The sequence below is a fragment of the Myotis nattereri genome, assembly GCF_964212035.1.
Source record: "Myotis nattereri genome assembly, chromosome: 13".
Lineage (NCBI taxonomy): Eukaryota > Metazoa > Chordata > Mammalia > Chiroptera > Vespertilionidae > Myotis > Myotis nattereri.
The window spans coordinates 57409720-57550651 of record NC_138088.1 but is presented as its reverse complement, the minus strand read 5'-3'; the positions used below and the strand labels follow the sequence as shown (position 1 = coordinate 57550651).

General features: G+C 52.8%; 3 protein-coding genes across 8 annotated transcripts in view; 1 reads left to right on the top strand and 2 right to left on the bottom strand.

Moving 5' to 3' along the window:
• EBF3 (EBF transcription factor 3) overlaps nt 1-31308 on the bottom strand; it is a gene marked incomplete at both ends in the record, with an annotated part of 114028 nt that extends 82720 nt beyond the window's left edge. For all 4 annotated transcript variants that reach the window (XM_081105392.1, XM_081105391.1, XM_081105393.1 and 1 more), the window contains 6 exons: nt 24997-25065; nt 26652-26725; nt 29713-29768; nt 30501-30564; nt 30919-31075; nt 31175-31308. In XM_081105392.1, coding sequence (XP_080961518.1) covers nt 24997-25065; nt 26652-26725; nt 29713-29768; nt 30501-30564; nt 30919-31075; nt 31175-31308 — 554 coding nt within the window. The remainder of the gene's footprint in view (nt 1-24996; nt 25066-26651; nt 26726-29712; nt 29769-30500; nt 30565-30918; nt 31076-31174) is intronic.
• Nucleotides 31309-64506: 33198 nt separating this feature from the next.
• LOC308529246 (uncharacterized protein C10orf143) lies at nt 64507-81513 on the bottom strand. The gene is made up of 4 exons (XM_081105241.1): nt 81370-81513; nt 74668-74829; nt 74497-74559; nt 64507-65067 (listed from the first exon to the last, which is right to left on the bottom strand). Exons 1-4 carry the CDS (start codon nt 81436-81438, stop codon nt 65038-65040), a joined length of 324 nt encoding a protein of 107 aa, XP_080961367.1. The 5' UTR covers nt 81439-81513; the 3' UTR covers nt 64507-65037.
• Nucleotides 81514-94026: 12513 nt separating this feature from the next.
• GLRX3 (glutaredoxin 3) lies at nt 94027-122241 on the top strand. 3 transcript variants are annotated; one of them, XM_081105292.1, is made up of 13 exons: nt 94031-94140; nt 99148-99256; nt 104779-104896; nt 105200-105288; nt 105449-105523; nt 106371-106572; nt 111895-112067; nt 112297-112358; nt 114680-114737; nt 116237-116289; nt 118390-118429; nt 118507-118599; nt 122005-122241. In XM_081105292.1, the coding sequence occupies exons 6-13, from the start codon at nt 106533-106535 to the stop codon at nt 122053-122055; spliced, it is 570 nt and encodes a 189-aa protein (XP_080961418.1). In that variant the 5' UTR covers nt 94031-94140; nt 99148-99256; nt 104779-104896; nt 105200-105288; nt 105449-105523; nt 106371-106532; the 3' UTR covers nt 122056-122241. The 3 variants fall into 3 exon arrangements, with proteins under 3 accessions (XP_080961417.1, XP_080961418.1, XP_080961416.1); XM_081105291.1 differs by lacking the exon at nt 104779-104896 and having other exon boundaries at nt 94027-94140; XM_081105290.1 differs by lacking the exons at nt 104779-104896; nt 105200-105288 and having other exon boundaries at nt 94037-94140.
• The last annotated feature ends 18691 nt before the right edge of the window (nt 122242-140932 follow it).

The following is a 140932-nucleotide window of genomic DNA, read 5'->3' as shown; positions in this document are numbered from 1 at the left end:
CGCGCTGCACCAATTGTTTTGCAAACGCCTAAAAGTATACAAAGAACATAAAAATTACCTATAAACCCACCACCCAGGGCCCACACCTTCCTCCTTTTCCATTCTTTAAAATGGGGATCAGACAGCACATGCGTTTACGGCCTCCCCACTTCATTGTACGCAGCAAGAATGTTTCCACCGTGTGCGCCACCCCACCTTGGACGCGGCTGCCTAGTATTCCAGGAGATGGGGTTACGTCCCCGCTCCCCGTGGGGGACGCGGGGCTCCTGTTCTTACTGTGACGACGGCCATGAACCTCTCTGCTCCCAGATCTTCGATGTCTTCATGGGCTGTTCACGGATGTGTCATCGTGTGAACAGGGGCCAGCACAGCCACTCTGGCCTCACCTGTGGACCTCGCTGTGCCTTTTGTTCATTTCTCAATCTATTAGCAGGCACCTTTGCCTCATTCGTGGCTAATGCTATTAAAAGGAGTAGAGCCCGGCCGGCGTGGCTCAGTGGTTGAGCATCAACCTATGAACCAGAAGGTCACGGTTCGATTCCCATTCGGGGCACATGCCTGGGTTGTAGGCTCGATCCCCAGTAGGGAGCGTGCAGGAGGCACCCAATCCATGATTCTCATCATTGATGTTTCTCTCTCTCCCTCTCCCTTCCTCTCTGAAATCAATAAAAATATAAAAGAAATAAAGAGAGAACGAGAGAGAGAGGAGAGGGGAGAGAGAGAGGGAGGGAGGGAGAGAGGAAGAAAGGAAGGGAGGGAGCGAGGTGTGGAGTGTGAGAAACCCCTGGAGGTCGAGCCCCTAGTGAGTCCTGAATAAGGGTCCCAGGCTGAGCCTAGACTCGGCAGAGACCTAAGATGTCATTTCCCAAAGGGACTCTATTTAGCATAAGCTCAACCAGGGCAGAGTGAGAACACACACGGACACATCGGATGCTCCGTAAACATGTGTAGGAGACCTGCCTTCTTAACCATGCATCGTGAGCACTTGGTGATGAGTTGTTAATAGATGGAAATTGCATTTGAAGCAAGGAACTGAATCTGGGAGGGTGGGCCCTCGCCACACTCCAAGAAGCCTGAGCCACGCTGAGCTCCACGCTTGTCCACGAGGGGCTGTCACCAAGCACAGAGATACGGCTCCGTGTGGCCTCCCGAAAGCACGCGGGACACACAGCAATTTCCTGCTGCCACAGAGAGGGCTTCGCCCAACGCAGAGAGTTACTAACATGTCATAAATGTTAGAGCCCACACAACTATGGGTTTGTGTTCTCTGTGCCCTGAACAGAATGGCATTTAAAGAAAAGCATAAAAGGTAATGTCGTGGGGATATGTTTTGATGGGAGGTCGCTGCGGGCCCCTAACATTCTCCTGGGATCCAAGAGCAACTGGGGACCACGCCTTGGAAAGCGGGGTGAGGATCCGAGAGTGACTGTGAGGCTGCTGGGCAGGCCGTGGGTCCCGATGGCCCGAGGGGACCCCAGCGTTACACGCCCGTGTGCCCTGCATGGGGTGGCTTTGTCGGTCACCCCTTTGAGAACTGGGCCCTGAAATGGCATATACCAATAGCCCCAGCCGCCGACCTGCCTGGCTCTGGCCCCCCGGGAGCTGTCGGAGGGCAGGGCTGTGGCCTGATCCTATCTCGCTCCCCGTGGCTGCTCCGGTGCGGACACAGCCGACAGCCAGAAACACACTCTGGCTTTTAGAGACGGGAGACTCTCCTCACACACCTTCTCGTTCTCTCTACCAACGTGGCGACAGAACCGATTTGGGCCCCGTGACTATTTCAACCACTGACACCAGGCAAACCCAATTGATTCTGTTGCTTTCACAGAGACCTACTGACCACAAGCTAACTGAACTGCCCTGTGCCCTCCTCTATCCTGACCCACCAGGCAAGGCCAAAGGGCACCGCCTCCTCAGGCACCCCAGCAGGGCCTAGCTGGGTCTCGGGGGCACCCCAGGGGCCAGTGCCAGGGTGCCCCTCTCCACGGCCCCTTCCTGAGAAGCAGAGCTGTCCTCAGAGGTGACCGAGCAAAAACCCTCTGCAGCCCGCAGGCTGGTGTCCAGTGCCCAGGGGCCCATGGCCTGCCTGGGGCATGTCCCATCCCTTCTGGGGCCAGAAGCTGCGGGGCCAGTCCTCCCCTGGCACAGAGGGTAGAGGTGAGGGCATGTGGGCACACACACACAGCTAGGCAAGAGCGCTCTGTCGGTACCTGGGAGTCGTTTGACGTTCTAAGCGATCTCTCCGGGCAGCAGAAGGCATTCCTGTCGCCTGCACAAGGAAAGCAGACAGCACACAAAGGCAGAGGCCTAGGGAATCACCCCCTTCGCACCAGGGGCCTTCGCTGCTGGCCGATGGAGTGGAGAACCACCCGGCAAGAAGCCGAGCCTTTGGGAAGCAGTCCCCACGCAGCGGGTCCCCGTCCCCTGGCCTGGCCCGGCCCTCCCTGGGCCCCGACCAGGGCCCCTGGCGTGTCGTCCCTGGAGAGATGCACCCTTCAGGCCTCGGAGCGGCCACTGATCTGATAGTGTCACTCTGTGATCGATGGCTCCTGCTCAGAGAGACTAACGGAGTGCTTTCAACGCTTCTATTTATTTGTCACCTTCACAGTTTACTCCCCTCGCCTAAAGATCAATATGTTCCCATCGCCAGGGAGGTAGGGGGGAGGGGGATATGGTGAGCAGCTGCCCATGCCTTCCTGCAAGGCCTCCCCACCAAAACATTGCTCACTATGTAATTTTGTTTTTTCTTGCAAATTTCACATTTCGAATCACAGAAACTAACTTAAATCAGGCCAGCCGCCATGCGTCCAACACCAGGAAGTTAAAGAAACGGGATCACCCAGCCGGGAGGCACCCCCTCCAGGCAGGCACCCTCGCTGCCTTCGGGTTCACGGGGAACAACTAAAAGCAGCCCCGCCCTCAAGCTCTTGGGCGCTACAATCCAGACAAACTTCCCCGCGCTCCCTTTTTTTTTTTTTTTCCAATTTCAGAATGCTCAGTGTACCAACAGGCCGGGATGCATTTCACTCTTGACTGGGTACAGTAAGATTGCTAATCAGGATTGCTTGATTCAGTCAACACTGATTTCAATAAAAAGACCCGAAAAATTATCATAAATATAGAAAAAGTGCAGGCGGCAGTGACAGGTGATTAAAATCTCATTCGCTTGGAATCAGCCCGATTCGTGGCGACGGAGGCGGGGCAGCCTGATTGCGCCGCGATCATTATCTCCTCTCTGCAGGCCACTTCTGAGCGCCAGGAGGACCACAGCGGACAAGGAGCACGGGGCCTGCGGAGAGGCTTTGGATCCTGACCCTCATGAACAAGCCGGGGCGCGGCCAGCTAATCTGGCAGGAGAGGGGGCGGACGGGGCTCCATGAGGGGCCGGGGGAGCCCCGATGGGAGCACCGAGAACTCAGACTGCCAGGGAGTGTTTAGAAATATTTCAAGGGCTGAAACCAGCCCGCTCAGCAGCGTACACAGCGCTCGATTAGAGGCTCAAAGGGAGTCCTTCGCACACAGAAGACAGAAAATTGAGGGTCAGGTGGATGAGCTCCCAGCCCCATGGAACTCCCCAGGCTGAATTCCAGGAGATGGGGGGGGGGGGGGCGGAAGGGGGGCGGCGAGTATTTTTTAAAGACCCCAGTGACTCACTTGGATTTCCTCTGTCCACGTCATCACCCAGGCCCCAGTGCCCCATGCCCCAGTGCGATCAGAGCCCTGGGAGAGGCGAGGCTGTGCACAAGGACCGCCCTGCAGGGCAGCTGGGCACCTGGGTCCCATCGGGCACTACCAGTGCTAACCACTGGTCTGAGCCTGGGCCTCTATGGGCACCAGTGTCCTGCCAGCTCACTCTTGTCCAGCGGGCCAATTCATCCCCTTCCCTCCTGCCCACGCCTACGGCTCCTCTCCACTCTCCCCCAACGTCCTTCGCACAGTTTCATGGGTCCGGGAAAATGGTGCATGGGTGCTAACACAACCCTCTGCTCCCATAATACCCAGACTTGGGTTATGGGATTCGCAGGTGAAACTGCAGGCCGCCAGCTAAACCTGAAAGTCAGGTAAGCAACAATGAACGTTTCAGGGTAAGTATGTCCCACGCAATATTTGGGACACACTTATCCTGAAACATGTGTCCTAGTTTATCTGAAATTCTGATTTAATTGGTTGTCCTGTTAGTGGGGCAACCTTAGCCCTGACTGAGCTTGGCCCCTCCCCAAACGCCTCTCACTGCCTGGGCTCCTCTATGCCTGAAGCTTCCTCCCCTCCACATCCACAGTCAGCAAGTCACCTGCGCCCCCGGAACCAGAGGCCTCTCTTCCAGGCAGCCACACCCCACCCGTGCTGGCTAGGGGCTCAGAGCAACCCCGTCTGGAGCTGGGCAGACCTTGAACTGCCCTTGGGGGCAGGTGTGGTCTCCTGAGTTAGCAGCTGTCCCCTGCACCTAGTAGGTGCTCAGCAAATACTGCCAGCTCACACTGAGTCCCTGGCAGTGACAGGGTCCTCCCTGGGCTCCCCCCACCCCCACCCCCAGGAGGGGGGCTGTCTTGCCTCCTCCCTCTGGGTAATTATCTGACTACTGCTCATTTGCATACTATTAAGTAGGGGGGGGGGCTGGGAGTCTCCAAGTTCCCTCCCCCTCACTTCCCTCCAATTTACAATTATTCCCTCCTTCTGGGCTCTTTCTGCTCCTGTTGGGAGGAAATCTGTGAGCCAGGTGAGCCAGGTGAGCCAGGGAGGTGATTCCCGGGCGCCAAGTAAGCGGCACGTGGCCTCACCACGAGCTCCACATTCAGGCCTCAGCTCCCCACCCCCCCACCCGCTGTGGTCAGGCTGGAGGTCAGTAGGACACAGCTGGGCACTGTGGATGGAGCCCGTGGTTGGCCCTCGCAGAAGCCCAAGCTCATTCCCCATGCAAAACAGGGCCCCTGGGAACTTCTGGAACCTTCTGGAATTTGGCATGTCAGGCCTGGATCAGGAGGGTTGACATTCTCTCCTTCGGCTACTGCCTGGTTTGCCTGGTGGTGATCTGGCCAGAACGCGGGGACCGTGGGACTCTGCACAGTCCTCCTTGGTGAGCAAGATGCAGGGAGTGGAAGCAGGAAAACTCACTGACACCCCCAGGCTGCCCCTCACAGGGGACGCTCTGGAGGGTCCCACGCCCACCTGCACCCAGAGGAAGGAGACAGCCCCATGCTGTCATCCCAGGGGAGCGAGCACTCCTGTCAGTCCCACAAACTCCTGCCAACAAGTGCCGGGCCCCTGGGGCTCCAGAGCCTAGAACTGGCTTCACAATGAAGCCCCCGGCCAGGGCTCCATGGAAAGTTAGACACTCGTACCTGCAGGAGGCTCCTCACACAGCCAGGCCCCGAGAGCCACAGCACCCCCCACCCTCCCCCCCCCCAGCGCCCCGGCCCAGCCCGGGAGGCATGTCGTCCATCAGCCCCGAGGCCTGACCCGCTCATCATGAGGGTCACTGCCACAGGGGACTCCGACACAGGTCCGTCCAGCCCCCAGCCCGGCCCCAGCCACCCCATGGCCAGCGCAGCAGGTGGCCGGGCCGGAGATGCAGGGAGGGGGCTGTGTCCCACAGAACTACTCACAGCAACTGCTAGAGTGATAAACGCACGATTCTGTCACAGGACCCGAAAACCATCTCCAGCCCTGACCGTGCAGAAAGCCCTTCCTCTGCACTGAGGCCGCACCACAGCCTGGGAGGGCCCACTCCCTGGAGGCCAGGAGGCCTGGGGGCCAGGACTCGGCCCAGGTCAGCGGATTCGACCTGGTGGAGCCAGACATGACCTGGGCCGGGCCGCCCTCCCCTCCTGCCCGCACAGGGGATGGAACCTCCAACACAAACAAGACGAGGGTGGCTGCTTCCCCAGAGAATCCCTAATTTCATAGAGCGCTCGCCCCAGCTTTCCTTTAAGGACTGGACCCCACGTGGCTCAGTTATAAGGGTGACTGTCGCACCCAGCCCTGCGGGACACGGGTGGGAGGGAGGCGGCGGGGAGTAGTCTGGAGGGCGCCAGGGAGGGGGCAGCTCCCACACACACACTCCCACACACATGCACTCACACACATCCACACATCCACACACGTGTGCTCACACTCAAGGCACACTCAGTGCTCACACACACACGTGCTCACACAACACATGCTAACACGTGTGCACCCACTCACAACTTGTGCTCCTAAACATGCACTCCCACATGTGCTCACACACATGCTCACTCGCACTCTCTCTCTCTCTCTCTCTCTCACACACACACACACACACACACACACACACACACACGGTGTCTGTCAGCCCACCAGAACCCTGAACCAATACAGGTCAGCCGGGACTCCTCCCCAACACTGGACAGGAAGTGGGTTCTGAGGCTGCAGAGGCCCCCGAAGGGTGGACGTGTCCATGGCAGCGTCCAGCTGAAGGAAGGGGGACTGGGCATCGAAGGTCCCTCCAGACTCCCCCGGGGCTCGGAGAGGGGACCTCTTAGAACAGAGAGGCAGGGGACCCGCAGCGGCCAGTGGGCAATGGTGAGAAAAGCAGCTCTCAAGACACCTGGGCCTGTGCAAGCCCGTCCCTGCCACCCCTGGGAGGCTGCGGGGCCTGCTGTCCATCCACACGCACTTGTTCAAGCAGGTGCACGGGGACCCGAGGGGCTTTCCAGGTGCCTGGCCCGGCCCCACCACCGGGGTCCTGGGAGGAGAAAGACCACCCCTTTCCCACTGGTGGCCCTGGGCCATGTGTGTCCCTGCACGAGGTCTCGGTCACAGGGGGTGTGGCAGAGACCCTCTCCCTCCCACCACTGCCCCTTGGGGCCCGCCCCCTGGGCTGTCCCACCACCACCGAGGAAGGCCAGCGTCCCTCCCAGGCCCCTCCTTCACGAGCCCACGCCTATGTGACAGCACCTTTTCACATTCATCCCCTCGAATGGGAAGAGGAAGGTGAAAAACCACCCTTTTCCTAGATAACGTGATTTTCTCCTAAGTGGGCACAGGAGCCAATGTTTACTTAGAGCAGCACAGGCTGCTTCCAGCACATTCATCTGTATCATGAACACGACTGCCCTTGATCATACGAGCTGTGGAGACACCGGCGCACAGGCATCCTGCAGGACAACCCGCGGGGCTCTCTCCGCCTCAGTGCCTCTGCCCGGGCTGCTCCGGGGGGCACCCCGGAACCCACGCAGGCTTTCCCGGCGACGCCCCAGCAAACAGCAAGGGTTTCCTTCTACAATGAAACCGGCTTTTTTCTCCTTTCAAGTTGGTGGGGGGGGAGAGGGAAATGATTAAATATTTTTGGACAGACAGTACAAGCAGGTATGAGCGTGGCCGTCTGGCGGGCAGGCGAGTGGCTGTCACCGAGGAAGGACTGAGCACAGCGGAGGGGCAGGAAGCCCCTCACATCAGGGCCTCTGGGCTTAAGCACCTACAGACCACTCAGTCGGGGGGCGGGGGGGGGGGGGCCGTGGGGGAGCAAGCTGCTACGGAGGGTCTCGTGGCTCATAAAACCAACCTGGGGAGAAAGGAGAGCCTTGGGGGTGGCACCCGGACCAGCCACTGGCCAGCCTTCTGGATCCCATCAGACTGACAGAGGATGAAGCCGTGGGCTCGCGGAAGCCACCAGTTGGCATCTGATAACTCAATTACCCCAACTCGATCCTTTCAAAGCCTCCTTGAACCCCTGACCTGTCCCAAACAAACAAGGCCTCTCTGTGTCTCTCTCCTGCACGTCAACGCCGGCCCCTCGGCGGCACGCAGGAGCCGTGGGTCATCTCGCCGACCCCGGGGGCCTCTGCAGGGGAACGGCACAGACCGCCTTCTAAGACGCCCTGTCCTTGCAGAGCAGAGGGTGGCGATGCTGACTCGGTGGGTAAAGAGGCCCACACCGCTCTCCGATGGGCAGCCCGCACTGTCCTCCATCGCCACCCCTGCCCGCCCCTCCCCCCACCCTCCGGTGGCCTTGCTGTCACTTCACAAGGACAGACAGCAAGCCAAGGACTTCTTAGAAATCTGAAAACAGTAGCATGGTTTAAACCTACATCAACAACTCCAGACTTCACTGAAAAAAAAAAAGTTTAACCAATGGTGACGCGGATGACCAATGTCGCCATTACCATCGGCCGCAGGCAAACCTCCCAACGCGCTAAGGTTCTCGCTGTGTAGGTTTCGTGTAAAGACACGCCTTTTGCTCGTGCTGTGGGCTGTGTGTTTGTTTTGCCAAACTTGGTGTGGAGACATTTCCAGGGAACCCAGAGCCGAGCTGGCCACGGGGCTGCAGACTCCGCATCTCCTACCGAAGGCACCCGTGGAATTACAACTGCACACCTTCGAGTCCGTCCAGGCATCCACTTCATCCCACGGGGACCCCTCCAAGTCTCAGTGACAAATGACACTGGAATTCCCACGGGGGACGAGAAATCAGTGGCCCACTTCCGTCCCACGCAAGCTGATTCGAGACTGTGGCTAAGATTTCCGAGGCCAACAAAGCGGTGCCGACTTAGAAACTGCACCTGTGAGTCACCTGCCTAACTCCAGGCTTCTGGGAGCTCACGGGCAATGGGGTGACCCCTGTGGTCCCAGAGGCATCAGGCCTCGTGTCTCTGGAGCCCACCCCTCCGCCCCACAGGGACGCGCTCCCTCTGTCAGTCTCACCTCAGAGGTGGGGCTCCCAAGACCTCTGCTCCCCCCCACCCCCTATGGCACAGCGGGAGCCCATTCACCCCTCAGGCCCAAATGACACCCACTATCCGAGGGCTCCCCCCTGCCACACCGACATGAGCCACTCCGTGCCAGGTGAGCACAGACCGTACCTCACCCGCCTCATCTCACGTACACCCCATCCTATGAGACGTCGTCCCCAAACCCCTCGCCTTCTGTGGGGGCCGAGAGAGAGGGGCTCACCCAGAAATTCAAACTCAGAGCCCCCCGGGCTGCTGGGATGTACGTGCAGGTGGGGGCGTCAGCACCCCACCACAGTGGCCCCCAGGGTCGGCATTCAAACCCCCACCTCCCTTCCCAGCTGAGTGGCTGTCCCCAGATCGGAGGGAATGACAGCATTATAGCAGGACGGGGCTGTCGGGGGCACGCCTCGTAGAGAGCCCCACTCAGGGAGTGCTGAGGAACTGCAAGCTGCTAACACAACCTTAGCTGTGGGGTCGTGACTTGTCACAACGAGGCTGCCGATGGCTGGCTGCTGCCCTCACACCTGCTAAGCTGGGGGCAGGGGCGGGGGAAGTGAGGGGACAGGGGGCCTCGTCCCCTCCTGCTGGCACCCTGGGGCTTCCCCGGGGCCCCTCCCTACGAGGAGAGGTGCAGGGGAGCCATGGGGAGTCCGGGCCCAGCGGACACGCAGGGTGCACCCTTCCCGGGGCCCCAAGCACCCTCTGGTCTCCGTGTTCCCCACCTGGATGGCACGGCCAGGCCAGGTGGGCGCTTGGTCTGGGGCTGCCCCACGTGGAGCAAGTCCCCCCCCACCCCCCACAGGACGGGGAAGGACCCTGCTGCTCTCGGGAACCCCCCTAGGAAACGTGTGTGTTTACATCAGGAAAGGAAAACTTCCTGCCTCCAGAGGTAGGCTGGGACAGACGAGCGGCCACCGACCTCGGCCTGCTGGCAGGCGTCACGGTGGAGGGATGAAAGCCCGGTGACGGCTTAGCGGGGCTTAGCGGGAGATCGGCTTACAGGTCAGCCGGGGCTGCCCGCAAGCAGCGGGGCTCCGGCCTCGCTCAGAGCTGCGGCATCAAAGCCCAGGGGCACAGTGGACAGCGCACACTCCTGCTCCTCCTCCGTCGTCACCCACAGGCGGCCAAGGACCCGGGGCGTGGAGAAGGCGCCCAGCTGCCCTGCCTGAGGCGGGGGGACGCCCCCCCCAGCAATAGTACCAAGACCTGGACGTGAGGCCAGGCGCTGGGCCACAGAGCTGCAGGGGGGTGGCTCGTCCACAGCCCTGGGGCCCTAGGAGGTGGGGTTTGAACAGGGCCCCAAGGGACCAACAGGTTTATCAGAAAGTGAAACGTGGGGAGGGCCGTCCACACCCGAAGGGTGAGGCGCTTAGGATGGGGTGGCTGAGCCCAGGCAGAGGGAAGCGAGGAAGGGGGTGAGGCGTGAGCAGGGCTACCTGGGGGACGGTGGGGGGGACAGGCAAAGTGCGCCCGGAGGAATCCGACCAGGTGGCGGGTTGGGCTGCCCTCTGGCAGGGCTCCTGGAAGGGGCCGGGACCTGGGTGCAGGCACAGTGTCTCTGCAGAAGTCGGAAGTCCTGGGGGCCGAGAGCAGACACTGGCGGTCATCCACGCTGAGTGCAGGTGGGGGCCCCATCCAGATGCAGGAGGAAGCAGGGGGGGCTCACAGGGCCAACACAGCAACTACCCAGGGAGGGAGGTCATGTCGCCTCCTGCCATTAGCGGAGCCTGGACACCACTGAGGGTACGTAGGTTCCCCCAGCCTCCGGCGGCTGAGCAGAGACCCCTGGTCGCCGACTGGTTTTCCTGTACCTCTCAGGAAGGTAAACCGGTGGTTGCATTTGGGGGATACGTGTCTGTGGGAACTGAGGGACTTTAGGTCCTGAGGATGGCGGGGGGGGGGGGGGGAGGGGGGGTCTCCGTCCCAGGACAGCAATAGAAGGAGCGCGGACAAAACCAACCCTCAAATCACAGACACGGGAAAGGTGTTTAACACTGACGCTGGGGAACACGGCTCTCAGTCCGGGCAATTCCAACGGAAACCAGGCAAACCTCGGCTGCACCGGCTGCCGCCCCAGAGCGCCCGGCCCTGCACCTGCAGGAGATGGCACCCGTGCAGGGCAGGGCCGGGGTCCCCAGGAGCTCTGCCTTCCTCAGGTGAGACCAACCTGCAGGGCCAACGATTCAGGCGCGGGGGCTCTGGGGAGATGGGGTCCATCTCACCCAACCAGGGAGCACTCAGAGACCACCTCTGCTTTCCACAGCCTGGTACCGACACTGCTCCCACATAACACCTGCCTGTTTGCAAATCCGGTGACTGCATTTGACTAGGTCCGTGGTCGGCAAACCACGGCTCACGAGCCACATGCGGCTCTTTGGCCCCTTGAGTGTGGCTCTTCCACAAAATACCACGTGCAGGCGCGCACATACAGTGCGATTGAAACTTCATGGCCCATGCGCAGAAGTCGGTATTTTGTGGAAAAGCCACACTCAAGGGGCCAAAGAGCCGCATGTGGCTCGTGAGCCGCGGTTTGCCGAGCCGCAGTTTGCGGACCACTGGACTAGGTCATCGGTAGGTCCTCGCTGTTAAATGAAATCGATGGCAAATCGTGTTAAATAGTTACAACTGATTCTAAAAGACCAAAACAGACCCGCCCTCCCCTGCAAATGTAAATTGGGGCGGGGGGCGGGGGGGGCCTTTTTTTAACAGACCGCTCAGATAGCAGGCCTTCCTTTGGAAGCCAGGGGCCTCGGCGGTCCTTGGACGCGGGGCCACGCGCTGACGTTCATCCAGCGGGCCTCAGAGTAGGACACAGTCTCATCTAAGGAATCTACTTATTGATGGCTTCCTAGTGGATGTTTCCCTGATTCTACAAGAAAGGCTCCAGAGAGGACAGATCTCGCTCCTCCACGCCCAGCCGCTCTGCCTGCGTGAGGGGAAGTGACGGGGGAGCCTCCCGCCACGGCTCAACAAGGCAGCTGCGTCTCCACACCAACCAGGCAGCTCCTCGTCACCGCCAGGCCTGACCCCGTTCCCCGTTGGAGGGGATCGGAGCTGCTCTCCGCAGACAAATAAACAGCCAGTGCTTACGGGGGACGACCTCATAGGCCTGATTCCTTAATCAACAGTTAAAGAAGCAAATTGGATTTGCCCTATCACAGAAAAAAAACAGAAATTAATTCCAGATTGTCGTTTTTGTCTTAAGTACAAGGAGGTTGTCTTAGAGGCTTGGCTGGATAATTTCATTTTAAAAGTATCTCTAAAATTTGGCATCCCTCGGGACCTGTGGTTTTCTCCATCATTATATAACTGTAAACTTCTGGATGTTAGAGATTGGATAATTTCTTTCAGCTGGACCCGGCCTCCAGAGCGCTTGGATAAGAAGGATGAGCGCCAGTCACCAGCCCGTCTTGGGGACAAGATGTGACCCCAGCATGGAGATCTAAAAGTTTTCCTTAATACGTCGTCTTTTCTCTGCGCTATCAGTTAAGAGGATGGTTAGAAATTCTTCCCACGGGCTGCACCTCTGCCGAGGAGAACAGAACAGAACAAGCATAGGGTCTCCTTTAAGGCTTTTGGGTTGGGTCCTATCGAGTGGTTCCTCTCTGCTGAGCTCGGTGGGACCGAATGTCCCCGGACGCTGCGGAGGGGAGCCGGGGGCGCGTGACAGTCGTAGGCCCAGCAGGCCCGCCCGGCTGTGAAACACTCAGGGAGCAGCGGAGGCGAGGCGCCGTGCGGCTCCACGGCTGAAATATCTTCCCAGACTTCCCCGCCCCGTGTGTGACTTCTGAGTTGATTAACATTTCATCTCCAGTGTTGTGTTATTATAGCCTTTATGTTTTAATCCATTTTTTCACACCGTGGGAAAAGAAAAATATCACCATTCTAGTAATCAAGCTATTCCTGTAAAATCCTAAATAAAATGAGAATTTTATTAAAGATATTTATCTTATACAACGAGAGTAAAATCAATCGGCGCCGCCGGTCCGGCATCCAGTTACAATAACATTAAAATATATTGTTTATTCGCGGGCGGGGCCGTTTCTCTTTTCAGATTGGTCAGTGAGGACGCCGCCACGGCGGGCACGGCGCCTCCGTCGGAATATCTATCGGCCTGGCCGGCTGGACGCCGAGGAGCGCATTTTTATTGTTAATCAATGCCAATCAATTCTGGGCCTTGATGTTAAATAGGGATCAATACCACTGGGCTGCAGATGAGATCTGATTTCAATTGGTGAGCAAACCTGCAGAAGTTTTTAATCATAAGGTAAATCAAGACCTGGAACATAAGTCAGGTGAATTAATACGGGCCGTGCAGGACCTCTCTTGCCACTGATCCAGCACGAGGAAATTTCTGTCATATTTCATTATCACTCTCGGGCCAGGCTGCAGGCCGTGTTTGGGGAGCGTTTTCTTAGTGGGAGCTGGAGCGCCCCTCGCGAGCGCGGCCGGTCCTCCGCGCCGCGGCCTGCTGGTCCGCCGAGTATAGTTATACGTATGCCCCATGAATCTCATTTTATGCGATTAAGATCCATAAAAATTCAATAGCTTTTCTTCTGCAATTCACATTTTACCTGGTGAAATATCATAAGAATTTCATTATCTTTGCAGCTGTTGCCTCGGATCAAGCAAAGGTTATTATCCTCTTCGAAAACACTATAGAATATGTACGAAAATGTCAGGAGAACTGGGCATTTAAAGCTTGATTTTTTAAAAGAAAAACACTGTGTGAAGTTTAGAATAAACTGTACTTGACATTTATGTACCATGATGCATTTCTTGGTAAACTGATTCTGCAAGGAAATTCTTTGAATTCGACTCTGGGACTGGATTGGAAAAGGGAAAATGGGGGGGGAGAGGGGAGGTGGGGGGAGGGCTGGGAGGTGGAGGTAGAGGCAAGAAGGGGAGTGGGGGGGGGGGTGTTGGTAAGTCACACCCAAAGCAAAGCTCTCCCGGTCAGACGGTTGCGTAGGACGGCGTAACCTTTCAGATAACCATCCCGGGGAAGGTAACCCCAAGGACCCTCACCGATGGCCGTGGCCTAATCCCAGGGATCGTTCAGGCCCGTTTAGAGCATCTGAAGAAAAATGGGCCGCACAGAGAGTGATTGATCAGAGGCTCTGCGAGTCCCGCGGATGCAGCGCGGTCCTCCGGCCTCCACGGCTGGGGTTCCGTCTATGATGATAAATTAGCATTAGATGGAACCTAATGAGTTTACTAAACATTTGGGATTTGTGCTAATAAACTGGCTGGCTGTGAACTCGCAGAAGCGATGAGCAGTCCCGGGGCTCCCTCTTATCTCTGTACACGACAGTGAAACCACGCTTCCAATCTGCGATCAATTCATCATCCGACACCATTGTACATTCTTCACAAAAAGATAATTACTGCTTCCCCGGATCAGAACACTCATATTTCCTCGGAATTGCAGGCCTTGATAGCAGGCACTGTCACCGCTCCCTCCCAGCCCCACTGTACAGCTCTATTTATGATCATTATTTTCGCCTAAACAAGCCTTTTTCCTCAACTTGATAACGAAACCTGCTATGATGAGAAGGGAACAGTAAGGCTTTGTTTCCTCTGCGGAGTGCTTTCACGTTTAGTGGAGGCCGCTGACAAATATTTTATTCAGGGCATTAGTAAAAGTTTCCACTCGTTAGAAGATATCGCTTCCATTTCCTTCCAAAAAAAAAAAAAAAAAGAAGAAGAAGAAAGAAAGAAAGAAAAAAAAAAAAAAGGCCTTTCCAGGCTCTCTGATTTGTTGAAAAACAGAAACGGAGAGCAAGTAATGTAACAGAGAATAAATCAAAACGTGATTAAAAAGGCCGTGGCCGTCTCCAAAGCCCCATGCCCCCCGCTCTGCGGCCCTCGCCTTTGCGGGCCCTCCATCCCTCCTTGCGCGGGTCCGCCCTGCCGACTGGTCAACTCTATGTGACCCCGGCACACGCAATAAATTACCCCAACACAGAACTCTGAAACAATGTAAATTAGTGACTGCTCGCCGTCTAATAAATGGGAACAAATGTGTGTGGGGCTGGAATGGGGTTCTGGATGCTATAATTGCCGGGAATAATTATGATGGGGTCTCAGGAAACATAAGCAGCCGTCACTTGTCATGACAAATACCCCAAGCCCAGCAAAGGCGCTTCTGACCGCAACACTTCTCACAGGCAAATCATTTCTTTTCTTTTTTTATTAAAGTTAAAAGGTACTTCGGTACCTTGCTTTATTCACAATCACGTATGAAAGCCTTGGAACTATAACGCATAAATCCATCCACGTGTCATACTATCCTGAACCAAGGCAAGTTCTGTTTACATTGTCAAGCCGTTTCTTAGAGGGTCGTGGGCACGCCAGACTTGGTAAGAGCGGTCAGACCAACAGCAGCAGGAGAAGATCGGGCGTGTGGTGGGGTGACAGAGGAGGACCTATTTCTGAGCCGCCTGAAGACATAACTCTGGATGGGGCAGCTAGCCATTTATTAACTTGCATAACTCATTTATTTGTTCAAAGGAATGATCTTTGGAGAATGGGCTGTTATATTTAGAACCTGCTTGTCAGATTTAACAAATGGTAGTTATTGCCGTGTTTTCCCCCTGAAACCACTTCCCAGATCCTTCCCACCTCTCCCTGGGGCGTCCGCTGGCCAAGGACCGATGGGCAGCCCTCGTCTCGATAACTGATGGCTGCTGCCCGGTGGCCGGATCAGGCCGCTGACCTCGGACGGCGGGGATGAGCCTCACGTCTAATCCAATCCCCCACTTACTTCCTGACCCAATCTTCCTGATGTCAGAGGACGAATCGCTTCATTGAGAAAATGGAAATGGACGGGGAGCTCCCTTTGGCAGCCTTTCCAACAACCAAGTATCAGGAAGGAGAGACACGGGGAGGCTGCCCGGACCACCCCATCCCCGCACACTGATCTGATTTACAAACCTTTCCTAATGTGAAACAAATGCTGTGGGTGTGAATTCATACTTAACCATAAAAACCCGTGCATTACTCTGTCTCGTATTAAATACCACATATAACTCTCAGCAGGTTTTATGTTGTGTTTTACTGTCCGCATTGGCTAACGCTGGCCTAACATTTTGTTTGGCAATTAGGAAAATTTGTAGTTTAATTTATTAAACCAAAAAAAAAAAAAAAAAAAGCCAACAACTACACTGAATGCCGAATTCATTCCGTTTTGATGCCGCAGCACAGCAGACCGGCCTTCCCAGCGACTCGGTCGTGCTCCTTTCATGGCCTATGCTACTTAAATATCCTAAAAAAGCCGTCTTTAGGGAAAAGCCCTGATACTAAGCAAAACTGAGTCATGCCGCTTAAACAAATTCCTGGGAAGCAGTTTAAATGTATTCATTTCTCTGCAAAGGAGGTAACTGGTTTAAGAAAAAAAAAATGGGGTTGGGCATGTCAACCCCCAAAAGCCACGAGAAAGCCACAGACAACATCCGAGCGTGAAGACTCTGTGAGTGGCGATAAACTCAACACTAAAGAACGTTATTATAAAACACCAAGATGTTACGTGGAAGGGGAAAGACTGCTCAGAAACCTTAAAGAAGAAAAAAAAAAACGCTGAAATTCAGGAAGTATTATTAGTGGCTATGAAGCCACAAAACACACAGAAGAACCTTAAATCCACATTACTAAGTGAAGGAAGCCAATCTGAAAAGGCGACATGCTCTGTGATTCCAACTACGTGACATTCTGGAAAAGACAAACCTATAGAGACTGTACAGAGATCAGCGGTGGTTGGGGGCGGGGGGGGGTGTTGCTTTAAATGGGCAGAGCACAGAGGTTGCTTAGGGCAGTGAAACGACTCTGGGTGATATCAAAGGGTGGACACATGTCCGCATGCATTTGTCAAAACTCACAGGATGTACAACACACACAGCGAACCCCAATGCCAACTATGGGCTTTACTGAATCCCAATGTGTCGATGATGATTCATCAGTTATGACAACGTATCTCACTAATGCGAGCTGTTACGAAAAGGGAAGTTGGGGAGGGGGTGATACAGGGACTCCACTTTCTGCTCATGTGTCTGAAAACCTAAAACAGCTCCAAAAATAAAGTCTATTAATTTTTCTAAAAAAAACAACAAAAAAAAAACACATTATCAGGACACCCTGGAATCTACATCAAATGTGGAGGAACAAGATGCAAACTTGGGGGGCCTGTCCCTGGTACTGGTGTGGCTTTAGTGTTCCTGCTCTGTGGCCACCAATTCCCCTGCACCCAACTGTGCCCCCCAGGCTGTCCTCCTGGTCCATGGATGTCATTCTACGGAGCTGGACACGTGACTCTGAGCCAGGACGACTTGGGAAGGACATCGGCATGAACCTCTCAGAACGCCACTGAGGTGCCTGCCAACCACACCCCCTGACCCGGAAGGTTGGAGAAAACTTCGGGGACCCTCAGGGAGGAACCCCTCCTCAACAGGACTGGGCAGCAGCACCCCTGCCCCCTCCCCCATGCCAAGCTGGCTCGGCTGGGTGTGATTTAAAATAAAAGGGGCACCCTTCCCCACTGTTAGGCCCTGTCCCCCACCCAGGGCTGGGGTGGCCTGGCTGCCCCACCCCCACACCGGGGCTGGGGAAGGCTTGCTGCCCGCCGTGGCCATAATCAAATCCCACACCTGTGCCGCACATGTCACCTTCACATGGCCCCAGCCCAGGCACCGGCTTCAGACCTGCCCCTCGGCGACTCCCTAACATCACACTGGACACCCGGGGGGGTGGGGGGGGAGCTTTCCCTTTCGATGAAAACCTGCAGCAGGGGAGGGGAGGCGGGATGGGGGGGGCGACATGCAGTTTGCATGGAAGCCCTGTTGAAGCCTTTACCTGCATGGCAGGCCTCTGTGGTCCAGGTGGGTCTTTCCCCCTTTGGAAATTCGTCACCACAAGGGCAAATATTTTTAGGGCCTTAAACGTTTTCAGGGCCCAAGTTTTGCCTGGATGTTCTGACACGGCACCCTGCCTCCAAGGGCTTTCTGCTGAGAGAGAGGGAAGGGGGGTAGATAGGCACGGGGAAGGGGGGCGTGGGGGCGGGGCGGGGGCGCGGCTGGAGCCTTCTCCCCAGCTGTGCGCTCCCTGCACACCCAGCAGAGACACGCTGGAGCCGACGCCTTCCGCTGCGGGCCTGGGCCCTGCGTCCCACAGCAGCGCAGGCTGCAGCCCTGCTTTCCGCACATGTTAAACTCATTTCCTCGCGAAGGACTGGGAAGGCGAGGCCCCCGCTCTGCTGTTTTCAGCTGCTGCTGGCAGCGCGGCCGGCAGGCAGGCGTGGGGGCATTTCTAGCAGAGCGACTTCCAGAGGAGGAGTTGCAGAGGGACAGTTCTCGTTTGTTTTGTTTGTAAAGGGAAGGGGGACCAAGAGATTCGAAAATCTAAATGAGAGCTTCCCTATCCCGCCCCCCCCCCCCGCACCCAGCCTCCACCACGCTCTCCATGCAACTGTTTGCCAATTTTTAGCATTTATTATGTTGACAGATGTGCCTGTTTTCTGAATAAATAGTTTTTTAAAACAGTTGTCCCCACAATTTAATGAACGCTAGTTACCCCCAAAGTCTAAGGGGCTTATAAAATCCCACCAAAAATACTCTTGACACAAAAAATTCCTCCGCTTATTGCCTAAATTATAGCCATACTTCTATTCTCCCGCATTAATACTACCAGCAGAATGCCTCATTATAGAGAGTTTTGACCACAAACATTTTGGGGAGATTTGCTCTGAAGATAAACAAACAGAGGCGCTTGTGTTCTGGCGAGCGGGCGGCGGGGAATGGTTTTCATTTTCCCCGAGTGTGAGCTGTGCAGGCTCTGCCCAGGACAGGTTAAGCTCCGCGAGTTTTCACTTCCTGTGCCCCTACTTGTCAATCACTTCCTGTCTGCGACGACAATCTCCATCATTAGAGCCTGGAATTTTTTTTTTTTTTTCATCTCCTCCAACGTGCCTCCTGTTGCCACGGGTAGTTTGAATTCTGATCAGTTATTCACCATCTTTGAAAAGTAACCAAAAAATTACCGCATCGGGGCGAGCCACCAGCGTGGACCTCTGGCCCGGGTGTGTGTCCTGACCGCGCTGCCCGGCCAGCTTCTCCCCCTTCCTGGGCGGCGGGGGAGGCCCGGCCAGCCCCAATTATCTCCGGGTGCACGGAGAGTAATTATTCGCTTCCTGTAAGCATGCGTACCAGAGCCCCGCGTTTGGACGGCTTTCCATAAGGTAATCCAATTCATCCCAGCCATCCTAACACAATTACAGGCACTGGCAATATCTTTGCTTTTCACCTGATAAGGCCGCCGCAGAGGCGCGGGATGGCTTGCGTCAACATCCCTCCTGGACGATAGCTTCTGACAGCCGGGCTCCCAGCCCTCCCCCGCCCCTGCGCGTCCACAGGCAGCAGGAGCTGAGCCCAGGGCTCCGTGCACAGCGGCTCAGGGGAGGCGGCCCCTCCCACAGCCATCGGAGTGCTGCCCAGTGTGGTGGAAGTCATTAGGGGTGTGCGGCTTGTTCTAAAACCCAGCCTTGCACTGGCCTGGCCCTGGAGTCCTTCCCCGGGGCCGGCGACCATAAATCTCTGCAGGCCTCCACGGCCTGGAGCAGAGGTGCAGGCTCAGGCCTGCTGGTGGCCGTGGCAGCCACCCGACTCCTGGCCGCAAACCACCGTGGCCGTGGCCACACTGACGGTGGCACACACACACAGGGGCCGGTCGGCACACGGACGTAGCCGGGGTGATGGGGCTGCCAGGAGAGGAAAACCTACCGGGTGGGCACTATTTCTGGGGTCTCCCTGTTTAAATGAAAGCCTGGCATTGTGACTCAATAATGCAGCTCTTCCTTTTCTGTTTATTTTCCGAAGTTTATTGGGGAAAAAAAAATGGTTAGAGGATGAATGAGCGCGGTGAACTTTTCGCCTCTCTCCGCCGGCGTGCCAGGGAATCAAACAGCCATTCACACCTGAGCGCGGCGCCAGCGGGGACCGTGCCAGGCAAAATCAGATTCTTTGTAGCCACGTCCATTCATCCACACTGCGCGTTCAGATTGCCAAATCTCTAGCCAATATTTCCCCTTCGCTGAAGTCCCGATGTATTAAAACAGACTCTGAACCAAAGAGCGTCTCAGACACAGGGCCAGCGCCGCGAGGGGGGCTCCGGGACGCCGAGGCCTCGCGCCTGGTAATTATATTCACATCTTCAAGGAAACCGAGAAGGAGAAATTAACACCAAACTCTACTGTTTTCATTGCGCTATGCGGGTGAAATGACAAGCTGTCGCTTAAGAAGTTAATAAACAGTCTCCGTTTTGCAGGTTATCCAAACGCTGCTGAATAGGAAAACCTCGGATGGCTAAATGGTGTGTAATTAAAATTATTTTTAAAATCCTCCTTGACAGGCCGGGGCTTAGCCAAAATGTAAATGACATTAAAGAAGACAATGAATTTAATTTTATTTAATGTCCCTTTTTGCAGATCCTCATTTACATAGCGTTTTTAACAAAAGCGTTGACCTTATAAATGCTGGCATTTGTACAGCTCCCTCGGAGTTGGATTTAATCACGCTCGTGCAAAGCCATGAGGGAGGGAGCTTTAAGTTCTGTGCTTGGAGATGGAGTGGAATGAAAACATTGGGACTGGTCAAATGTTTATCCTCCCCGCTTCCGAAAACAACCTGACAAGAAGATGGAAGGGGCTAGGGAATAGCCCGGTGCTGTTTGTAAGGCTTGGTAATAATCATACATAATCGTTTGGAAATATAGCTAATAAAAAATATAATGAGTGTTCAGCAAAATCGGCATTAGGCCCAAATTACATGATATTAATACTTGAACAGGTGCAGAAAGGCGCTTTAAATGAGGTAAATGAATAAAGCGTCCCAGAGCACAACTGTGTGTGCTGACAAAAGTCAATGCCATGAATAATTCAGTGGGACGACTGCCAGCAAAGGTCGCTCTCTTTGACCTTTGTGACAGGAAGTGAAAGGAAACACTGTTGACTAAAAAAAAAAAAAGGAAAGAAAGAAAGAAAGAAAATCTCCGATGGGTCTTCAGCTACCGTTCTGCAATCGTTTTAAAGGTGTAAACTTCAAACTCGTAAATGAATCGGAGCAGCAGTATTGGGGGGTGTGTGTGGAGTTAAAAAGGTTGGGGTTTGGGCATGTGACGGAGGACAACGTGAAATCGCAGACAATGAAAGGTTAAGTCAATAATATTTTTCTGCAACCCTATGTCAGTTATGTATAAAAATCTGAGGTCAGCTGAAAAGTATTTTCAGAGCCCACAGGGTTGAAATTTTGTAACAGCTGTTAAATATGACAAAACTTTGCTTCTCTCCCACCTCCCCCCACCCCCCCACCAACTAGAGCTATTCCAAACTCTGTATGAAAGAAAATGGAATAAACAGATGTCTGGCTTCCAGACAGCAAAGTAGGACAGACTTGGAATGATAAGTCTCCCGAACTCCATAGACCAATGCCAGGTTTGCTGGGGAGGGGGCCCCACTGTCACAGAGATGCCAGCGCGTGAGACGCCTGAGACCGTGCCATCTGGAACCTCCCCGCCGAGCACGCTCCCTCCGGGCGCTGCACGGGGCCCCGTGTGCGACCGACCTGGCCGCTCGGATGTCCCAGCACCCGGCTCCTGCCGCCCCGAAGTCTGCCTGCCCGGTCGCAACAGTTGGACCCTGAGCCCCAACCCACTGGGCCGGGCAGGGACGGAGGTAAGAGCACGAGCCTCCCCGGGCATGTCCACGGGGCCTCAGGCGACACCCCGGGATGAGATGGCATGAGAGGACGACAGCCAAAGTGTGGTTTTGGTTTAGCAGCTACACCGACATCCTGTAATCATTCACAGCCTTTGGAATGCACGGGTGAGACGGGAGAGATTCATCTGTCCATAGCTGGGCGGTGTGGACAATGGGTGTCCCTAATGGAGACCATCTGCTTTTGTGTTTTCCCAGAAAACATTATTCCACGAGGAAAACGATACCCCGTCCCTTTCAGAATACCGTAGAACACTACGTGTGTGTGTGTGTGTGTGTGTGTGTGTACACACACATATACACGCACATGCGTGTATGTGGGGACGCGCACATGGTGTGTACACACACACACACACATACACACACGCGTGCTCCCCCACCCCCGCTTCTGGCTCTGCAGGTCACTACAGCCACATACATGCTTTCTACCATCGCAGCTCTTCACTGGCCATGCTTTTACTTTATAACGTCACGTTTCTCCTCTACACCGTGAGCTGCTGTGTTCTCCTAAACCCGCGGTGGTGTAATTATATTTGCGGAGCCATAAACGACGGTTTCTCTGGCGTTGTTTTATGAGGAAGAAGACAGTTCAGGTAAGTGAAGCCTTCACAATAACAGGGTTTCCCCACGCAAAACCAGCCTCACGCTTCCCCCCTTTCCACGCGGAGGGTCCTCCGTGCTGCTGGTGAGTATTTAATGCTTCTGAAAGATAGCTGAGCCAAATTGTGTAATTAATTGATTTAAGGCGTCAGAGTCTATAGAATGCGATTTGCCTGCCGGAGCCGGGAGCCGACTTCTCTGTTCTCATCGCCCAGCGGCGCAGGCGCGCGGCCTGCGGAAGAGCCTCCGCGTGGGTTAGAGCAAACGTGGGCCCATTGATCTCAATTCAGGTTGGAATTATTGGTTTATGTCCGCAGGACAAATAGGCCTTATCTGGGCAGGAGCTGCTGAGTGTGTCCAAAGGCCACACGGAGCCTGCGAAGCAGGTTGCATCTAATTCTTTCTTAAGCCAACTAACCAAGTCATGACAGCGCTGGTGGGGACCTGCGGACCGGCTCCCCAGCCCGGTGCGGGGTTCCATGCAGCGGCCCCCCCCAGGGGAAACGCAGGCTAGCGGCTCCACAGGAGCAACTAGTTTTCAGAGGCAGCGTGCACGCCACAGAAATGATGATCATTATGAAACTGAAACGCCTTTCAGCTGCAAAAGGCTGCACCGCACGAAGGACAGTCCCCTCCCACAGGCATTTGTCTTTCTCTGATTCACACAACTTGCCTTAGTAAACACTGAATTCTTCCTTTTCCCCCTAGAACTCTGCCTTAAACGGAAGGTTGTGCCAATAACTGCAATCATCACACACGGATTGACATCAAGCAACCAAATGCGAATAGTCTTTTGTCATTACAAGTGACAGCTCTCTTAAGAATGGTAAAAAACGCACACCCTATTTGTCAACCCGTAGAACTGCCCTTACCTCAACATCCCTCACGTGGAAGGTGATTAAAATTCCTATAAAATTGCCATATCTTTGAATTTAGAAGCAGAGCAGATTTTCATCAATAATTAAGATCTCCAAAGCATTGACGCCAGGCGCAAATGGAGCTGCAATCCTCCTTATTCAAATAAACTTGGTAAACCCATTAACCAAATGTTTCTACATTTTCCCCTCCTCTCCTGCTTCCAGCATATCAAGTGATCGCACACTTCTCTAGGTCAGAGAGGTATCAGTAATCTTAGCACATATTTTAATTAACCAAAGATAAGAAGGCATTCACTCAGACAAGAATTCACGCGTATATTTCTGCACATGCGGGAGAAGACATTTCCCATCCTGTGATAAAACTGAGTATTAAAGGTTATTCAAGAGTCGATACGTGATGGGCTGTTACACAAACCCCAAAGTGATTTTGCAGGGGACACACGGCGCCCGAAACATCGGTTGAATCAACGCGGCTACTCGATCACTGCGCTGTGCTGAAAACCTCAGGCCGTGGAAACAAGCCAGCTTTTTAAATGTACAAATATCACAAATGGAAGACCACTCAGAAGATGAAGCACTTCGCACCGCTGTGTGAGGAGCAGACGCGCGCTCTGCCTTTTCAAGCATCCTACAGTCAGACAAGATGCCAAGAGCTGCTCAAACACTTCTAGCCAATCACGGAAAACAAAATAAATTCAGGTACGAGCCCAACAACCCTGAAGCTGGAAGATTTCCATGGCCACCGCACTAAAGACAAATATGATGCTATTGATTTCTGTAGCTGGAGTTGGACAAAGTGTTGAACTTGCTCTCGCGGCCTGAGTGACGGCCACAACTGGTCCGCCCTATTTGATTACTAATAAGAGCCGTCCCTTCTGTCAGATACCGAGCATTCCCCACTAAGCAAACAGCGATCCCAGCTAGTTCAACATTAGCATTGCTCTCCACTGGAGGCCCACATTTCCTCGGGCTTAACTCATGGAGTTTTCCGGGTTTAATTTTTCAGACACTGGACAGCCAAAGTTCATGATCAAAAGATAACTTTGTCCTGAAAGCTGCTGAAATCCAACCCCTCTTCAAAACGGCCTAAACCTCTGCTTCACAAAACTGGAGTCATATGTACACGTCTAGCATTTATTCGATTTGGGTACCAGTTTCAAAAAACCCCCAGCCATCACACCCTGGGCCTCTGGCTGTTGTTCCCCATTGTTGGGAGAAAGAAAGCCTCCCTCCTCCAGGGCACAGAAACCCAGCGATGGGGGGGCGGGAGGGTGCTCCGGAGGAGGGCAGGGGGGTAGTGTATTTGTTGTTTCAGCTAAAGCAACAGCAAACGCACATTAACACGATTAGGGCTGATGATTAGTTGCTTTAAAGGATGCAACGTGGCCCAAGGAACATGATAAATAGCAAGATGAAGAGCAGCAAATGTAAAGAATGCATACAGCTCATCTAGTGATGGATATTAATGTTGGAAAATGTAACCAGCATGTGTAATTAGTTTCAATTATAACAACTTTGGTTTGTTAGTTACATATTTGCTACTTGACATAAAACGACAGCCACAATTGGAAAAAAATTAGGAGACATTTTGCAACTAATTGAGAGCAGATTAAATTCATTCTAACACTGGGCAACAATTACAACAGTAACACCACCCAAGTCTCAACTTCGGCTACCATCATCCAAGATTTAAAAAAAAAAAAAATTAATGCAAAAATGAAATACTTGTTAACAAATTAGCAAAAAGCATTTTATGACATATCTCTGGGTTTAAAGCCAGAAACTCTCTAGGCATAAAGTGCTCCTCACAGTGAGAGTGGTGGCAGATGAAACTGCTTCCCTTGACAACTCGAAAGCAATTACCGAATCCCCACAGAGCCAGCCTCCAGGTTTCCAAGTCAACCCACCTGTGCGTGATAACACACGCGGACAACAAACGGCAACGCGCATGGAGCTCAGCCCCAGCCCCACAGACGGGGAGCCACTGCAAACCCAGCCAGGCACCGGCTGGGGCGGGGGGGCGGGGGCTGCGGTTTTGTTTTGAAAAAAATAAAGAAGTCATCCTTACCTGTCAATGATTACGGGGTCTGAGGGCGTCTCGTTTCTATTGCCACAACTTTTCTTGTCACAGCACCGGCTGTGGAGTAATTGTAAACAGGGGTTTTAATATGCATGTCATCCTTTTATGCCCGACTGGTAATTTTTTTTTTTTTTTAAGTCTGACAGTCAAGCGGCTGGAGTCAACAAAATAAGTTATCCTACCCAGGCAGACCGGCAGTTTTCAACCCAGTGGGTTCATGTGCTCTGTGACTAAACTTGGGGTGTAACTTTCTACAGGAAGGAGCAGAGTTGAACAGATCTGTTCCTAGGAGGAGGGTAACAGAGCTACCACCTAAATTGTGATGCTAAAATATGGAAAACATGTTGCTGTGTTTGTCTTTGCAGTGAACTGAGGAGAAGGAGAGGCAGGAGGCTTGGGAATAACTTTTCACAGCTTCAGCTTTGTTTACCTCTAATTGTCAAGCTGTTATTTCTGGAAAAGATGCAAGATGCCACCTTCAACCAATATTTCTTTGGGGCATTTATTAATTATAACCACAAAAGCATGCATCCATCTATCAGAAACTTCCATTGTTCCTTCTTTAAGCCTACCTTAACGCTGTTATTGAAACTTTAATTAAAGCAGAAATGAAACAAAAATGTTATGCTTCTTGCATTTTAAAAAAGCATACTTGTATAATGGTTACATGTCTAAATTAGCTAAATTAACACCATATGGTAGGCAAAGTATATAAAGCCTTTTAAAGCTGACAGCTAAAGTGATTAAAGAAAGTCTACAGTCTTCCACTTAGAGCTTAAATCACATCTGTGCGCTTTCTATGTTAATTGCAGTACATGCAGAAGTGGATAATAAAGAAATTCCACTTTATTGGTTGTAATTTATATTTATTACCTGATATGAGAAAAAGTCAGCTTTTGTATATTAGTGCTGTAACAATATGTCTGCTCAGAAATGGCATGGAGGCAGCCGGCACCGCAGCCAGGCAGAGCCCGCGGCCCGCTACTGTGGCAGGCTCGCAGGTCCTTGTCATTCCTCGCCACGATATTTCACAAGCCGCACGTACAAAGCCAATGATGCATTTTTATTCGCGTGAAGGGGAGAAACTCTTGTGGTCGTTAGAAAAAAAGCAGGAGGGGAATTGCTCTTGTGACAGGGATCTCAGGAAAGCGCAGCCTTAACAACCCTGGGAAGGGCGCCTGGCTGCACCAGGGAAGAGGTTCCCTGACAGACTCACAGTCCAATTCTCACATGCTTGGCTCTGTCACAGGACAGTTTCCTTTTATCAATACCAGCCGCCGGCACGGCTCAGGATGCCGGCGCTGCAGAAGGAAGCAGTCAAGTGCCTGGGAGTGATCCCTAACTCCTCCGCACGGAGGACACAGGCATCACCCGGGACCCTTTGCATTTCTGACATCACAGCGACATGGCCAACGCGTTAATCGGCTCTGCTGAGCCGCCAGCCAGCTGCGGGGACCATCATCGCTGTCATGGGGGAAGTGAGCCCGGCTCCTGGGCTGCGGCTTGCGGCCAGCCGATTACATTTCAATCGAACCCCATCCCAAAGCCCAGCCGGGTGGAGGCGCCAGGACTGCGCATCCTTTGTGGCTGCAGCTGGCGCCGAGGCTACCCACCCACCCGCCGCTCACCCGTCCGCCGCTCACCTGCACATGATCTCGTGGGTCAGCAGCACACGGCACATCTCCGGGTTCTTGTCCTGGCCCTCATAGACGATGGCCTGCACGGGGACATGCAGAGGCGGGCGTTACAGGGCGCCCTGGCTTTGGCGTCCAGTTGCCCCAGCCTCAAGGCCCGGCTGGCGGGCAGGTGCACAGAGGGCTGGGGGAGGCAGCACGGCCCACCCAGGCCACCCTCCAGGCGGGTCACCCAGAGTAAGGCTCAGCCAAGGAGGCCTCCTCTCCCGGGCGCCCTCCAGGCCAGCTCGGGCTTTCAACTCCAGAGGATTTCAGTCTCGTGGGTGGGGGCAAGGCGGGGGTTCAGGGAGCCATGGCACCTTGGTCCAGGCACACCGGGCTCCCAGCCCCTCGGCGACCCACACCACCGCTGGGCCACGTCCTCGGGCCATTGTCTACATCAAATTCCAATGTGTGTTGGGAGAGGCCGCTGAGAACAGCTGTGACTAAAGCAGGGCGAGCCGGCTGGGGCAGGAGTTTGCCAGGAGCCCTGTGCGCTCCCCGGGCCCAGCCGAGCCCGAGTTCAAACCCAGGTTCCAGAGGTGGGCCGTCCGCCGGCCCAGTCGCCCCGGCCGCCGGGCTCTGCACGCCGTGGGCGGCTCTGGGGCCGGGACGCAGCAGCCTCACGTGGCCGCCGGCCGGGCCTCCGGGGCTCCGGGCAGGAGCGCTCCTCCGGCCCCAGGCGCCCAGCCCTGCGCGGCCACGTGCTCCTCGCGGGATGGTATTTGGAAATAAAGTGCTAATGGCCAATCTGGTGTTTATTTTGAAACTGCTAACAAGGATTTTTCTCGGGGAAGAAGGCAGTGTCTGCGCACACGCTCGGGTAGGTTTTGAACAGAGGCTCTGCCAGATGGTGCGCAGCCCTAGGTGCGCTCACCACGGCGCTCACCAGCTCCGCCCGCCGGGAACCCGAGCTGGGGCCGCTGCGCCAGCCGCCCCGGCCCCACCGCCCGCAGCGGGGAGGGGGAGAAAGGGGGAAAGGAAAGAAGGGGGGAAAAGGCCACCGGAGGAGGGGCAGAGGGCGGGGGGGGGGGGCCAGGAGCCGCAAGTTCCCGGCTGAAAATTCCACGGAAGGGGGAGGGGAGTCCCCTCTCCAGTTCCCGCCACCCCCACCCCACCCCCCAATTATCTGGAAATTACTTCCAACCTCCTCGGGCACTTCTGACTCCCTCCTCCACTTCCAGGCGGACAAAGCCCTTTGCCGAGGAAACCCGGCTTCCCTCTGGGAAGAGGGCCAGGTCCCCGGGAGCCGCTCTCCCCCAGCCTCCCCGGACCCTGCTCCAAACCACGGTGTCACCGCAGGCCAGCGGGCCGCCCAGGGCCACAGGGCGGGCAGCGGGCACCAGCTCTTCCGAGAGAGCGCGGCTTCTCCTCGGATGGAGCCCCGTATTTGTATTTGATTTATTCTTTATTTTGTAGCACAAACAGAAATCCATAAACTGTCGGTTCAGCACCATTGACTCTTTGATCAGTTACTGGGCTATTTCTTTCCTTTTTCCCCCTCGATCCGGTCAGTGAGAGGAGATTAAACGCCGCTATTTCCAGCCCTGCTTATACTGCAAAGGTCCGTGGCTAAATGAACAATAAAAGTGCACTTGAAACCAGCCCTCCTGCTCTCGAAACAACAGGGAAACTTAGGGATGCCGAACTCCACCGCTTCCTCCCACCGCAGCGCTCTCTGAAAACATCAGTCCTTACATACAAAGAAATAAAAGCACCCCGTCCACCAGCAGCCCCACTTCCAGAGGCTTCCCTGCATCCGAGTGAAAACATGACCGAAGGGCACGCCGCCTGTCTTCGTCAGAAAGAGCGGAGTTTACCATCAGATCTGTGTTTTACTCTCAGAGAAAACCGCGCTGTTTTGCACCGCAGACATTAAAATCTAGCACGCGGGCTGCCTAGGGAAGGACAAACTTTCTAGAGGGGAAGTAAAATCAGAAACCTAATTGCGGAGCAGAGCGGGAGGCACGCGCGCCTGGCTGCAGAAGCCGGGAGGCGCTTTCACTGGCTCGCATTCTTCAAGTTCGCATCAGAAACCCAGACTCCACTTTCATTTCCAAGCCTGAAGCCCGGCCTGGAACTGTATTTTAAATCAATCTGTGCCAAGTGGATTTAATTTACACATCGGACCTGCCCCTCCCCCAACCTCTATTTTTAAGAAAAGGGGGGGGGGGATCTTTAAAACAACTGAACAACAACGTACTACCCAGCACAAACCCAGCCAGAAACTGCACAACGTCAAAAAGCAAGGAAGTGCTTCTCTGCACTTAATGACATTTCCGAGAGCCAATAGTTATCCTCGGAAAAGTTGACCAAGACAGGTTAAATAATTTAATAAGGACCTGCTTGTAATTATGTTATTTACAAGGTATGACAGAGGGTGGGAGCAGGAGCCAGAGCGGCTCACGGAGCAATGGGCGGGTTTGGGTGACCCCTGGAGCTCGGAGTTTGAATTATGGAGATGGGGGGCCGAGAGGTGAAGATGGACTAGAGGAGAACAAGGTGACTTTTCACCCCAACACATTTAACTTTTAAATTCAAATAAACGTCTCCTGTTACTAGACCATCACACTGGAAAGGGGGAAGAGTGAACTAATCAAGCCCCACTCACTGGGCTTTGGAAAGGAGTTAGTTGCCATTGTTACAGGGAGAAAAAAAATCAATGAAATGATTCCAAGGAGAGAGAGAGAGAAACAAAAAACAAAACAAAAAAACGCATTTAAAAATACACGGAAAGGGGCATCTCGGAATTTTTCTGTCAAATATTAATTACCATAATTAATTAAGAGAGAATCTGAATCCCATCACAAGCCATTTAATAAAGCATATCTGTCCTGTTCTAATGACGACCTAAACTATTTCACCAATTGCTTCATTTATTCCAATAAATATGGAATTCTCATTAGCATGTCAAGGAAACTAAGTGAAAAACAAAAACACACAGATCCATTTGTCAGTCTGCTAGTCTCTGAACCCCGGGACAAGCCCAGCTGAGCAGTGAAAACTCATGCAGACACTTAAACTTTCTCACCTGTTTGGTCATGGAATCTATGAGGCGAACATACAGATCCTGCTCCGTTCTCACTCCTGCAAGAGACAGAGAGAGAGAGAGAGAGAGAGAGAGAGAGAGAGAGAGAGAGAGAAGTACCCATCAGTTTAGCAAGGGCACCCGGGCACAGGAAGTCCAGGGCTCAGGGACTGCAGCCGCGTGATGCAGCAAACTTAAGGCTTGGCCTTTTAAAAGGCAAGAAAGAAAACCCCAATCGCTTCTCGCTTTTTTTTTTTTCTTTTCCTAATTAACCTTAGGACTCCCAGGGTTTGCCTTGAAAGGTGCAAGAAATGTGCCCAGCTGAGTGCAGGCCTGGCTGCCATACCCACAGGCCCATGTGGTCATTTATTTTTAGAAAACAGAAAGCAAGATATGGAAACAGAGTCTGAACTCTTTCTAACGTCTCTCGAGGATTTTTAAGAACCTGGAGCCCGGGCAGCAAGTTACGCCCGGTTTACCCGAGCCACCCCCATCTCAATAATTAACATTAATTTGCAAAATTGAAAAAAGTCACTTAGAAGTGATGTTCAGCTGGAGCGCCTATCGACCCGCTTTTTACTTTCTACTTCAAGCCCTACCGGTTAATCATGTGAAGTGCCATCGACTTATTGATCGTTTATGTTTTGTTTTCCTTCTATGCCATGAGAAGATTTCGTGTTTACATCCATGTCATTTTAATCTCAAAATCTTTATGTCCTTTAAGCATCTCGGGCAAGGAGAGAGCGAGGGAGCCGGGCAGGGGCGGGGAGGCAGCGGCAGCGGCCACTTACCATTGCTGTACAACAGCTGGAGTTTATAGTGGATGCCGTTGTTGGTTTTCTCGTTGTTGGGCTCCTGAAAGTAACGACAAATAATTGCATTTAGTGCGGCCGGCGTCCGCGCGGCCACCGCGCTCGGTCCCCCTGCACGACCGAGGCCCCCCGGCCTCACGCAGCGCAGGATTCCTAGCTCGGAGCGGCGCGGTGATGTCACTGTCCTGCTCGCAGCCCGCGCCCTCCTGGCCCCGCGTGAGTCCGGGGGCGCGCGGGAGTCGCGCAGCCCTCCGCGGGCCGGCGGGCGCACGTGGCGGCGGGGGCGCCTGGCGGAGCCGTCCCCGCCGCCGAGGGGGCTCTCCGCGCCACCGCGCCGGGCACCGCCTGCCTCCCACTTCTGGAAAGATGGAGGGTGTGATTGTGTGCTCGCACTTACTTTCTCTTTCTCCACAAAGTCCACAAAAGCGGTCCTTTCGATCTCCACCGGCTGCCCCTGCCTGTCGTAGAGCGCCAGCACGAAGTGGAAGAAATTGGATTTCCGGAGGTTGGAGGGCGGCTGCTTCTCGAAGTGCGCCCGCGCCAGCCCCACGCCGCTGCGGGAGGAAAGAGACAGCGGCCCGGTGAGCAGCGCAGCGCCGGCCAGCGGCGGGGACGCGGCGGGGCCGGGGCGCGCGGGGCCGGCCGGTACGTACCTCTGGGCGGCCGTGTTGGCGTCCACCACCCCCGCCGTGTGCATCCACGAGCGCACCGGGTTCATGCCGCTGCCCAGCGGCTCCTCCTTCATGGTCGTCCCCCCGCGCGGAATATTCTCCTGAATCCCAAACATGAAAACTGCTGGCGGCGGCCGCAGCTCCCGGCCGACAGCGCTTCCGCGAGCAGCGGCGCTCGGGGCTCGGCGGCAGGCGTCTGCCCTGGCCGCGCTGGCCCTGCTCGGCGCCTGCGGTCCGGCCCGCCGCCGGCTTCAGCCCGTCCCGGGCAGGCACGACATACACCGGCGGCCGGGCGCTCCGGACGGCCGGGGGGCGCGGGGGCGGCGACACCGGCGGCGACACCGGTGGCGGCGCGGCGCCCCGGAGAAGCGGGAGAAACAGGACGCGCGGCCGCGGCGCTGGCTGTTGTTGTTGTTGTTTGCAGGCGCGCTCAACGTGGTGTCATCCTAGCCGGGCGGCGTCCGCGGCTGCAGGACACTGCGGGATCGTCCGCTTCTGGCGCGGCCCGCCTGCTCCAAAGACAAATAAACGGGGCAGTGAGTGCCGCGGCGCAGTCCCGGGCGCAGGCGGGGCGCGGCGGGGCCTGGAGCGGCGCGCGCAGCGGACGGAGGCGCACAAAACTCAGCCCTCTCTCCCCGAGGAATGGACCCTTTCCCGGGAGCCAAAACTCGAAGCCCCCGGGAGCCGCGCTGTCAGAAGGTGACGTCGGGGGGCGGTGCCTGCGCCATATATGGGAGCGGCCGCCCCTCGCCGCGCCCCTCGCCGCCGCCGCCGCGCTCGCCGACTGACTGCCTGACGGCGCCGCGAGCCGGCCCGAGCCCCGCGAGCCCCGCGAGCCCCGCCGCCGCCGAGCGCCACCCAGCGCCGCGGCCGCCCCGGGCTACGCGCCGCGGCTCCTCGCGCCCACCCGCAGCCTGGGAAGTTCCTACTCGCCCAAATAAATCTTGAAATGAAACAACCAGTGCACGATGGCAGCCTGGCCCCCCTAATTCCTCCTCCCCGATTCAGAGAGACAGTCAGAACACGGTGGAAAGGAGGGGGTAACATGCCCAGGCACCCCGAGTTGTCCAAATGCATGCCATAAATGCAAGGGGCCGCAGCTCCCTCTGGGGCGGCCCGAAGAGAAAAGGGGAAAGTGAGAAGAGGCGAGCAGGCCGCAGGGAGGCAGCCGGAGGGGCCAGCGAAGGGCTGGGGGCGGCAGTGGGGGGAGCAGGGCGCCCAGCCTAGGCGGGGCCGAGCTCAGCCTGGTTTCCACGCAGACCTGAGGCTGCTGGAGGGGGCCGGCCCGCCCCCGTCTGGGCCTCGCCAGACGCCAGTGTTTGCTGCCGGGGAGGCCGCCGAATGCCGGGCTGGGGCCCACGTCGGAGGCGGACTCTGCCAGATGCTCTCTCTTTCCTGGTGGCCACGGGAGACCCCGGCCCCCGGCCTGTCCTTAGCCGCGGCGAGTAACAAAGAAGGCTCCGGGCGCTCGGGCTGGCAGGAAGCGCGCCGGGCTCTCGGGCGACCTGGAGCCGGGTGTCCGGCGGCGCGCCCTGCGCGGTGCCCAGCCCTCCCTGGCGCCGGCCTCTCTAAAAGCCCAGTGGACGCCACGGGCGCTCGGGTCCCGTCCTCGGTGCCGCCGGTCCGGGTAAGCGCGCGGCGCGCGTCTTCCCGACCTGGTTTCGAGGAATCGGGAGGGTAGCGGGGAGTGGGGAGCCAACAGCTCACGGGCCAGCGGCCAGGCTCCAGCAGCAGGGACTCGGAGCCCAGGCGCCCCGCCCGCCCAAAGGACGTCTGCGGGACACCGATTGCAGACCCCGGGGACCACCAAGAGCTGCCCTGGCACTTTCCTGCCAAGAGGAATCAGGCCCTTTTGATTAAAACAAACAAAACCAAAACAGGTTCCAGGGCGCAAGGGTGTCGCAGGGCAGCCTCTTCCCCCGGTCTGGAGTAACGCTCCCTTTTTTATGAATTGGCCGCGTGTGTACATTAATATTTTAATTAATCGGGAAAATCGAAGTCCGATTTACATTGTCTGGGGACCCCCACGCCGCTTGGAAGGGGTGAGGGGGGAAAAAAAAGATGTGTTGGAAAGCAATCTATTTTGCTGGTGTTGGGGGTTAATGACTATTGCCAAAGATAAGTGAATTATCAAAGCTGTTGCGCCGGTCCCATCTCAAAATCCATTACGGTGCCGGTCGTCTAATTAAATACGTAAGTATAATAAAATCATATTTTATGACTATTTGAGGGTAATGAGATTAGTCTTTAGAAGCGATCGCCACATATTAAAGATGCCACTGTCTATAGAATGTTAATAACCTTAAATCAAAGTGTATGGAAACTATTCACGATAAATTAAAAGAAAATTTCTGTATTCCTAATCAGCCCCGAGCTTTCCACCCACAGCAGCCCGGGTGTAGCCCGGAACACTGTCTTCCCGGAGAGACAACAGGGCATAAAGTTGGCCATCGGGGGAGGGTGGGGTTGAGAAGTGGCTTTGTCTCCGCGTGCTGAGCTGCTGGGGGCTCCCGCAAGGCGGCTGACGGGCCAGGCCGGCGTTATTGTCAGGCTCTGCAAAATGCCTTTTTGGGGAAAGATGAAGTTGGAAATAGGAAACAATACTTCCTTTGTCGCACACTTCCTAAAATGCCCAGCCCCGACTGGAGGTGCCCCCTTCCTCGCACTAACGAAAAGTATCATGCTTAAAATCATTTACAGTATCTTTAATTCAGATTACACGCGCCAAGGCGATTTAAATCTGATTACCAAATTAGAAGGTTTAAAAACAAATCCTTCTAAATCTGATACTGTTGACTAAAGAGGGAGGGGAAAAAAAGTTCCATAAGCCCATCGCATAAGGTAACGATCCTGCCCCAGAAAGAAAAGGGGTTTTAAACCTTTTTGACAACAAATGCAGCTGCCCCACTGTTTTGGACGATATTAAGCGAAAATGAATGCAAATCTGTGTTCAGCAGCCATCTGGCCCGAAATGGGGGAATCAGCTGCTCTCACAACAGGCTCAGAGGCTGAATCCATTTCAGCTCATTTTCTAGATCATCTGGTCCCGCACCCAAAGCGTGGAAAATACGGTCTTTATCATTCACCAACTTTATCTTTTTTGTCACTCCACTGCTGGCTCCGCGCTGTGAGCACAAGGACTGGCCGCCTGGGCAGGGTCTGCACGGGCCTGCTGTAAAGCGGCCTGGGGGGGCGGCCTTCTGGGCCCCCACCTGACCCTGCCCCGGATTTTCGCTTTGGTAGGGTGCGAGCAGCTTTGGAGAGGTGCAAGGGACCCAGCACCCAGGCCCCTAAGCGGGGGGAGGGGCTGCAGGTCAATTCCTGGAAGTCTTGAGGGAGACTGGAGCGCCCCCTGAGCCCAGCCCCCACCTGCGGGAGCCCTACCCCGTCCCCTCTCCCTCTCCAGGGAACTAAGGGGCACTGAGTACCCAGGTAGGGGAAGCCGAGGGAAGGGCAGGCTGACACTCTGGAAGCTGCGCAGGTCCTCCGAGGCTGCAGGTCCAGCCTCCGCTCCCAGAGCGCTCCCAGGGGCCCCCTGGGTGGGGCCTGACCTTCACTGGGAACCCCCAAGCCCTGGCGACTATGGCTGGAGGCCCCGCTCAACGTGATTTGCACTGGTGGCCCTTACGCCGCCCCACCGCCTCCTCCTCGGAGGGTGGGAAGTATTCCTTTTGTGCGGATTTACAGGGAGAGGCTTCAATGAGCCCCCTCACATTTGCATTTAAATAGCGGCATCCAGCGCTTCGCGTGCCACACACCAGTGGGCTCCCAGATGTCACGCCGGAGTCAGTCAGATGGCCAGTGCCCAGCTGTCCTCCCCACATCATGCGGGAGCAGGCAGTGACCTCAGAGAGATGGCGCCTGCCGGCTATGGAGTCCTGCTCGGGGAGCAGCATGCAGGGCGCAGAGCCCTGGCAGCGCCCGGCCACTTCTCAGGGCACCCGCCAAGGCCGGGCTGGTCGGTACAGCCCTGCGGCGCCCGCACTCCGGCTCAGCCCGGCCTCCCTGACAGTCACGCCGTGCTAGTCCTGCCCCGCTGCCGGGCTCACCAAGCCCCTCCACCCGCGCCCAATTCCCATCCAAGGGCGGGGGCTGTTCCGCCCCTGCCAGGCATGGACTGCCCCATCGCACCTCCTCGGTCCCGGGTCCAACACAGCTGAGTGGTGCTGGGCCTGGAGAACGGGAGCCCGGCTGGTTCCGGCCTCTGAGCCCCCCAGAAATTTCAGCCAACTTGGGCTCCTGGGGTGCAGGGCCAGGCGCAGAGCCCACCCAGCATCCAAGGCACTCCTAGGCACCCCTTCCTGCTCGCAGCAGAGCGTCCTACCAGCCTTCCAAAGTGTAATGAAGTGCATTTCCGGCGAGGAGAAGCCCGGGCCGGTGGTGCGCGGGCGCAGACAGGCACGGGGCCCTCCGAGGGCTGGTGGCTTCAGGCCCAGGCTGCGCGGCCAGGCCACTCGGAGTGCTGGGAACCGGTGCGAGCAAATGCGCCTAAGGCCGGTGGTTCTCACTCTCCCGGCCAGTGCGGAGCTGCAGGCGCGGCCCGCCCCCACGTTCTCCGCGCCCGGGGGTCATGGTCATACCGCGCGGCTACCGGCCTCCAGCCTGGCTCCCGCCTGGGGTCCGGGCCGGCGCCAAGCACAGGCGGAGGCCAGAGGAAGAACCCCAAACCCTTAGCCAGACTGACCTCGGGCCCTGGAGGGAAGGAGGCCATAGGACCAGGAGAGCCGAGAAGAGGGAAATCCCAGGAGGAGGCACCTGGAAAGTGCAGTGAATTGCAGGAGAGGGTGGAACAGCCACACACTGGCAAACCCTGCCCGCCCCGGGTCAGTGATGCGGGCCCCAAGCTCTGCCTTGCATCGCGGGGTCACGCTGCCCGTGGGCCGGGTGGGCCGGGCAAGCAAGGGCTCCGCATCAGGCCACCCCAACCTGTGAAGTTTCGCACAAAGGTGGGGAGGCCAGGTTCAGGTTCGGGTGGGTTTGTCAGGCCCAGGGAAGGCGCCTTCGCTCTCTGCGCTGAGACGGAGGCCAAGGGGCCCTCCAGAGACATGTGGTGACTGAACCCAAGCCAGGCCGGAGTCCCGCTCACTCTGAGAGGCAAGTAACTGGGCACCGTGCCCCGAATGCATGGGGAGCACCAGCGGCCTCCTCTCTCCTGTGCTGGGAGGTGGGAGGCCTGGCAGGATTCACAGGTAAAACGCAGATGCTGAAGGGTCCCACACACACCCACCCCCCATCATTCTGTGAGGCTAAGGTTCCTGAGCCCAGACCCAAGGACTGCAAAGGGAACAATTCTCCCGGTGAGAACATGCAGGCAGGCGCCTCCTGCCAAGGCGGCCAAATTTGACAAACAGCGCCTCCTGGGGTGGGGAGAGCAGAGTGCCGCGGAGCAGCGCCCGCTCCCAGCTACCCCGGGGGCAGGTGGCCACCGCGGCTCCCTGCTGGCCCCAACAGCTGGGCGGCGGCCCCTGCGTGTCCGGTGCACCTAGGCCTCGCTGACCTCGTGACCCCCAGAGCACGCACCCGCCTCCTGGTCCTAATTGCCTCCCCCGCCCCACCCACACACACGTGCATCTGCAAAGGCGGAACAAGGCCCAGGAGGCCGCGTCCACGCCCTTGCTGGCAAGAAAGTCGAGCTCCAAGTGGCCGGCTGTGTGAGGGGCAGTGGACACACATGCAATTCGCTCACTCACTCCCTGGAAAATCCAGGGCGCACCTCGGCTCCTGCAACATGCGGAATTAGAAATCGAACCGTTTATTGTCTCCTAACTTTTCTCTCATTCTTTTGGTCACTCACTGTGGCTGCCCCCACTGTTCTGAGTGGGCCCTGGGGGCTCCTCAGCCAGACCACGAATCCTCAAATCAAACACTCGCTTTCAGAAAGCCAGGTTTCTCTCAACGCACCCCGCAACCTAAAAGGCTGCCCCTCCGTGAGAAGCTCAGAGGAGCACCCAGCTGGGAAAGGACAGCTGGTGCATGGCGGGGTCCCTGGGACCCGAAAAGGTGCAGCCACTTAACAAAGCCAGATTTCCCGAGGCGCGTTCAGCAGCGCCCCAAGGCAGGGGAGCAGGCTGCGCCAGAGCAGGCACCTGGACGCCAATGCCGCCGCCCCCTCCAGTGCACAAAGCAAACTTCCCCCAGAGTCGCTTCTAGACAGAGCCGGGCGTGCGGAATGCGCCAATCAACACCTAAACAGACCCAAACTGTAGGAACACGGATCGATCAGATAATTTCAAATATTATAATTGGCTTTAATTAAACACACTGCGTTCTAATTAACTCTGAAATTTTAGCATGCTTTGGGACACTGGTGTCTGATTTGATATTGTCAGTCCAGATGTCCTAATAAAATTCAATCCTCCACTCAAGACTTCAATATTCACTAAGAACAAAATGCAAATTAAATGTAAAACCTAAAGTATCGCCAAAGGTATAATCAAGAAAGGTGTCTCCAAACTTCTCACTTTTTATTACGCAGTAGTTTAAAAATGCAGATTACATCCTAACAAGACCTCTCGGCTCGCAGTAAATCTTAACTCTTTCCTGGGCAGAAGGCAGTGCCTGGCGACTGCTTCGAGGCAAAGGAGGGGGCAGGCAGACCCCTGCACAGAACTGAATACCCCTCACCTGGGAGCCACGGGAACGCAAACGTTCTCCAATGGAATTCTGGTTGGCAACCCCGGTTTGCTAACACGGGCAAAGGTGCTGGGGTGGTAGAAAACCAAGGGTAGGAGTGGACAGAATGGGTTGGGGATTGGCGTCCTCTTCGGCCACTCCTTAGCCGCACCTGAATGGCGCGTACACATCCATTCCCGGGAGCGAAAGTAGGGCGGGGACCGGCAGCGGCCGGGTCTGGCCAATCCGCCCGGGAATTGTCTCCGCTTCGGGGACAGCGAGGACGAAGAACGGGAGCGGAGCGAGAGCACCTCTGCCCTTGGACAGAAATGTGTCAAGCACCTCTTCCCTTGAGCTCACGTTCGCACAACTTCTAAGTGATCCGCGAGCGGGTCGGGTCCGGCGGGGCGACGCGGCGGGATGACCCGTCCAGGGAAGCCCCGCGCAGGCCCTGCGGGGGGCGCAGGAGGCGCCTTTGGCGACGCATTTAGCCAAGACGCGATTCTTTACCAATCTGAAGGTCTGCTAAATTTGCAGTCCAAAATGAGTCCGTTAAAAGGAAGCTATTCACGTTAAACGTGTGTCTGTTTCCCATACTAATGGAGTCACTTAAAACTGTTGCTAATTTAACTTTTTAAAAGGCCACACGGTGGAAATTTGCATTTTCTTTAGGATATTGAAATGAAGAGAAAGCTGCTGGGTGGTGAGGCTGCCCAGGGCATAGCTAGGGGCCATGCAGAAATAAAAACAGAGAAAGAAAAGAAGAAAGAAAGAAACCCGCTTCTCTTCTAGACTATTAATAAGCAATTTGTCCCGCTGAAATTTACATTGCAAAGCGGAGGACGCCGCCAATCTAGGCAGCGGGGCGGCGCGGGCGCGGGCGCGGGCGGGACGGCCTCTGGGCGGTTCTGGCCGCCCTGGGGGGTGATCTCTGGGCAGCTTTGAACTTGGTGTCCTTGCCGCCGCGCCGCCGACCCTCGCCCGCACCCACGCGCATCTCCATTCCAGTGCCCCGCCCGGGCCGCGCGCCCGCAGAGCCGGGAATGGGGCTGCGCTGTCGCCACCAGGCCTGAGCCCCAACCGGGTTGGAGTCTCCCCGGGGAAACCCCTCGGCTCCCAGGGAGGACCCAGGCTCACGGACCCCCATCCGCCACCAACAATTCAAACATTAAAATGCCAGCAATAAACTCTATTTTTTTCTTCGTGCTGAGCCGGGCTGCCCTGGTCCAAGTCCACGGCCAGTGCGGCGCCCCAGCTCCGCGCCCGCCCCGCGCCCCTGCCAATTCCCCGCCCGTGCGCCGCCGGGCTGAGCGCAGCGGCGAGCCTAGCGTGGGGCCAGGGCGCCATCTACAGGCGCCGCCGCCGCCTCCCTCTGGTCCAGGGCCGACTCCTCCTCCCTCCGCGCCGCCGCCCGAGCCCGCACCGCGACGCCTGCCACTTGTCACAATTACCCGACGCTCCCCGTGCTATTTTGCTTATGAAACATTGATTGCTTAGTGATGCGAACTTTTAAGCACTATATTAAAACTTTCCAAATAAAGGCCTCTCCCGCCTGCGATGTTTAGGAACACGATTAAAAGACGTGAAATGTGAAGATAATGCAATTTGATTTGTTAGTCTAACTCTGCGATTTGAGACTTGATGTCCCCAAAGACCAGGCGAGCTTTCCCCCTTTATTTATTTTTATTAAAACATCAATCTGCGCTCGAGCTGGGTGAACTCGGTTTCACCTGGAGAACATAAAATTCTCCATACCAGAGAAATAAGCACCGTTCATAAATCAGCGGTATTCCTGACACATCGATCAATTTTTGGTTGTTAATCCGAAAGGAGGAGTTTTAATTGCTTCCTGCGTTCTCGTCCAGGCACCTCGGCATTGGAACCTCTCCCTCCCTCCCTCCCTCCCTCCCGCCCTCTGCGGGTCTCACTTTTGCATTGGGGGAGGGGCGAGGATTGAAAAATCCCGGGTCCTTCAACTCAATCTGCGGGACCCCCACTCTCCTCCGCGCCCGCGCGCGCCTCCCCCGCGCCGAGGGCCCGCGGCACGAGCTCCCTTCCGGCGGCCCTGGCGGAAAGGCCTCGAGGAGGGGCCGCCCGAACCCCAGGAGGCCGCCCAGGCCTTGCTCTCTGGCCACCAGCGCGCAGCGCAGAAGTTCACGGGGAGGCCAGGCCGCGGCACCGCCCACGGCGCGGGGTCCCGCGTCCCCAGCCCCGCGCGCCCCCCGCCACAGCCCTGCCCGCGCTCCCGCTGGCGAGGAGAGCGCACCCGGCCTCGAGGGGCCCCGCAGTCCACGCAGCACCCCAACCCGCCCGCGCCAAGCGCCAAGTTCAACTTTGCTGGCTCGTGGCCCCTGGGGGCGGGAGGGCTGGGCGGGGAGCCCCCGACGGGATCGCCAGCAGCCCCCGCGCGCTCACCTGCACCGCTCAGTCGATGGGCGTCGCAAGGCGCACCGGCCGCGAGGTGTCGGTGACGCCACCGGCGGGCCGGGAGGGTGTGCGGCCCGGCGCCTGCCCACGTTCCCACCTCGCGCCCTCCCAGGAGAGCCCACGGGCCGGGCCGCGAGCGCGCCAGTGCGCACGCGCCGCGCTGCCTTCCACCGCGGGAGGCGGCGGCGGGTGAGAGCCGGGCGGGGGCGCGAGGAGATGCCCGCAGGCGGCCCCGCGGCCGGTCTGCCTCGGCGCCCTGAGGCCGCAGCTGCGCCCAGCTCTCGCCTCTGAGGGGGCGGGGAGGGTGTAGGGGCCTCCGGGTGCCCCCTGGGCCAGCGCGGGCCCCTTCCGCGGGAGGCCTTCCTCCGAGCCACACGGTTCTGAACCTGCCTTGGCCGATAGGGCGCGCCAGGTCCCTGCGGGGGGCGGGCCGGGGACACCTGTGCAGAAGCAGGTCCCTGGCTGGAGGCCTGAAGTCGTCGGTGTAGATGCCTGCGCGCCCCCAAGCCTGAGAGTGGGTGCCCCGGAACCGCTTGGTCATGTAGGGCGAGAGGACAGCTTCCAGAGTGTCTGCATGCTGCTCATCACCTCTGGGAAGCACTGTCCTGCCGGGAGTAGAGCCACCTCCCACCAGGGGAAGAGAAGCCAGGATTCTCCTGGAAAAGCCACAGGAAACTGCCTGTCCTGCTCCAGCCGGTTCTTAGTCGAGGGCCACGTCACTGAAGTGGCTCCGCTGCTCTGGGAGAAGGAGGCCAGGCAGCCCTGACCACCCCACTCCCTGCCTCCGGTGTCACCCAGCAGATGACCAGATGTGGGACCTCGCCATCCCACCTGGAGGTGCTGCCCTAGGCAAGAAAGGGGGCCAGGCTGGTGCCTGCGCCCCTGCCCGCTGACTGGCCCTGGGTTGGAAGGAGCTGATGTGTAGCCAAGTCCCCAGGCCCTGGGCTCGACCCTGTGGCAGCATTTTCTCTCTCTAATGGAGACCCCTTTGCCAAGAACCCGGGTTACCGCCTGCTGATTCTTACCTGCCTGCGCCCTGAAACCTCAGTGCCGTGTAAATACCTGAATGAGTATAACTTGCGTATCGCCAGGGTCTGTCTCCAAAAACAGAAAGTACCAGTGTGTCCACATGTGACCCGCGCTCGGCACCGTCCACTGAGCGCTTCTTCTTGCCTGCTTTTTGCTCCTAGAGTTGTTTTCCCCTCTTTATTTCCACCTTGTATAGTGAACGTTGAATGTGCTGAATCATGAAATCTGACTGGAAGGAAAAGTTATTTTTGGCCATTTATTTAGTAAAAAGCACTCCAGAGAATGCAACCCAGAAATGTGCTTTATTGTGATCGCTTCGTGTAAGAAAAGAACTGAATAACGCGTATTTCCCCTTTGTCATCTTCACTTGGGAATCACTTTTAATGTGAGCCAGCATGAAACCATTTAAGCAATATGCAGTATTTTAAGATATAAAATTACCCATGTTTTTAATAGCAGCTCACATGTATTGAACGTTACGTGCCGGGCACCCGAGACAGGCACATGCAACAGAGAAGTTAGAGGACGCGTCGCGGTCACTCAGCAAGGAAGCCGGGACTCCAGCCTCGGTGCTGCACTTGAGCCCTGGCCGTTACGCGGCTCAGCTAGTGTGGCTGCAGAGGCAAAGGGGAGGGGTTTCCGTGTCTTGAAATCACGTTGCACGCATGGAGCCTTGACGTGGGCTTTGCTCAATCAGTTTGACCAGGGGGGGCTGTGGAATGACAATCAGTTTGACCAGGGGGCTGTGGAATGACAGGGGGTGGGTTTGATCCCTCTAATGGTAGTAGCTCTCCAACCCTCCCCCTTGCTGGGTCACCCCAAGTTCCCATCCACCCCCTCCGCACAGTCTCACCTGCTCCCCCTGCCTCCAAAGGCTGTGGTTGCTGGGTCTCCTTCCTGCAAAGGCTTCCTGAGCCTGTGCCTCCTGCTGGGCACCTGCCCAAACCTCCCTTCCTCCAGCCTGGAGCTCATCCCTTACCCTTGGTAGGTCCTCAAAGACTATTTTTTTCCTGCAGGAAGGAGGAAGGTATGGAGGGCATTTGGCCACATATGTAATGATTGCTGATATCAAGGGCCTGGAGAGGAATGGCTGCATGAGGTAAAGGACTTGACCACATGGGTATGGTCAGGGAAACCAACACCCGTGGGAAAGAAAAACTCAGAGAGCTTGGCCACTGACAGGAGCCCCACCGTCATATACAAGTCCCAGCACAGAGGAATCCTTAATTGAAGTAGGATGAATTATTTTCTCTGTGCCTCGCTTTCTGGACCCAGGGCTGATGGCCCTGCTGTCTCCCGCAGATTCCCATTAGGCTGGGTTAGGCTGTGTGCCCGGTGGTAAGCAGGGCACTGCCCTTGTGGAGCTTGAGGTTTGGTGTAAGAGCAAGACGTGAGCGTCAGGGAAGCCAGCTCTGTGATGTTTGCACTGGGGGAGGCCTCGCTAGATCTGGCGGGCTAATCCCGATTCTCTCAGGCACGTAAAAATCAGCGTTCATCTGCCGTCGTCACATATGTACGCTTTGTCACTGGCCACTGCACCTAGAAACGCACATTTACAAACATCAATATTCAAACCTGCCTCGATATTTACTTTTATCTCTTTATCCATAACAAGCAATGAGCCTGGTGGCCAGTGCTAAGCAGCCAACAGTTTAAGTGTGGGACGAGGTGGGGATGTGACAGTGCCCGAATGGCAGGTGCCACTCCCAGGGCACAGAAGGACAGAGGGGCCCCGCCACGGAAACCTGGCGGAGGTGGAACTGGGCCCCCGAGCCCAGAAGTCAGAACTTGGTCCCGGGCCCTGTTTTATTTGCAGGCATCTCACTCCACTCCAGTGTGAAATGTGCCTTCCGTGGATTTCTCCTGTGGGGACCCTGGAGTCAGGAGCCACCTGCTCTCTTCATCTTTTTGTTACTTCTTAGCCCAGAGCTGAGCACAGCCCGTGGTCTCAGCAAATCCGTGTTGAGTTAATACAGATGTGATTTGCTTTTCTGAAAATATATTTTTATTAATTTCAGAGAGAAAGGGAGAGGGAGAGAGAAAGACAAACAAACTTTCCCAAACTCAGAAGCTTCAACAACAGCCATGCTCCTCACACCTGTGCCTGCAGGTCGGCTGGGACAGTTCTGCTGCTCTGAGCCTGGCTGGCTGGGTCCAGCCAGGTGTGGCTCCAGGCCATGCATTCATTCTGTCCCAGTCTGCTCCACATCCCTCATCTTCTGGGACCAGCTATCCCAGGCTGTGCTTCTCATGGACATGGCAGGACTTCCATGGGCAAGCACATCCAAGACTCTGCTGGCAGCCTCCTGACCCGAGCAAGGCAAGTGGCATGACTATGAGAAGGTGGAGGGCTGGGGTGTGAACTGGCATAAGAGCCCTGAGAAGCCTACATGGGCCCCGAGCCTGTTGGTGCTGGCGACCCGAGAAGGACAGGCACATCTGCCTGCGTCCTAGGTTCCCTTGTCTCCACCCACACGCTCCCAGAGCGTGCGACCCTCTCAAAGGCACCCTGGCCTTCAGAGAGGCCAGCCCCACTGTGAGAGGTGGCCATGGCTCTGTCCTGCCTGGTCACCTGCCTCCCCTTGTAACGTATGGCTTCATCCCGAGACCTTATTTCTGCACCTTGCCTGTGGAAGGCCCCTCCTGGTTCCAAGCTCCCCAGGAGAAAGGGAAGAACTTCTGAGTGGGCTGGGGGCCAAGGCAGGTGGCCTTGCAAAGACGGCCACTACAGTGACCTCACAGGAAGGAATCTGCCCTGCAAGAGAGGCGTGGCCTTCATCCCAGTGATAGGACCAGGTGGAAAGTGTGTCTTGTTATTCACGAGCCCCTGGGACCTTACCTGATAGTTTATGCTAATGAGGAGACTCGAGGTGGGAGCCAGCCATGCCAGAAAGAGCACTCACGTGATCAGAGGGTTGGTGCGTGGAACCACATGATATCATCCCACCTCTGGGAGGAGAAGCGGGGATTTATTTCAACTATGGGCAGATCAACCAAGCAGTCATGCCTGTGTGATGAAGCCTCCATAAAAAGTCTGGACCTTGAAGCTCTAGTGGGCTTCCCTGGCTGGCAGTACTCCGTTCATGCCACCCAAAACTGCATGGGGAGAGGACAAAAGCTTCGTGTTTGCCCCCTCCCCTGATTCTGCCATATGAGTCTCTCCCTTGGGGTGGTTCTCACTTGATACTTTGCCTGGAATAACCGTGGGTGCAACCTAACACCCCTCCTGAGTCCTATGACTTATTCTAGCAAATCAGAACTCAACTATAACATCAACCATCAATTCAATCTAATTAGGATCTAGTTGACATCTATAAAACGGTCCATTCAGCAATGGCATTGTACTCATTCTAATTATTAATGAAACATATACCAATATAAGTAAACCATATAATACAGGCCATAAAAGAGATTTCAACAAATTTAAAAGAATAAAAATCATACAGAGTTTGCTGTCTGACCACAAGGGAAATCCCCAAATGTGCAGTTGGTATCAGAGTCTTGGGCAGACTAGGCAGTCTGGAGGTCTATGCCCTTGACCTCAAGTTCAACTAACTCTGGGTAAAGCCCCATCCAATTTGCCCATTGAAAGGTGGCCCAAAACCTGTATAGCACCTGAAGCAAAGTCCCAGAAGGGAAGTCTGATGAGGTCTGCACAGAGACAGCTCCAGGTGGAGTCCTGGTTGGAAGGCCCTGGGCTCCTGACTGAGCCACCCTCTACCCTGACCTGGGGCAGGCCACACCTTCCAACCAAAGTTTCTTTCAGTAGTCCCTAATCTTGGGCAATTTACTTACCCTCTCCATGTCCCAGTTAGCAAGATGTGTGGTCCTGTGTACCTAACCCAGAAGAATGGCAAAGGAAGTTCTCTAAACAATAAAAGAAGGACCCTTGGAACATACAAAGAGATAAATGTAAAAATACAATAATTAACTTAAAATAGAATTCTAACAAGTGTTATATAACCCACAGAATGAATAAGAAAAAGACTTAGCCCTAGCCGGTTTGGCTCAGTGGATAGATAGTTGGCCTGCAGACTGAAAGGCCCGAGGTTCGATTCCGGTCAAGGGCACATGCCCGGGTTGTAGGCTCAATCCCCAGTGTGGGGTGTGCAGGAGGCAGCCAATCAATGATTCTCTCTCATCATTGATGTTTCTCTCTCTCCCTCTCCCTTCTGAAATCAATAAAAATATATTACAAAAAAAGGAAAGAAAGAAAGAAAGAAAGGGAGGAAGAAAGAAAGGAACATAAAAGCAGAGGGATTAAACTAAAAGTAAAAAAATAAAATGGTAGACTTAAGCACTAACATATTAAAAAACTACATTAAATGTAAATGGTCTAAATACACCAATAAAAAGACAAAGATTGCCAAAACACATTTAAAAACATGACTCAACAATATGCTGTCTAAAAGGAACTCATTTCAAATATAATGCTATAGGCAGGTTGAAAGTAAAGGGGTGGAAAAAGGATATATCACATAAACATCAATCAGAAAGAAAGAAGAATTGACTATATTAATGTAAGATAAAATGGGCTTCAGAGCAAAGAAAATTACCAGAGATGGAGAGAGGCATTTTATAATGATAAAAGAAGACAAATCAATGTTAAATGTGCTTGCACCAAAAAGCAGCTCCAGACATGTGAAGCAACGACTAATAGAAATGAAAGAAAAAATAGAGAAATCTACAATTATAGTTGAAAAGTTTCTCAACAATTGATAGAGCACTTAGACAGAAAGTAAGCAGACATAAAAGAACTCAACTATAACATCAACCATCAGTTCAATCTAATTAGGATCTAGCTGACATCTGTACACAGTCCATTCAGCAATGGCACTGTACTCATTCTTTCTAATTATTAATGAAACATATCCCAATATAAGTAAGCCATATAATATAGGCCATAAAAGAGATTTCAACAAATTTAAAAGAATGAAAATCATACAGAGTTTGCTGTCTGACCACAATGGAATCAAGCTAGTATTTAGTAACAGAAAACTCTTCAGACACTTGGAAACTAAACAAGGTACTTCTAAATACTACCATGAGTCAAAGAAGTCTTGAGTGAAATTTTAAAAAGAAATGCATTAAACTGAATGAAGCTTAAAAGACAACATATTACAAGGGTGTAGGATGCAGCTAAAGTAGTGCTGAGAGGACAATGTATAGCATTAAAATGCATACATTAGGGAAGATGCTGGACCAAGTGGACAGTCACAGGCAAACACATGAATCTCAACTGAAGACTCATGCCTTATACAAAAATTAATTCAAAATAAATCATGGACTTTATGTAAAAATACAAAACTATTAGCAAAAAACATAGAAGAAAATCTTGGGGAACTAGGGCTAGTCAAAGAGTTCTTGGACTTGACATTAAAAGCACAATCCATAAATGGAAAAACGAATAAATTGGGTTTAATCAAAATATGTTGGGAAAGGCAGTCTCCTGCATGTAGTCTCTTGACCCTCCCCTAGCCACTTCCTCACCAAGAAATATGGAGCCCACATAGCCCATGCTGGACTTGTTGCCCTATGAAGGATATCTTGTCCTGTTTCAGACTCAATGGGTGCCCTCTGTTCTGCTTCCGTGTGTCTCATATGGCACCTGGCCAAACCCACTACTGCACCTATCCCCTGCAGGGAGTGAACTGGGACTTTCTGATTCAGCACAAGGCGCATGAGCCTGCGCACGTTGCAGGGGAGGGGCCTGCTGGTCACGGGGTGCCAATGCCCACTTCTGAAACAGACCTTGGCTGCCTCTCCTCTGTTGAGGAAAGTGTTGTTCTCTCCAGTGTTGTGTTGCTAGACTGTGCTGTTTCCTTGGCAACTATGATACCTGATGCAGAGAGCAGATGTGCTCAGATTTCCACTCCTGGTGATAGGACAGAGGTCACTTGCTTAGAAAAAAATTTCTTTAGGTTTTCTCTGCAAGAGACCCTGATAAGAAGATGAAAAGATAAAGCTACAGACTAGGAGAAAATATTTGCAAATCAAATATCTGACAAAGAACTAGTATCTAGAATATATAAGGAATGCTCAAAACTCAACAGTAAAAGAAATAATTTAAAATAATAAAAGGGTCATATGCTAATTAGACAGGGCATCTTCTGGACGTCCTTCCTGATGAAGCCGAAGCTAGAAGGAAGCCAGGCTGGGTCCCAGGTGCCTGTCAGCGGCCGGAGGAGAGAAGCCCAGGTCCCGGGACCCGGAGAGAAGCCGGTGCCGGCAGTCGGGGTGAGGAAGGCCTACTCTTGCACAAATGTTCGAGCATCGGGCCTCTAGCAATAATAATAATAACAATCTCATTAGAAGACTGGCTAAAAACATGAAGAAACATTTCGCCAAAGATGGCAGTTCATCCATGAAATAATGTAGAACATCATTAGTCATTAGAGAAATGCACATTAAAATCACTAGGAGATACGGTTACACAGCCATCAAAAGGGCTAAAATGAACAATAGTGACAGCACCAGACGCTGGCGTGGATGAGGACACACTGGCTTGCGTGTCCATTCCCGCCGGGTGCAGCCGCTTTGGAAAAAAGCTGGTGGTTTCTTTAAAAACTGAACATGCAACCACTACACCCCCTGGCAGTAGCACCTTGGGCATCAGCCCACAGCAATGGAAACTTACATTCACACAAAAACCTGTATGTGAATGTGTGTCGCAGCTTTTCTCTTAATCGCCAAACCAGGCTTTCCCCAGTCGGGCTGCTCCTTAAACTCTGGCCAATCAAATACTTTCTGCTTTGCTTCCATGTTTTCTGTATGCAAACCCCTCCCCTCGCTCCTGCGGGGGACAAGCTCCTTGCCACCTCTGGCTAGGTGGTGCCCGAATGAAACAGATGTATGGTCACATAAACTCTTGAAAAGCTTTTCCAAAAATGTTCAGTTACAGTTTGCGTTCAATATTATTTTGTGTTGGTTCCAGGTGGACGGCCTAGTGGTCAGACAATCCTATACTTTACAAAGTGTTCCCCCGATATTTTTGAAAGGTTTTCATGTGCCTCAGTTTACCTTTTATCACTCACTCCCACCACCAGCTCCTGCTCATCAGCAATCCGCTTTCCGTCTCCATGGATTTGCTAGTCCAGACATTTCATATCAACAAGACCAGACCGTACGTGGCCTCTGTGTCGGGCTTCTTTCCCTCCGCATCCTGCTTTCGAGGTTCACCCCTGTGGCAGCGTGGACCGGCGCTGTGTCCCTTCAGCGGCTGTGTGTGGGCTCTGGCCCAGCCTGTGGGAGCTGCACCCTTTCTCCCCACTTCTCACCCGTCCTCAGCTTAGCAGCCTCGGCTCAGCGCCTTCGCCCTTGGGGAAATGCAGGCATTCATTTCACTTTGAACAAACAGGTGTTGACCATCCCACGGACTCCAGCCCCACAGAACACTTCCGTGGGCTGTGGAGGAGCCAAGGTTGTTGTCCCTGAAACCCTGAGCCTGCAGCTTTCTCCTCGGCCTGGGCCCGGCTACCCTCTGGCCGCAGACCCAGCCCCTCCCTGGCACCCTGAAGGGAGATGCCGCCTTCACCTGGGCACGGTTTGGGCCCCCAGGGCGCCCGCCTGCCCAGCAGCCCTCCGTAGAGGAGAGGCCGGTGCGGGGAAGGCGGCCAGCCCCCAGCTCTGCCAGCACCTGGCTCAGGCTCTCTCCCAGGCTGCATCCCCAAACCAGGCTGGCCTCCAGGCACCTGCAGCCGCAGCCCCGAGCCAGGCAGGCGGCGCAGCTGCCGGGAAGCAGGGCCCGGCGGGTGCTGCACTGGAGTGTGCAGGAATGCCCTCCACGGCTCGCTGCCAGGCCGGGAGCCTGGCGACCAGGGCCAGGCAAAGTGGCCGGCACCTCGATCCCGGGAGCTACTGGCCAGGCACCATCCTGACGCTCAGATGCCAGCACACAGGGAGCAGCGAAACGAATTCCAGGTCTTAGCGGTCCGGCTGCCAGGTCAGGCAAAGGCCCAGCAGCTCTGCGCGGGAGCGCCCTGCGAGCCTGCGGTGGCCGGCAGCCCTCCACGGAGTGGAGTCGGAAACAGTTGACAAGTCAAGGACACGCACATCAGAGGCTCAAACCATTTCCAGCAAGTGCTCTCTGTGTAGGTCTCTCTCTCCCCGAGGAGGGGTACAAACTGAAGTCGTGGGAAAGATCCGAGATTTGGGTCCAGGTCTGAAGTGCTAGGGTGTCGCTGAAACAGGAGGGGGGAGCCCTCACTCCCTCACCCGACACCGACGGGAGCCATGAGACTGTGTCCAAGGTGGGTCACAGCAACGGAGCTCCGTGCACAGGACTCCAAGCTATTCATGGAAAAATGGCAGAGCTAAAAACAATATCATAAAATTAAGGGGAGAACGCGGGAAGTGGGAATGACTGAAACTCCTCTTTCATACTGAGAAGCCACACAGAAATTGCTTAAAACTGTCAAAAGCAGAAACAGAAGGGAAGGCATTTCACTGGTGGTAACACAAGGTCTGAAATCATAAACTGTTCAAAGGGTTCAGTCCTGAGAGTGGAAAGGGGGTAGGGAACTCCACTTTTTCATTTACTATCAGTCTCCCCTGCTTTAGTATTTGTTCTTGGTGTGCATTACTTTTATAATTTAAAAAATGTGGAGAAAAAGGCATGTGCACAGACTTCAATGTCCTTGTTTCCTGTAAAATGTCCCCACTTGTTTATGATTTAGCCTTATGCCACTGGACTTTATAGAGGGTCAATATAAAAAATGGCCATCTGAAGACTATGTCTATATTGTTTGAAAACTGCAATAAAAGACATTCGTGTTCATTATGTCTCCTAGAATTTCTCACCTGACAAAAGGTTTGTCTCGACTGGGGGAAATATATCTACAACAGATATAAAGGACAAAGGGGTTGACTTTCTTAGAGAAACTTTCTCAAATTACTAACAAAAAAGTCCTTTAAAAAAGTTCTAAATATCTGAATAGGAAAAAAAAGGATAAAGGATACAAAGCATCTCACCAAAGAAGAAATAACAGTAGCCAAATAAAACAGCAAATTACCAGTGTACCTCTCAGCCTGGTGAAATTGATGGGGGTGTGACGGGAGGAGACCAGCTCACAATGACCGTGGTGGGGGCCGGGGAGCCTGGCCTCTGAGCTCTGCAGGTGGAGCCTGTGGCCGTAAGTTGAAGACCACCAGGGAGCTCCTGGGACCACCAGGGCACACCAAGACCACCAGGGAGCTCCTGGGACCACCCGGGAGCACCTAGACCACCAGGGAGCTCCTGGGACCACCAGAAGCTGGAGGGAGGCAGGAAGGACCCTCCCCTCGAGTCTGCAGAGGGAGTGTCACCTTACCAACACCTGGAGTTTGGATTGCTGCCTCCGGTTTGTGGTACCTCGTGACGCGTCCTAGGAAACCAATGCCCTTGCCCAACAGCCTTAAGATGGACCGATGGTCTTGGGCAGCCCCCAGCAGGTCAGACTGCCACCTGCCTAGGGTCCATGTCAGGTCCACGGCAACTGCCACCCATGTCCCGGTTTCAGGGCCTCGGGCCAGCTGCTCCGTCTGTGAGGAGTCTGCTCAGAGGTGGCACTGTCACTTCTGTGATGCCCACTGACGTGGGCTAGTTGCCCCGGTGCAAGAGGCTGTGAGAGGGGCCTCTGCCGGATGCCGAGCCCTGGCTGGATCTCACAGGTCTCTTCCTAAAAGGAAGATGGGAGAAGGATGGGGAGTAGTTTGGGTCAGTGCGATCGCTCCCCTCCCTGCCGGACAGCACCTGGGCAGGGGGTGGGTCCTGGGAGGGAGGGGCTTCCCGGGGCAGCAGCACGAGGGTGCATGGAGTCATGGCAGCAGACAGAGTGAGGCTCCCGAGTGCGCGCAGCACCCCGCAAACCCCTGACTCTCTTCCCTTTTAGAAATAGGCCACAGAGGAACTTGATGCCATATTTAGCAGGTGACGCATTGCTCTCAACTCTCCGCTCCAGCAAGAAAGACAAAGTAAAGGGCAACTGGCTGTCTCACCGGAGGGCACCGGGGGTGAAGCAGCGGATGCCACCCCGGCCCAGAGCCAGTCTCAGAAGGAGGCGGCGGCCTGGGCTCGCTGGGGGGCCAGCTCACCGGGGCTCCCGCGTGAGCTGGACACAGCCTGGGCTGTTTCCGCCGCTGTGAGCTGGGAGATGTTTGCTGTGACCTGGTCCATCTAAACACCCATCAGGAGAAGAGCCTTTAAGTCACACCTGCAACCCCAGGCCTACGAGCCGTGTGTCACACGGTGCCACTGGCAGGGATGTGACTGGGAGCGTAGCCCCTGTGGTGATGGACGGGGACCCTAGAGCTGCTGCGCTGAGCCCATGGGGTGCGGGCACACAGAGTGGCTTCCTCCTGGTGGTGGACAGGGGGCCAGGTTACTTCTCGTCTAATCCCCACCTCGCCTGTGAGAGATGGTGGAATGGACAGAATGGTGGCCCCCAAAATGTGTCCCCATCCTAACCGCTAGGTTCTCTGACGTGACCTTAATGGCAAACAAGTGCCTATGACCTTGGGTGACAAAAGGTGCCCCTGAGTGAAGGCCTTCGAGGAGGAGCTCATTCTGAATCCGCCGGTGGGTCCTACACGCTGTCACGTGACTGCGCCTGGGTGCCCGGTTTGGAGCGTCATTCTGGGCACACTGGGACCAGGGCAACGCTGGGGCTGAGAGCTCGCTGGTCTGGAGGCTGCTCCTGTCGTTCCTTCCTCTGGGTTCTCCCCATGTCCATCCCTCCGTCCCTCTGCCTCTCCACCGCCCTCAGTCCATCTCCCACGTACAGAGGGCACAGCGGTCATGGCCTCTCTCCTCCGTGGGCACGATCGCCCTCTTCTGGTCCCAGGTAACGACCATAAGAGCAGTACAGGGACCAAGAAAGCAGGAGGAAGCGGTAGGGACCGGTCTGTAATGGATCCGCAAGGCCCGGCAGGCAGGTGTGGGCGGCAGCCGGGCGCTGGGTCCCCGGGACAGTACCGCCCAGGCCAGGGGTATGGGGACAAGGTCAGCACCTTTGATGAGAAGGGACCATCTGAAGCCGGCTGCCTCCTTCCACTCATCTTTCCTCTTTCCGAACGGGTTTCAGGTCGGCCTTTCCGAGGGTCAGCCTCAACGTTCCTGGGCTGGTTGGGAAAGGCCGAACAGGGAGAATTTGGGAAGCAGACAGGCCTCATAACACAACAGAACGAATTCCTGGCAAGCATGAGGCATTGGTTCTCATCACCTGAGAAGCCACGAGAGCATGCAGAGGCGTGTGCTCAGTCCGAGGCCTCCTAATGGCTCTGACAACGCTGTTTCCTGGTAGGGCTAAATCTTTCCTTTGGACGGTGCCATGCGCTGTCATGAGCGCTGATCATATGACAGATGGGGTGAGGACATGATTTCCATTTTGCAGGTGAGTCTCTCAGCCGAGGCTGCCGCCGGCCTGCCTTTCCAGACCAATGAGCTCATGGGTGGGTCCGCAGGGCGGACAATCTTCAGCCCAAAGAGCTCCCCCTCTGCCCAAATATCGCCTCGGGCCAGGTGTTCGCCTTGCCGCTCATCACCATGTCAACTTCTTACGACAACGTGTTATTATTATTGTTATCATTGTCATTATTTTTCAGATGAGGACTCAGAGGCCCAGAGAGGTGCAGGCCTTGTCCGCAGTCCTGCAGCCACCTGTCCTGAGAGCGCGGCGGCCGCAGCAAGTACCTGGGCGCCCCTTGTGCTATGCCGGACACCCCTCCACGTTCCAGCATCAATTACTACATCCCGGACTTGTTATCCGGATTTTACAGAGGAGGAAACCGAGGCACAGCAACCTGGAGAAATCCACCCAAGGCCACAGGGCTGGGAAGTGGGAAGCTGTCAATTATGCCAGGTGGGCGGGGCTCCAGCCTTTAGTGTCAGAAGCAGAGACGGGACACTGGAGAGAACGCCAGCTGCCTCCTCCTGCCCTCTCCACGTTGGCACTGGGACCTCCACCTCCACCCAGGAGGCTGCTCCCCAGGCTCCTCCCACCGCACATGGGCCCCCACAGAGTCTGCATATGGGTCTGTCCTGCCACATGGCTGTGCCCAGGTGGCTCTGGCCTCCATGTGCTGCGGTCAGGGGACAGGTGCCCTGGCAGAGGCCTGGGGAGCACAGTGAGGCCCAGGTGGGAAGGGCCAGCTCTGTGTGGCCCGGGCTGAGGCGGCTCAGCAATGGCCTGAAGCAGTGGTCGGCAAACTGCGGCTTGCGAGCCACATGCGGCTCTTTGGCCCCTTGAATGTGGCTCTTCCTAAGCCTTAGGAGTACCCTAATTAATAACAATGTACCTACCTATATAGTTTAAGTTTAAAAAATTTGGCTCTCAAAAGGAATTTCAATCGTTGTACTGTTGATATTTGGCTCTGTTGACTAATGAGTTTGCCGACCACTGACCTGGGGAAACATCCTGTCTTTCATCACATGGACCACATGTGCGGGTTTTTACTGACTTTGTTGCTATGCAAGATTTTCCCCAGGACTCTCCCATAATCACGATTTCTAGTCAGGCTGATGATGTCTCCCTTAAGAGGTATTAATATCCCAATAAACTGTTCTTAAGGTGCATCTGCTTAGGAAATAAGCTGTAACAAGCACACTGCAGAGTCCCACGGAGCGCAGGAGACATGCTAACACACAGAAGGCTGCTGGGTGGTCAGAAGTGTGTTAACTCCTTGAATCAGCCTGCAAGAGACGGGTGCCTTTCTGGAACTCTCTGCTGGAGAGAAAAACTTACCCAATGCTTCCTCTGGCTGGAGCTTCGCAAAGGGCAGCGGTCAGTTGGGATGGAGGCGGCTTGCGGGGCCCCAGGAGTCCCTCCGGCCAGCAGCAGGGAGCCCAGGCACAGAGCTGTCTCCTCGAGGTCTTGGCTCCGCCCCCGCCCAACTGGAGGCTTCAGGGTCTAAACCTCCAAACCGGGCCTGGAGGAAGACTCCCCTGTATTTGGAGCCTGTCCTCTCACGGTAGGTGTCAACGACATCGCCTCATCTAAACATCCCAGGCATCAAGTATTAACCACCTGCTCTCAACACAATGTGAAATGCAAATGATGGCAGCTGTGTCATATCTTGATACAAAATTCATTACATGCATCGCCCCAAACTTCCCAGCCTCATCACCCCGTGGTGTGCCCAGTGCTCACTACCAGAGGCGCGGCCGCTCAGCAGCCTGTTCAGGAAGCCATCACGTCCCGGTGCGGGCAGCTATGACAGAAGCCGGGAGTGGGGAGAACGTGCACCTGCCCCAGGAGAAACGGGAAGCAAGGCGGTGAGAAACTGTGCTCACGTCAAAGCTCGCTCAGGATTCACCAGTCAACCCAGACGTGTCCACGCCTGAGACGCCATGGCTCCCCCACTGCAGGGCGGGGCGGGGCGGGGCAGGGCCCCACTGGTCTAGCCAGTGGTCGGCAAACTACGGCCCGCGGGCCGGATCCGGCCCATTTGAAATGAATAAAACTAAAAAAAAAAAAAGACCGTACCCTTTTATGTAATGATGTTTACTTTGAATTTATATTCGTTCACACAAACACTCCATCCATGCTTTTGTTCCGGCCTCCGGTCCAGTTTAAGAACCCATTGTGGCCCTCGAGTCAAAAAGTTTGCCCACCCCTGGTAGCCCGTGGTCGGCAAACTGCGGCTTGCGAGCCACATGCGGCTCTTTGGCCCCTTGAGTGTGGCTCTTCCTCAGCCTTAGGAGTACCCTAATTAAGTTAATAACAATGTACCTACCTATATAGTTTAAGTTTAAAAAATTTGGCTCTCAAAAGAAATTTCAGTCGTTGTACTGTTGATATTTGGCTCTGTTGACTAATGGGTTTGCCGACCACTGGCCAAGGGATGCCCCGGGTCAGTGCCCTGCAGGGCCAACTAGCTATGTGCAGAGAGGACCTGCGGGCAGCAGAGCCCCACCACCCCGGGGCTCCTGACAGATGAGCACAGAGGACATCTGGTCAGAGGCTCGGGACCACCCCTTCTACCCACAGACACTCAGAGGCACCGCCAAGGAACCTCCGCTAACCGATCACAGGAGCACCGGGCAGCCGGCACACGGGGCTAGGTTAACTCACCCACTCCGTGTTCCCTAGGGGTCATCGAACATTCCCGGTTCACAGCTGCCGTCTGGAGCTCCTGCCCCACGGAGGCCCCTGGCTCCGTTTCCTCCCCTCAAGAGCGCTGCCCCCGAGTGCTCTGCCCACTGCTCTCACTTATTTGTCCTTGAAATTGTTTTTGAAATGGACTCACTGAGTGACCCCCGCCACACTCCAAGACAAATGTGTTTTAAAGTCTGTTTCCAGGTGGATGGTGCCCATGAACGTTTGCGGAAGCCGCCCACACAGGTTCGAGAGTGACTGTTCACACTGACAGCAAGGGGGCCCGGGCTCAGCTCCATGAGCCCTGATGGGGGTCCTGCAGGGGAGGTGCCATGGGCCTCTGGCGGGCAGGGCCTGGGCGCTGCCAGAGCACTGCCAGGCTTCCTCCGGCTCCAGTCAGCCTCTGGGCGCTTCACATCCTTCTTCCAAAGAATCTGCAGCATGTTCTCTGCCGGCGATTTCACGGGGCGTTCCTGGAGAGAGATGTCTCTCTCTTTTGAATGCTTTTAGAAATGGCTGTGCTGGGGGTCTCAGGGGCTCCCAATTACTGGAATGTTCTCCTTAATTTGAAATGTTTCCCCTCACAGCTCCCTAGAATTGGCACAAACGATCCCAGCGTTCAGGTTTGGATCAGAGCTCCAGCCCTAGCTGCTGTGACCAGAGGGGCAGCAGGCAGTTTGGGCACCAGATCCGGGCGATAAAACCCTCTGTGTGCAAACTGAAATATACGAGGGAGAGTGCAGCATGGGCTTGTGGGGCCCCCATGAGAAGCAGGGCTGTTGCTGTGATGGCTGTGACTGGCACAGCAGGTGACTCAGTGAGCCAGGCCTGGGTGCCCAGCGCCACGGGGCTTCTCGCTCCCTCCAGCAAACCCGCGGGCACTGGGAACAGGGGGGACTCCCCCGGTCTGAGGACCTGTGAGCAGCCGCCTGGACGGTAGGAGGCAGGAGGCTGTCTGGGGCTCTGCCTCGGGTCAGCAGGAGGTGGGTGAGCAGCCACGGTGCTGACACAGGTCTGATCGGACTGAGTCTGGGGGCAGCTGCGTTGCCGTGAAGTTTAACAGCCACAGCCTCCTGAGGGCCAGACTCACGCGGCGCTGTCCACTCCCAGGTGTGGTTATGGGCCTTGACAGTAAACAGAAATGACGATGACCCCAAACGGAAGACTAGGTCTCTCCCTCAGTCCTGCCCCACCGCCTTCCAGCAGACGTGGCAGCACCCCTAACCCCGGGAGCCTGGGCAGCTGCTGCATGGCCCGCCCTGGCCTCTGCGCTACACTGCAGCCTGGGATGCTGGGCAGGGAGCTGGGCAGTAGCTGGTCGGCCAAGCCCAAGGGCAGGGCCTGGTCTCACTGGCATCACCGCTCACCTCTCCTGGGCCCTCCACCTGGCCGGAGCGGGAAGTGGACTCAGAGCAAGTCGGGCCAAATGGAGATCGTCTCCCTGGATGCTGGATGGCGCCCTCGGTGCTGACTGACCCAGGGGACCACAGAGGGAACGCGCACGCACCCTCTGGAGACTCCAGGGGAGAGCCCAAGTCTTTGCCTCCACCGGCTTCAGGGGCGGCCGCACTCCTGGGCTGTGGCTTCCTCCATCCCTAAAGCAAGCAGAGGCAGGTCAAGTCCTGTTCACATCATGTCACTGAGACTCCCTCTCCAGCCTCCTTCTCCCACTTACAAGGATCCTGTGACGACACAGGGCGCTGGAATAAGGCAGGAGCCCCATCTCTAGGTCCGAGCAGAGCAGCCTTCATCCCATCTGTGATCTTAATTCCCCTTCCACGGAACCTTACACATTCACAGGCCGCAGGGATGAGGACGGGACACCCCAGGGTGGGGTTTTATTCATGATTCTGTCTATGTACCACAGCAGGTTTCCTGGGCATCTTCTTGTTCTTGATTTCCAATTTGATTCCGTATTGTCAGGTTACATCTTCTGCATGAATTCAATCCTTTAGATTATTAAGGCTTGATATGTGGCCCAGCCTGTGGTCGTCTATCTTGGAGAACATCCCACATCTTTAATTGTTCATTCTTATTAGAGTTAACATTGCACCATTATGCAAAATACAGAAAACTTATAACTGTATAGGCCCAACTGCTCCCCAGTCCTTTATATTATGTCCACATACCTGGTAAATCCCCAGAAGACAATATTGGAATTTTTAGATTCAAACAGTATTATGTATTTTAAAGAGATTAAGATTTTAAAGTTCTTTTATATTTACCCATATTTCCCAGTTTCGATATTCTTCATTACCCCCCTAAAATCTAAATTTCCAACTGGTCTCATTTTCCTTCAAAGAACTTGTTTTAGCATTTCTTATAAATAGCAACAGAGTCGCTAAGTTTTCTTTAATCTGAAAGTATTTTTATTTTGGGGGGATACTATTTCTCCCTGATTATAGAATCCTAGGTTGGCAGTTTTTTCTTTCAGCACTTTAAAGACATTCTTCCACTGCCTTCTAGCCTCCATAATTTCTGATGAGATGTCTGCAGTCATTCAAATAACACTGCTCTCTGTACAATGTGTATAGTTATTCTCTGGTTGCTTTAAAGATTTCTCTCTCTTTTTTAAAAAAATTTTCAGCAGTTTGGTTAGGATGCTTAGGTGTGGTTTATTTCTATTTATCCTCTTTGGGGTTCACTGAGCTTTTTGAAACTCAAATTTATGTGTTTTGTCAAAGTTAGGAAATTTCTTGATCACTAGATCTTTGAATTCTTTTTCTGCCACATTCTCTATTTCCTCTCTTCTTGGGACTCAAATTGCATAGATGTTAAACCATTTGATATTGTCCCATGGGTTCCCAAAGTTCTGTCCATTATTTCCAGAGTGTTATCTCTTTGTCAGATGGGATCGTTTATATTCATGTTCATGGACTCTTGACTCTTATTTCCATTCTGGTAGTAAGTCAATTCACTGAATTTTCAAAATCAAATACTGTTATATATTTTTTTTCGGTTCTAGTATTTCCATGTAGTTCATATTCTTATCATTTCAATTTCTTAGCTGAGATTTATTTCCCCCTCTTTCACTGCCAGCATATTTTTCTTTACTTCCTCAAGTATAGTTATAATATTTAAAATCCTTGTCTTCTAATTCCAACACCTTAGAGTCATCTCAGGACTGTCCTCAGTTGAATGACTTTTCTCTTGAGATTGGGTCACATTTTCCTGTTTCTTCCTGTCGAGCAAATTTAGATTGCATCCTGGAATGTCATGTATTGGGCTGTTACATTGTGGAGAGTCTGAATTCTGTTCTAATCCCCCAGAGAGAGTTGATTTTGTTGTTGTTGTTGTTTTATGAAGTAATTAACACAATTGGATTTAGTGTGAAAACTCTGTGTCTTCAGTATAAGCACAAGTCACAGTTTGGATATTTTATTTTAGCTAACTTGCTTGAAGTCTGTGAAAAAGCATGTGTGGTTCAGGGGTCAGCCAGAGACATGAGTGGGGGTTATTATTTTTCTTTCTGTCCAGAGTTTGTAGTTTTTATTTGCAAGAGGGTGAGGTCCAGCATGAGTTTACTTGTCTTGTCCTTGTGTTCATAGGCTTGTTTCTACCCCACAGGCATTCTGTTCTCCTGTCACAAGGCTGGGAGGCCCCTGAGCATGTGACTTCGTGACAGAAACACCTTCAGAAGAGACTGAGGAATAAAGGCTCAGAACAGAGGCAGCTGTTAGAAAACCTGCCTGTATTAGTCTGCACCGGTTGCCATAACAAGATACCACAGAATATGTGGCTTAGACAATAGAAATGTATTTTCTCACAGTTCTGGAGGCTAGAAGTCCAATATCAGGGTATCAGCAGGTTTGGTTTCTTCGGAGGCCTTCTCCTTGGTGTAGAGAGGGTCGTCTTCTCCCTCTTTCTTCTCATGGTCTTCCCTCTGTGTGCCTGTGTCCTATTCTCCTATTCTCCTCTTCTTATAAGAACAATGATCATATTGGGTTAGAGCCCACCCCTATGACCTCATTTAACCTTAACTGCCTTTAATGATTCTATCTATAAATACAGTCACATTCTGAGGTACTGGAGGTTAGGACTTCAACATATGAAATTCAGGGGGAGACAGCTAATTCCATAACTCTGCCCTTCAAAGGCTGAGAACTGCCTTCTATTAAAAGGCTGCAATTGCCCTGGACAGTATGGCTCAGTTGGGTGTCGTCCTGTGCACTGAAAGGTTGCCAGTTTGATGCCTGGTCAGGGCACATGTCCAAGTTGTGGGCTCGATCCCCAGTAGGGGGCAGGCAGGAGGCAGCAGATGGATGTTTCACTCTCACTTTGATGTTTCTCTCCCTCTCCCTTCCTCTCTCTAAAAGTCAACAAACTATTCTTAAAAAATAAAAAAGCTGCACTGAGTTCAGTTGATCTGCCCAATGGCACCTGTTAGCCCATATTCTGAGGAGGACACTGAAGCTCAGGAAGATCAGTCATGGAGGGCATGGCTGGCACACCTGATGGTACTCCCACCAGGCCTTCTGACCAGGAGCCCATGTTGGTCCTGGGCTCTGGCCTTCTGAGCCCAATAGGTTGTAGGAACCATCCACAGGCCTCAGGACCTCCCACCATAGAACCATAAGCACCATGGGAGAGTTGCCACTGTGGCTGGAGGGTTCTGTGGGCCTGTCGGTGGCTCAGCATTGACACCTGGGAGCCCCCGTACCTGACCCAGAGGCAGGCGGCTCCCTCTCAAGTCCCCTGACACCAGGGCTTGGATGTTTCTAAAAGCCCTGCCTTATGCCTCACCGAGGAAAGCAGCTCCCTCCCCTTCTCCTCGTCAGCTGCCTCACGGCCACACGGTTCCTGTGAGCACCCGCATTTCCATGGTCTGTATTTGACAATCAGAGGGAGAAACCCACATAGCTCCGTAAGTGTTGTGGATCAGGGTGGAAGTGTCCCGCGTCCCCTCGGTGGGACTTGGCCGTGAGGGAGGCGTGCAGCCCACCGGAGGGCATGCTGTACCGTGTTGCTCCCTCTCCAAGTGGACCAGGATGGGGTCCCCAGAGAACGGCAGTGCCGGGCATGCAGTGTGGGTCTCCAGGAGCATCAGCCCTCCCATATGCACCTCTCCTGGTTAGGGACTGCCCCGGAAATGAAACCTCAACAGAGATGCGTCCCCGTGGAATGGTGCAGGCTCTCCAAGGTGCAGCTCAAGGGATGAAGCAACACCTGGAATTAGCAGAAGTGGAATGTTCTGGAAAACTTGGCTTCAACATCATTTTAAATTGCAGATGAAAGAGAAGAGCCTGGCACAGGATAAGTAAGGCATGGACCAGCCTGGCACCACCAGACAGTCCAGGTGGAGAGGCTGTGGGGTGGGGGCAGGGCCTAGGCCCTCTGCCCCACGGGAAGGGGTAGACAGGCAGGAAGTGTGGGTGATGTCACAGTTCTCTGCAGCCATGCGCTGGTTCAGTGGCATCTCACAGGTCAGAGAACATCTGTATCCAAGCACCGCCCCTCTCCCGGCTGTATTTATGCATCATACTCACCCAGTACATTCATGAAATCTGCTTCAATTACACTGTCTGGGGAACAGCTTGGCAACCATTAATCTCCCGATAAAGTAAGAAACACACTCAGAGGAAAGTCACTCCGGATCCTGAATTTCACCAACTGCCCCCACTGTGGGAGAAGGTGGGATGCCTGGCCTCCAGGGAGGGGCAGCTGGCTCTGTCCTCTGCCCACCGAGGGAGGTGCCATGGCACGGTGGGCACAGCCCAGAAAGAAGAGAGTGACGCATATGCATCTCGCCATCAGGTACCTGTAGCCCACATGTCACTCCGCGTAGGGTCACCACAGGAAGGTGTGCAATTACAGGGACAAAAATACCCCAAGGAAATCAACACGGAACTTATTAATATCAGACCCATAGGTGACAAGTGTCAGACAATCGGTCAACAAGGGGCCCCGTGTCTGCGTGATCCCAGCTAACCCATTATGATCTTTATGAAGTGTCCTTCTGGGGGGTCCGCGTCGTCAGGCGGGAGGGGAAGCCCCTTCCCTTTTATTAGCAGCTAAGCTCTTTATGCTCTGACCATATTGCAGCAGGTTAGGCGTCTAAGCTTTATTGTCTTATGTTATTGAAAATCCAGCTTCCGGCAGGCTTCTCCCTCAGGTCACGCTGTGTCTGCGAATACATTCTCATTTTTCCATGTACAGAGACCGTCTGGAGAGAGGCAGAAAAAGATTATGACTGTAATATACTTAAATCCAATTTATTTGCCTGGCCAGAAACTTGCACCCTCCACAATTGCTTCCTACCCTAGATGTTGTCTTTAATTCTTTCCTGACAGGGAGAGGCAGGCAGTGCCAGCTTCCAGCAGGTACAGGCGCAGGGAGGGGATGAGGGTCCTGAGGTGTCCAGCCCACGGGTGACAGGAGGGCCCGAGGGGGCTCCGGGCACCCACTGGTTTCCAGTTCAGAACTTCTCCTTTGTCACGGGGAAGACGTCGTCAGGCATGTGGCGTTCACCGGAGGAGACATGCGAAGGTGAGAAAGCAGGAAAGTGGCCACGAAGGAAGGAAAGAAGCCCCGGGAAGGAGGGCGGGACCACATCACGTGGAGGAAACTGAACTTGAACTAGTATCAGATTCGATTAGGGAATCGCTGTTTATTGGGTTGGGTTAGCTGGAAGCTAGCCATGTGCACGAGCCAGACCTGCTGCCAGAACCTCCGAGACCAGAGGGAAATGTACGAGTCAAATGTCTGACACTGGCTGGTGATTAAAACGGCGTGGGCCCCACTCGTGTGCACTTGACGACAGAGCAGCCGGGACCCCGGGGCCCTCACACATTGGGTTCAGCGCTTCTGGGGCCACCCTGGGCCCGGCACCCTCACACACTCACTCGCTTAGAGATGCCAGTGTTGCTGTGCCGCGCGAAACCCTTTACTCCAGAAACGTCTTTATCCGGTGGCATCACGAAAGCAGACAGGAAAGTGTCACTAGGCAGCCACCCATGTGCAGCCACCTCCCACACGAGTGGAGAGAAAGCCACGACTCAGTCACATCCCGTCACGCCGGCGTGGGGCATGCCCGTGGGCAGCATGGATGCAAATGCTGGCATCTCATTTGCCAGGCGCCTGCCCTGATCCCATCAAGCACAGGCTTTCCCGGATGCCGAGGCAGACGGACAAAGTCATCAGCTACAAATAAGTCCTAGATTGGATTCTGCAAAGCACATTTTCCTAGGAAACCCAATGGCGCCTGCTTTGTTTCTGGGGCCGTGCCCGTCACTGGTGAGGTTACATGAAAGGCGCTTAGGCTGCGAGAGCAGGGGCGGTGCGCACCCTCGTCGATGGCCGGGTGAGACCGCACCGGGGAGCTGGCAGGGGAAGGGGCTGTGCTGGACACCCGTGGGGTCCCGGCTGGCTGGGCAGCACCACCTGTCCCCTCCGCCGGCGCTTCTGCCACCAGGACCTGCTCCGGCGGCACCAGCCCACCGTCCATACATGGGAAGGCAGGCGATTCATTTTAATTACATGGGACATACACGGACCACCCACGGATGAGACAGTGCTGCCGGAGAGTCTCAAGGTTACTGTGGGGAATACTTCATAACCCAAGTGTGTTTTCCCCAAGGAGTTACACCATTTGATTTAATTTTTAATTTTTACATTTTAATCAAAAATAGATCAAATGGTGGTGGTCTCTCCGGGGAAACATACTGCAGAGGAAGCCGGCCATGCTCCTTTCCACGTGTAGAGCTGCCATCTCCGCAGAAGTCACGGCAGTGCTGCTGCCACTGCCCCTGTGACGGGCTGGGCGAGTTTCTGGAGCCGCAAGGCCACAGGCAGCTCCAGCGGCTCCCGCCAGCACCCGCTACACAGCGAGCCGATGAGAGCCTGACTGAATCGTCACACCTCCACACAGTGGGGGGCTCCCCATCTCCCGAAGAGGCCACTTCTGTCTCCCCAGGGGAGTCCCTTTACCTGCCAGGGTAGGGCGGTGGGCAGTGTCCATCCCCTCTCAGGGTATGTGTGTGCACTCTTGCTTTTTGAGGCTCTGCATTCTAGAAACAGGCAGTATTTTGATTGCAAGGAAAGGCACACACATTCTTACCCAGGTGTTTGCAAGGAAAAGGCGCGCCTTCCGTCCACGATGGTCACCTGGCTTGTCACATCACAGCTCGGAGTGGCCTAGACTCCTGCTGCTACCCAGGTGGGCTCTGAGAGCAGCCCTCCAACCGGCGGAGTGGCCTCAGATGGCACAGCTTCTCCGGACCTGGTGCCATGTGTAAAGTGGGCGAGGCTGGCACATGCCCACGCGTCGTCATGGGAATCAGGGGTCTGTCAAAGGCCGTGCCAGAGAAATGTTGGTTGCACCTAAGCGCTCGCTATGTTACCTCGTTGGCGTCATAGCTGTTGCGTGGGTGATGAAGGCAATCTGCTCTCTCATCCTGGGTCCACTCAGGACACCTGAGGGTCTGTTCAAGGCCTGGGGTCGGGGGGGGGGGGCTGGGTGCTTGGTAGGGAAATAGTGGGTAATGGGGAGGCCCAGGGCCTCCAAAGCTCGGCTTTTCCCAGAGGCGCCCGCAGCATCCTCCCAAGGACCTGGCTCTCTCTTCCACGCGTCACCCTCAGGCTCAGCACAGTGGGCTTGTTTTTGCCTCCATCTCTGTGGACCACTGACTGTCCCGCTCCCTCTCCGAGCTGGAGGACAGCAGGATGAGGGAGGCTGGTCTGGCTGTGTCCCTTCCCTGGCCCCACCCACCAAAGCCAAGGATGGAGCCCCAGTCTGTGGGTACCCTATCCACTGGCCAGGGGTGACAGGCCAATTGGAAGCAGGCACCCCTTCCCCCACGACCTGCACCCTCCATGCCCCCCCTTCCTCCCGCCACTGCCTTGGCCATTGGCTTCGGCTGGAGTGCCAGCTTCCTTTCCAGTGGTTCTGAGAGCCCACATCACAGACGGCATTTATCAGTGTCCTCCGGCTCCCTGTCCCCTTCTGTCCGTCTCTCCAACGTGAATCCCTCCACAACCACACACTGCGGGTGCAATCCCCTGAGCTCAGGGGCTTCGTCCGCCGCTGGTGCGGGAAGGGGAAGGACCGAGAGCAACCCCGTAACCAGCTCCATTGTTAGGGCCTTGTCCTGGGTGACGGGGACACCCCGGGAAGCCTCCGACTCAGGGAAAGTGACACCAGTCTCCGCAGCCAGACGAGACATTGAAAACCCAAGAGAAAATGAGAAATTGCCATTTAATGTCAAAGGGGCCCTGTGCCTGATAAACTTCAGGGGCAGAATCACACAGCACGGCTTGGACACCAGCATTTGGTAAAATTCAGTTTAAGATGATAAGGCATTTAAGTATAAAAATAAGTCTTTTCATTAAAAAGAATGCAAGAGCAGCCCTGGACACACCCACAAAGCCACTGCGAAGTATAAAAGGGAGGCCGCATCTGGATCCGGTTCCAGAAGCCACAGGGCTCTCAGCCTCACAGGAGATTTGATAACTGAAGTTTTCAAACGTCCCAATGACACAGTCGCCCTCCTTCCCACCAGGACGCATGGGGAGACGGCTCAGGAGGTGCCAGCGATCTGCAGTCTCTTTGGAAGTGACAGGGTCCTCCTGGCTGGGTTGTGGAGGGCGGTGGGGTACCTGGGTGAGAGCACAGGTGTGCACCCACACCCATCCGTAAGAGGGTTACGTTCGTCATCACACGGAGGTTCCAAACCAAAATCAGAATATTCCTTTTCCGTCTCCCATCTTCTACTGATTCTCGGAATGGTTAAAGTGGCCCTAAAATGATAAAACAGCATACGTGGGAATTAGTTTTCATGGACTAAATTCATCCATTGTGGCTGCGTGTTCACCGACACATAGACCTGCTACCCCTGAAGGGACTGGCTACCCTGGTGAATGAGGCCTCATTTCTGAGGCAGGTGTGTGCTTACAGAGGGTACAGGGCCGACCTCGGAGACAAGGTGGCCGGGTCCAGACCATCACAATAAAGGGGGTATCGTGATAGAACTCATCATGCGAATCCGTTAGTTTCCCAGTGCACACTGTTTACACTGTACTATAGCCTAGTAAGTGTGCAATAGCACTATGCCTAAAAATGCATATCTCTTAATTAAAAAATACTTTCTTGATAAAAACACTACGCATCATCTGAGCCTTCAGCAGGTCAGAATCTTTTTGCTGGTGGAGGGTCTGACCTTCAATTTGTAAAAAAAAAATCAGTATCAGCGAAGCACCATAAAGCAAAGCGCAATAAAACGGGGTATGCCTATAAATGTAAAAATATTATAGTTAAGATAGTTAAAGCACTTCCTACCGCGCCCGCACTTAGAATGTTCTTAATAAATGTTATTTCTCCTCTTGCCTCTGAGGAAAAAGGAGAATAAAAATATCTATATATTCATAAAATAGAATTTTTAAAAATGATGTCCAAATAATGAATCGGGATTCAACACAAAAGTGGCTCCTGGGGAGATGGGACATGGAAGTAGCCTAAGTTCATCACCATCCGGCCAGGGCCCTCTGCCCCGTCTCCTGGACCAGGCCTCGCACCGCCTCACCTCACCGGAGAAAGAGCTGGGGGAGCCAGACGGCTGGTGGCAGACAGGTGGCCGGACACTGTGCTACTGTGAAATGAGAGGTCTCTCCAGCATTTAGAAACCTTTGTCACACTTGGCCATAATACAGCAGGAACAGCATGGCTCCGTGGCCCAATGGCAGAGGCTGCCCTGCCCTCCGAGACCACACTGGGGTGGCAGTGGGCCCCTGGGTCAGTGGATGCCAGAAAGGGTGGTGTGGGCCCAGCGGTGGGAACAGCAGCCAGGTCCACGATGGTGTTCCAGTTTCCCGGCGAGCAGGTGTGTCCGAAGCCAGGGGGACCAATAGGAGACTCAGGCCTGACTGACAGCAGCCGTCACACTGGACGGCTCATTCAGGTGATGGGCTCATTCACTGATTCCACCTGATGAGGGTGGGGGAAGTCTTCACACAAAGCCATGTGTCCTGAGTGGACCATGACAGTGGAATAGTCTTACAGGGTGGGAGAGGCCATCCCAGGCAGTGAGAACGGCATGAGGTCAGAACTTTCCAGAACGGAGAGGCTGTGATTTAGCCGCACACGGGCAGTGATGGGAGACCTGCCTGAAGAGCCCAGCGGTGCCCAGACTGTGGAAGGCCCTGAGCACCATGATGACTGCAGGCGCTGAATTTCCCCATCAGGCTGTTTCCCCAGCAGTCTCGGAAGCCCATGCGGGCGAACACTCTTTCCAGAAGGACACTGAAGGAATGAACAGGTTTCCTTACTGACTCTCCGGGTCGTTACTAGTCCAACGCACACCAAATCTACAAGAAGTGGGGAAGCCCGGCCGGCGTGGCTCAGTGGCTGAGCGTTGACTTATGAACCAGGAGCTCATGGTTCAATTCCCGGTCAGGGCGTATGTCTGGGTTGCGGGCTCAATCTTGTCTGGGAAGTGAGGAGGCAGCCGAACAATGATTCTCATCATTGATGTTTCTATCTCTCTCTCTCTCACTCTCCCTTCCTCTCTAAAATCAATAAAAATATATTTTAAAAAAGAAGTGGGACCCAGCCAGCATGACTCACTGGTTGAGCGTTGACCTATGAACCAGGAGCTCATGGTTCAATTCCCGGTCAGGGCATATGTCTGGGTTGCCGGCTCGATCTTTATTGTGGGGCCGGCAGGAGGCAGCCAATTAATGATTCTCTCTCATCAATGATGTATCTGTCTCCCTCTCCTTTCCTCTCTGAAATTAATAAAAAAGATATTACAAAAAAAAGAAATAATAAAAAAAAAAGAAGTGAGGAAACAGATTCAGCATTTCTCGAACTTCTTTGACCTAGAAACGTGCCCTGAGACCCTCGGCGGCAGCAGGGAAGAGCAGCTCTGGGGAGGGGAGGTCAGACAGCGTCTGGGCAGCTCACTCGGAGCTGCTGGGGGCGAGGGAGAGGGGTGGGGGGTCAGGAGACAAGACAGGGCCTCTCAGCACAGTTTACAGAATACCTTGTCATTTCCAACTGATGTGTAGTATCTTTTCTGTAAAGTATAAGCTGCCACATATGTTTGTTTAAAGCCCTTGACTTTATTCATTGGCCCATGTGTCCATTGCTGGACTAATAACACATTATCTTAATTATCACAGCTCTGTCATATGTCTGGATACCTGATAGGTGATTTCCCTCATCTTGTTCTTCTACTTCAAAACTGTTTGGCTTTCTTCCAATTCTAGGAAATTCTCAGCCATTATCTTTTCAAAAGTCATTATTCTTTGCAAATCTTTTTATTTTATTTTCCTCTCCCATTTAATATTCCTCCATTCTGAGTTTCCTAATACATCTCATTTTTTTTTCTATGACTCCTAAACACTTTCCTACTTTCCATTTATTCCACTTGGTGCATTTTAGAAACTTTCCTAATTTATTTTCTAATTCACAAATTTGGTCTACAACTGTGTCTAATCTGATGGTTTTTTTCTTTAACTTCAATGACCATATCATTCATTTTAAGAAGTTTTTTTTAATCTTCCAATTGCTTTTTCTTCATACTCTTCTATTCTTTCATTATGGCTCCATTTCTCCTTTGATCACTTTTAAAAATTAAAATACTTATCTTTACAGTAAACTTCATTTATTTCAGATTCTTGGAGGTTTGTATTCTCCTGTTTGTTATAGTTCCTGCCTCCTACCCCCAACCATGGCTGGTTTGCTTATGTGCTGCTGTTTCATCTCTGCATCCTGTAAGCTCTGGTGGGGAATGCCTACAGGATAATTCTGCATTTGTCACGATGAAAGACCACAATGTGTTCAATAGTTGCACCTGTTTTTATGCTAATGTTTGGCTTTTGGTTCTTGTGCTGCTGAGGCAGACTAAAACTGGAACCCACCCCCATGCACGGCTGGTGTTTTAATTTCTAAGCCCTAAGGTACAGACAGGTCTTCAAGGCTCTGAGCTTTATGCAAATTCTGGCTCCCACACCTCCACTGGGAATTAGAATCCTAGCCCCCAGCCCCTGGACCAATCCTGGGCCAAACCCAGCAAAGGCCAAGGCTGAGGAGAGTGGCGAGGGGTGTGTTTTGTGCTCCCTCTTCACTTACAGGATTAGCTATGCACTTCCTGTTTTCCGAGCAGGAGGGACACGTTTGCGTTAGCTTAGTGTAACATGCTTATAAGAAGTCTAAACTGCATTTTTCTTAAAGTGCTAACTTTTCTTTTATTCCATTCCACCATCTCCTCATAGAGTAACATTTGACTCCTAGAGAAAGGTTTTTGTTTTGTTCGTCTTATCATCTGAAGGCTCTCTTCCTTCAGAGCCTAGCAATGATCTAAGTTAACCCTCTTTAACCCTTTGAGTGCCAACCAATATCCTAGGAACTATGCTAAAATTGCCAAGTCATTTTGGCTGATTTTACAGCAGTTTAGGAAAAAAAATTATGAATCACAAGTAAATGAAGTTACATATTCAAAAACTTAAGGAAACCTTTACTACACTGACATATTTAGCAATATCACCATCACTAATAAAAGCAGACTTAGAACTGGACGCCATTTCGAAGCTTTGATAGCGCTCCCGGCACTTCTGGCGAAGGACAGGAGGAGCACGATCGCGCTCCCCGGCACTCTAGGGGTTAATAACACTATTTTTCTGGGATCCACGTTCCAGAGGAAGCATTCACTACCAGAAGCTCCATCGGAAGATTGTGGCAGCGAGTCTATTCACAAGCATCTATTTGATTCACATTTGGCTGCACTGGCACAGCCCAAGTTTCCCCTTGGCCAGCTCATGCGCTCACAGTTTGAATAATTCAGCTCTGCGTCTGAGCCAAGCAGCTCTCATTGTGTCTGGGAATGAGGTCCACGAAGACCCACCGTCTCCTGCTGCCCTTCTTGGGGTGTCAGAGCAGGTCGCTGCGCCCAGTGTTGGGAAGTGATGCTGGCACGCTGGCTGTAAACACACACACCAGCCAAGAAGAACAGGAGGGGAGGGCGCAGTGCGTGCTGGAGCCAGCCTCCCCATCAACCACGCCGCACGGCAGGCCAATCACTTAACCCCCGTGGACCTCATTGCCCTTATCTCTAAACTGACGGGGTTAGACCGACTCAGGATCCCTGACACCTTGAGGGGGGAAAGGCACGGAGCACAATTTCATTCTCACAGAATGATCAATAAAATCCCGTTGATAACTCCATGATTGCGTTTTCTTCTCTCAGGACGTAAGAATAAAGGCCTGACAAGAACTAGCTGTTGAAACAGGACACGCGGAGTGAACCACTGCACATCGATCTCTCTTAATCTATGTCAGGACATCACATTTCCCTCCTTGGCCTTGGTCCCGGCCTGACACCTGGGCCTGCGGTATCGAGCACAGGCGGGCACAGGAGACAGGCAGCCTTGCTTCCGCCGGGCCCGGGCCCGCTCCTGCTCTGCTACCGTGCTTCTAGATGCTGCAGACGTGCAAAGCAATCACCAATGAGACAGACAGGCAAACAAATAAAGCAAATATTTTAAAGGTCACCCACTTGGAGATAAAAGTATAAAAAAATGTATGTCCATTTAGAATCAGAGTCATCATCACGCTTCGGCTCCTGCTGCACCTACAGGGCAACAACGAACCAACACCCCCTCCCCTGCCCTCGATTCCTCCCCCTGCAGTGACCCACCCCCGCCATCAGGCAATGGAGTCGAAAAGTGAGTGTCACAGTGAACAGCACAGCGGCTGATGAAGGCCACTCCCTCAGCAGCTGCCCTCAGCCCCCGGCACAGGCTAGGATCACAAATCAGTTCGTTGGGAAGTGGAGGTGGGGTGCTGGTCAGCAATCCAACAATCATGGTTCCCATATTGGGTTCCAGTTTGGGCAGTAACGCCCACTAAGGCCAGATAAAAGCAAGTGAAGGAACCCCAGTGATGGGCCAGAGTAGGGGCCTGACTGCAGTTTTCAATGTAACACCCCCTGTGTGACTCACAGCCAGGACCGGCCCTGCCACACACCACACGCTGAGCCCAGACCAAGACCCTGAGCCTGAGCGGAGGCACAAAGGCCCGGAGGCCTGCGTTTAAAACCACAGCCTCTGCCCTGGCCAGGTGGGCCCAGTGCATAGAGTGTTGGTCGTCGGATTGAAGGGTCTGGGTTTCTATTCCGGTCAAGGGCACATACGTGGGTTGCAGGCTAGATCCCCAGCCCTGGTCAGGGCACGTGCGGGAGACAACTGATTGATATGTCTCTTTCACATCAATGTTTCTCTCTCTGTCTGTCTCTCTCTCCCTTCCACACTCTCTAAAAAAAAAAAAAAAAAAATCAATGGAAAAATATCCTCAGGTGAGGATTAACTAATACAAAAACAAAACACGCTATCTTTTCTTTTCTTTTCCAGGGAAATCTGTCCGTGCATTAGCTGATTAGCCCAGGTGGGGTCCAATCTAGGTATTCCCAACACAGGAAATTGAGCATGGGATTCAAGGACACAAATGGTGGAAGAAATCTTAGCCACACAGGGCGGGGGAGGCAACACAACAACCCCCACTGTGGGACGCCCACCCTGGGCGGCGAGGGCCAGCAAGAGTTGGGACCACAGGGACCCCTCTGCGGGAGCCAGGGCCTTGGAGAAAGGCGCTGAGAGGCCCTTAAGGAAGGAGGGAGAAATGCTCTGGCTGCCACCCCCTCCAACCACGCTGGTGTCCAGCGTCAGAAACCAGAGCAAGGGAGGCCAGAAATGCAGCCTCCGCAATACCGAGCAGGGGACCCAAAGCTGGGGGGGTGGCGCTGAGAGAAAGCAGGCCACTGCCTGTCCCGCTGACCCAGTGACAGCTGAGGGTGGCCCCTTCCCTGAAAGGCTCCCGCTCAGAGGAGCGACAGAGTGTCCGGGGCCAGATCCCCTCCAACACTTGGTGCTGAGAATACAGACCTGGCCCTCAACTACCACCCCAATCTGTTCTTCCCAGGGTTTCTGTCTTACAAGGCCACCCCTTCTCGTGTACCTGTCACGCCACCCCTTTCGTGTATCTTTCTTGATTGTCCTGGAGAGTTCTGGCAGCCTCCTTCGGTTTCGTTTAATGGGTCTGACTTTACAAAGAATGGTGTGCTTTCCTGGTCACACTTGGGACCCTCTGGGCTGAGCTGGCCCGAGAAAGGAAGCCTGCTGCAAGGCTCTGGTCCAGCTCTGGAACCTCTGAGGAAGGAGAGGAAGTCTGCCAATGACAGCGGCCACTGGCACTGCTTCCAGACTGGCAGCACGCGATGGTGCATAGAGCGAGGGCAGCCTGGCCGGGTGTCGTGGAGAGACCCCGAGTGACGTAATACCATGTCCTACCACGTGAGTAGAGGACGGTTTCGTTCCAACTGTCAGCAACACGAGCAGAGGAACTCACTGAGAGATGTTTCTAAATAACAATACATATGAGTTCAACCTTAACAGTGACTACTATAAACAACATCGGCGGCTACTGAAATAGTGTCATTATAACAGCGACCTAGCATGAGAAGGTAGGGGAAGATCCTGGCAGATGTGAGCAGTCAAGACCTTGCATTTGTGAGAAATGACTTATGATAAAAATAAGGGAAAGCACCCTAGCCGGTTTGGCTCAGTGGATAGAACGTCGGCCTGCGGACTGAGGGGTCCCGGGTTCGATTCCAGTCGGGGGCATGTACCGTGGTTGCGGGCTTGTCCCCAGTGTGTGTGTGGGGGGGGGGTGCAGGAAGCAGCTGATCGATGTGTCTCTCTCATCGATGTTTCTGGCTCTCTATCCCTCTCCCTTCCTCTCTGTGAAAAAATCAGTGAGATATATTAAAAAAAAAAAAATAAGGAAAAGCTTAGGGACAGAAGGAGGACAGGAACTCGGGCACCGAGCTGAGACAGCCACATGGAGAATTCAGGGCAGAACTGATCAGCTGATATCCCACTGGGGTCAGAGCCATACCAGGGAATTAGGATGTGAAGGGGTTTGGGGGGGGGGGGAGCACCAAATAAGCTCACAATCACACACAAGATCCCCGTTAAGAATCCCACACAAACTACCCCTGGGCCAGTGGTGGGGATGGGACCTGGGTGGGAGGCACTTTTGCCTGGTGCAACCTGGTGCGTGGCAGGGCCTGGTGTGTGCGGGGCCTGGTGCGTGTGGGGCCTGGTGCGTGCAGGGACGGTGCATGGCAGGGCCTGGTGCGTGTGGGGCCTGGTGCGTGCAGGAACGGCACATGGCAGGGCCTGGTGCGTGTGGGGCCTGGTGCGTGCAGGGATGGTGCATGGCGGGGCCTGGTGCGTGTGGGGCCTGGTGCGTGCAGGGATGGTGCGTGGCGGGGCCTGGTGCATGGCAGGGCCTGGTGCGTGGCATGGCATGTTTAATGAAGCCGTCTGACATGCAGGGCTACACCCACCGGTGATCTGCGTTAAGCACTGCTCCCTGGGATCCTGCATCGCTAAAAATACTATTTGCTTTTTATTTAACACTGGACTTTCAATGTTCTAAAATGCAAAAATAGTGTCTTATTATTTTAAAAGCTTAGGAGGGAAAGTAGCCATATTATTAGAAAAAGAAGATATATGCAGCTAGAGTCTGTTCAAATATCAAGAGGTGTGACTTTTCGAATTCATATTTCAATCTTTATTTACATAAGACTTTTAGAAATAGTGGGTGTAAATATTAAATCACCCAAGGCTGGGTGAAATTTTATTGAAAATAACTACAAATAGAGAGAAACTGATTTTTTTAAAGTTGGTTTCTGAAATTTAGATGAAAAAGAATATCAAGCATTAACCAAAACTGATATATTTACATATCAATATAGGTTTTCTGCTCATAGACTCATTTCCTATGAAACCGAACAGAGGCGAGCTTGGGGAATTACAAAGGAAGGAAAAACCCTAATCAAATAGGTACTGTTGTTCAAACAGAATATTAGCCAAAATGATCCAATCAGCTGCTTGAGCCAAATTTTTTTCCTTTAAGCCACTCATGCCAGCGCACAGCTCTGAGAGCACAGAGAACCACGGTTCATGCCCAGTGTGTGCCCCACGGGTGGGTCTGGAAGACACTGAAATTGGATGAGAAGGGAGGGCGGCAGCAATAAGCAATGGGCCCAGAAAGGGTCCCATTTCTCAAGGTAAATATTATTCTTTGCATTGCGTGGTGTGTGTGGCAGTCGCGTGAGCCATCCTACACAGAGGAAGTTCAGGTGCTGGCTCTTGGCCTCCCCCCCGTGAGGGCAGAGCTTCCCAAGGACAGCGCTGAGGAAGAAGAGCGGGCCTTCGCGGGGCGGGTCTGACACGGGCTTTGTCTTCAGACCTGACTCATGACTCCACATGAGCAGAGGGGCACGCAGGTGACAACTAACACCCTTTCAGTTCTTGGTTTAAAACAAAATCGTTGCGTATCATTGTAAAACATAATAACTTGCAATGTGTCAATTGAAGGTCTAATTCGTTGACTCAATCTTTTGCTTATCAAAATCAGAACAATGTGCTTCTGTAAAAACCTTTAGGGAGCAAAAGCAGATATACACCGACGACACACACAGACATGCGCGCACACACACACTTACACACGCTCCTGGTTTCTATGTAAAATTAAACATAATTCTATTTTATTACAATATTAAGATTCCAATTTTTAAATTGAAAAACCCCCAAGAATTACAGAGGTTATCAAAGATATATTAACTTGTTCTTAGAATAAGCTCAAAATTAATAACCAAGGCATGATTATGCTAATGTATACTTTATGATATTCCGCCTGACACAGGAGACTGAGAACCGGGCCCTGGCAGTGTTAGACCGCCCTTGACTTTGAATTAATGGTGTGAATATTGCATTTCTCCTGAAATCTTTGGTTTATGGGAAGTTTATGGAAACATGAAGGAAAAGCTTATCAGAGATGAGAAAAAACAACACTGATTCCTATTTGGATACTTAAATGAGGGCAGGCCTTTCTTCCCAGATGTCCTCCAATTCCCTTCCCTGAACCCTGCTTTTAAAAAGAATTTTAAACATATTTGCAATTTCTATTTCCAACTTGAAGCTGGAGACAAATTAGTTTGCACCCCAGTAGAATGCTAAGAAAAGCTTAAATCAAGCGGCACCTTTTTATTTACATCCCTCATTCCTTAGAAGCGTAATTGCCTTTTTTATTAACTTTGTTTTATGGATCTAATATTTAAGAACAAGTCTACCCTTTATGTGACACAAGAAGGTGAATGCACTTACAGACTCCCCTGCAATACATCTCGGGCAGGGCTGGGCGGAGCTCCTCCCACCGGTCGGAGGGACCTGGTTGACAAATCACAGGCGCAGATGGATCAGAACAACGGTTATTTACACTTTTTATTAGAATATTTAAATGGGTTCCCAGCTGGTTTGGCAGGAACAGGAACCTACCCCCGCACTTGGTGGCCCCTGGCCTCTGGCTGGCCTTGGCGCAGGGAGGCCTCCCGGCTGCGCCTCCAGCTCCCGGCAGCCCCAGGACACCAGGGCGTCGGCCTTCACCTGGGGACAGCCCCGCTCCTGCGCAGCTGCTTCGAGGCTCCTGCACACCCGCTTCTGAAACGAACAAAATTTCACTCGAGATGGCCTCGTAAAGCACACAACGCTAATTAAATTTGCTTCCTGAAAACTTCAGCTGCAAATACAGACCCTGTGGAGCTGGGAAAGTTTATAGGACATTTGAGGGGATGACTTTAAACTTTATCTTCAGGAATAACCGCCATCAATTACATTTAACCTCATTATTTCCTAAATTGTCTGATATTTACTTAGCTTTACAGATTTAAAACAGTCATTTTAACAATTTGAGCAGAAAATCTTGTCATAAACTACTGTGACTGGTTTATTGATATTGAAAACGTACAAGACCCATAAATTTTGTTCAAGAAACTAGTTTTATGCTGCAACACATTCTGCCGGTACTCAGTGACACAGCAGGAATAATCCACACATGAATAACTCTTTCTCTTACGGACACCGAAGACCCAGTTAATTTTATTTCAAAAGTTGCGCACACAGCCTTAACTGATAACCTTTGGGAAAGTTAGCATTTGGTTTCTGCTTCCACTTGAGCGAAAGGTAAACTACCAAAGCAATCCCCTGAAGCTAAAGGAAACATTGCTCTCAGAGTGCCAAGGCTGTGTGCTGTGAGGGCACCGCTCGCACTGACACCGAGTCAGATGCCATTGCCTTGCCCAGCCCCAGCGGTGTCTCTGGATCCCTGGGCAGCCTGCAGGCCCGGCTGCTAGACAGCGCCTGCCCGGGACACCCGTGGCTACAACTTCTTCAGTCACTTGCAAACCAGCATCATGATTTGTGCCAAATTACTTATGATCTGTACTGTCATTTATTTACTATTTTCTAAACTGACACCTTTTTACTTAATGGATTTATTCAATAGAAGCTTTATCTCATAGTTTAGGCTGCTGGTTCCTCTGTTCTCTAACATGCCTTAAAACAGGTACGTAGAGATTAAAGTGAGACCCGTAAGCCATTTGGAGTCATATCCTGGGGTAAGCGCTTGACCTCTAGGTGGCAGAAGACAAGGGCGGGTACAGTTACCTACTCCTACAGTTCTTCCCAAGTGACAGGAAACTAAAGCCTGAGAAACTCAAAATTCTGCACCAAACCACACCCCGAGCAAAACTTAAAGACAGAGGATGCCGAAATCTGCATCATATCTGCTAGTACTAAGTGGCACAACAGGAATAATCCGCACATGAATAACTGGTACAAAGAGAAACACCACCAAATCTGAGTGTGGGTCCCGGGCTCCCCCCACCCCCACTGAGGCCGGCTCTGTGAGGAGCCACTAAGACAGGGTGAGAGCCATCTCCATGGCCCCGGAGAGACCACTACAACCATGAAAGGGCTATGACAGTCCCTGCGTGGCCCAGAGCATGGATGCAGGGAAGGGACTGCAAAGTCCACACAATTCTGAGGAGCAAACGCCATGTAAAGAGGCCTCTTCACAACTCATAGCTCCTGGGAGCCAGCAGGGGAAAGAGGAGGGAGAAGTGCCCTTTGGCAACTGGTGGTGAAGATAAAAAGAAGAAAAGCAGGGAAAATTTCGGGTCCTACGAGTAAAGAGGACCATGATATCAGGAGGCTCACGCCCTCCCGTCAGACACAGACACAGACACACACACACACACACACACACGCGCGCGCGCGCGCGCGCGCGCGCGCGCGCGCACACACAGCGGCTGCTGTGACTGGACCAGGTGCCATCAGACCAGGGTCTTGTAGAAAGACCAACGTTATAGAAATTCCCTCCTAAAAAACCGCCATGAACCAGAAGAAAACTGCAGTTCAATACTCTGCAAACATAACTAAACATATTCAAGCAAACACTGGAGACAAAAATCACCTTGAATTAGAGATATCAATTAAAAACAGAAAGGGACAAAAGTAGGGAGCAAGAGGAAAGAGGTGAATGAACCCAGGAAAGTAATGGAAGGGGAAAACGAAATTACGTCAGAAATGAAGGATAAAGTGTAAGGTACCCAAGGAGAATTCAAACGAAAATTTTAAAAAAGGGTAAGGAGGTCAGATACGTGGTGAGGAAGAAAACTGGAGTTTGGGTGGTGAGCACAGAACAGATGTTCCATGATAAAGTCGGACACCTGAAATTTAAATGATGTTATTAGCCACTGTTATCCCAATAAATTTAATTTAAAAAAGAGGCGTGACATGTTAAAACTGGTTTATTGTCAGCTTTCAGTAATCCGTGTTAGCACAACCCACGGACAGAGACAAAAGGGTGGTGAAGGCCTGGGGTGGGGGGTGGGGGTAGGCTGGAAGGGGTCAATGGGGGGGCAGGGGGACAGATGTAACACTTCCAACAAAAAATATTTAATTAAAAAGAATCTGTGTTAAAGGGAAGCAGTGGAATGCCACGGGCCCCATGCCATTTTATTCGTAGGCGCGGACCTTCCATCAGCGACATCACTCAGCAACGAGCACTCCTACTCTGTCCCTGCCTTTTGAGTGACGTCAGACTTGCTGAGAAGGAAAGCGCGGGCAGGGGTGGGGGAAGGGAGGCAGAAGCACTGCCTCTGCGACATGCCCCGCGCTCCACAATGACATCTCAACCACTTCTGGGTGGGGCCACAGTACAACTAGCACGTGAAGGTCAGCAGACTTGTGAGTATCCATGGTGACAAGCCGAGGTTCTTAGGGGCTCAGGTGGCCGAGGAGGCCAGCTTCCCACCTCTGTGGCAGGTGAAAGGAGGTCCCACGCTGACGCCAAGGTGCTGGGTTAAGGCTGGGCTCCCCAGGGAACGTGGGGATCACCGGCTTGATGGCCCTCAGTCAGCCGAGTGGATTAAATTATTCATGTTTGCTGCTATTTACTGTGGATTACTGAGAGCTGACTGCATGAGACTGACCTGGACACTTCCTCGGCAAACAGTCGGGTCATCGCGGGCTGGCCTGGACCACAGCAAAAGGAAGGCTGCAGAGGCCTCTCATGCCGGATGCCTGTGCACGGCTCTCCCCCGCTCCCTTCTAGCGAGGCTCTGTCAGCCTTCATAAGGCAGACGGAGATTTACTGCCCGACTATAAAGACACTCGCACTGTATAAACAAAATTAAAACCCCGCGTCTACACGCAGACCCCATTACTTAACAATAATGGAAGGGGATCAATCGAACAGCAACCTCGCCGGAGAATCACTGCAGCAGGAATGCGACGGAGAGAAGGTACGTGATACGACGCATAAGTTAAAACAGAAGATATGTATCCTGTTGCCTCAGTGATGGAACAAAGTAGACAGGCCTGGGAGAGACACGCTGCCCTCGCCGAGGAGGTGCGGCCGCGCCTGTGTTGCCGAGGACGTGCTTCTTTATTGGAAGTGATGGGGCCCAGGGAGCTGGGTGAGTGGACGCGGGGGGGGGGGGGGGGGGGCGCGGGGGGGCGGGGTTAAGGGTTTCACATTTGGGCAGAAATGAAATTCAAAGCCTCGGCTTCCGTGCTGATGCGAGGGAGCCCGCGTAGCAATCAGACTGGAGATGCATTCCCCACGAGCCTGGGGAGCCAATGAACGGTACCAGAACGGGCACGCAGAGCAAGGCCGGTACCAGCCGTGCTAGGCTGAACCGGCAGGCTGCCACCTCCAGAAACCCATTTTCCACTCCACACTAGAGAAGAACGTGGAGAGTACAGAAAACAGATACCGACTTCCTTGAACACTGACAGAGAGCACCGTGTGTTCGCTTCAATCGGCACAGCGAGAAAAAGCCACGTTCTTAACAATTAAACACCTTGTCCCTAACCCGTCTGGCTCAGTGGATAGAGTGTCAGCCTGCGGACTGAAAGGTCCCAGGTTCGATTCCGGTCAAGGGCATGTACCTTGGTTGCGGGCACATCCTCAGTAGGAGGCGTGCAGGAGGCAGCTGATCGATGTTTCTAACTCTCTATCCCTCTCCCTTCCTCTCTGTAAAAAATCAATAAAATATACTTTTTTAAAAATTAAACACCTTGAATGAACGTATATAATATAGAAGCTAATATATGAGTTAAGCATATATACCATGAATTAGAATACCAAGGTAAATCATTAGAACTCAGTAATGTAATTAATGGTAAGTCTCCACACACACACGCGCGCACACACACACACACACACACACACATCTAACCTTTCAGACTGAAGGGATTTGAGGGTTTTTACTGACTAATGGCCTTTATTCATTTGTATTATAAATGTGTAATGCTGGCTAATTGAGTCCTAGTTGCTAGAAACAGTTTGCTGAGTGAGGATTTTAGTTGAGTTTGGTTTTAATTCTACCACAGTAAGGAAAGTTTACTTTTGCTGATATGGAGTAGCTGATACGGACGTCCATCAGCCCTGAGTACAGAACGGTTAATGCTGATGAGAAAGATTAATAAGGCCCTACAGACCGCCATTTAGAAAGAGAGGATGGTTTCCATCAAGCAAAGATCCCTCCTCGATGACACTTTCATTTGGAAAATGACCTTGCACTTGGGAGGTTTGCTCTACAACACAGTGAAATCTGGCACAATGTCAACTACAGAGAAGACCAGAAATTAGGAGTCCTGCCATCAACTCCATGTTACCAGGGCATACAGGACGTCAACCAAATCTGAGTATCTTGATGCTGTGCTTTCTCCAGCTCTGACCATGCCTTAGGACTCCTCAACGTCCTGTACACAGCCGCACTCAACCTCCTGTGCAGGTCCACACGCTGGGCCAGTGGTTCTCAACCTTCCTGATGCCGCGGCCCTTTAATACAGTTCCTCATGTGGTGGTGACCCCCAACCATAAAATTATTTTCGTTGCTACTTCATAACTGTAATGTTGCTACTGTTATGAATGGTAATGTAAATATCTGATTGCAGGATGTATTTTCATTGTTCGCGACCCACAGGTTGAGAACCGCTGCTCTGGACCAATCTAGCCTGACAGAGAGGACACTTATGAGGAGAGAAGGCAAGCCGGTGGTCCGAAGGAAGAATGCCAACTTCATTCTATGAGAGCGAGTTATCTAGAAGAAGATAAGCAAAGAAGAGCAAAGAAAAAACACTTGTATTTCGAATGACAGTAAAAATACATAAATGCACATACTATACTTATTGGGGGGTAATCTTAGGCTTGCAGTATTTATCAAGTACAATATAAATCTGTTACATTCCTGATTAAGATTGAGAATCCTAAGGAAAGCGGGTATACAAATTTACTTACAACAGGTAGAACCTAATAAACATCCCTTCCCATCAAAAACAACAAACAAACTACGGTTTAGGGTGTTTCCCTATTTGTTCTCTCATTTGATCCTAACAATCATCCACTCCATAAGCAGGACCTGTCCGTTCTTCCCCCACAATATACTGCTGACTACTCTCACCATGTCACCGTCCTCTGGCCAAGCCTCTGTCGCCTCCCTATGTACTCAACCCATACCTTCCTGGCAGTGTGATCCCGTCACTTGACTATGGACTCCCCAGTCTGGAAGGTGAGCACTGTAGTGATGAGCCGGTGCTGACCTCACGGAAGGGGACAGCACTCAAGGGGGGTGGGGGGGGCAGAGCTGGGACAGAAGGAGCTGGCCTCCCTGCGTGTCTCTGATTTGGGCATCAGCGGTCTCATACCTGCATGTAGGGTACCCATGTCCCACTGTCCTGGACTGCTCACCTCTATACTGTCAAGGGAGAGAATCCATCCAACTTGTTTGAGCCAATGTGGTATGAAATCGCCCTGTTACAGAAGCTACACCTGTGCCCTAGTAACATGGTCCCTGAGTGGGGTGTGGCTGTGACGTAAGTGATGCTGGCCTAGTGATCCGGCCGTGAGTGGGTGGCGAGGAAACAGAGAGAGGCTGCAGGGTAGAAAGGTAAGCCACCTGTCCTACTGTGCGGAACATTGGAAAACGCCTTCCGCATTACCTCGGGAGAGATCTGTCTCTTGGAGCCTGTAGGTCCAGGAGAAGCAGACAGGAAAACGTTCGACGCTGGGTGTGCAGGCAGCGGGCCCACGCTCTGGGGCAGAACCGAGGAGCCAGCAATCCGCGGACAGGGGCAAGGGTGCCAGTGCTGCCCGCTTCAACCCCACAGACTTCTTTCCGTCCCCGGAAAGGGGAGGTGCCTTCCCGCGTCCTACACTGTTTTTCCTCCCAGTCTCGCACCCACCTGACCACCCACCCACGCCATCACCTCCCACCCGGTTCTCTCCGGTCAGAGCACTCAACCCAGGCGGGACGGACCCGTCTGCCCAACCAGCACACCTGCCACAGCAGCCCGGCGCCTGCACGTGGAGGTGGGGCGCAGGAACGCCCCTCCCAGGCCCAGACGCCAAGTCCTCCAGCCTTGCAGGGAGGCCCGCGCACCTAGAGGGACCCTGGGCTCCCAGTGCCTGGACAGCATGCGGGTCTGGCGGCAAACGAGTCCTGATTTCTGCGCAGGCGCGGCAGGAGGGATGGCCACGCCCACCCCTGGCCCCGCCCCAACAGGTGCAAGCAGGCAGCTGCCCGCCAGGGCGCCTCATTGAAGAGGCCGCCAGGAGACGCGAAGCCCACTGTGGGCCAGCCCGAGGACACCGCCTTCCCGTTCCCAACGCCCAGGCCCCTGAGGGCTCACCGCGTCTGCTGGAACCTGCAACTCCTCCGGCCTCCGCCGACGCCACCGGCCCAGCGCCAGGGTGTCCATGCGACCCACAGGCCCGAGTCCCCGGGACTATCGATCATCTCCACCAGACGCCGGGCGCCCCGCCCACGCCGCCGCGTCCACGCCCTCTACCCCCACGTGTCCCGCGGGAGCCAATGAGAAATGGGGGCGGGGTTCCGCCGGACCACTCGAGTCCTGCCGGGCGATCGCTTCAGGCAGGAGCAGCGGAGACCAGAGTCTTCTGGACTTAAGGGACGCCTGTCCCAGGCCATTATTTTGCAACGAGGGCCGGCCTATCGCTTCTACAATCACTGAATCGGTCGTGAAGGTCGGAAGAATTTAACTTTTTAAGGGACCCACCACGCTTCGACTGTAGACCTTGGATCGGAGGGAGGAGCGCCCGCCTTCTCGCCCTCGTAATTGGCCACCTTCCTGGCTGGTTGGCTGATAGAAGGCGCAGTGAGCCAATCAGAACGGGCGAGATCGCGGGGTCTCTGGGAATTGTAGTCCCAGTGAGGTGGCCTCACTTCCTGGCGGGAGCTGTCAAGGACAATTGGGGGGGTGACTCCAGGGTCTCCAGCCCTGTTTGGCCAGGTGCATGGTGGCTTCCGGTCCGGAGACCCTAGGGTAGTGGTTCTCAATCTTCTGGCCCTTTAAATACAGTTCCTCATGTTGTGACCCAACCATAAAATTATTTTCGTTGCTACTTCATCACTGTAATGTTGCTACAGTGATGAATCGTCATGTAAATATCTGATATGCAGGATGGTCTTAGGCGACCCCTGTGAAAGGGTCGTTCGACCACCAAAGGGGTCGCGACCCACAGGTTGAGACCCGCTGCCCTAGGGCCAGTATTTGTCTGCTGGCTGAGGGCAGCGCTGCCGGGCCCTTGGATTGTGTACAGGGGAAACCATGGCCTCTCCGCCAGACCTTGGGGAGTGGGGTTCTGGCTGTGTGCATGGTGAGCTGGGGTACCGAGGTGCCTGGTGTTGGTAAACAGTGCTGAGCTACACCACATCCTTCTAAATACACCTACTGTATGTCGTGTTAGAGGAAAGATATTCGTGACACTTGTTAAAAATGGTAAGGCAGACTTTCCCCGGGGGACCATCATGACAGGTATTGGGGTTCGCAGTAGGGAGAGAGAGTGGGCTCAACTCTGACTTCAAAGACAAGTGGGACTTTGTACCCTATTTACTTAGTATGTTTATTGAATTTTTAATCTCTGAAATTTTTTAAAACTTTAAAAATAATAAAATGATAGTTAACGTGCTCGTTATTTAAACGTTAAATACATTAACCAGTGGAAGAAAAAGGGAGACTTTCATGACAATGGAGTCTTGCATAAAACACAGTGAACAAAAAGGGGGCAAAGGTAATACTTTCAACAATAAAGATAATTTTTAAAAAAATCACAGTCAACAAAAGAGAAAATGCCTAAATTGAACTATTTTAAAATTTGAAACTCTTATGCATCAAAGGTGATAATACAAATGGCCAATAAACACATGATAATATGGTCAATATCACTAGTCATTAGGGAAATGCAAATATAAACCACAATGAGATACCACTTCATACCCATTAGGAGGGTTGTAATAAAAAAAATCATTGTTGGCTAAGATGGGAAGAAATTGGACCCCTGGTGCATTGCTGGTGGGAATGTGAAATGTTGTAGCCACTACTAAAAACAGTATGACAGTACCTCAAAAATTTTTTTAAAAAAGTTATCATATGATTCCACAATTCCACTTTTGAGTATAATTGAAAGCAGTGATTAGAATATCCATGTTCAAAACAGTACTATTCATAATAGCCAAAAGGTAGAAGTGACCTGTGTGTCCATATATGGGTAAATGGATAAACAAAATGTGGTAGATACAGACCATGGAATATTACCCAGCCTAAAAAGGAAGGAAATTGTGCAACCAGCTGCATTATGCTAAATGAAATGCGCTGGTCACAAAAGGACAAATGCAGTGTAATTCCACTATTTGAAGTCCTGGAATAGACAGAGGATAGAGTGGTCTCTCTCCGTGGATAGAATTTTCAGATTTTCAGAGTGCTGACGGGAGGGGGCAGAGGACCTATTGTTTAATGGGGACAGAGTCTCAGTTTAGGAAATGAAAAGGGCTGTGAACATGGAGGGGATGATGGTTGACAAAAAGGTGGATGTGCTTAATGCTACTGAGCTGTACACTGAAGAATGATTAAAATGACCCATTGTAGCCCTAACCGGTTTGGCTCAGTGGATAGAGCGTCGGCCTGGGAACTGAAGGGTCCCAGGTTCGATTCCGGTCAAGGGCATGTACCTTGGTTGTGGGTACGTCCCCAGGAGGGGGTGTGCAGGAGGCAGCTGATCGATGTTTCTCTCTCATCAATGTTTCTACCTCTCTATCTCTCTCCCTTCCTCTCTGTAAAAAAATCAATAAAATGTATTTTTAAAATAAATAAATAAAATAAAATGATCCATTGTATGTTATGTATGCTTTACCACAATAAAGACATACCTGTTACAAGTTGCTTCTCCGTGCACCACTTCCCGCCGCCTTGCACACCACCTTCAGGGGAAGTGGCTCAGGAGGTGGGTGACCCGAGTTCCAGTTTCCCCCTGGGGACTTCCAGCTCCAGGGCAAGGTGCTTTCACCTGGCAGTCCCCACCCCTGGGTGACAAATTGGGGTGCTGATTAGGGGTCTACCTCAAGGGGGCACTCTGGGTTCTCAGTGAGCCTGCCATCCAGGACAAAGTCAGCTCCCGCTCCTTGTCCCTCCTGTGACCACCTCCAGCCTCTCCCAGCTGAGCACTGGACCAGTTGGAGTTCACAAAGGGCCAGCAGGGGTTTCGTTTGCACGTAACTAAAGGATGTGTGCTGGGCGAGTGTTGACCTCTGAGTCTCAGTTCCCTCCTCTGGAAACAGGAATACAACAGCCTGCTCCTGTCCCCTGCCTTCCAGGGGAGTCAAAACTTCAAGGAGTAGCTGAGGATTACCTTTCATAAGTGGCGCAGCTCCTGGCCAAGGGATCATATGTGTGTGTGTGTGTTGGTGTGTGTGGTGGGGATGGGATTGCGGTTTTTAAAACAGTTTTTAAAAATATATATTTTTATTGATTTCAGAGAGGGAGAGAGAGACAGAAACATCGAATCAAGCCCACAACCCGGGCATGTGCCCTGACTGGGAATCGAACCATGAGCTCCTGGCTCATAGGTTGACACCAAACTACCAAGCCATACTGGCTGGGCAAGTGAGTAACAGTTTTCATTCAATTGTCGCAAAGCCATTCTTCCACTGACTTAACCTTCCCCCCTTTCAATTTTTTAATGGCCTCTTTCAAAAATTACTGTCCTCTTATCTCGTTTGGGATGTAAAAGAGGTGGTACTCAGGGCAAGGCCGGTGAATGATGAGTTCAGCATTTAGCTGTGTGGCATCTGCTCCAGCCAGGGCCTGGGGAGGCCTTCAAAGGGGCGCCCCGCCTTCCAGCTGCTGTCCCCTAAAGACGTCTAATATGGCACTGGTCCACCTCTTGTCTTTATTCAAATCACAGTGTTTCTGCAGAGCGGCTGACCAGGGTTGTCTCGGGCCCATACTTGGCCCTCACCTTCTGCCTCAGTGATCAGCTCTGCAGCGCACAGGGAACCTGTCCGGTCCACTCTGGGCGGACAGGTGTCCATCCCGGAGGACCGGATCTGCAGGACACCTGTTTCTATGAGGTCAGCACACATCCGTTTGCTGAGGGTCATGGTCTTGTTCCAGTGGCATCTTCGCTCAGGCTTCTTGTTTGTTTTTTTTTTAATGTATGACAAGACTCAGTACAAGGTTTTCCTAGGTGCAGTCCTTATAATGATCTAGACCAGGGGTGGGCAAACTTTTTGACTCGAGGGCCACAATGGGCTCTTAAACTGGACCGGAGGGCCGGAACAAAAGCATGGATGGAGTGTTTGTGTGAACTAATATAAATTCAAAGTAAACATCATTACATAAAAGGGTACGGTCTTTTTTTTTTTTAGTTTTATTCATTTCAAAAGGGCCGGATCCGGCCCGCGGGCCGTAGTTTGCCCACGACTGATCTAGACATACTTCTTTAAGGCAAAAAACAATAACTCACTGCTTTTCAGCTTTCTAAACAATACATACCTCTATGTGGAGGCCTTTGGGATCTGAGCCAGTGACATATGTGTGATGTCAGGGATGACCATAAATAGAAGATTGTTTACTATCGAAAGACTGGTGCGCAAGCGAGAGTTCCACGCGACGCGATGGGCGTGCCCCGCTTCATCCCCTCATGTAGACATTTGCTGGGTACACAGCGGGGATTTTTAATCTGTCACTTTGCATTTTCTTCGCAGGTGCGGTGGGTGAATAAAAATACCAATAAACCGCAAATGTGTCTCCTAAACTCCACAGCGTTAGGTTTGACCGGAAAGTATTAATTGTGCCTCATTTGAGCTCATCCCTGCTTCTGCTCTGTTGGTGACATTCCCTGTGTGTCACACCCAGCGTGCTCTCTGTGCTATGCTATGCTTCGACGAGAGATTAAATTTTAGCATGTTTTATAGTTCATCCTAAATTTTTTTTTTCCGAGTGTATGAAGTCACATCGGTTATGTTTGATAACCCACTTTTGCATGGATTTTCCTATAAATTAGAGGGTGTTGTGCCTCTCAGCTCTCACACCACAGTACGGAGAAACCCCCAGCACGTGGAAATATGACGGATGTCGCGTTAGCGTGCGGCTTGGCAATAATAAGGGTTATAAATGACTCACTAGGCAGAGAAAACCTGGGAGACTTGCTGGGAGAAAGACACGGCCTGCTGTCTTTATGGGCAGCCCGAAGAAGGCACCAGAACGATATGTCACTTTCACCTGGTTTGTATTTCTAAGGGGGTTTTATTAACCCCTTTTTATCAATCGAAATAAGTTGATTGCCAGTGAATGCAATATTTTCTGACTCTTTGAAATTATAAAAACAGAAGCAAAGACCGAAAACTCACGTATTTCATCTCCTGGTAAATGAGAGACAAACTCCCTCCGACGAGACTGCTAAATAGTGTTGAAGATTTCTGTGGCGGTTCCTTAAGATAGGATGTTTCCTTTAAGGCCAGGAGTGGGCCTTGGGGCATCCGGAACCGGCTTTATCCTGCCGTGTTAGTGGCCAGGTATTCCAGAACACCGCTCTTTAATATTCATGCCTCATCATAAAAGGACATATTTCTGTAGGTAAATACATTTATGGCTAATAACACGCTCTGGGTAGAGAATGATATAATAACCTGCTTCAAGGAGAGAGGAAGCCGGGTGGCCAGGAATCCCTTGACAAGTGCCGCCTGAAGCCACTTCCAGCCGCGACACAGTGATGGCGAACGTGTGGGAACGAGAAAATCAACAATTCTTCCAAGCGGGTGAGAGCCTCCCTCCTGCTCCTCCCCGGTCTGGGAAGAAGGCTGAGTTTGGGGCAATTGGAATAAAGCCCAGCAGTTCAGACGATGGGACCGTGTGGGGCTCCACGGAGAGGGGCTGAGAATGGGAGGGTAGCGGCCTAGGCTGAGGACCCCCAGGCACCCAGAGCTCTTTGCCTGTCCCCCCTCACCCTCAGGGGGGCTGCACCTCACTGCTTGAGGGCCCGGGGCCTGGCAGAGCTTTCCTGTCCTGCCCGCAGATCGGCCAGGTGTGGCTTAGCACCCCTGTCCCTCAGACCCGCAGCACCCAGGGCCACCCATTTTGGGGTCTCACACATCTGTCCTTTATCATAGAAGGAGACTCCCCCCACCTCCTGTTTTTAGTTTCTTAGTTCAAATATGAACTGAAGAAAGAATGGATGTCACGTGGGAAAGTCTAAAAGTAATGTTGGCGTTGAAATTTCTAAATGAGGGATTTCTTCTGATTAAAGCTTGCATTTCACAGGAATGAGCGAGTCGCAGATACTGACTTAAACTCAGGCTGATAATGGAGTCACCGCAAGTGTTTGCTTCATCTGGTGAGAGGACACAGCCTCTGAGGCTTAAACTTCAGCGACTTTATCATGAGAACGTGAAATAAAGCCCATTTCTTTTATACACATCTTACCGGGCAGGAGGCCTCCGCACCATTTGAAAATCACAGGTTTGCGTTTTTCCTTTCTTTTTTGTTTGATTCCACAGGAAGGCATTTGAGGTCAGCAATCATTCCACAGAAAACGTATCCCAGCCACCCCAGCCCGAGGGGGCAGCCCCGATGGGAGACCCTCTGACCTGGGAGTTCTTCCAGGATCGGAAGCCATTCTGGACCCGGCACAGCCTTCAGGATGGCTTTACTGTCACCGCCTTCCTCAGGGCCCCTGAGCCTCGCTGGGGGCAGCTGTTGACCCCTGGGCACAGGAGCTCTGGAGGAGGCTCAAGAATACAGGTTTCAGAAAGTTCAAACAAATACTTGGCCCTGGCCGTGGTGGCTCAGCTGGTTGGGCGTCATCCATCCCACACACCAAAAGGTTGCCAGTTCAATTCCCTATCAGGGCACATGCCAGGGTTCGGGCTCCGTCCCCGGTAGGGAGCGTGCATGAGGCAGCTGATTGACGGTTCAATGTTTCTCTCTCCCTCTCCCCTCCTCTCTCTATAATAAGTCAATAAAAAAATCTTAAAAAAAAAATACTTGGTGTTCCTTTGTCCTGAGCTGGGAGGAAATGCCATGCTCTCTGCTGGAGGACAGAGACAGGGGGGAGGGAGGCCTCGTGGGTGTGGCACTTTTGAGGCTCTGTGGCAGGCAGGAGACATTGTGGTCAATTATTTAACTGGTTAGGCCCATGAACTTTCCAGGTTGGGGTGGTGTCTGCCATGTGACCGAGGACCAGTGACTGTGTCCGTGGCCAGAGCTCGGACCCCAGAACTCAGCGGTATCTTGCCGAGTGGTATCTTTCAGGGGCACACACGTGTGTTCGTGTCCTGGCCCTCTGCACCCTGAATTCCTTCTATAGGCTGGGAGGGCCAGCTCTGCTTGGCGTTCCCACTGGACACTATGGGTGTCCACTCCGTGAGGTAAGGTCTCTGTGCAAAAGCAGCCTGTATGAGAGCACCCAGGTCAGCAGGAAGAGGGGCCGTCAGCTCGAATGAGGCAGCGTCCATGGGGACCCAGTGTCTGGAAGGTTCCTTGTTGAGGTGTGAGCTCTTGGAGCCACAGAGCTCATGCAGCCCACCTGGTTACAACTTCTTAGCTCTCTTAAGAATTACTTCTGGCCCAGCCAGTGTGGCTCAGTGGTTGAGCACCGACTATGAACCAGGAGGTCATAGTTCAATTCCCAGTCAGGGCACAGGCCCGGGTTGTGGGCTTGATCCCCAGTGTGAGGCGTGCAGGAGGCAGCCTATCAGTGATTCTCTCTCATCCTTGATGTTTCTATCTCTCCCTCTCCCTTCCTCTCTAAATCAATAAAAAAAGTTTTTTCATTTAAAAAAAAAAAGAATTACTTCTGACTTTACAAGCATTCTTGTTTGTGGCACCAAGGCAAGTTCACCTAGGTGCTTCGTTTGTCACAGTTGAAACAATTACAAGTAAGAGCAGAAAATTAACTCCCCGTGGACTTGCAGAATAAATATACACAGACACACATGGGCACACACACCACCGCATTTCAGGTCAAACATTTGAGGGACGCCCTGGTCCCAGTGTATCCCCGACGCTGCATCTGGGGTGACCACACGGGGAACTGGTCCTTGGGGTAAACAAGGATGCACGTGGAGGCGAGTGTGCAGGTAGCAACATGCACAGCCCCTCCTGCTCTGTCCCTCCCCGCCCCCCTCAGTGCCAGCGTGTTCACAGCACAGACTTGGGAAACTACAGGATCTCAAATACCCGGCGCGTGGGAACGAGAGGCCGGGAGCAGGTGTGCATGTCCGCAGGCCGGACAAGGCACCTGCTCCTGGTGGGTGAGCAGCGTCTGTAGATGCGGCTCCAGGCTGTGTAGACTCTGAATCTCAGCCTCTCCAGGCTGAACAGAGAGCACTCAACAAAGAAGACTCCTGCGGCCTGGAGGGGCGCGGATGCCACCTGCAGCCTGGAGACGGGCTCTGCACCCGCCCGCTGGGCTGGTGGCTGTGGGAGAGAGGAGATTAGGATGCACATCGCAGGTGGAAAAGGGCAGTCGGCTCTCCAGATGAATTCTTTCCTGATGAATTGTAAACAGTTAAAAACATGTTTAAAAATTCATTTTGGCTAAAGAGTTTTTGGAGACTGCAGCAATTAGATGAAGGCCCGTAAACCACGTTTCTTAGAAGTTGATTTCTTCTAGAGAGCACCTGATGGGATGGGTCACGTCCCCCCACCCCTCCGCGCCCCTCCCCGCCCCTCCCCGTCCAAAACATCCAACCCAACACGACAGGTCAGTGGGTACCTGCTTGTCCAGGCTGTTTTATCTTCTTAGAGGAAACCGGGTTACTGTGAAACCATCCGATAGCACACCTCTGAGAAGAAATGAAATGTCTTTTTATTGGCGGAGCCAAGATGAAGAATGTCTTGAGATCTGTTTTACAAATAACCTGGCACATAAATTGTCCATTCCTGCTTCAGGATCTTTTGTCATGTTTGAGGAGCTGTCAGAGGTCCCTAATAAACATGAGCCTTATTTACTTTACTGGATATGTAATTCTTCTTTTCTTTGAAAATAATAATTTTTTTTCAAGCAAGTACAGCAAAAATACAACCAATAAAAATCTAGCTATGGCAGCATAAACCACCTTTATAGCCAGCATATACATAGAGCCCTTCCAATAAAAGCAGCTCCAGGTAAGAAAGGCAACACAGGAAATTGGCTGACTTGTGTCAAGATCAAGTTCCCGGCTCCTAAGGGTTGACAGAGGAGCCCTCACAGCCCTCCCACTTCCCTAACCAGGCTCTTAGGGTGACAGTTGCATCATCCTTGTCGCCAGGCTGGCCCTTGGGCTGAGGAGAAGAGCTGGTCTCGCGGTTGGACCCAAGTCCAGTGTATCTCACCAGCCTTTTTTTTCAAATCCGTGTTTATTGATTTCCGAGAGGAAGGGCGAGGGAGAGAGAGACAGAAACACCAGTGATGAGAGAGAATCTCTGATTGTTTGCCTCCTGCACACCTCCCAATGGGGACTGAGCCCACAACCTGAGCATGTACTCTGACTGGGGATCCAACTGTGACCTCCTGGTTCATAGGTTGGTGCTCAACCACTGAGCCAGGCATGGCCGGGCTCTCTTCATATTTGTGAGCTGCCCCTTGCCTAGGCCCATTCTTGGAGCCACCCAAGCTGATGGACAGTGGAGGGTGCGTGAGGGCAGGACACAGACTGCCTACCTCTTGGTTCCCCCATTCTGCATCCCAGGTAGGTGGTCCCCCAGTGAAGGAGGTGGCAGGGTTAGTGGCAGGGCTGGGCGTGGGGATGGGCTTTGGAGAGCCTAGTCCAGGGATAATGCTCTGGGATTTGGTCAACCTGTTGGTGCTCATGGGAAGGCAACTTTGTTCGGGTCCTTCCCAGCCAGGCACCCAGTGGTGGTCGCTGTGCCCCTGGCCATAACCCTGGGCTCCCAGACACCTTTGTGGACAGACTGAGGGGGGGTCCCTCCTGGTGTCCCCTGCCAGGGGGTGGGCTCCTCCTGGGGAGCCCTGTTAGTAGGTTCCCAGCAGCCTTGTGGAGCTCATTTGGGCTTTTTATCGCAGCTCTAGAGATGTTATCGCAGCTTGAGAACAGAAATTTAAAATATGTCTTCTTCAGGTGCAAATCTACTGTACTTACAGTTTTACTGTTTCTCTGCAGGGGGGCCCATTCATCTTCTAGCAGTGCAATTCCTAAGGAAATTAAGTCCCTGCAGTTGGGGTTATTTTCAACTGGTCTTCTGGGGCAGAGTAATTGGAATTTAAGAGTCTCTCTTAAAAGAAAGGAAACATTAGCCACTTTACCTGAATAACAACACTTTGCAGTGCCATGCTTTGCCCATTAAAAGTACTCTCTGTCGGGGCCAGTGTACCTCAGTGGTTGAACCAGGTTGGATTCACCGTCAGGTTACTGGCTCAATCCCCAGTAGGGGGCATGCAGGAGGCAGCTGATCCATTATTCTCTCTCATCATTGATGTTTCTCTCTCTCTCTCCCTCTCTCTTCCTCTCTGAAATCAATAAAAATACATATATTTTTAAAAGTGTCCCCTGAGTTCTTCCTTCCTGTACCCCCGAGTCTCTCAGCCCCTCTGGGTGGGGTTTACAAAGCTCCCACCGCCCAGGAATTCAATGCCAAGTCCTCATCCCCGCTGACCACTGTTCGCCTCTACTCGGGGTTATATATGCCCACCTAGAACTCAGCACTGTGCCCCGTCAAAGAGTGCAGAGTGGCACTTGGTTGGCTACAGGAATGAATGGTTCTTCGTCAGAAGGGCATGGCTACACTTCCTTGCCCACGTGGGAGCAGTATTAGCTGTCATTACCAGGAAGAATAATCAATCACACACACCCCTCTTTCAATGAGGTCAATTCACAACCCGGGCAGCCCTGTCTGGAGCTTCGCTCTCCCAGCCCAAGACTTCAGCCCCGGGGACCCAGAGCCCCAGCTTCCTGGTCCTGGGCTCCTGGCGCTTGAGTGGCACCCAGCACCCAGAGAACTAACTGTCCGGTCCTCCTCAGGGCTGTGCTGCTGTCTGGGGAAGGCTGTTTCTGACCAAGAGAGCCCTGGGAGCCCAGGGCACTGAAGATGAAGTGTCACTCAGTTCCCTGGCCCCAAAGAGGGAATAGGAAGTGGCCCAGTGATGCTGACATGGAGTCAGCAGAATGCCAGTGATGAACCCACATTGGAGACAAGGCCAAAATCAGGCCCAGGATCTTGCTTTGCTGTGTTTGTGAACTTCTGAGCAGTAACAGGGGCATGAGGGTAAGCCAAATCCAGAGCATTCTCTAACAGGCCGAACCAGTTTGGTATAATGAGTTTTTCCTTCTGGGCCCAGATGAGCTCAGAGAGAGCATTGGGCAGTGTATCAACAGCAGCAAACGGCACTAAGATGTATATAATATAAAAATGGGGTTTCCCCCCTCTCAATCCCCTATTTTCACACTCTCCTAACATTGGGGCACATTGTTCTGAAGACCATTTTATTTTTTTTTTTATGTTAATCCTCACTCAAGATATTTCTTCCATTGCTTTTCAGAGAGAGTGGAAAGGAGGGCGGGGGGGGGGGGGGGGGGCGGGGGAGAAAGAGAAACATCAGTGTGAGATACACATCAACTGATTGCCTCCCACACGCACCCCCACCGGGGGCAGGGAGTGAATCCACAACTCAGGTATGTGCTCTTGACCAGGAATCGAACCCAAGACCCTTTCGGTGTGCAGACAGATGCTCTAATCATTGAACCAGGCTGAAGACCTTTTTAAATGCTATATTCAGTTATATATACTTATGCATTTTATTTACATGTAGTTCTGCTGCAAAATGGTTATTGGCATATAACCCTGTTTTGCAACACGCTGTTTTCCCCTCTCTGATTGCATTTTTCCCAGGGTTATCTCTAGGCTTTATTTACCTTTTTTTTTTTTTTTTTTTAACTAACCTTTTTGCCCTGGCTGGGTAGCTCAGTTGGCTAGAATGTTGTCCTGATAAACCAAGGTTGGGGGGTTGATATCTGGTCAGGGCACATACAAGAATCAACAATGAGCCCTAACCGGTTTGGCTCAGTGGACAGAAGAGCGTGGTCAGACTGAAGGGTCCCAGGTTCGGATTCCAGTCAAGGGCATCTCCAGTGGGGGGTGTGCAGGAGGCAGCTGATTAATGTTTCTAACTCTCTATCCCTCTCCCTTCCTCTCTGTAAAAAATCAATTAAAAAAATATATTCAACCAATGAATGCATAAGTGGAACAACAAATCGATGTTTCTCTCTCAAATCAATTTAAAAAAATTAAACTTTTTTATTTTAAAATAATTGTAGTCACATGCAGGTGTAAGAAGTGACACAGAGAAATCCTGGGTACACCTTCTCCAAAGGCATCTTGCAAACTGTGGTGCAGTTTCACAAACAGGATGCTGACACTCCTACTGTGCGCCCATCTTGTCCAGACGTTCCCTGTTTTCCCCGTACATGTGTGCACTTGGTTCCATGTTTAAACATCTTATCACGTGTTTAGGTTTGTGTATCTACCAGCAGTCAGAATACCAAACATCGCTCTCCTGTTGCATTATACTGTCATTTACCGTTTTCACTGTTTCTCAGTGAGGCACACCTAGTTCAGCTCCCAAAGGCCACTTTGGGTCACTGCACCCTTGGGTGCAGGGGGCCGGACACGCGGTGGCGCGGGTTGGGGTCCCCCAGGCCCTAGTTCGCAGTCCACGGTCAGTGCTGAGGTTCCGAGACGAGCACCCTCCCTTTTCCTGACCTTTCACGCCAATCCTTTTCGGTGTAGTTTTAGGTTAAGATTTAGATGGAGATTTCGGCGTATCACGTGCAATAAGTACAAGCGACTGCGCTTACACTCACATCACGCGCACACCCTTTCCCCGCCCAGAGCGCCCCCCGCAGCTGCCCTCGGCTCCGGAGCGGGGGCGGCCGTAAGCCCCGCCCCGGCGGCCCGTCCGGGATGGCGCCTGCGCAGACCGGGGGCAGGGCGGGGCCTGGGCGGAGCCTCTGCGCGAGCCGCCGTAGGCCACGCCCCCCTCCGCGCTCGATTGCTCCTGTCTGGCGGCGGCAGCATGGCGGCGGGGGCGGTTGGGGCGGCGGCGGCGGCGGTAGTGGAGGTCGGCTCACCCCAGCAGTTTGAGGAGCTGCTGCACCTCAAAGCCAAGTGAGCGGGGCGCCGGGCGGCCGGGATGAGGGTCGCGGCCGTGGCGGGCGGAACGGCTCGGCCCGGCCTGGGCGGAGTGGCGGGCGCGGGCCCCGGGCCATGGCTCCCGCCGCCGGCGGAGGAGCGGGGCCCGACCCCAGATGCCCGGCCAGACCCCGGCCCGCCGGGCGCTGGCAGGCCCGGGTCCCCTCCTGCCCGCCCGGCCCCAGCCCCCGGACGCGGCCCCGCGGTGACCGAGCCGGGGGCGGGAGGGGCGCGGAGACCCCTCTGCGGCGGCGCCGCCCGCGGTGAGGGAAGGCCCGCCGGGGTCCGGGCTGCGGGGGCGCCTGCCGCCCGGGGGAAGGACACTCCCAGGGCGGCCCCGAGGCTGCGTTGGGGACATAGGGACCCGGCCTGTCCGAGTGCCCCCGGGCAGGGCTTGCGGGTGCGCTCGCGGGCCCCGCGGCGGTCCTGCCCGGCCTGGTAGGGTGGCGGGGTCCTCCGTCCCCGGCCTGGGAGGTTCCGGGCGGGGAGACGGTGGGTGGCCGGGGAGCGAGCTTCAGCGTCGGTGGCCAGCGAATCCCGGGCACGTTTCAGACCCGGCCTCAGTTTCCCCACCGCGAGCCGGGTTGGGCCCGGGCCCCGCTCGGGGCCGGGGGATGAGCGGAGGTGGCACCCGCGCTGCCCAGCACGCGGGAGCGCTCGGCGCCGGCCCTTCCTGCTGCCCTGCCGGCGGGCAGCTCACAGGCTGGACAGGCTCTGGACTTGGCCCGTGTGGCTCAGTTGGGCAGCGTCCGGTGCACCAAAAGGGCACCTGCCGGGCCAGGCTTGACCCCCGTGGCTAGGGCTGTGGAGGAGGCAGCCCATGTATCCATCCGTGTTCTGCTCTTACGTGGGTGTTTCTCTTACTCCCTCTCCCTTCCTCTCCCTTTCTCTCTCTCTCTCTCTCTCTCTCTCTCTCTCTCTCTCTCTCTCTCTAAAAATCAGTGAAAATATTTTTTTAAAAAAGGTTGGTAACCTATATTAATTTTGAAAAAGTAGAATCATATCCCATGTCATTAAAAATTCTTTGGTAAAGTTAACATATCTTAATGGCTTTATTTTGCTATATGACTATTCAAACCTATATTGTTGGACCATGTATATGCATATATATGCATATATACATGTATTTGTTTGTTAATCCTTATCCGAGGATACTTTTTCCATTGCTTTTCAGAGAGAGAGAGAGAGAGGAAGGAAGGGAGGGAGGGAGGGAGGGAGGGAGGGAGGGAGAGAGAGGAACATTGATGTGAGAGAGACACATTGACTGGCTGTCACCTGAACCCTCCTCGATCATGGGACCATGGGCTGAGAGTGAACCAGCAACCCAGGTACATGCCCTTGACCAGGAATTGAACCCGAGAGCAAGGGCTGATGTTCTATTTAGTACAGCCGTGGGCAAACTAGGCCCGCGGGCCGGATCCAGCCCGTTTGAAATGAATAAAACTAACAAAAAGAAGACCGTACCTTTTTATGTAATGATGTTTACTCTGAATTTATATTAGTTCACACAAACACTCCATCCATGCTTTTGTTCCGGCCCTCCGGTCCAGTTTAAGAACCCATTGTGGCCCTCGAGTCAAAAAGTTTGCCCACCCCTGACTTAGTACGCCAGCCAGGGCTGGGCAATATGTTTTTACAGTTACTTGCTATGTGAAATAATAGGGAAGTATTTGTATACACATACCTTTGTCTCTTTAATTGTGTTCTTAGGATAGAGACTTGAAAGTGTAAGAAATTTCTGAAAGGTTCCAGTTTAGTTTTACCCAGCAGGATATTTCACTTTATCCTTTTTATCATTGAACTAGAGGCCCGATGCATGAAAATCGTGCAAGAGTAGGCTTTTCTCCCCGCCCCCCACTGCCAGCACTGGCTTCCCTCTGGCCGCCCGCAGGCACCCGGGACCCAGGCTTCCCTCTCAGCCCTGGCTTTGTCAGAAGGCCCTCCGGTCTAATTAGCATATTACTCTTTTATTATTATAAATACTATGATCTTAAAATCTTTTTTCAACTTAGTTAAAAGTTGAGATATTAACTTACTATAATGAAATGCCCAGATCTTGTTAGGTGCGATGAATTTGGCAATTGGGTGGATACACACAAGTAACCATTTAACACAAGGACAGAGCCCCGGAAAGTGGACTCTGCTGTGAATGGAGTCACACACCTCCCTGTCCTGTGTCTTGTTCTGCTCAGCATGTTTCTGAGATTCATCCATGTTGAATGTCTCCATAGCTGGTTCTTTTTTATTGCTGAGTAGTAGTCCATTGGATGAATTTTACAGGTTCTCCAATTTGTGCACTTTCCAGGATTTGGCCTTTAAGTCCAAGGCCACTGTGAACATTCTTGCATGGGTTTTTGCGGGGGTTCGCTTCTCATCTCCCTACGCCTTAGGTCTTGGGGCTCAGGCCCCCTTATCCTCTGCAGAGGCTCATGTGGGAGGGTTCTGAGGGGCCAGATAGATCACTTCTGGCCTGCATGCCAGCAGCCAGAACTCAGACCCAAACAGCTGCAAGGAAGACGGCACCGCAGCCTAGCTGCTGTCCCAGAGGCGGAGGAGGCAGTGCTGGAGGACACGGCGTCTCTGGCCCAAACCCTGAGGCCTCTACTTGCACCTGCCGCTCCCCCTCTGCTGATACGATGGTAACGCACTGGTTGGGCCCTCACTTAGTGTGTCCTTCCCACCTTGGGTGGGTCTTCCTGGAGAGCCTCCTGCTCTCCTTGCTGTAGCTCTCCCCTCAGCATCCGTCCTCTCTCTGCCCCCTGCCCGCCGGTTTCCTTGGTGTCAGCAATGACCTTGCTTCTTACCTGGGATAATGGGACTTCAGAGCATCTCCCGAGCTCTCCTTCTACTGTCCCTCCCTCAGCACTTACACATTTGTGGCTTCACCCATTCTCGATGCCTCTGCTTCCGGCCCAGAGGAGACAGTCCCTCCTGTCAAGGTGGATTCCTCTAGATCTCTCTCCCCTGCCGCCTCTGCGGCCTCGCACACTCAACCCCGCGGTCTTCTTCAGCCTCTCCCTGTGTCCACTCACAAAATCAACCGTCCAGGCTTTCTTGTATTAATAAAACCCATTCCTGCCTGGCCGGTGTGGCTCAGTGGTTGAGCGTCAACCTGTGAACCAGGAGGTCACGGTTTGATTCTCGGTCAGGGCACAGGCCTGGGTTGTGGGCTCGGTCCCTAGTGTGGGACGTGCAGGAGACAGCCAATAGGTCAGCCGTGGGCAAACTACGGCCTGCGGGCCGGATCCGGCCCGTTTGAAATGAATAAAACTGAAAAAAAAAAAAAAGACCGTACCCTTTTATGTAATGATGTTTACTTTGAATTTATATTAGTTCACACAAACACTCCATCCATGCTTTTGTTCCGGCCCTCCGGTCCAGTTTCAGAACCCATTGTGGCCCTCGAGTCAAAAAGTTTGCCCACCCCTGCAATAGGTGATTCTCTCTCATCATTGATGTTTCTCTCTCCCTCTCCCTCCCTCACTGAAATCAATAAAAATATATTTAAGAAACAACCCATTCCTTCACCCTGTCTTTGCCTCTGCCTCATTCTTCGTTTACAGCCAGATCTCATAAGAGCGGAGTTCTAGCAGTCTGCCTTTCCTCCTCCTCAGTCCCCGCGACGCTGCGCTGCCGTGGGACCGGCCCTGCTGCCACAGGAATCCCTCCCCATTGCTGGCTGTCCTTCCTGCTGAGTTGATGGCTGTCACCTCTTCCTTCTTGGCTCTGGGAGGCCCTCTAACCCTCCGGTACCTTGGCCACTACCTGGGTGCCGTCTCCGCCCCCTGCCCTGCAGCTTAGCGTGGAGGAGCCGGAGCCTCTGGCCTGGCCTCTGTCCCTCTGCGTGGCTGCGCACGGGGCCAGCACTGACTGTTTCTTCCCGGGTCTGCAGGTCAAGTGCAGACTTCTTTCCTGAGCGCCAGACCATCACATCACAAACAGCATTAGGCTCCCTTTCCTCTCAGGTTGGCAGCTTCTGTCCCAGGATCTGCACTCGGCCAGACACTCGGAGTCAGCTCCAGGCTGTGCCTCCACTGTCACCAACTCCTGCCCCTCCCGCCTCTGGAGCCCCAGTGCCTCCCTCTGCTTCCGTTCTCCGGACACTGGGTGGTGGGCTCCTTCTCACCCAATTCACTTTAAATAATTCACTGTATTATTTTCCTTGCTCATAGGTTCCTCTCCATGTAACATTTAAAACTTGTTTTCTTCCTGAATTTTCAGATCTTTTTTGTTTGTTTCTTCGTGGGTTTTTTTTGTTGGGGGATTATATTGGAGCTTAGAATTCTATAAAACTGTAGGGTTTTTCAGTTGGCTAGGAAGATAGACTTAAAGATATCTTTGGCAAGATAATTTTATATGGGAGTAGTTGATAGATACAGAGATTCCTAAGAATTTCATCAACAGTTTATTAATCTATTCTGTTTTCATACTATCACTTTTTAGACAATCTTTGTAGTGTAATATAAAAAGTATGTCTTTGTAAAAAGCAGTTCAATTTTTTCCATGTTTGCTGCTTGCGTGCTTTCATTTTCAGTATTTTATTCCTGTTTCTATGGTTACATTATGCCCCTTCATCATAGTTCTGTGTTTGAAAAGGTAAAGACTCTCATTAACAGTAATCCTGCTTCTGCAGCCGTTTTTTACGAACATGGTGCGTCAGCTACAGAAGTCTGGTCTGCACCTGCCCTAAGGGCCAGAACGTGTAGGTGACTTCCATGCCTCTTGGTTAAGGTGGAGGAATATTCAGAACCACTTCGTGGGAGCTAAGTATTGACTAAGAAATATCATTAACTTGAAAATTCACCTAGAAGATTCCCAAGACCTTGCAAGTCCTTCTATCTTAGTCTGTTTAATACAATGAAATTCTAACAGAACAAAAAGACTCAGGCCGTTCTCGTAACTGGGGAAGACCTGAATCTATGTCAGTATCTGCTTATTTCTAAAGATACCATATCCTTAAAACGGCATTTTACTTATTTACAGATCCCTCGTTGTGGTCCATTTTTGGGCGCCATGGGCTCCGCAGTGTGCGCAGATGAACGACGTGATGGCAGAGCTGGCCAAAGAGCACCCCCAGGTTTCGTTTGTGAAGGTATTTCGTGCTCCGCGTCCTGTCTTTTAGGAGTTTATATAAACTAATGTGAAAGGAATTCCACATGCTTATAATTGAGGTTGGAATCTGTTATTTTTGTAGTAAACTGTTCTTAAAAATCTTAAAATAGTTTTGCATCTCTCTAGTATCAGGAGTGTAAAACTCACCACACTTTGCCTACATGTGTGTGGGGGCGGACAGGACCAATACCGAGCAGGATGGGCCACGGGGAGATGCCTGTGAGCAAAAGCAGACTAGATCATTCACTGTGGATCATTGTGATTTTAATAAAGGAAAAGTATTAGCAGGCACATTTCATGGAACAGGTAGGTGTGGTGTGGAAAGTGATTGAAGAAAGGGCGTCCCAGGTGCTGGGAGCCGGGGGGTTGGAAGAGTTGCTCTCTGGATTGGCAGACCTGCAGGAGACACCGAAGGTTTTTCTGACTTCTCAGGAAGCAGAGGAGGAAGGAAGCCGGTCTCTTTCTTGCTTTCTGTGTTTGTACTGAGTTTTACATGCTGTATCTTTGCAGTATCTCTTGGATGGGTAAGTAGTGGGAAAGTGATAGTTGTGGCTCACTTGGTTTAGCACACATAATATCATTCAGGACTTAGTACTGGTTTAGACAAAAGGCTAGCATATGAGTTGAGAGTCTTAGAAATGAATTATTGGGAAGGAAGGCACACCCTATATTCAAAAGCCTGGATCTTTAGGATTTAAAACAAACTAAGAAACCAAAGCCTTATTTCTTAAAACCAGAATTTATTAGTTCATAAGACATGTTGACAAGTATACCTGTACATAGAGTTAAAAATGACATCAGCTGGGTTTGTATGCCAGTGGATATATATATTGAAAACAGAATTCGGACAGGCTAATTCATTTGTGCAGCAGGTGTATAATTTATCAGAGTTTCTCTATAGGTACGTGTGCTCTGGATAGGTGTTGCAGTGAGGTGGCTCAAAAATCAAAATGAAAAGCTGTGTTGAGCAGGCTCATCACACGCCTTCCCATCGGTCCTGTTGTCCCCCCATAAGTAACTGCTTGCATTAATTTTGTATGAATCCTTCTTTATGCAGATAGAGCAAGCGTGAATATAATGGCTAGCTTTTTAAAATTTAAGCACTTATTTAAAATTCCAGTGAAATGTGTAATGTAACCTTAGGATGTCACCCTAAAATGTCCAATATAAATAATGGAAGGGAACATTAAAACTGCATGTTTGGTCAGTGATAAAAGATAAGGATTACAAGTGAAATGAATGATTAAACATTTCAATCATAAGATTAATCAAGGTGATGGTATTTGTTGTAAGCCTGCTTTTATATGTATAATGTTACTGGTGTAGGTAGCACATTGTTCCTGGCTGCCATCGGAATGATTTATTTAAAGTGACGATACAGTTACTTCTCACATTGGTACCAGACTTGGCAGTGAGTCTTTAAGTTGTTCAAGTGCTTGAGTGTCTCAGCAAGCCAAGGTCGGGAAGCCCTTATCTGCCGGAGATACCTGAGCCGGCTGCGTCTGCCGTTCCCAGGCGGTGACAGTGCGGACGGTCGCTCCCTCTCCAGCACAGGTTTTCTTTCACGGACATCAGTGGGGGGCGGAGGCAGTTTGCGTGGAGCTTGTGAGGTGGATTGTTTAAAAGGCTGCAGGGGCTGAACCCTAGTGAGCAGATGAGAAAGGAGATTGGCGAGCTCTACGGGCATTTCCTGGTAAGAGAGGCATGTGGCTCCTTCTGAAACAGCTGGCTCGTGGAGAGCTTTTTGAAACTTCCGGGCTATGGAAACTGATGTTCTCTTACCTCTGTGTCTTTTCATTTGATTTCTTAGTCTTTTTTAATGACTGCAGTAGTTTGGCATTTTTGACATGTGAAATACGGAGATTAGTCCATTCTGTGACTTAGATTTACAGAATCATTATGGAGGTTATCTTAAACTTGATATTTTTAGTAGTTCGATGTAAAATTTTGCGACCACCAATAATTTCTTATTTTATAGATAATGGTAAAATATACCTGAGAAAAGTTAGCATGCTTTTTTGGTCCATGTTTTGCTCACTGGAATAGGTGGCTGAAAGGCAAGGCTTTCCCATTATGGAGGCCTCGTTTCCTGGACTGCTGTGTGGTGATGATGCAGGGCACGCAGGTCCTCCTGGCTCCATGTTTATGTCCATGGTGGTCCACTCGCCTGGATCGGCCACCAGGTTTGGTCAGATCCTGAGGTTCTCAGGATCTGACCTACAAGGGCTTTGAGGTGATGCATGAGTTATTTCTATTGCTAAGCCTCATAGAAATCTATTTTTATTCAGAATAAAATTAAAACGTTCATTAAAATGTCAAATGCCTTTGCTTTTCAAATTATGTAAAGTTGGTTTGCTAGCACTAACAAAAATGGGAATACATATTTATCATTTAATCAATTGTTGGGTAGATAAAATCTTTGAAGATGAAGTGCCTGGTAGAGAAGATGGGAAGAAAAAGAATTATACAAGGTTTTTTAGGTGATGAACAAATTGGTTTCCCCTAGTCATATTCAAAGTCCAAATCAAATCCATGTTTTTTATAGGCGTGGCAATTTTTGATATTTTATATTTGATTTTATTTATTTTATTTTTAAAAATAAAAATGGCCTATATTTAAGGTGCCTAACTTAACGATTTATATCAAACCATTTTATATGAAGTCGTTCCCATGGACCCCTGTGGCCTTTTTTGGGGGGAGGATCTCTGAACTTAGTCTGTGCCATTGGTTGGACTATTAGTCAGGGAACATCTTTAACTCCTGTTTTGATTGGTTTCTGAACGAGATGATGGGTGCCTGAGGTGGGAGCCTGTACCCTGCCATTTCTTAATTGCTTTCCTTTGTGCAGGTGGCTCCCACCTCCCGTGCCAGCCTCCCTCTCCGCCCCCCCCAAGTTTAGTACATACACTGATGGCTGCCGGGCTGTGGTTCCTATGCAATGCACTTGGGTACAAAAATTCTCCACGTCAGACTCATCAGCCACCTGGTTGGTGAGATTTCCTACTGTTGCATTTCATTTAGCATTAATCTTGTTTGTATAGTAGCTGCTGCACTTGCATTTTATGTTCATTGTAACTTCATGATGTAAAACCAAGGGTACAGAAGGAGTTAATATACAGACATTTTATTTTCTGATTTAAAAAAATAGGAATATTTATAGTTTGATTTATTCTTAAATGTGCAACCATCTTAAAGATACAGCTCACGTTGTTTAATTTTGGAAGCTCTTAACAGTCAGTATAGATCATCTCTGGAGCCTGCACTGTGTAATTCTCTCTGTCTGTGCAGTTGGTGTAAGCAGGTAACACAGGGCAGCCTCCAGGTCCCCAAGTGGCTGTGCAACTAGGTACCAACTGAATTCCTGTTTTTCTCTGTCGGAGGATGTTCACCAGTTTACTTGGCATCTTATCATAGTAGAATTTATTTTTTAGGAACTCTAAAAATGCTCCTCAGATAATTCTAGTAGAATTGTTAAATCTTAAGAATATCCTAGTTGTTATCTATGTTGTTGTGGTAATAAAAGAAACCCAATGAATATAGTTTATTAGCTGTTACTGCACTCACTAAGTTTGGCAAAAATCTTTAAAAACGTATCAAAAATGTTAATTTAAATATCTGTTTTGAAATTTATATCTGACTGTCTGACAAAGAATTTGATTTTGAAAATTTCCCTGTACTGTCAACATGCCATGAGTAGAAAGAAACCTCTGTTTGAGGTTTAACAAAATGTCCCTGAGTGTAGGTTTAAACGTTCCCTCCTCAACCTTGCAGCCTCATTGCTACCAGTGGCAATTTTTATTTCCTTTCTGAGCTCAGCTGCTTATTAACTGTGTGTCTTTGGACAAGTTACCCTGTACCAAGCCACCTGTAAAGTTGAGATGCCATGCTGCATACCTGTCCAGGTTGTAAGTAGACTGGGCACACTTATGTAGAGGGCCGTCATGACTTGTGACACAGGGTAGGTCTTCCATGAAAGATATCTATTATCCATCAAGGATATCTTTGGTTTCTTCTGAATGTAGATCATTATTAACTATTTATATATTTAGTTTCCATTTTCATTATTGTAACTCATGTTTTACATTCAACAAAGATATTTCCAAAGAATGTTAGTGCTGCAAAGGTTTTTGAACTTCAGCTGCCCTTGCCGCCTGGAGCGTGGCTGTCCTTCACTGGGACTCCTGGCCCATGCTCAGCAGGATTTGCCTGTCGCCATTGCCTTTGTCTTTGTAGGATTGGTCTCTGGGGCTCCTAGTGGAGAGGCATGTAGTGATCTGGCTTCAGCAGGAATGTTAGAGGCTTATTTGCTTCCCAAAAGAGTGGTCAGTAGGGACCCTACTGGGACCCAGGACTGTGAGAAGAGACCACTTTTAAAAGCATCCAAGACTCTGGTTTTATGCATGTTCTGGGTTAAGATCACATTATCTTGTTTCTACTTAGTGTAGCCCTTTTATGGATTTTACTTTTCTGTTAGAATCCAGTCGTACCACAGATGGGGATCTGGTGAGCCTAGCTCAGTGATGGCGAACCTTTTGAGCTCGGCGTGTCAGCATTTTGAAAAACCCTCACTTAACTCTGGTGCCGTGTCACATATAGAAATTGTTTGATATTTGCAACCATAGTAAAGCAAAGATTTATATTTTTGATATTTATTTTATATATTTAAATGCCATCTAACAAAGAAAAATCAACCAAAAAAATGAGTTCGCGTGTCACCTCTGACACGCGTGTCATAGGTTCGCCATCACTGGCCTAGCTCAGTGCCCAGTGCCCAGTGTGTGGTGGGCACGCCACGGATCTCAGGCGAAAGACAAAAGATAATGAACTGCCTTTGTGGTCACCTTGTGTGCTCCTCTCTGGTCTGACTGCGGAATTGTGGGAAAACAGCACAGATGTGTCCACAACTTTAGAGTCTGTTCTAGAGTTGCCTCCCATTGCTTAGTCTTCTCTTTGTTCTTTTTTCGCTTTTATTGGACAGCTGATGTTGATTTAAAGTGTATATAGTTTTTCTCATAAACACATTTAAAAATGAAAATAATTAAAAATATTGTTTCAAAAGGGTGTTCTAGAGAAAAAACAGAATTAAGGTAGTAAAAGAGCACCCAAGAGCATATGAGGTGGGAGAATCAAACCAAAGATAAATGGTTGTGCCTCCTCCATGTCAAGGTTCATTTGCGTAGGTATGCTGGATTGGTTAAAGCTCCAGCTAAAAATAGTGTTTCAAGCCCAGTGGAAATCTTTCACTCTTGGAAAAATGCAGTAGTTATATTTTAAAAACTTTTAACAATGTAATTTATCAATAAATTTTATTTCCTACAGGTATAATGTAAATACAGGTTTTTATTGGTTTTAAAAAGTTTATATTGCATTGACAGTCCTATGAGGGAAAGATGCAATATATCTCAGTTTTTCTCAAAGTGCACTGTTTTTTAAAGTCTTACATAATAGCTTATAGTAATTGTGTTTAATTATTGGGAGATTGTGTGACTTAATGTGTTTCAGATTCGTGCGTCAGCTGTCACACGGTGTCTTGTTGAGGGGAATGATGACACAGCGTGCACTCATCTCATTTCACAGGCATTCAGATGGGCGCAGATACCCGAAGCCAGGAAGCTGCAAGGTATCTGCTTCGTGCCCAGCAGCCTTGCAGGAGTTAAAAGTAAAATTTATCAGACATCAATAGTTTATTGAAGAAATACTCCTTTTTGCTTCATAATTTGCAGAAGGCTGCAACTGTCAGTCATGATGTACTGCCTCTTGAAATTAGTCAATAGAGCAAACAGCAAGAATTGCTGTGGGCAGAAAATAAGCACTGTAATCATGACATAACTGGGGTCAGTGATTTATGGATTTCAATATAGTAGTAGCTGCATATGACTGAAAATTTACTAGGTCACTAGTGCGCCAAAAATTTTATTCACAGCCTCCAGGCATCTTTGGAAATGTGCAACAAAATAAAAACCTCTGAACCTGTTTTGACACCGCAGACTCAGTGGATGACATGCCAGCCCAGTGAGTCTCATTTAAATGTAAATGTGTCATAAACTTTTGTACTACACTCTTTAAAAAACGTCAACTACTAGAAGGAATAATGCGTGTGAACCTGATTTACATATTGAAGTTGTCAAAAAGGACCCTTTTATAATCAAGCTTAAATTCTCTTATTTTAAAGTTGGAAGCCGAAGCTGTTCCTGAAGTATCTGAAAAATATGAAATTAGTTCTGTTCCCACGTTTCTGTTTTTCAAGGTAAGGATAAAGCTGGCGCAAGAGGGGCTCCTCTGCCCTGGGCCCGGGGGTTCTGTTTTGGTTTCTTTACCCTCTCCCCTGACCCCTGAACATTCCCATTGGGTTGTTCCTGGCTTTGTCCCTTCTCGTAGTCTCCGTGTTGCTTGTCCTGGGGGTCCTGGAAAAGTGACATGGCTTGGAGGTCCAGCAACCAGAACTGGAGCTTCTTGAGAGCAATTCAGATACATGCTGTAGGCCCACTGTTTTTGGCGCTGGGCCAGAAGTTGGTTGCTAGGGCGGTGTGGACGGAATGAAACCGCAGGCTGGCCCTGGTTTGATGAATGATTCCTTTATGAAGCCATGCAGATCTGTCCTTAGGGTCCCCTGGGTGTTACCCCAGTCCCAGATGCCTCCTTTATACTTCAAGTAAAGGACGCATCCCAGCCAGAGTGGGGAAATCTTTCTGTTTTAGGTGAGACTGGTCTGGCTTGAGTTTGAGATGTGGTGATGTTTACAGCCAGCCCAGTGAGTCTCATGAAAATGTAAATGTGTCAGAAATTTTTGTACCGCAGTCTTGAAAAACATCAACTACTTGAAGGGATTTGATATTTGAAAATTTACAGATGCTTTCCTAGTATGTTCCCAAAAAGGGAAGAAAGAAAAAAAAGAACAATTAGTTATTTCTAAAATTGAGATGCATCGCAGGCAATTATTGGTAGTCAGATTTCTAAAAAGTTTTCCAGTAATAGTGTTGACCCCTTTAAAAATTGGCTAGAACTATGGATTCATAATTGTTATAATTTTGGAGCCTAAAATATAGAGGTGACGGAGGAATGCCTCACATACTAAATGAGTTTTTTAACTTTAGAATTCTCAGAAAATTGACCAATTAGATGGTGCACATGCCCCAGAGTTGACCAAAAAAGTTCAGCGACATGCATCTGTGGGCTCCTTCCCACCCAGTGGTAGTGAGCACCCCAAAGAAGACCTCAACCTTCGCCTGAAGAAATTAATTCATGCTGCCCCCTGCATGCTGTTTATGAAAGGGACTCCGCAGGAGCCGCGCTGTGGTAAGACGCTGCTGTTCAGATCCTGTAACAAAGGGGCCTTCACCAGGATGGGTCAGCGAGGTGCCCACGCTATTTTCAAGCTGTGCCATCCTCCTGTGCTTGGGTTCACATACCTCCAGAAAGTCAGGAAGGTTCCAGTTCCCAGGGGGTTAGGTAATTACTTGGGTCATATGAATTAGTTTGCACTAGAGACTCAGGATATTGGAACCAAAAGGCATCTTAGAAGTCATCTAATTCAGGATTGTTGTTGCTTGTGTAAGTACCCAAAGGTGTGAGGGCAGCGTGCCCATGGCCTGTCTCCTGGTTATGGAGCTGGGATCAGCTTCCGACTGCACATTGCCGGGCCCCTGAATGGGCTTCCTGCCTGTTCCGTTACCTTTGCTGTTAACAGCCGCCCTCTCCGCCCTGGCACCCCCCTTTTGCCCACCTCCTCCAGATGTAGCCGTTCACAAGCTCACTGAGCTCTGCTAGTGTTCCCGTGTCTGCCCTGCTGCTGCTGCCTGGCTTGTCTCCAGCATCCAGTGACTGTATTACCCATTGCTGTCATTTCTAATTTTTAGCTTCTGCTAATTTAAAGATTTCTAATTCTGTGTCTTACAGTCACTCTTATTTTCTGAACCTCATAGCTGCTTGTGATTTTGTCCTTAAGTAAGTTTTACAGTTATTTGACGCCTCTGGTATGGGGCTTCTGTTGTTTTCTTTGGGCTGTGCCTCACAGAGCAGTGATGCTGCATAATTGAGCATTTAATGCCTTTTGATGCACTGCTGAGAATCCGAGTATTGGTTTCAGCTACATAGGAGGGACTTCGTTAGGTGGGTGCTATTGGTAGGATTACTGGCTGTCTAAAGTGACCATGAAAATAGCCAAGCTTCCAAATAAATTCAATTGTAAATTCTTCCCTATGTGGTTAGCAAATTACATATTAAATTATGAAAACGTCTAGTTGAAAAATAAGGTTTCATGATGAATTCTATCCTAAAAAGATACAAGAAAATCATTTCTTTATCTCTCAGTTCTACTTGAACAATTTCCTTGCCAACATCCACATATCAGGTGGCCTGCTGCGTATGTACTGAAGCCAGCGTGTTCTGTCCCCATCTGTCCCCAGCTGGCTGCAGCGGCCTCGGGCAGTCTCTGGGAGGTGCTTTGTTTTCAGTGGAGGGTGCCCTGGTTTACCCTCTGCCATCAGGCATGAAGCTCATTTCTGGCACTTCATGTGGTGACAATAACAGGACTTAGAACACCAGCCCAGTCACTAGAAGTCTGCAGTGCTGCAGAACTGGCTGCAAAATGTGGGTGAACCTGTGTGACAGGTTAGACTGGGTGAACCTACAGAAAAACCAATAGAATGTTCTCCTCTCTGGGATTGAACAGTAGCATTCTCTTCATCTGTGCTGGATGAGAACCTAAGGAAACTGGCAGGTGGGCTGGCTCAAGCTTGAGGCACCGGAGGGGAAGGCCAACTGGATGTCACGACAGGGGGGCTGTGGTCCCAACTCTGCCCCTTGCCACCTGCCCTGACAACTGGAGGTGCAAGCCAGTCTCCCTCCTGTGCCTCCATTTCTTCCTCGGCAGAGGTGGGAGTGGGAGCCAGTCTCGAAGATCCTTTCAGCTCACTTAGAAATAATCCTTCTGCTTCCCTTTCACTTCATTAGACTGCCTTTATGATGTATTTATGGCTGTTTTTATGTTAACTGTCTGAGTGGCATTTAGAAGATTGTACAAATAACAAGTTAGAATAAAAAAAGAAACTTTAAAGCATTTCAGAGCAATCTGAAAACACGATATTATAGACAGATATTCAAGATCTAATTAGGAAATTAAAAGGTTTTTAGATACCAAGGATTTAACAAATTTTATTTTTTATAACTACATTTTTTTAAAAAAATGTATTTTTCAGCGGCATTTGACATTCAGTATCGTTTTGTATTACTTTCAGCATGGTGGTTAGACATTCATATACTTTACAGAGTATTCCTCCCCTGTCCCATCCCCCCCCCCCGATATTTCAAGTACCTATAACTACATTTTAAAAAGGCTTTTCTACTTCCTGGTGTTTGGTTTTTGCTACATGCCTTTCTGTCCCATATAGGAAATAGATCATTGCACGGTGCTGGTATTCTCTCATAAAATACCCACCTGAGGATGAGCTGGGAGACGTTTTATGTGCCTGCCCATTAACGTCCTTCATCAGCTCTGCTTCCATTGCTTGCCCGTTTCTGTGCGCACTGCGACACAAGCTCTTGATCTTCCAGCGTTTCTTAGAGGGTTGTGTACCACTTTCGCCCTCTTCCTTCCTGAGCCTGCGTGGTGGGAAGTTGTTTTGCTCCTCTCTCAGCCTGTTCGAGGTGAAGCGGGGCAGAGCCTCCTTTGTGGCTAGTGGCTGCGTGGACTCGGGCGGCTGGTACTTCTGTGTTTTGCACTGAGTTCACTTTGAAAGCATTCCCGTCAGTAATAACCATGGCTCCCGTGGATGCCGTGGCTTTTTGATTAGCTGGCTCCCACCTCACTTTTAGTTAATCAGAAAAAACGTGAAGGAGTTAACACCATTTTGTATCAAGGAACCTTGAGAGCTGTTTCCGGGTCTGCCCTGGAGTCTCCTTGTTCTCAGCCCAGACCCTGCACGGCTCACGTCTGTCTTCCTAACCTTCCGTGGGCTCCGTCTGCGGAATCGTCGTGCGTTGCGAGCCTGACATGTCGGTAGGGGCTCAGTCGACAGGATTAGGCTGTCATTCTGTGATCCTAGGAAGACGGGACACGGAGGGCCCCCGTGTGTTAGGGGGATGTTTATGAAGCACCGAGCTGTACATCCTTTTAAGCAGAATGTCAGATCCTCGAACATGCAGGTTCATTAAGTTAGTTGGGAATTCTTTTATCTCTTTCAGTTAACAAAGCTTTTAGCAAAAGGAAAGGTATTTGAACCGCAGAACAGACATTTCTCCTGCAGTGAGAGTCATCTAATTGGGTTTTACTTTTTAAATCAGACACAGAAACATGGAAGGTTCAGGAGTGTTCTTTCGGTTTCATTGTTGTTCGTGATGGAATGTGGCAGTTAGACTTATTATTCACGGCGTCTGTCGTGGTAGAAATGACTGCAGGTAGAGAGTGATTCTGTGGCAGTTAAACATGCGTTTTCTACTTTTAAGTATCTTTACTGCATGTGCGCATGCATGCATTTTTCTTTAAAAAAGTGTGTGTAAATATTTTGTTATTAGAATAAAGCCTTCTTACTATTTTATCCTTAAGCATAACATTTCCAGTCTGCCACTTTAACCCTTAAAAATGAAGCACTACCAATCAATCTTTCTGGTCTGCATGTAATTGCCTGAAGCTAAAATAAAGCTCTTTCTCAGCCAGTTACAGTAGAAATGAGTTAATATATTGGCAACAGAATAACCATCAGCCATCAGCCGTTAGCTGTTTACTAATGAACTCCCAGATGAATGAAAACATTTCAGAGTCAGGGTTTTACTTCAGGCTGTACGTGAACTTAACACTTCAGTTGTAGGAAAGCAACTTCTATGCTATACAAATAAATATAGGGGACAAAAGGAGGTTTACAGTTGCTCATATGGAAAATAATACGATGATTAATAAATAATAATGCAAGAGTAAACTGTGTTTCCTGTCCAGCTGTAAGCCCCCTTTTGTCCACCCTGTACTGGCGCTGCTGTCAGTAGGCTGTGGGCTGGGAGGCGTTTGGTGTCACTAATACATCCACATCTTGGTAGTAAAGGTGCTTTCGCATGGCATCAGGTAGAGCCTGATGTTGAAATCATCTTTCCTTTGCTTGCTTGCTTTGTTTTCTTTGTTAATCCTCACTGGAGGATATTTTCCTATTGCCTTTGTTTAGAGAGTGGAAGGGAAGGAGGAGGGAGAGAAAGAGAAACATCAAGTGAGAGAGACACATCAGTTGGTTGCCTCCTGCATGCACGCTGACCTGGGCCGGGATTGAACCTGGAAACCAGGTATGTGCTCTTGATGGGGAATCGAACACGAGACGCCTCAGTGCGCAGGCTGATGCTCTAACCATGGAGAACACTGGTCAGGGCTGGAAATAATCTTATACTGAATTTTATGATTCAGTTTTATTTACAGATAATTGCAAGTATTGAAAACACTTGGGAAGAATTAGCTTACAGAAAGAAAAATATCCTCTTTTCAGACAAGAACAATAGGTTTATAAAAGACTGATATTCACACTCTTATTCTTCAGTACTAATGTCATCCTAAGAAAAGGATGTCAAAAAAGTATGGAACAAAAATGTGTCACTAAATATAATAAAATTATGGAGCATAAGATTGTCACTACAGTGGAGGGAAAAAAATCACATAACGTACTTTGGGGAATGTAAATAGTTTAAAAAAAGAAACTGCCAAGTTATGACACCAGATGAGAAAGAGCTCCCTCAGCTTATTGGCAGTTCATATATAATAACAGGGGGGGTAGCTTTGAAACCCAGTGTGCAGAAGTATCCCTTTTAGACGACACAGAACACATTCACTTGCTTTTTAATTTCTCCTATGTAGAAGCGGCAAAGATGAAGAACTGCTGAAATGGTTACACGGGAAGCAGTAATGGGCACACCGACTGGGTCTCCAGTGTGTTCAGGTGGTAGCTAAAATAACTGCTGTGGAGCTCTTCCCTCCACTGGTGTTGATTCTCACAGATGCACATAGCAGAGCTTCCAGGCTCAGTCCCGGGTCCAGGTCAGTCCCCTGACTGATGGGCCAGGGCTTGAGGCTCTGCTTTTTGGCTTGTACTGTTTCTTTTACAACAAAAAATGTGCCTGATATCGAAGAGGAACTTTGATAAACACACACACACACACACACACACACACACACATTTAAAAAAAATTCACAAGTGTATTAAAAAGTTAAATCAGCCAAAACCGGTTTGGCTCAGTGGATAGAGCGTCGGCCTGCGGACTGAAAGGTCCCAGGTTCGATTCCGGTCAAGGGCATGTACCTGGGTTGTGGGCACATCCCCAGTAGGAAATGTGCTGGAGGCAGCTGATCGATGTTTCTCTCTTATCGATGTTTCTAACTATCTCTCTCCCTTCCTCTCTGTAAAAAATCAATAAAATATATTTAAAAAAAAAATAAGTTAAATCATGTGAACATGTGGTATGTGGTTCAGCAGTAGATAAGGGGTTCTTGGAATTTGTTTTCTCTGCACACTATTCAGCCATGGGTATGAAATCACTGGTAAAATAGAGGCAGGCACCTGTGGTTAGTAGATACATGTTCTCTGAATTTCAAGTTTGTATGTTTGTGCAAGAGAGAGAGAGACTAAGTGTTTTCTTTTCTCTGTTCAGGTTTCAGCAAGCAGATGGTGGAAATTCTCAACAAACACAATATTCAGTTTAGCAGTTTTGATATCTTCTCAGATGAAGAAGTTCGTCAGGGCCTCAAAACCTATTCCAATTGGCCCACCTACCCCCAGCTCTACGTGTCTGGCGAGCTCATAGGAGGACTCGACATAGTGAAGGTTAGACTTGGGAAGCTGTACTGGTACCGAGTTTTCATTTAGAGTGCAGGTTCTTGAGTGCTGGACTAGGTCCAAAGGGTAAGTTTCTTAAGAACTCCGTTCAGCAGGCTGAGTCTGGAACCTGTGCAGGGCATTTCTGATGAGATGATTGTCACGGGCATTCTGGGTTAGGGTGTGGCCAGGATTTACCTGTAAGTGCTTGCTTCAGCTTAGCCTGTGTTTATTTCAGGAGCTGGAAGCATCTGAAGAACTAGATACAATTTGCCCCAAAGCCCCCAAATTAGAGGAAAGGTAAGTCTTTCAAGAGTTTCAAATAATCTGTCATTTTTAAAAATATTTTTTAAATTCTCAGCCTTTGCATTGCCTTTCTGTACAGAAATCAGAGATGTGTCTCATACGCTAAGTTCATCATTCTGCTGTTTGCAGTCAGACAAGTCATGCTCACTCAGGAAGTGTGATTCGGACTGGGGAGTGTTGTGTGTCACTTTAATGACTAAGTGGAGGATGTTCTTTGTTTTTATAGAGATGTTATTGCTACAATGGGATGGGCACGTTGTAGCTGTCTCTGCATTTCTGAGCCAGGATCCAGCTGTCTTGATGTCCAGGTTTTAGTCAGGGCCCTGCTCATGGCGTAAGCTGGTCCTGGTGTTTCCGACACGGGCCCTGGTGCTGCCGCTGTCACAGTCCCATCAGAGCACTGGCGTGGGCGTGGGGGAGCCGGTGCTGTGCGTGCTGTGCGCGGGCCACGCGGATCCCCGCTGCCTCCGAACGCTGGGAACTGAGCATCCGGAGAGACTTCGGAGCTGTCACATCCGTCTGACGCGTCTTATGAAGCATCTCAATCAGCTGTTAGACATTTTATCTTATAGAAATTTTGGGCTTTGGCCTGTAGAGAGACTTAAAGGATTTTTTATTCTAATAAATATGAATTAATGTAGAGGTTTAAAAAGGAATTTCTTTTGACGTGTAGTGGCGTATCAGCCATTCATTGTTGGGGAATGGCTGGGCTTCAGTCTGAAAGGTAAAACTTCCCCATGTCATTGTGTTGCCATTTCACATTTTGAGAAATTTTTTAAAAAATTTATTTTATTGATTTTAGAGAGGAAGGGAGAGAGAGAGAGAGACAGAAACATCAGTGATGAGAGAGAACCATTGATTGGCTGCCTCCTGCATGTCTCCTACTGGGGATCGAGCCCGAAACCTGGGCATGTGCCCTGACCAGAATTGTACCAGGGGCCCTTCAGTCCGCAGGCTGACGCTCTATCCACTGAGCCAAAATGGCTAAGGCAAGAAATTTTAAGTGTTTAAAAATAAACACCTGATTTACTTACCCTTGATTAATGAAGTAATCCTTATAAACAGTATTCCTTCTATGTCAAGCCAGCCTTTAGGTGGCACAGTTTCTCAAATGATTTACATCCTTTCTTGCCTTTTTGGTAGGAAAGTGGTGCTCCTTGTCCCTTTGTTACTCCGGGGTCCTCTGCTGAGAGCTGGGGCGGCCGCAGCGGCTGTGGCCTCAGGAGGCTGCTGTGCACCTGCTCTGCGTGGGCTTGCTCTTCGTTTGCTCTGTTGAATGCACCCGCGTCCCTGTGGTCAGACACCAAGGGCTGGCCGGCTAGAATTACCTCGGAATTAAGTTCAGTGTATTTTGAGTAACAATTTAAAGGGCTCCTGGGAGGAAAAGTGCAGGAGCCAGAGTTCCTGGGCTTAGTGACATCTGTTGGGGGTGGGGGAGGGGCGTGCAGAGGGACCTGCTTTGCTTCCCTGGATGCAGGTGGCGGTTACTAGGTGAGAGATTGGGATCAGCATCATCATGTCGTTTCTTACTGGTTTTTGTTTGTTTATTTTGAGAATTAGCTAATTGCACTCTGTTGAAAGTGTACATGACAGCTTTGTGTGTGATTTGTGGTTCCATTTGTGACAACTTTATTCTGTGAGGAGATTTGGAGCCAACACGAAGGATCCAGAGAACGAGGGGCAGGAGGAGAACATGGTGATGGAGCCACCACGGGGCCTAGAGGGTCTTCCGCAGCCACTGTCCCCGCACTGACTTCCTGAGATCTGTTTCTAGGCTAATAGGCAGATGGTGCGCATTCTGACAGCAAGTTAGCTCCTGGTGTTTGAAAGATTGTGCGAAATATTCAGCTGAAGTTAAGACGAGAGCATTTGACTTTAGCAGCTGGTGTTAGTGGTGTTCCAAGACGTAGTGCTCCCCTCAGGGGTGGCCTTGTGGGCACTGAGCGTGCGGAGCCGTGCGCAGCCTCAGGATGAGAGAGACATGCAGGATGGAGTGCTGGAGGTTCCGGATGGGCCCCTTATCGAACAAGTCCTTATTGAACTGGGTATTATTATTTTTTTAGAACTGAGAGTTGATGGGCTTAAATTGCAACTTGAAGGAACATTCTTTGCCTTAAAAAGCCACATCGTGTTTTACAGTGGCTTAGGGAGAGCATGAAATAAAGGGAAATGTCAATGCATTTGCTTGTTTAATGCCATTCCGAGCTGCGAACCACCATCCTGCTCTCCCTCAGCATGCACGTTGCTCCTGAGCGCAGCGAAAGTGGGGTTTCATAATTGAGCTGAGCCGTTTCATATCAATTTTCTCTCCTTAGGCTCAAAGTACTGACAAATAAAGCTTCTGTGATGCTCTTTATGAAAGGAAACAAACAGGTAAAGAACTCAAAAATGATTTTACTTGTAATTTCTTTTGATGGTAACATGTGCAGCAAGGGGACACTTACCAGCTTTTTCCCAGCGCTGGCTAATGGAGCCGCGGAGGCACCAGGAAGTTATCTGGGCCTAATTGGTGCTTGTGGACACCAGTCATCTGCATGTTCTGCCTGTCCTGGCATCACACGCAGTGGGGCGTGTTCTTTCTGCTGCCAGACGTCAGCTCACAGGTCAGCAGCGTCCTCACCTCCTGGTCTGTGAGTTGCTGTCGGGACCATGACAGTCCACAGAGTGCAGTCTGGTCACTGCTTCCTGAGTCCAGGAACCTCATGGGTCTCAGGTTTGCGGCTTTAGGCCATCCTGGAAGTGTAACCCGTGCTGCCTGTGTGCCCAGTGCTTGGGTGATGAATGAGTGAAATCATTTCGGCAATTTTTTTCTTTTCTGTAACTGCATATTCCTATTTTTCTACAAAGAGAGTTCTTGGTGTTCATCAGATCCTCAAAGCGTCTCCCCCTCACTGGCTAAGAACCACTGACACATCCGACTTCCCTCTAAATGCCGTTTCGCTGTGTGGCTCCTCTGGTGTCAGGGCGCCTGTCACTTGTGGCAGGTGGTTGTTGGAGCTGCTCTGCCGTCACTTCGCAGAGCCTCGCCTTCCCTCGGTGCACAGAGCCCGGTGCCGCCCGCACAGCGTCTGCGAGCACGTGGTCTTCATCACTGTGGAGTTAATAAAGCTAATACAGTGACACCAACTCTCTTACATAGGAATCAGTCATACAACTGTTCTAATGAGAGCAGGTCAACTAGGAAAATGGTCAGATAAATTCCAACATGTGATCCCTGGATGAGGACCTAGACTCTTTGGTCCACTGTATTTATGAAAACAAAATAGAGGAAGCTAGTTTTCGTTTTGGTGATGATTTTTATTCTCAGAACACTCCCCCCCCCCCCCCCCCCCCGGAAGCCCAGACAGTATTTGTGCATTTGGGGAACATAATTGTTAGCGCCATCAAGGTGTTTGTGTGGCCCCAAGCCTTCCCTCAGGATTGAGGGGATTTGAGATTCTGTGCATGAAAAGTGTGTAAGATCTCCATAATCTGAAAGAAGTTTGGAACAGGAAGAGGATGATGATGGCGAAAGGTTGAGTATTGAGATGGTCTCCATGAGTGACATCTCAGGAGAGCGTGGGGGTTTACTTGAGGGACTTCTGACCACAACGATTAGAAGCTACTAGACACACGCCCTCCCCTTGGTTACAGACCGAAGTGTATCTGTGGGGGGGGGGGGGGAGGGAGAGTGCGTTTGAGCTGATGTCTCCGGGTCAGTACTGGAGGTGCCCCTGAGCCCTCACCCGTCTGACTGCCCTGTGTTGTGAAGGGCCCTGAGGCTCGTCCTCGCCCACCAGCTGTCCCAGGACAGAGCGAGAGGGACAGCCATGCCGTGGGCTGTGGGCTGTGGGGAAATGCCATGCATCTTCACTTTTTCTCTCTGCATTTAGGAAGCTAAGTGTGGATTCAGCAAACAGATTCTGGAAATACTAAATAGTACTGGGTAAGTCAGTCTTACTTTTAAATGGCCTATTTAAGAAGTTCTAATTTTTCTGTTATATCTAAATCCATGCATTTTTGTCTAGTATTGTTGTTATACTGGTTTGTGAATGCTTTAAGTTAGATTAAACAGAATGTTCTGGCCAGTGTCAAACTCCTGGTAACATTTCTCAGGCAGCAATGAAGTAACTATTTGTCTACTTTCCCAGAGGAAAGTTAATAACAGTTCTTACCAGGCAGAAAGATATTTTGGAGAAAGTGGATTATGGGTGTTTTAATTTTCTTTAAAAACATTGTAGTGTCTAAAATCGTCCACAGAGCAGATGGGGTAAGTATTAAGGTCGATTATATGGATCTGAGGAGGAGGGTAAATTACATGCAAGGTCCTTGCTTTTCATCTGCTCAGTGATAAGCTGTCAGGTGAGAAAATTGTGATTGATTTTTATGGTTAAAAACAACCACTTTTATATGTCAATTATACCTCAATTTAAAAAATTAAAACAAAACCACTTGGGGATATTTACACATGTTTTATAGAGTTTGTCATGTGTTTTTGCTTATTTCTTTTATTTCACAATTGCTTTTTAATATACATTTTCTAACCATAGCTTTAAATAGATGAGGCAGTCCTATGAAATTATAGGGAAAGTAATCTTCGAAATATTTAGACATTCTTGGGGAGAGTTGAAAGTCAAATAGTACAGGTTTACGTACAATTTTAGGGACATAAAAAGAAAAAGGATAGATTTCTTAAAATGATCGTGACGTTGCACAGAGCAGAGTCTGGTCAGCCTGTCCTGTGCTGGGCCTCCTGTTCGCTGGAGGATGGAGGACAGCTGGCTTGGTTTTGGTCCTTATTTTTATGGCCCTTCCTCCGTCTTCCCTCGGCCACAGCTCCACGGAGACACACCCAGTCCACTCCTTCCTGGCCCCAGCCTGGCCCTGGGGTGCCCTCTGCTTGTTCACGAGCCAGGACGTGACAGTCGCAGATTTGGGAAGGGCTCCCTGCTTTCTGTCCTGTATCTGTGCCGTCCAGACCCGACGGGAGGGCAGTTCTTGGGGGCTGGGCTTCCGAGGGAGACAGTGTCCCACAGCCCGAGTCTTGGTAAACAGGATGGCGCGGTGGTGGGCGCCCGTGGAGCCTCTGCGGCTCTGTAGCGGGAGCACACCGTGAACTCGGGGGCCCTTTGTTCTCCTCCTCTGATCTTGCGCTTGTCGTTTCCTTGCGAGTCCCGATGAACTCGCCGCAAGGGCCGAGTCCCAGGTGCACGCTGAGGTGTGAACGGTCCCTTACAGAGAACTGCTGGGACCCTCAGGCCCATGCACCTGGGCCCTGGGCTCCCTAGGTCCCTGACACGTGGCCTGTCACTCGCCCTTTTCATCAGACAGTTCAGCCGAAGATGTGCCTCCCTTGGTTCACCCTGAAGGGAGACTCACCTCGTGTAGGTCCTTTTTCATTCCCTTTTGCTCTTTCAAACATCTCTTTTCTCGTACTTGCTGCTGGTTAATCCTGTCGTCTTCTTTGAGTATTTCTGCGCCATGGATAGTTTTCTTGGGAACTTGTTGACCAAGTAACCAAGGTTTCCCTTGAGGGTGGCCTCAGATTTTGTATGTGGCATTTTCTTTGGCCAGTTTTTGGACCTGCACATAGGACCTCACGCCCGGCCATACGCCTGGCCTCATGCCGGCTGATTCCCTGACTGCCACGCAGGTAAAGCACAGCCCCGTCCTGGAGTCAGTCCATTCCCGTGTCACAAGGCGGCATTTGCTGGCAGTGAGGGTGTCCTGGCTGGTGAGTTCCAGCAGCTCCGGCCATGGCCTGCGGCATCTAAATGTTTCTCTTGCCCTTTGGGAGAAGGTCTGCTGGCCCCTGTGTAACCTTGTATTGCCTAGAGAAAAATTCAGACACGTTTGTGTCTTGGCATGACTTATTCTGAATAGTACCCAATGGAGTGAGAAGTAAAATCATTTCCGTTTTTCTACAGTAAATTACTTTTGTTGGCACCAAAGTGGTTGATTTTCTTGACTATTTTAAAAACACAAAGTAGGTGTACAGTTTCTGTTCAGACTGAATTGTCTGTTAAAATGTTTTCTCCTGTTGCAGTGTTGAATATGAGACGTTTGACATATTGGAGGATGAGGAGGTAAGTTCTGTCTTTATGTCCTTGGTCTCTGCGTCCCTGTGCTGAGGGCAGGTGTCAGAGTTCCGGCTGTTCCGTAGGTGCGGCAGGGACTGAAGACCTTCTCCAACTGGCCTACGTACCCGCAGCTGTATGTGAAAGGGGAGCTGGTCGGAGGGCTGGACATCGTTAAGGTGAGTCCCGCGCCACCGGCGCCCTAAGACGGGGACATGAGAGTTCCGTTTTGTACAGGAACTCTGGCTGTCCTGGCCGCCTTTCTCTTCTGGCCTCACGTCCAGGCACTTGTACACCGTGTTACCCTGTCTGGGCCCTCATATCTTGTCATCTCCCCGACTGCCATGTCAGACCATCCTCACCGCTCACCTGAGCCCCAGGCTCTGCCTCACGGTGGGGCCTGACCCGACCCTGGCTGCTGCTCCGGGAGCCCCTCCGGCCCCTGAGCGAGGGCGCCATGCCCAGCCTCTGGAGCGTGGTGCTCAGAGCAGCGTACACGGCGGCCATGCTCCAGATTCCCTTCCTCCCGCTGCACTGAGTCCGGTGGAACTTTCCTGCATGTTTTCAGCTTTTCTGCACTACCGCCTCTGCTTTGGGTGGCCTTGCATGTTCCATAGTTCAGTCTGTTCTTTGAATCCATTAGGGTTGCTCTTGTCTGGGAATCACCTAGAGCCATGCTCGGCAAACTGCGGCTCGCGAGCCACATGCGGCTCTTTGGCCTCTTGAGTGTGGCTCTTCCCAAGCCTTAGGAGTACCCTAATTAATAACAATGTACCTACCTATATAATTTAAGTGTAAAAAATTTGGCTCTCAAAAGAAATTTCAGTCGTTGTACTGTTGATATTTGGCTCTGTTAACTAATGAGTTTGCCGACCACTGGCCTAGAGTATTCCAGCTAGAAATGTTTGCTTCTGCTCCTGAAGTCCGTTAGACTCAATGTGCCTTTAGACTCACATTGTTATAATTATTCTACTGCTAGAGGCCCGATGCACGAAATTCGTGGAAGAGTAGGCCTTTGCAGCCGCGGCTGCCTGGATCCTTCCCTCGCAGCCGCCCTAGCTTTGCCCTGGAAGGACGTCTGGTCTAATTAGCATATTATGCTTTTATCGTTATAGATTTTCTCATGTTACTCTGCTCTGCCTCACTCACATGCTCTCGGGTGACAACAGGTCGTGGGCAGGAGGCCTGAGCTGCAGTGCCAGCCCGGCCCTGTCGTCGCTGCCTAGTTTCCTGAAGGGAGACTACAGGATTGCTTAGGCCATGCCAGATCCCCCGGGTCTCAGATGCTAGGAAATCGGTTCCTTCTCAGACTGTGAGCACATTTCAAGGGCACACTGTTTCTTACACGTCTTCAGGGATTTGCTTCCTTCTTTGTTGGCTTTAAACTCTCGTTGAATTTTCACTGGCCATGGCTTTTCTTCTAGAATTTAAAGTCTGGAAGTGCGATGGCACCTGTGTGCTGCAGACACTAATGAGGAGCTGACTCCCCACACTGGCCCCCCTGGGTGACGGTGCTGGTGCCGGAGGGGTGGCAGTGGTGGGTATGGCAGGGCCTGAGCAGGGGCGTGGCCAGGCCGCAAGCTTCTCCTGCGCCCAGGCCGTCCTCTGCCTGGACTTCCTCTGAGGTCACATCTCCGGCTTAGGTGGAAGGCAGGTAGTAAGTGGTACTGCTTCTAGTTACGTCGGAGATGAAAGCTGTGAAGCCGCACTTTGTAACGGGAAGGCATCCGAGCAGGACCTGCGTGGCGTCAGTGCTGTGGTGGAAGGTTCTATAGGCCGGCCTTTGTGTGCAGAGGCTGCAGGCCTTCGGGTTTGACATCACACTTTCAGGCGAGCCAGGGAGGCATGTTTCTGCTAAACCGTCTACTCCTGGTGGGAAAGGTCTACTTTAGTAGCTTTTGAATAGCCCTGAAGCAACAGAAACATTTCTGCATCTGTTATTTTATACAGGGATTTTATTTTTGTAGAACACAGTCTTCAGACCCCAAATTCTCTCGAGCCTGTTCTTGTCTGAACGTTTTATAGCCGGTACCTTAGCCATCGGTAACTCTTGGGAAGATGCAATCAATAAATCTCATTTAATTCTGCAGCTGAGCTGCACGGCAGCTTCTAGGTCAGCCACAGGGTGTTGGCCGTATGCCTCGATGCTCACCTGCGGGAACATGGGAGTTTGGGGGTTTGTTCTTTGGGAAGAGAACTGGGAGCAGCTCCCGGATCGGCATTTTACAAGAACCTTTTTTTTTTTTTTTAATATATTTTATTGATTTTTTTACAGAGAGGAAGGGAGAGGGATAGAGAGTTAGAAACATCGATGAGAGAGAAACATCGATCCGCTGCCTTCTGCACACCTCCTACTGGGGATGTGCCCGCAACCCAGGTACATGCCCTTGACCGGAATTGAACCTGGGACCCTTCCGTCCGCAGGCCGACGCTCTATCCACTGAGCCAAACCGATCAGGGCCTGGATCAGCATTTTGATGTGTTTCTTGCAGGGCGGGGCTCTTCATCTGTAGGTTAGTTAACACCGGGGTTAGTTCCCAGGGGTCTGTTCTGGCCTCTTTGGGAGCAGAGTGCTGGCTTCTGTGACGAATGGGTGATTGACTGTATGGACTGGTGGTCAGTGACCCAGTCGGTCTCACGTCCTGACCATCTTAGCTGCTATGCAGTGTGGACTCAGTGAGTGCGTCTCAGCTCTGAGGGGTCCACTCTGGAGTGTGTGGAGTCGGAGCATTTAGACCTGGTCGCCCTTAAACCGCCCCTGAGGACAGTTGCTGTGCTCAGGACTCCCGCCGGGCCAGCGCACTGCTCTAGTGCCGCCGCCTGAGAGAGGCCTCGTCCCGTCAGAGCGGGTCACAGGCCTGGGGAAGTAGGCGAGCTGTCTGCCATGTCAGCCAGGACGTCCTCCATCCGGATCTCCCCTAGGGCCGCCGGCCTGCTGGGGCGTGTGCCCGGGACGGCCCGCGGTGTTTGGTGCAGCAGGCGGCTGCTGTTCTGTGGGGTGCATCCCAAGGCATCGCTGCCGGCGGCTGAGAGCGCGGGACAGGGTGTCCCCCCCCAGGCCTAACCCAAGAGGAGCTCGCACGGGGCTGTTGATGGGTGTTCAGGCTGCTTCATAAGAACCTGGCATTTCTATCCAATTAAACTAGAAAACTCGATCCTTCGGTCACACTTTAAACTTGATGGCTGTGTTCCAGCTTTTCTGGAGGTTTCTGCAGCACGTGCCGGCTGCTGGCCTTTACGCTGTATTCGCGCGGCAGTGCGGGGGCTTTGCCGGGTGGGGGGAGCGGCGCGGGGCAGGTGTGCGGGACGCTCACCGCAGTGCGTTCCTTCAGCCGCTCACAGTCCCGCCTCTCTCTGTTGTGTTGTGGGGACAGGAGGCCGCATTGTGTTGTTCCAGTTGCTGGACTTGTTAACGCGGAGCCTTTTCCACCCGAACGCTGCGGTCTGACCGCGTCCTCTGGCGCCGTGGCTCCGGGCTCAGCTCGGGGTCGGCAGCTGGCGTTGCTTTGGTTCCGGTACGGACGCCGGCCCTCACTGCGTTGTTTTTCACAAGTGCCTGTCCATGTTTTCTTCTTCATTTCTAGGAACTGAAAGAAAACGGCGAATTGCTGCCTACACTGAACGGAGGAAATTAATAACAGCTAAGCGTGGTGCCCAACTCGTGCAGGAAATACTTCGCTACAGCCGAGCGGCTCGGGGCCAGGCCTCCCCACGGACGCAGGAGGAAAGGCCCCTCCCGTCGCTGTGTCCCACAAAGCCGTGCTAAAGACATGTTACCATTTCCCCACCCAAACCAGAGCGCAATAAACCAGTGAAAAGCACTGTGGAAGGAGTGTCTTTACAGGGAGTTAACACTGACCGTGGTGAACTCACTCACAGCCCCTCTCCTCATGTGGGCTCCCTGCCGCAGCGGTAAATAGGCTTCCGAAAGGGGAGGCGTGGGCTGGAGTGAGTCCACGGCGGTATCACAGCGCAGGCCAGGCCAGTGGCTCCGCTCGCTGGCCAGAGGCCTCTACAGCGCGGACGCACATGGTGGTGGATCGGGGAGGCGATGCAGGGCGCCTCGGACTCTGGTGGGCGCAGCGTGTGCTCCCAGGAAGCACTGCAGAGACAGCGGCCTGGCGGAGTTGGCACAGCAGGCACTTGGCACAGAACCGGGGAGTGGGCGGCTGGGACACGCTGAGGGCGTTGGTGCTGCAGCTCCCTCTAAGCTACATGGACAGCATCGATTTAACCTTTAAATAGGCTGGCAACATCCCGAGGTTCATGAAAACGTCAGCACACTTTTTGATCCTGAGTCTCCCTTAGGCCTGTGTCATGCACGCCATTCACAGGATGGCTGCCTTCCCCTCCGTGCTGCTGAGCTTTTGGGGTGCCTGTGGCCCTGTATGGTCACTGACTTCTCCCAGCCGATTGATCTGGTGGTGGTAAGGACAGGGTACCAGCCAGCCACTCAGATAAGAGACGGGAAACGCCGGGCTCCGGGAGGCTCGCCCTGCCCGAGGCGCGCTTCCCTGCTGCTGGCCTGTGAGCGAGGCAGCGGCCCACGGGGGGGCGGGGGAGGGGGTGTTCCCAAGGGCGTCTGCGCAGGTCGCAGTGGTGGACATGGCCTTGCCTCCTGCTCGGACACGGACACCATCTCACCGGGTTTTCTTGCCGCTGTGTAATCAGATGGGGCTCCTGCATTGTCCATGAAGCAGAACCTCCAAATGCAGATGGAAATGCGGTTTCATTAAGCCACTGAGTGACTCACGGGCGAGGAGGCCATCCATGCATACTTTACCCAAACTGGAATCGCTTGCTTTTGTGAATTTTGCCCTCTCCACCTTGTCCTATGATACTTTCTGCTAAATTACCTTTTAACTTCCACTTATCCTAAGCAAGAATATCTTTTTTAAAATACATATTTTTAGTTGATTTCAGAGAGTAAGGGAGAGGGAAAAGGAGAGAGAGAGAGAGAGAGAGAGACATCAGTGATGAGAATCATTGATTGGCTGCCTTCACTGGGGATCGGGCCCACCGCCCAGGCATATGCCCTTGACCAGAATCAAACCCAGGACAGTTCTCATCCACTGAGCCAAAGCAGCTGGGGCAAGCTTGTCTTTGCTGTCACAGATTGATAAGCTATTTTTCCCTATTGCAGCTCAAAGCAAATGCCTGACACTTCACATCAACACCCACCTGTAGCTTAGGAACCACAGTTCTGCCAAAGGGGTTGCTCTGATGATGTCAGCTGCGCCGTGAATTTTAGAACAGGCTGCCCTTCCTTAGGGTGACTCACATGACGAGAACCCTCAGCGACATCACCCTTGGCCGAGCACCCTGGTTTGAGTAGGGGTGAGAGTTTATAGAGTTCGGGGCGTCATCCCCGTCCAGCACATGCTAGTCTGCTTTTCTCTACATTCTGGCGGGTTGCTTGTGGACCCAGGTACACTGCAGCGAGGTTTGCAGCCAGACCTGGGAAGGTCAAGGGAACCTCATACAGCTGATCGAAGGCCAGTCCTAACCTATTTTAGGATTGAGGCGATTCTTGGGCCCACCTGAACCCCACGTTCCACTGGCAGTCCCCAGTAGGTTTTCTAACAACCTCGAGCTCACCCTTGCGGTAACGTTCGGTCAGAACCGACCTCCTCTCCGATGAATGAATCCTAGAGAGAGTTGTTACCAGCACTTGAGAGGCTGTGAGCAAGGAGAGGTGACGTCATTGGACTGTCACCCCAGGTCTGAGCTCTGTGGGGAGGGCCCTAGCGAGTGTGGGTGTTGCGGGAGTGGGGGTTCCCGTGTGGAAAGGGCCCGGTGTGCTCTGCAGGTGTGAGGAGCACCGCTGCGCCTTTGGGGGGCAGGGCCCTTGCATGCCCAGCCACTCCTCGCAGCCTCCCTGTGCTTGTCTCCTCGTGGCTGGAGCTCATGGCTCTGAGGGCTGTGGATTGCCCTCCCAGCATGGAAAAGAGACCTCAGCGAGGGGGCTGCCTCATGTGGAGCCTAAAGGTGACCTTGCCAGGGGAGGGTTCTTAGGGGATTGGTGTTCACTCAGGGAAATAGCCTGCAGGGATGGGCTTTTTCTTTTAAACTCTTTGCTTGGTAACCAAACTGGAAAGAAAAATACAATGAAAGGAGGAATTGTGCAGATGAAGAACTTGGGGACATAAGAATTCGTTTAAGGGCATAGTGGGGAATGGGGATGTGTGTCCCCAAACCCCAGGCTCGCCCCTTCTCCACGAGGGCAGCATTGCAACACCTCCCTTACTACGGTGCTGTTCTCAGAATGTCCACAAGAGGGCACTATTGCAAAATCCCTGCAGGATGAGAGCCCTCTAGGTGTCAATAGGGTTTTCTCTTCAGACTTGTGAAATTCATGACTAAGGTTCCGGTCTCAGAATACCTGCAAGAGGGAAATACTGCACGACTCCCTGCAAGGGGACGAGCACTCTAGGACCGTCAGTGGGACTTCCTTTTCAGACTCCTAGATTTCATTATAGGGTGCTCTCCTCAGGCTGTCCACAAGAGGGCACTGTTGCCACACCTCCCCGCAGGGCCAGAGCCCTCTCTATCAGTTTTCCTTTCAAACTGGCAGAATTCCTTACTAGGGTGCGCTTCTCAGAATGTCCACGAGAGGGCACTGTTGCAGACCCTCAGCCAGCATTGCCTGCAAACTGACCTTTTTGCATACCCATTCTTGCCCTTTTGTCTTTGTCCTTCACCCAATAGAAGCCGCTGAAGGGCTGTGGTGGAGGGCAGAGCAGGATTGGAATAGACACTTTATACGATTCAACCCTGTCCCTGCCTAATTGGCTCAAGTAGGGACAGGCAGCCCGGGCCCACTGAGTGTCCGGTTTCAGATTTGGACTTAAACTAGAACCAGTTTCCTTAAATTTGATAATTGTTACCAAAATCGAAGCTTTTTTCTAAATAAAAGGGATTGGGTCCTTTACACATAAATTCTCTCATACATATTCCAGATGTTGAGTCCTAGGGATGGATATACCTTAACTTGATGCCTCATTCACCGAAATGGTGAATTTCTTTTTTTAATCTTTAAAAAACGTTTGATTTTTTTCAGTTGACATACAGTATTATATTCATTTCAAGTGTTCAACATAGTGATTGGACATTTATATAGTTTAGGAAGTGATCACCCCGAAAAGTAGCACCCCAATGACCCTGGAATGGGAGCTTCAAAGAGGTCTGTGAGGTTAGTCACAGGGTCACAGGCGGGGCTTTTTCGTCCAGCTGTGTCTGATATCTGCAGACGTTCAGATTCGGGGATTCTGGACCCAGTGAAGAGGGTGCAGGGGGGCGGGGTAGGGTCGCCTGTGCTGCTGTGCGCCCTGGAGCCATGCCCGTTCTCCTCGGGCCGCGTCCTCACTGGCAGGACTTGGGCACTGAAGTCACTCTCCGGGCACCTGGCTGGGAGCCCCAGCAGGTTCAGTGCTCTGAGCCTCCCCACACTGGCGGCCACTCCATCCCCTGGCAGGCGCCTCACTTCTGAAATAACAGCAGTTTTACATCGAATTCAAAATTAAGTGCCCAGACTCGGCGAGGCGTGCCTGTGGGAGGCCTCTTTGTGCCCCCTTCATCTGAATGGTTGTCGTTTGTAGATAGCTCATTTAATCTTTTCTTGGAACAAAGTTTTATGCGAGGGAGCGACACGTTTCCCATATGGGCCCAGAGAGGGAGAGCGGTGCCTTCTCGGTGGCCTGGGGGTGCCTGCCATGTGGGGGGTCAGGCTTCTGTCTCCCTCAGGTACAGCCTCGGGACTCAGCCTGGGAGCTGAAGAGGGGAATTGGTGTTCTTACAGTGCGGGGCTGCCGGCAGGCCTGAGCAACGGGTGAATGATTGCTCCGACACACGCTCCTGGGAAAGAGAGGCTAAGGGGCTGGTTTGCTTTAAGAGCAAAAAGCCCCGTTCGCCTGCCTCCTTAGGCTTTTATTGGAACAACGGCTTGAACTAAAATTTAACGATTAGATCCTATTAGGAGGGTAAGCATCCTAGAGAAAGCACCTGCATCTGTAGTGTCTTTCCAACAAGGACGTTTTGAAGTCTAAACATAAAGATTCCAGTAAAACACCCAGGGGCTCAGACTTGTTTGGGAAGTCAAGGCAGGGGCTGCCGCCTTTGGCAAGGTCCCCCAGAGGCCCCGACCTTTCAGATTCCTCCTTACTGGCTTTCCAACCAAGTCCCGTGCTTCCCCACATTATAGGAGTCAAAATAGTTTATTATGCTCTTGTCCTGTGTTTTAATAGGGGACTCTGCAGGATATAATGAAAAGTTAGGAGGAGGTGGGTCCTCAGAGAGCCCCTTCCTTTCCCCTTCTCCCCCCCTTCCTCTTCCTCTTCCTCTTCTCTTCCTCTTCCTCTTCCGGTCCATGGGAGGGTTACATGCCTTTGGCTGTGGTGACTGCAGGCAGGGAGGGTGCCCCAGCTGTTTCAGGCCCAGCAGCGGAGACCTCACCTCACAAGGTGTGGAGCAATCCGGGGCCCTCGTCCTTCATGAGCCCCAAGGGTCCCACCCCAGAATCACCAGCCCACTACGTACCACCCCTCCTGGCTGGGGGACTTTGCAGAGGGGGCAGCTGAGCAGGAGAGCTGTGTTTGGGGAGGTGGCCCTTGAGTCCAGCGCTGGGGTCCCCAAGTCAAGTGAGCCTGTACTTGCTTTGAGTCTCCCTGAGCTCCCCCACGTGGGGCCCTGGGACCCTGTGCTCACAGGGCATCACCAGCCCTGAGAACGGGGAGGGGGCCTGGAGCACAGGTGGACACACGGAATGCATGTGTCTCTGTTCACACACACTCTATTCCCCATCGGATTCCACTCACCAAACACAGGTCCAGAGACAACGTCGTCACGAATCTCAGCTGGAGATCAGCATCACACGCAGTGTGTGTGTGGACCGAGGAGGGATGGGCTGGGATGCCAAGCCGGACCTGTGTTCCCTCCTGGAGAGCCTGGTGAAGAACCCCTCAGGGAAGCACGGGCCTGCCAACGCATCCTCCCTGACGCCCGCAAACTGCTCACTAGAGCAGCAGTCGCCAACCTTTCGGGCCTCACGACCACCAGCGGTCCGCGGACCACCGGTTGGCGACCGCTGCAGAGGGACAGCCCGGCCCCCGGTCTGCGCGCTGCCTCCCTGTGTCCATGCAGAGCAGCAGCAGCGAACACGGTGCTCATTACGGCCAGGAGCTGCCCGAGTAGGTGACACAGCGAGTCCCTTCATTCCCACGGCCCCCGACGCGGCGGCTCAGCCGGTGCCCGGGTGGGTGGGGCACAGGGTAAGCAGACGCTCCAGGTCGGAGTTCCAGGTGGAGCGGGGACCCCGTCCTGGGTCAGGTCGCGGGGCCCTGGATGTGGAGTCAGACTCCACTCCTTCCCTTGGCGAGGGGAGGGGAGCCAGAGGGCCCTGGGCACAGAGGCGGGCCCAGCCGGTCCCCAGGGGCAGGGCTGGTGCAGGCGGGCACAGAGAGGCCCCTGGGAAGCCAGGTGCTGCTGGAAGCCCCACAGTGGGTGCCAGGGGGGCTGTTTTTGTCCTCCGGCAAACGGGGAGCAAGCCTGCTGTTCCTGTGCGAACACTGACGCTTTCAATCACGAGAACCAACGTTACAACGTGCGCTGTCCTCTTACCTTGACAAATACACCTGCTAACGACCTGGAGACGCATGTGAATGTCCGACGATCGGTCCTCGCAGGGCGGTGCTGGCACCTTGGCAGAGCGCCCGGTGCCCGGGCCCAGCTGGGCATGCACATTGGGCTGAGCGCGGAGGGGATCTGGCAGGCTCCGCCCCACCTGAAGGCCTTCGTCCAGGTGCGCCCTCTTTCTGGGGGGGTCGCCTCTTGGGAGAGGTGGTTCCAGCGCCCCCACCTTTTGGAGGGGTCCGCCTCAGGGTATGCCTCTTCTGGAGAGGTAAGTCCTAGAGCACCCCCCTGGCCAGAGGGGTCGGCCTGGGCGCCCCCACTTCTGCAGGGGCTGGCTGGGGCGCTTCTGCACTGGGCCTGCGGGGCTCCTCACCTGCCAGGATGGGCCGGGTGCGAACGGCCTGACATGTTCGGAAAAAGCCACCCAGAGCCCCTCAAGCCTCACGGCCTCCATTGCCAAAGGCCCAGGCCCAGGCTCTGGCTGCCAGGCCACCTCTGGACCTCGAGGTCCTTGCGCAGTGAGTGCCGGGAGCACGTGGCCACCTGAGGGCGCTGCGCACCGCGCTCAGGCCCTGCTCACGCCGAATGCAGTGGCGGCCTCCGGACACCAGAGGGCGGGCGAAGACCAAGGACCACCCAGCAGCCAGCCCGTTGCCCCAGGACTGACATCAGGGCCCTGGATGGGCGTGTGGGTCCCAGATGTACTTCTGGGTTCAGAATGGTGTCTGGGTCTCGGATGTAGGTGAGAATCCTGCCCTGGCCTTTAGGGTCCTGCCATAAAGGTCAAGCCCCGGAGGGAGCTCCTAGTCCCACCGTGGAAATAGGGGTCCTGCCATAAAGGCCTGGGCCCCGAATTAAGGTCTAATCCTGGGATGAAGTTCTGGGTACTCTGATGTGGGTGTTGGCCCGGGGATGGGGGTTGGGCCCCGACATGGAGGCTGTGTGTCCGGATAGAGGTCCGGGCCCCAGGACTGAGTTCAGGGCCCCAGCTGTAGGTAAAGGTCCCAGATGGAGGTCAAGGCCCCGGATGGAGGACCCAGTGCCGCTATAGAAATAGGGGTCCTGCCATGAAGGTCTGGGCCCCGAATTAAGGTCTAATTCTGGGATGGAGGTCTGGGTTCTGGGATGGGGGTCTGGGTCCCGGGATGGGGGCCTGGGTGTCAGGATAGAGGTCCCGGCGCTGGGATTGACTACCGCCCCTATGGAGGACAGGCTCCTGAGTGAGGTTCGAGCCCCACCGTGGAAATAGGGGTTCTGCCATAAAGGTCTGAGCCCCGAATTAAGGTCTAATCCTGGGATGAAGTTCTGGGTACTCTGGCCCCAGCTCCCTGCCTGTACTAATGGCTGTGGCCCCAGGCTCCTGGGTTACAGGTCGGCTCTTGCTGGCATCTGAAACTTACATTCTGTGTCCTTGCCCAGCCGGGACAGACTGAGAGCGTGTCTGGGACCCGCTGGACCCCGTGGCATATGCCCACCGCCTTGCTGTGGCTGCAGTGAGAACACCGTGGAGGAAACAGCTTTGCAAAGCACCGAGCTGGGGGCACCTGCGGGGCCACCCCTGTTTCCCATGGGGATCTTCAGAGGGACCCAGGATCTGTGCCCCAACGGAACTCCTGTCCTGGGTTTGGGGCCCTGCCCACAGCCCAGGAGCAAGGTGTCTGTGGGAGTCCCTCTCGGAGCCCACCGCCCACTTGGACAGCGCCGCCTGGGCTGGCAGATGTGGGCTCATTATCTCGTTTGTCTTGGGGAAAGATATTAGGTTGGCAGTTAATAAAGGATTTTAATTAAAGAGGGAAAATCATTTTGGCAAACTCACCTTGTTCCCCAACTCACATGACCTGTCGAAAGTGCTCAGTTTGGATCATTTCCATATGAGCCTCTGCTATGGGGGCGAGGCTGGAGCCGGGGCGAGGCTGGTCGCCCCGGGGGATGCCATCCCTCTCTGCTCCCACCTGTGAAAGCCCTGCTGCCTTCTGGGTCCTTGCTTCTGCAGCCGCCCCTCCTGTCACCCCAGAACCTCCAGCGGGTCCACATGTGCCCACGGAGCCCTTTACAATGGCTCTGCCTGGCGGGGTCTGTTCGCCACGCCGGCCAGGGCACCTGCCACAGAACTGCTGGAGCTCATGGTAGGTCACCTGCAGGTGTGACAGGAGGCGTGCTCTGAAAAGGCTGTAAGAGCCGGGTGGAGGCGGGGCAGGAATCCAGGTGCAGGCGGGCTGCACAGGTGTGGCCTCCGGCCTGGGGAGGAGGGTCCGAGGGCTGCAGCCTTGGTGCCCCCCCCCCCATGTGGGCATGAGCAGGGGCAACAGAAGAGCCCGAGGCCATGCTCAGGCAGGAGCCCAGGTCACAGGCTGGACCCCAGGGGGTAGTGCTGGCAGCCACTCCTGGCCGAGGGCCCGTCGGCGTCTCCGTGCTGGTTGAAGAGGACACGAGCAGGGTCCCCAGGACCTGGTGTGGGCCAGGCCTTCTCACGGCCAAGCTGGCGTCTTCCTTGGCGTTTCAAAGCGACCCCTGGACAGGTGGCCCCGCCCTGCCCATCACAGCAGGATCCTGGTTTCCAGAGCGGGGAGGTGGGGCCCGCACCACCGGGGCAGCTTGGTGTTTTCATGACTGGCTTCTTTCTGGATAAGCTTGGGACCCATTATGCTTTCCTGCCAACGAGACAGGTGCCTGGGTCACCCTGAACCAGCTCTCTGTTGTCACAGTAGCACCAGTCCGCCCCGCCCCCGACACCCACGCAGAGCCTCTAGTTTTGCCTGGGTCCTGGCATCTGCGGCCAGCTGGGGGGCGGGGCTCTCGCGGGTGTGAGGTCTGTGGGCTGGCTGGGCTGCTGGTCCGGCAGTCCCTGGGGCTTTTCATCCCCCACCCCCACCAGCCGGGGCTGGTCCTCTCCGTGGTCACAGGGTCGGAGGCATCAAGCAGATGTGGGCAGCCCAGGGTGGCACTGGCACCCCGTCCTTTCCTCTGGCCGCAGAGCACCCGGCCTCAGGGGCAGAGGGAGGCTCTGCCTGTAAGTCGGGCTGCAGGGGTGCACTGAGGGGTTGAGGGTGTGGGGTGCAGTTTCTGGTTCCCTGAGAGCAGCTGCCAGGGGGTTTTGTTGGGGGATAAGGGCTGCCACTCACCAAGAGAGAGCAGCCTGGAGGGGTCTCTGCCTGGGGAGGGATCGGCCAGCAGGTGCCAGGGCGCAGGTGATGTGAGAAGGGAGGAGCCGGCTGGTGCTGGGACTGCGGGCCCCGGTAAGACAGCTGTGGGCCGGGTCGTGCAGGGAGCCAGGAGCCCGGGCTGCGGAGTAGGTGTGGGCGGGTGTGGCACATAGGTCGGAAGCTTGGCCGCAGAGAGCAGGGTCCCCGGCGTCGATGGCTCCTACAGCCTGGAGGGTGGGGGACTATAGGGAGCGGCTACAGTGTCTTGGCCAGGTTCAAGCCTCGGACTAATGAAAGGACAGGGTCCTCTCATTGCCACGTGCAAGTCCCAGCTGGAGGGCAGGGCCCTCCCAGCACCATCATAGCCAACGGCTGTGGTTGTGAGCTTGAACCTGTGGTCCGAACACGTGGCCCCACGTGCCTTGTGCTAGAGTTCGGGTGCATGTAGTTGAGTGGGGTTGAAACTCATGAGAATGCTGTAAACAATGTGATCACGCCCCTACTTTGCCTCGTGGCATTTGCTATAAAATAAAGACACGGCTTGTGGGCGTTGTCTCCTCATCAGGGAGCAGCGTCCCACTGAGACCCAGCTTTCATTCTCTTGTCTGTCTTTTCTCAACCCTTTCATCCCCCCACTCAGGGTCACTGAACCAGGCTGAGCTGGCCTGGCACATAAGGCGCCCTGGGGCTGAGCATGCCATGGCCATGCCGATTCCCCACCGGGGACCTCCTCCCACCTGGGAGGGGCACATGCGTCCCTGGCCTCCCACACGGAGCCGTCAGCGTCGTTGTCTGGGAGCTCACGGTCCTCCTGGAGCAGGTTCCGCGTGGGAAGGAGGGTGCACATCAGTTTGGATCGATAGGTTCACAGTCGCAGTTCTGCGAGGGGCCATGTGTTACGGTTTAGGAGCCTTTTCAACGTGAGAAGCTCCAGGAACCCCCTCCGTCCCTCCCCGTGCTGCCTCCCGGCTCTCCCTTCATCGCCCTCCGTGTCTGCGGTGGGGGCTCAGGTGCGAATGCCCGAGCGGTGTCTGAGCCTTCGCTGGCCGGGCACTCGTCCCCCCAGGTGGTCCTGGGCCCTGGCGATGGGCAGTAGGACCAGCCAGCCGGCGAGAGCCCAGTGCCAGTCCCTGGCCCCTGCCCGTCAGCCCGGGCGCATGGGCAGTTCCAGCCGGGGCCCCAGAGCCACGCCGTTCCCCTTGAAATGATAACTGGAGATCAGCACCATCCTTCAGAGTTAACCTCTCCCGGTGAACATCATGCGGCCGTAATTCCATTAGGAGCCGTCGGAAACTCCATTTGCTTTTATTAGTTTGAAAGCGGCTTCCAGGGCCGTGTGCAGCGTGGGCTGGAGGACGGAGGGGCTCGCCAGGCCCGAGGAAGAGAACCCACGCCCAGGGTCACGGCCGCCGCGACCTTGGTCCTGGCCCACAGACCAGCCCCCTCCCCCCCCCCCCCCCCCCCCCCCCGACGCTGCCTGGAGGCTGCTCTCGGTTGTGTTGAAACTCCATGTGCCTGCGCGCCATGGACTGCGAGTCATGTTACTTGGAGTTCTCACGCCCGCTGCAGCGTGGGCGAAGCTTGAGGACACGCTGAGTGAGAGAAGCCAGGCGCATGCGGGTCCACTTGTGGGAAGAATGTAAAGTATCAAATTCCTGGAGGCAGGAAGCGGGCGGGCGGGCGCCAGGGAAGGGGAGGGTGGGGAGCCAGTGGAGTGGGAGCAGAGTCTCCGGTTTGCAAGATGAAACGCTTGGAGGCGTACGGTGATGGCGGCACGCATGGGGAGGGCACTGAATACCGAACTGTGTCCTTAAAAACGGTACATTTTAGCGTGGCCGGTGTGGCTCAGTGTTGAGCGTTGAGCTATGCACCAAGAGGTCAAGGTTTGATTCCAGTCAGGGCACATGCCTGGGTTTCGGGCTGGATCCCCCGTGTGGGGCATGCAGGAGGCAGCCAATCAATGATTCTCTCTCATCATTGATGTTTCCATCTCTCTCTTCCTACCTCCCTCTCTCTTCCTCTCTGAAATCAATAAAAAAACCCCATCCAACCAAACAAACAAAAAACGGTGGTCCATCTTCTATTCTGTGTATTGTACCACCATTGCAAAGAAATAATAACTTTAAAATCCCTCTGCCTTAGTCGGCTTCACTTTGGCATTGACCTTTGACCCTGGGAGACTTGGGTGCTCACCAGCGGAGATGCTGGCTCGGCATTGGATGTTAGGTCAAGCCGCGGTGCGTGCGGGGACGCGGGCTTGGGCGTGTCCTTGCCCCCTTTCCTCCTGTGGACAGGACGGGTCCGTCAGCTCCTGCCGATTCAGAGGCCGGAGGGTGAGGTCAGTCACAGGGACCGGCTGTGAGCAGGGACCGGCCCCCCATGGTGCTTCTAGCCTAAGTCCCCAAGTACCGCAACGGAGTCACCGTAACCAGGGTGACTGTGTGTCCGCTGGTCTGGCTCATTCAGTTCCTGCCAGCCTGGTTATCAACGGGACCCCCGCCGTTCTCCGAAGCGTGTCCTGTGGGAGACTGTGGGGCTGGCCTGCATGGAAGATGCTCTGTGCCCAGCTCCTGCACAGGAGGGGGTTCATGTCCCCAGAGGCGGCAGGCTCCCTCCAGGCAGCGCTCTCTGCCAACTGTCCTCACAGCCCGAGTTCATGTGCCTTTGGGAGTGTCAGCCCCACCCACCCTCTGAAGGGCTCCCAGCATCCCGGCTGCTGGGGGCGGCTGGGACCCATGGAGACAGTGGCAGCCCAGCTGTGCCCAAGGGGCACTCCCCTCAGAGCGTTCCTCATGAACCCCTGGACACTGGTCTCCATCTCATCGCCTGCTTCCCCCCAGGTGGCAGAGGACCCGCCCCTGGTGGTAGGAGGGAGCCTGGCCTGACTGTAGTCACTCGCTGGAACTTTCCAATAGGGGGCGTCACAGGGACGGCACAGTGATCGCAGTGAGCGGCTGGGGGGGGGGGGGTGCTGCTGCAGTGAGGCGCTAGGGAGGTGTCGTAAGAGGACGTGAGGACCCAGGGCGGAGTGGGGGGCCAGCAGGGATGCTCGCCGTCCTCACCGCAGGACTCAGGAGGCTGGGGCCTGGGGCCTGGGGACATGGGCGTAGCCTCGGCCAAGCTGCTGGGCTGAGTGAGATTTCCTACCTAAAGTCCCGAATGAGGGAGGCCTGGTGTCTGGGGGGAGGACGGGGAGCAGCCCCCTAAGCTCTCAGCATGCACAGGCCGGCCTGGAGGGAGGGGGCCCAGGTCTCCCTGACAATGGGCGGCCTGGCCCGGGACACACCCCTGGGAGCACCTTGCTGAGTGGGCAGTTGAATCGGCACCCACGGCCATTGGTTGGCAGTAGCGATGGTTTTCTAATATGAAAGGCTCTCACCGTGGCCTCCCGTGAGGAGGTGCTCCCAGCCTTCTAGTGGTGTCTGGAAGGACCTAGAAGGCCCACAGGTTGTTTTTAACGCCCTTGTTATATGGCCGGCAGGCGGGATAGTGACAGGTGCATGTGGCTTTTCTCTTTGAGCTCCGAGGTTGTGTGTCAGCCCCAGAGAGCCCTGCCCACCGCCTGCTCCCTCCCTCCCTCCCTCCCATCCTCTCTCTCTTCCCTGCCCCCTCCCTGTCCCTGTCTGGTGGCTGGGAGGGTGGGGCTGAACCTGCAGGTGTCAGGCTAACCACACGATGGCTCTTCCACGTGTGGTTCTGTGTCCGTGCCCCGCGCTCAGGGCGGCAGGCGTCCCTACACGCTCGCTGTGGTCTGTGCGTGTTTGGGGGGTGCACAGCCTTCTCATGCCCACCAGAGCCCGGGGGCAGCCTTGTACTGGGCAGCAGCTCCTGGCTGTTCTGGCTGGTGCTCAGAGGCTTGCCACGCTGTCTCGAGCTGGTGGCCAGTCATGGCTCTCTGTCCAGCTGCAGGGGCCAGAAGCCCAGTGTCCCTGGCCAGCTCGGGGCCCAGAGGCTTTTCTGGACCGTTACCTCCTTCACGTTCAGGGAACCAGTGCCCTCCGTGCCTCTGGCCACAGTGGGCAACGGGCAGGGCAGAAGGTGTCCGTTCCTCAAGGCTGGGTGGTCGTGGGCGTGGCCTCTTGACCGGTCCTGGGCTCCGGGCCCGAGTCCTGTGTGCCGCAGACGCCCGGTGGGGCACGCACCCCAGAGGCAGGTGGTCTGGCCGGCGCTCTGGCCGCCTGTCTTCCTGACCTTGGCAGCGGACACTGTGGAAACCTGTTGAGAACATCACAGGGTTCTTAAACTGTCATTTCACGTCAAAACGGCTGGCCCGGAGACTTACCCACATTCCTGAAGGCCGTGAGGTTTTACGGAGCCAGTTTGAAAGGGTGTTTGTTGCGAATACAAACGTGTGGGCATCGTTCTGTTTCTGCGGGTTTTGCCATGCAACGGGTAATGAGATTTATCTCAAACTCTGCTCTCATTTCCCACCAAAGATAATTGCGAGGGATAATTTCTGGTGTGCTGAGGTCCCCTTTTGTGTCCCTTGACTTTGAAAATGTGAAGGTTTGATAAATTGTGCAATAAAAGGCCGACTCGGTATCAGACAAAACAAAAAGGCTCTTTCGATCGGCACCTGTGAGTCTGGCGTGCGCTTCCTTAGAGGGGCTGGTGTGTTGGGAAGATGTGTCACCATTGGCAATGAAGCTGCATCCTCATATAACACAGGCTGAGACATTTTTTTCTGTCGACAGCCGAGGGCAAGGCTGCACCAGGACACAGCTCGAGTCTGCACGCAGACCTTGCCTCTCGGGCCAGGACGAGTGTCCGCTTCTCAGGGGCCTGGATTTGCTGCGGGCCATTGCAGGGCATCCGCGAGGCATCTCACGTGCGCCGTGGCCTCGCAGCAACACGGAGTGGTCACCGAGTCTGTGTTGCTGACGGGCACAGGCTCCGAGGGGTAAGGCCAGGTCAGACGTGTGGCAGGGATTTGAACAAAGGTGTGTTGGCCTGAGCCCAAATCCCCAACCATTTCTCTTCATCTCTCAGCTGGCGGGTCAGTGGACGGGAGTGGGTAGGATGAGGAGCAAGCAGGCAAAGTGTGCTCCTGTGTTTGTGAACATGTCTGTGCTGTTTTCCCAAAGGGGGCTCACTCTGTGCCCCTGGTCCCCATCGGTCAGCCGAGAGGCTGGGCTGGGCGATGCCTTCTCCATCGGGGCCCCTTCAGCACCGTGGACAGAGGAGAGGGACGCTGGGCAAGGAGGGGGCACAGGAGAGGGGCTGGAAAAGGACAGGGGCGTTGGTGAATCTCTTGCCGTCCCCCACCCGCCCTCCCCTCTGGGGTTTGTCCGCCTGTTCCATGGGGGCTGGGTGGAGGGGGGTATGAGGGACATCTGTAATGCTGACAGCAATAAAAGAATCTATATTAAAAAATAAAAAAGACAGGGAGACAATTGAAAACCTTCATCCCTGCCTCGTCAGGTTGCTCGCTGGAGACATTTGGTTTCAGAGCGGAGGACGAGGAGTCAGGAAAACTTTTAAGTGGGAAACCCTTGAGTAACAGCTTATTGGCCTCGTTGAGGAAGGAGTTATGGGAATTCACTTTCCGCGGGAACGGGCCCTTTAATCAGACACTGATGAATAGGCCCGCTCGAGTCTCAGAACTTGAAGGGCTTTATTTTCCTCTTGCCGCTGCCATGGTGAGCAGCGTTCGCTCATTTGGTTTTTATCATTATTTTCATCCTGTTAATTAGCTCCGCCAGCCAGATGCGGCCTTTATAGAAGGCACCAGAACGTTCCGTGCAGGAACCGCCCTCACCTGGGCGGGTGCCCTGCATGGAGCTGGTGTGGAGAGTCTGTGGGGAGGCCGCTGGGAAGGGCCGGCGACCCGGACCCCAAGCTCCTCCCTGCCGGCAGGGTCCTGGGGCGAGGCCAGCGTCTCCTCTACCCCACAATGAATGTGAATGTTCTAAATGGAATGCATTTTAGAAAGTTCTAGAATGCGAGTTTCTCGAGTGTTTTCTGCCGCCGGGCCCCGTGCCGGTTTCATGAGCAAAGGTGAATGAGACCCCGTTCCCTCGTCCCTCAAGGCCCAGGTGGGACCAGGGAGAGGCGGGGCAGCCAGGGCCCCGGGAAGGAGCGTGCAGCTGCTCTGGACACTCGAACTGCCTATCGTTCTCAAGAGCCACCTGCACGGGCTCAGGCTGGAGAAGCCCTCGCAGGCCCGGGCGGGCGTGCAGGCTCCGGGCTGGATCCTGGGTGCCCCACCTGGCCCAGTGCGGTTCTTGCTGTGTGGCCCCGGCACATGACTCAGCCTCTCTGTGCTTCTGCCCTCCCACCTGTTGGAGGAGGTGGTGACGGAGCCTGGCCTTGAGGCCCAGTGAGTGCGGGCTCGGTGCTCCGGGCTCCGGTCTGCGACGGCAGGTCCTCGCGTGGGCTGTGAGGACTGTTCAGCCGCACACGGCCTTGGGGAGTATGTGTTCCCTCTTCTTTAGAAATGACAGAAGCAGTGCAGGCTCACCGTAGACCTCAGACAATGAAGAAGCATTTCGTTAGAAAGCAAATCGAAAACACGCTCCACGCATCGCCCTGTGCCTTCTGGTCTCCTGCCGTGGGGCCCCACCAGGCGCTGGCAGGCCGCTCCCAGGCCACTCTCCCCCGTGCTGACAAATAGGGACACGCGTACACTCTCTTTCATTTGTTTATTTACATCATGGAGCTCACTGGGTGCTCATTGTCCCCCCGCCCCCCCCTTGCCCCCCAGCAGCACGTCCTGGGCACGTCTGTGTCATTAGAAGCAGGGTCGGCCCTGACAGGTTCTGTCTTTTCCGTGGCATCATCTTCCTCAGTGGATTATCCACCCCCTTACTCGTGGGTATTTACTAGGTGTCTACACCCCCCACGCCCACAACTCAGTTAGAAGGAAAGTTACAGCCGACAGCCCCGTGAATTCATCTTTCGTTTGGAGGGAGATTTGGGTCCCATGGAGTGGGGGGGGGGGGAGGGGAGTCCAGTACGTCCAGTGTCTGCCGAGTGGTCCGAGGTCTGGCTGGGGGGTCGGCACCCAGCCTCCGGGATGGTCCCGCCAGGCAGGCCACCTGCCGGGTGTCCTGGAGGCTCCGCTGGCTGCGGGTGCATCACTGTCCGCACACGGAAACATCAAGGCAGTGAAACGAGCGGCCTAAATAGACTGGTCAGTGGCAAAAAGCAATGGTGAGAATTATATGAAGAAAAGTATCTTAAGGGAATTAAATATTAACTAACACATGGAGTGCGTCTGGCAAAGGCTTCCTAGGCTGGCGAAAGCTGTCAAAGCTGTGCTTTGGGCAGAGCAGGGTGTTGAGCCTGACAAGGCGGGGGCCACCGTCTGTGTCCTCCTATGGGAAGGACTGCTCTTCCATTGGGAGAGGAATGGAGCGTTTTCTAGTGGCTTCAGAGGGCGGAGATCAGACGAATAAATGCAATCTCTGAGGCTGATTTAGACTCAGAGAGCAGAAGGGCCTTTTAACACGCAGACGTGTCCACTGAAGGGCTGGCTGGACTTGCAAGCCCAGGCAGGGGCAGGTCCAGGCGTGATCCTCTCTTTTCTGCTCTTGACACAAGTGTGTGATCAGCAAACTGTTAAGAAAACAACAGGTAAATAAAAGCAGGAGGAAACGCGCAAGCCCAGGGGGGAGAGACGCCGGTGACTGAGCAGAGGTGGGACCAGCGGGTTCACGGGCGCACAGCCCACCCCACGTGCTCATGGGAAGGCCGGCTTTCCCCACAGGCCCTGCGAGGCCAGGCGGAGGCACTGCCCACGAGGGAAGAGGGACAATGTTCGCGGGAAGAAGTCGCAAAGAAAAATGATAAATCACAGGAAGAAGCTCCCAGCCGAGGAAATGGAAAGAATCACACAGTCTGGAGACGGCTGAGGATGGCAGCATTCTGATTTCCCAAGTGACGGAGGAGGGCACGGGGTCCTTGAAGTGGGAACAGGAGGGCGTTCAGCCCGGACAAGGGCAGTTGTGGGGACCTGGACTCGGACTCCGGTGCAGGGTCTGTGTCGTGGGGCTCTCAGAGAGGCCTTGTAAGGCCCTGAGGGCAGGACCGGGCAGGGGGGGAGCTGACCGCTGATGCAGCTGCACCAGAGGAGCCCGCAGGGGGCACTCTTGCTTGGATGGCCCTCAGAATTGTCCCTGGAGAGGCAGGGGCCCTGGGTGCCCCTGGGCAGGCACCTGTCCTCAGCCAGGCTTGGGCGCAGGGTCTGTTCCCAGCTGTGGTTGGCACGATGACTCTTCTCCTCACTTTGTGGACACATTAGTGGCCTCAGGTGGGTGCCCAGGGCCCGGGCGTCTCCTGTGCTCGTGGGGTTGTCCACGCTTTTCCTGGTCCAGACGTGGTTATCGGATCTGTGCTTCTGCAAATGTCATTTCCCTCGTGTTGCAGCCTAATCTGATGGCTGCCAGCTACACAGCCCTTTGGAACAGTCATTCTAGCTACCGGGAAATCTTTCTCGCTGAAAAGCCATGCATAGTAATGCTCATGTTTCACCATTGCTTTTATTTGAAATCATTCACCTTTTTTTAAAAAAAGTAGAAATTTGTTGCTGTGAGAAGACCCCACAAGCCCCAGAGCTGAAGGCCACAGGAATCCCGGGGAGTTGGTGCGTCTCCCACAGGACTGCTCAGGTCCCGACGCCCGGCCCGTCACCACGGATGCTGACCTGGGGGCTGGGCTGTGGCCGCGGGGGCAGGAGAGCCCTGGGGAGCAAGGCCACGGCGTGGCTGGGGTGTCTTTGCTGGTGGGGAGGCCCCTCCCGCAGGAAGCTGGGTTCCGGTCTGGTGCAGCTTCTGGAGGTAACAGCACCCCCACATTTATAGCACGAACGGCCCGCGTTTGGACAGACAGCCTCGGAGTCCCCCCAGCTCCCCCGTCGTCACATCCTCCCCCGGCTGCCTTCGCTGCGCCCTCGTTCTGTAGGCGTTTGTTTGGCAACGTGGTCGTGTCCAAGTTGACTTCCTTCTGGGTGTGGCCGCCTCGGGGGAGCGCCTCGGGGGGGCCTGTTAGCATCAGGCAGCAGGAAGCACGGGCCCGCATGTGACCTCGCCGTTCCTCAGCTGGGGACGTGTGACACGCGTGCTCACGACGCAGCCGGAAGGACGCACATCTCCGCTGAGTTCGTAACATTAGAAACATGCGAAGGGCCTGCATGGTGCCTGTGTGAATTAGTTCAAGTGCAGCATGCTGAGCCGTTTAGTGGCTACTGTGTTACAGTGGTTAGAAACTGATATTCAAGAAGTTACCCTCCGAGAAGGATTGTAATAGATAATGGTTAAAGGGCCCCCAAAGAGTAGATACAATAAATCTCACGTTTTGGTTCAGGATGAGAAATAAAAATGCTATTCCCTGGTGCTGGGCTTGTAGGTACGTGTGTTTACCTGTGCACTTGGCTGGACTGTGTGCGTGAGCGCGTGCGTCTTGTCAGGGAGGAAAAGGCCCCTGCACCCTGTTGGAACCTCTGCTGGACCTAGGGGTTCAGTTCATCCCGGGGCCTGGGGCACCCCAGGTTCTGCAGGTGCTCTGTGAACAGTGACCCGCCACTCCGGGGGCCTGGCAGGCACTCCCAGAGCCTCCCCAGCAGCTCAGGGCGGGGGTGGGGGGGTAGGAGGCGGTCAGCCATGCGGGCTCCATTCCTTTGGCTCAGAAAGCAGTGATTCGGTGTTTCTGGTGAGTCTGCGCTGAGCTGGTAGTTCTGCCTCTGTCTCCTGGGGCCACGCCCTGGCTGCATTTATCTGCCGGGCCACCTGCAGGTCAGGCTGGT

What these genes read in the sequence shown, in the direction of transcription:
- GLRX3 (XM_081105290.1), top strand. Translation starts at nt 94,049, where the DNA reads ATGGCGGCGGGGGCGGTTGGGGCGGCGGCGGCGGCGGTAGTGGAGGTC. An exon ending in CCCAGGTTTCGTTTGTGAAG is followed by an intron (nt 99,257 to 105,448) that starts GTATTTCGTGCT and finishes CTTATTTTAAAG; the next exon opens with TTGGAAGCCGAAGCTGTTCC. An exon ending in TTATGAAAGGAAACAAACAG is followed by an intron (nt 114,738 to 116,236) that starts GTAAAGAACTCA and finishes CTCTGCATTTAG; the next exon opens with GAAGCTAAGTGTGGATTCAG.
- LOC308529246 (XM_081105241.1), bottom strand. Translation starts at nt 81,438, where the DNA reads ATGGACACCCTGGCGCTGGGCCGGTGGCGTCGGCGGAGGCCGGAGGAG. An exon ending in TGCAGGTTCCAGCAGACGCG is followed by an intron (nt 74,830 to 81,369) that starts GTGAGCCCTCAG and finishes TGTTCGTTTCAG; the next exon opens with AAGCGGGTGTGCAGGAGCCT. An exon ending in AGGGGCCACCAAGTGCGGGG is followed by an intron (nt 74,560 to 74,667) that starts GTAGGTTCCTGT and finishes TTTGTCAACCAG; the next exon opens with GTCCCTCCGACCGGTGGGAG.